Raw genomic sequence first — 144,179 nt, forward strand, 5'->3', positions numbered from 1 at the left:
CTTGAGTCAATATAAGCACAAATGATTGGACTATGATTAATCTACAATTTATTCATTATCCTATATCAGTATACTTCATTTTGTATATCATATATTTGTCTACTCATCAAATTATCAAATGGTAAAACATGTAATTAAATACATTAAATAAACAATTTACTTTAAAATAATACAAATTATAAAAAATCTTATTTTCAAAAGTCTAAACAATGACATTGTATAATAAAATTTTAAAATACTTTTAAAATACCTTAAAAATACCAGAATCATAAATATCTCGAATATACATAATAAAATAAAAAATCAAGTAAATAGATACCGACCGCACTAAATTACTAGATACTCCTTCTTTTTTCTTTTTCTTTTTTGCAAAGCATGGGGCTAGTGCAGATATGTATGGCAACAAGTTAAATCCCGAAAATTTGTGGCCTTCAAATGAGTTTATTTGTATTTACTCTTTTACATACCATGGACGTTATTATTTTTTTTGGTAGTAGTAATACTATCTCAGTAAGATAAAACAAAAAATGGTTATGTGAAACCATGATCTTTACGATGAAAAAATTAGGTTTGAATATAGACAAGCGTGTGAGCTCATGATTTTTTTTTTAATTTAATAATCAATTACAAATTTAGGGATAATAATGGCAAGGCGTAATTTTCATGAAAGGTTCTATAATATAACTAGAAAGGTTGAGTGTTTTAGGAATAATTTGTCGTATCATTGGTTATACTATTATGGGACAACTATCACTTGCACACCTACTTACTATTTGATACCATAATTTGGTATAAAAATGTTTTAAATTATAGTTAATAACAATCAATGAAAAGTTTTTGCTCCATTAGTTTGAAAATTAAAACGAATACCACAAATAATGAAAAACTATGTCATACACAGTATCATCTAAAATTGTATCGATTTCATACTATTTCAAGACACATTAATCCTCATAGTAATAAAACTTCCAATACTGCAAGCAAGTCCAACCAACTTTAGTTGTACCCAACTTTTTTTGTTTTTAAACAAGTCATATTATATTATAAACCAGAAATAAGAAATAATTAAAAAATTTGGGAGGAATATATCGATCACGTCTCTAATACTTATTGTATTTGAGCTCAAATATTATGAAAACAATGAATCCTTAGCTTTGATTCACTATTCAAACATTTGAGAGAACTTGTCCATAATGCTTTATTCTAATGACAAACCCAATTACAATAATATGTTTTGAATCCTTCTAATTTCTAATAAGTACTATAAACTAGTTGATTATTTGCGAAAACAACCACAATGAGACTCTTTTAAAGTTTTGTGAAAGAAAAAAAAAGATGGTTAACTTCTTTAATTCAAGCTGATCTCTTGGCAACATCTTCAACGATCAATGGTGTCAACAACTAAAGATCATAACTTCTTTATCTATCATAGCTTTGAGAAAGAAAGAAAAAAAGAAAAAGAATGGTTTATTGTAACTTCTTTTGCGCAAGTTGATTACTTGGCAACATCTGCAACAATCAACGGTGTCGACAACCAAAGATCACGACTTCTTTCACCTAGCAAATGTGTTTCTCCTAGTTTTTTTCATCTTTTGTGGTTCTCTTTCTAAAGTTTCCCTTTATGAGCCATAGCCCATACTAGAAACTATTTGTAACTAGAGAAGTCTCTCATCCACAGCTAAGCATAAAGAAAGAAGTTAATTTTTTCCCCATTTACCTTAAGGTTGTGTTTGGAACACGGGAGAGAGAAAAAAAAAAGAAAAAAAAAAGAAAAAAAATGTTTATTTTCTCTTGTTTGGATATCCATAGAAAACGAGAGAGAAAATGAAAGATAAATGTTGTATATCTTACTTGGATACACTTGGAAAATGAAAAGGAAAAGAAAATTAGTAATATTTAAAAAAAAAATATTAAAAATTTCTCTCAAGTTTCTATTTATTTTTATGTCTCCAAATTCTATATTTTACGAAAGAAAAATTATTAACTAAGAGAAAAATTGATTCTATGCTGCCAAACAACATAAAATACTTTTCTCTCCCCTTTTATTTTATTTTATTTTATTTTTGTGGGTTCCAAATAAGCCCTAGAATAATTCTATAATGATGGAAAACTCAATAGGCGGTCGTTCGCCCTGGGTCTTTTAAAAATATTGAGAAAGTTAATTAGTGATGTTATACAATGTTAAAAAATAATCTAATATTGTGTTAAGATTAAGTTATATTTTTATTAAACTACTACTATACTAAATGTGGAAGAAAGATGGGTTGATTGGTTGGGCTGAGAGTTGACTCAGTTGAGTCATTGAGTTGGTTGGATTCTTTGGTTTGTTGAGTGTGGGTGTGGGTATTCCAGTCATAAATGTAAAAAGAGTAGAAGAAAAATCATTATTCTAAATTTAAAATGGGATTTTTTTTAAAAAGCCAATACACACTCGGTAAAAGTTGTAAAATTGAAAAAAAAATCTACGTGTACTTCTGATAACTCTCCGTGCAAGTGCGAGTTGCAAACTCGTAACAATGATGGAAAAATTCATAAAAGCGTGAACTTGTGGCAGAGAATTTATAACTACTGGCCATAGCCAGGGGCGGGCAGGAGAGGATTCAGTTAAAGTTCATCGCAGCACCATAGTGGAATTGGAAGAACGAACAAGAGACGCTACTGCTAAGTCCAATTCCTGCCGTGATGGCAGCCTTGTCTTGCTTGGTGCCTTCTTTCCAGACGGCTCTTCCCTTTCGGGACTCCCCGTGCTTCAAATTTTATCAATCAAATGTCCAAATTGAGAAATTTTCATTCCACAGCCCCTCAAGACACTTTTTTCGACTGCCGCTAAATGCTGCACCGCTATTCGACATCAGCCCTCCGCCTATAGATCATGACCTCCTTGTCAGTAAGCTCTCACTGTTCGTTAGCTGCATTACCCATTGCCTTAATGTGTTATATCAAATTTATTTTCAGTGGAACTCTTCGTTTCACCATTGTTACTCGGAGTTCATCAAATTTCTGGTTCTGGTTTACTCTTATGGTGGTAAAACTAGGATAGCAAAATTCATCTGCTGTAGAACTACTAATCGTCAGGCCTTATTTGGGTGGGGTGGAGGGGAGGAGGACAGTTGGATATATTTGGGTGTTTGTGCAGTTTGCTTATCTGGAACAAATTCAGGACTCCTCTTCCTTGTCGGATAGCTGGTGTTTTTATATTTTCTGCTGAAGAAACCAATTTGATCCGGACCTTGAAAAGTCAATTTATGGTTAATACTTGGGCATTTTGGCTGTTGCATTGGTCTAGTCAATGACAGGTTGGATAGTTGTTATGCTGGGATTCCCAAGGAAAAGGTTCTATTTGTTGCTTCATTAGAAAAAGAACAGTTATGGTGGTGAATTGGTGATTTTAATAAAAATATTATTAAAAGGACAATGAAATAAAAAAGAACTAAGAAGTAAAAACTAAAAAGTTTTAAATTATTTTTTTATAAAAAATAATGTTTTACCATTAATATTTAAAACATTAAAAAAATGTATTGGGATGCTTTATCATTGAGTTTGAACACTTTGAATTCTAGTTCCAAAGCTGATAGAGCACTGTTACATATACTGCTTCGGAGATTTGAATCCTTTAAATTATGCATATTAATTTGTATTAGCTTTTGTAGGAAACAATGAAAACAGAGGGAGCAAAAGCTTCAGAAGATGGTTCTGTTGAAACATTTGGGAACGATGATCTGGCACTGAATGCAGCATATGAAGGGGTTGTGGTCAGTTTCCTCATTTTGGACTCCAATATTTATTTCAATTTCTTATTTATTTAATCACGGGAAGATCTTACTAGCATGCTGATCATGGAGTTCAGTTATATCATTGCCATACATTCAGGAAACATTGTCTGAAACCCTGATACATTTTGAAAATCAAGTTATCTAATCACCCCATTGATCACTTCATGTTTGTGGTAATAACAGCAAACAGTTTAGATAAATCTCATCTTGTTTTTTCATGAAAAGGCATGACGAACATTCAATCATGTAGTTGGTCAACAGTCTCTGCTGCTAATAGGGCTCACTGACATCTATAAAAAAAAGCTTCAGTATGTCATTGTAAAGTTTGACATGGACAAGGCTTGTAACAGAGTCAGTTGGTCTTGAGACGATCAATTTTGGTAAAAGATTATTGTTTTGGGTCAATTGTCCTAGTGGCTTAAAAAATGATGGTGGCTTCATTAGGTGACATTCTCTCCACTTTGTTATTTAATATTATTGGAGAGGCTCCCCATGTCTTATTTCAAGAGGCAAAATAACGAGAATGGCTTCGCTCCGCTTCCCCTTTTCCTTTCCCTTAATCTAGACTAGAGTGTTTTAGCAAAATCATTTGCATGTGAAACCATGTCATAACCTGAAAGCTGTGATGATCCTTTATGAAATTATTTTAGGCCAAAAATCAATTGCGGAAAATCTGCTCAGACAACAAGGTTGAGAACCATGATCACGCTGTGAACATCAAGTCTGCTCTTTCTGGCTTCCCCAACTATTTCCTGTTCTCAGCCCCTTCCAGTTTGGCAGCGAGAATTGAGGCAACTGAGAGGCGATTTCTTTGGCAAGGCTCTTCTAAACAGATTAAATATCATTTGCTGAAATAGGAGTATGTTTGGCCCCCAAAGAGGGCTATAGGACTTGAATGAAAAGGATCAAACCCATGAATTAACCTCTCTTAACTAAATCATTGTGGTGCTTTGGGTGAAAAAACCTGCTCTTTGGAGGAAATTTATTGCAAGTAATTATCAGTATGTCATTGAGGCTTTTTCTCTGGGTTCTCTTTCTTCTTTTTAATTCTCTCCTATTTCAATTGTTAGTTGCCAAAAGAGGCATTATACTGATTGGGGCATTCACATACATATATGTTTTTGCTCAAGGGTTTCTTTTTATAAGATTGGTGGGTTGGAAACTCCCCTTAGCTCTGACCTTCACCAATCTCTTTTGTTTTAATATATGTAAAAAGCAGGAGGAGTTATTGAGGTTGTAGTCTCAATTTGAGGAGAAACCTTTCAAAAAATAAAGTAAATATGGCCAGTCAAGAAGAAGAAGAAGAAGAAGAAGAAGAAGAAGGGGCATTCTTCTGATTGGGGAATTCACATACATATATGTTTTTGCTCAAGGGTTTTTTTTTGCAAGATTGGTGGGTTGGAAAATCCCCTTAGCTATGACCTTTCACCAATCTCTTTTGTTTTAATATATGTAAAAGGCAGGAGGAGTTATTGAGGTTGTAGTCTCAATTTGAGGAGAAACCTGTTGACAGACATAGACAAGCTTAGATGGCATTATTGTAAAAATCTTATATTTTATGTCTCTTCTTCACTCTCTCTAGGGTGAAGGGCATACTTGTAATTTATGTACCTTTTACATCTATAAATAAAGGTTTAGGGGATGGTTGAGTATTCAACACACAACCCTAATTCTCCAACCTCTTTCTCCTTCTCCAAATTTGCCACTCTTCTTCTTCTCCTCCTAAACCTTCTCTCCTCAACTCTTCTTCTTCTTCTTCTCACTCCCCCTTTTTTTTTTTGAAATGATGCTGAATTTTATTATGAGAGCTCAAATGAGCAGATTACAAGAGGGGAAGCCTTCCCAAACAATGAGAGATTGCTGGGAGGTTCCGAATTTAGCCAATTTATCAGCCAAAGAATTGGCTGATCTAGGAACGAGGTTCCAATTACAATGAATGGATGACACAATGTCAACAATACAATCAGTGATTGGCCAGTGGCGCCAAGGAGGGGAGCTATCTTTTGAACACCAACTGATGACAGTCTTTGAGTCACTTTCGATAATTAGCTTGCCATGAAGCCGCTCTTTAAAGATTTGGAGGCCGAATAGAAGAACACTCACTTCAGCTGTATTTGAATCAGCAATACCCATCGGCCTTGCATAGGATAGAATAGGGTCTCCACTGCTGTCTCTGAAAACACCATCAGCTCCATCTGGCCCAAGACAGCCTAAAGCATTGCCATCAAAATTGAGTTTGGTGCAGTCTTAAGGGGGAGGATCCCAGGTGGCCATAACCGAATTCTTACAGGGGCCCGCGATGTGCGCTATCAAGCCCCAATTTTCTCGAAGGGAGACGCCCGATAGAGAAGCAAAATCCTTCCTAGAATGTAGCCAACTCGAGATAAGGCCCACTGCCTGAGAAACTATATTATCCGGGTTGCTAACCTTGGAGTTGAATCTCCGGTTGTTTCGCTCGAGCCATATACACCATGGGACATGCGCAAGGCATGCCAAGAGAATTATCTTACTCAACTTAGGAAGGCATATCCCCATAACCATCTCAAAGGTTCCGAAAAGGTCCTGGTGAAGTCCCATTTGGAGACCAATCTTCTAAAATATCTTTATCCCCTCAATCCTCTTCTACTTTGATTGTACATCATGGAATCCTTAGTTTTAACATGGTATCAGAGTAGATAGCTTAGGATTCTAGTTTGTTTTTATTTATGCTCAGTCGGTTACAAAAAGAGATTAATCTGCTATGCTTTGATCAAGACTTACACAAGGTGTATTTTTTTTATTGAAACTATCACGATTCAAATTATATTAGAAAAGTATCGTGTTGTACATTGATTCTACTAGCTTATTGGATGCGTATGAATCTTATGAGAGAGGAGAGTAGAAACAATAGAAACAACGTTGATGTTTTCTGCCTTTAATCAATCTCTCTCCAATGCTTGATAACCTTTGTTACGCTTGCTGCTACCTCTTTACTGTGTATGGTATCCTCCCGAGCTACTATTAGTCTAATTGGCTGATAGTCAAAAGATTGTCATCTTGAGAACACATTGGCTATCTGCTATCTCACAGCATCGGCTTGGTATCTGTTGTGTGAGAATCGACTTGGTACATGTGAAAGTATTTGCTCTTCTCATACATTTGTTTCTTCAGACCTTGGAATTCTGCATAAGTTTGTTACCGAAGTGAATCTGCATGCTTAAACTGCGCTTGCAATTTTTTCAAAACCTCACACTCATCAAATTCATGATTTTTATTCCATAGTTTCAATACTAATCACTACAAAAATGCCAGAGTGCTCTTTGTCTCCTACTGAGGCAAGATTTGCTGCTGCCTTCTGGTCATCTTTGTACCTGAGAATTGCTTGTATTGCCTTGGAGGGACCGGAATTTCTCTTTGGTGTTTCTGGTTCTGGTGATACGCCTACTTAGCGGCAATGGTGATACGCCTACTAATCTATCGAGTGCGATAACAAGGTGATTGAAGCAACTCCAAAGTTTGGTTTGTTGATTGACTCTCCAGACATGAACGCACTCTGCAGTTTCCGCTTCCGCTTCATCATGGTTCCATGTTACTGATTGATTTCTCTGGACCTTGCTCTCTGAATGTTGCTGATTAATTTGCTGATCACTGGATGCTCTTTGGATTGCTCTCATAATCCAATTTGCTGAAAGACATAGTCAAACTTAGGTGGCATTATTGTAAAAATCTTATGTTTTTTGTCTCTTCTTCACTCTCTCTAGGGTAAGGGCATTCTTGTAATTTATGTACCTTTTACATCTATAAATAAAGGTTAAGGGGGGAGGGTTGAGTATTCAACACACAACCCTAATTCTCCTTCTCCAAATTCGTCACTCTTCTTCTTCTCCTCCCAAACCTTCTCTCTACAACTCTTCTTCTCACTCCTTAATCCCCTTCTACTTTGATTGTACATCATGGAATCCTAAGTTTTAACAAAACCTTTCAAAAAATAAAGTAAATATGGCTAGTGAAGAAGAAGACGACAAAGAAGAAGAAGATGAAGAAGAAGAAGTGGGTTTGCAAACTTCATATAACAGGTTGTAATCACTTTAGACATCACAACATCCCAATGAAGTTGCAATTAACTTCAATGTGTTTCGTTCTTACGTGGAAGACAAGGTTACTTGAGATAAATATGGTGGCTAATGTTCACACCACATCTCCCTTGGTTTGGTAACTAGGTGTCTAAATTCAGATAGAAGAGACTTCACCCACATTACTTCATCTACAATTTGAACCATTGCGTTGTATTTGGTTTCTGCACCTGAGCAACTACAATTGATTGCTTCATGTTCTTCCATGTAACAAGATTACCACCCTTAAAAGCATTGTAACCACTTCTGAATAGTCTTTCACTCTTTAAACCATGCATAATCGACATCCATATAACCAGCCACAACAAGGTGACCATTAGAGGTGCATACAACCTTTCCCTTGGGCTCTTTTTAGATGCCAAAACACTTGATACACAACCTCTAATGTGATTTTAGTGGCTTGCCCTTAACCACTCATTGGATGCCAGATATCGGCTTTTGTGATAGTGACATAGATCAACTTCCCAAGTAGTTTATGGTATTGTGTCTTATTACTCAGTTTGTTATATAGGTCTTACATTTTCTTCTATTGGTGTATCCATGGGTTTAGCAACAAGTAATCCCATCTCAGATAACATATCAATTACATACTTCCTTTGAGTTGGCATAGTCCTTTGTTTATTCATGTAATCTCAATATCAAGAAAGTATTGTAATTGACCCAAGTCTTTGGATAGAAAATTTCCGTTTAGGTATATTTTTGTCTACAATGCCCTCTGTGTCACTATCAATTATCATAATATCATCAACATAGGGATTTGGATAACTACTGTTAGAAAAACAGCTGAAGGGTGGTTTTGTCATTTTATATTAGTTGTATCTCCAGAGTAGACATTATATTGTTCAACATGTTTAGATCTACCTCTAGTCCAAATTTGGTGTAATTTGAGTATGTATAATGAGAGATATAAGGGCTTAAGTGAAATGTAATTAAAGAGGGGCTTATTCGTAACTCTCTTTCTTAAATGAATAAAAGAGGATGGGGATCGAGCACAACCCCCAAACGAGAGTTATTTGAGACTCTCTTCTCTCCTCCTTTCTCCCTTTTTACTCTCCCTCACCTCTCTCTCTATAATGTTCAATATTACTTTTTTTTTCAAGGTATTAGAACACTTGATCTTGGATACAAGTCTCCATCTTCTATCTTCTTCCTTCATTGAAGCCTGCGAATTCAAGGGAGGTTTTTTTTGAGGTTTGCCCCTAATTGGGTAAGAAAAACAAGCTTTTTTTCTCATTTTTTCTGCCATAATCCTAGGGTTGTTGGCGTCTATTGCATGCAAGTGCAATCTGATGCTAAGGTAGAGTCCTAGAGGGATTTTTTTCACTTGGAAAAATCCCATTTTTTGGTGCGCAGCCCAATATTGGGCTTTTTTGGTGAGCCATCCACTAGTAAGGTGACTTCAGCCCTATTTTTGGTTGATTTGCAATATTTGTTGGTTGAAATCATACATATTGGTTGATATTGGATTGAATTCGGTTTTTTGCGCAAGTGTGCATAAAACCCTAATTTCTGAGAAGTGGGGCCCATCTACCCTGAGCACCTATCTTGTGATTGAAGCTTTGTTTGCTTGGTTGTGATTGTTGGGTGATACTTATGGATGATTTTGGTGAATTCATTACTCCCTCTAAGGAATCTGGAAATTCAGAGTGAAAGGATACAATCCTAATTGCTTCTGAAAGATTCAATGGCCAGAACTATCTTTGATAGTCAAAGTCTGTTCGGATATACTTGAAGGCTAAAAGGAATTCTAAATTCATTAGGGAAGACCTTCTTGTTCCATTGAATGATGACAGGGAAGCTAAGGATAGTCAGGTGATGACCTGGTTGATTAACAACATTGATTCCAAGATAATGAATCAAGTTATGAATTCTGACACAACTAAGGAGACATGGTTATCCTTTGAATCTATCTATGCTCAAGAGTGTAACTTGTCACGGGAGTGAGTTATATGCCAAGATGTCTAGCCTCAAGAGAGGTTAGAGATCTGTCATAGATTACTACAACGAGTCATACTGCTAGAATTTAATGTTTCTCATCCCTTCACTATTGATGAAAGCGAATCTAGAAAACAGCATGGACAAGTACATATCACAAAATTTCTGGATGGCTTGGGACTGAAATTTGATGTTGTTAGGGCACAACTTCTAGCCTCAAAGGATGTTCAATCTCTATCCACAACCTACAGAAGAGATTTGCGTCTAAAATCTACCATTGTATCCCAAGGAAGTAAAAATGACTAGTGTTCTTTTTTCTGCCTGTAATACTCTAGGGTCTTCACAATTATCTAAAGGTAGAGGTGGAAGCACAAGAGGCAGAGGAAGAGACAGTCAAGGTAGAGGCAGAGGCCAAGGTGATAGTAGGTTGTACAAAAAATGTATCCATTGTGGACGGTTCAACCACTTTTCTGATAAGTGTTGGGCCAAGTTTTGCAAGCCTATGTAAGCAAACTCACTTATCCATGAGAGTGCAGAGACATCTATTGAACCCACAATGAACATTGTACTAGGAGCATTTGATGAGATGCTATAGTTAGTTCAGTGCATGACATAATTGATTGCTGATTCTATCTCAGCATCTATGGCTCAAAATTTTATTCCTATAGCTACACTGGCTAGCTCAGGTACGTCTGCCTGCTTGCGCGTCCTTAAGTTCTTAACTCTAGTGCTACTACCCACATGTCAGGTATGCCATATTTATTCTCTGAGGCAAAAAAAGTCTTCTACTGTTAAGGTTGTCACCTTGGTTGATGGATCCATATTCTCAATTCAAGGAATGGGTACATTGGTTCCATCTTCCTTCATGTCACCTCTACCTATCTTGTTTGTTCCAAAGTTCCCTCTAAACCTGTTGTCCATTAGTCAACTCACAAAGTCCATGAATTGTTTGGTAACATTTTATCCTTCTCATTGTATTTTACAAGATCTGGCAATGAGGAGGACGATTGGTTCTGCATGTGAGAGAGGCAAATTTTACTATCTGGAGAGCCACTCACAATATTCATTACAGGCGTTGCGTTCTGAAGTCTCGCCTTTATAGTGGTATCTACGGTTAGGTCATCTACAAAGTCAATTAAACTTTTTCTTGCATTTCCTTCTAGTATTTCTTTTCAGTGCAATTCATGTTTGTTGGGCAAGTATCATGAGACACCTTTTCCATTAGGTCAATCCAGAAGTAGACGCTTATCTGACATTGTTCATTCTGATGTTTGGGGTCCTTGTCATGTATATAGTATTTTTGGCTATAAGTACTTTATGACATTCATTGATGACTTTAGTCGATGTTCTTGGGTGTATCCTACGGGAGAAGTCGAAGTATTTGATATGTTTCAACTTTTCTATAATGAAATAAAAAATCAGTTTGATACTTCTCTTCGTGCGCTTCGCATTGACAAAAAATCAGGTCGATCCGTGTACCGACTCAACATAAGGTGTTAATTAGGCTCCACAACTTAACAGGATTGGGGGTTTGCCGGAGATTATGTGGAGACCATGTGGCTGATATTGCAGTAGGCGAAGCCATATTACTATGTGGTGGCGACAAAGGAGTCTTAGACTGTGTAAGAGTTTCTGGAGGTGGCATTTGGGTATGTGGGCTTGAATTGGCTGGACCATGTTGTGATTGATAAGAGGTATTTTAGGCCAGCTGAGGTGGATAATTGGAAAGGGGATTCAATTAAGGCAAGGAAGGTTTTGAAGTGGAAGCCAAAGGTGGGGTTCGGGGAGTTGGTGAAGATGATGGTGGATCAGGATATTGAGTGGGCAAAGAGGGAGAAGGTGCTTGTTGATGCAGGGTACATAGATGCATAACAACAGCCAAAAGATGTTTAGTAGAGAAAATAATAGATTATTCATCCAAAATGCTCTTTTAAAGGCTTCATTTCTATCCTTTGGTATTGTCTTTTCCTTTCTTTCTATCTTTTTGTTCTCTTCGCTCAATATGTTCGGTTGGGTTGAGTGTTCTTGTGATTTGGAAGATTCATGTTCAATTCTAGTTATTGAATTAATTTAGATCGTTCCTCCAAGTTGTAGCAGGAAAAAAATGTCTTGCTTTTTGTTTTGGTCGACTGGAAAATAGTCTTGTTCATTCTGAGTTTGATCTCATTTCTTTAAAGTCAGTCACAAGTCTTTTCATTTCATCTTCAACAAATTAGATTTTATTGGAATTCAGTCTCTTCTATAGTTACAAATAGTTGTGTTCCTTTTTGTCTTCCTTCTCCCCAATCATTTTGGCATTTTGCATTGGGGAGATGTGAGATATTTGACAAACTATGCCTCCTAGAGTTTATCTGTAAGTCTACAACATTAAGACCAAAACCTGCCAAACTGGTAAAAGGACACGGAGGAGTGAGTTCTAAATTTCAACATATACTCCTTTGCATCATGCAGTGAATTTTGCCTTTGCCTGCATATCTAGCTGGTGAAGATGCCAGAGTTTGAAGCAAGAGTTGAATTTTAACTATCGTGTTATTAGATTATTGGTAAGATTTATATTTTGGGGTAAATGTATTAGCTATACAGAGGTTTTTATGCATTTGGAACAAGAATTTCTCATAATTTTGGTCAGTTTTGCTTGTTTAATATACTGTAATTTTATTTTAGTTGAAGATACACAAACACTCATGGACTTTTATTTTAACTATCATGTTATTAGATTATTGGTAAGATTTATATTTTGGGGTAAATATAGTAGCTATACAAAGGTCTTTATGCATTTGGCACAAGAAGTTCTCATCATTTTGGTCAATTTTGCTTGTTTAATATATTGTAATTTTATTTCAGTTTAAGATACAAAAACACTCATGGAAAAGGCTTTGAGAAGATGCGTTATTACTTACTGACACAGTCCTTTGCAGGAAACTAATTGGAACTCTACAAGTTGGTGTCTTTAGTGTCTTGAAATTACTTGCCCCTTATTTTCAGTTCCTTTTTTTCTGAGAATTTCAACTTCTTTGAATGTTGGTGACAAAATAAAAACACAAATGCAACCCCCCTAAAAGACTTGAAGTAATTTAGACAAGTTAAAATCTATTTTATTTTATTAATAGAAAAGTCAAATAAAACTATCTTAGAAAAGCTAAATAAAACTATCTTATAAAATTTAAATCTATCATAGTAATTTTATATAGTAAAATAACCTCTTTTTTTTTTTATATAAAGTCATGATTTTTAATATTATATTTAATTACTAATTCAAGGGTGAGAATGTAGATATCGCAAAATTAACAATTTGATTAAGCATTTGGATATTATAAAAGTAAACATATGTTTAATCATTTTTATTTTATATATTTAATTCTATAAATAATCTTAATTTATTTTTAATTAGTTATTAATTTAGACAAGTTAAAATCTATCTTCGTTTATTAATTAAAAATTTAAATAAAAATATGTTATAAAAAGTTAAATATATCAAAGTAATTTTATATATTAAATATTTTTTATTTATATAAAATCATGATTTTTAATATTATTTTTTTGAGACATGAAATTTTATTGAGAGCACAAAGAAATACAAGGATAGCTAGAGGAACCCCTCTCTTTACAACAAGGGATTAGAGGGAGGTTCCTTGCTTGGCAAGAGAGTTAGCTAAGGAATTAGCTTAGTGAGGTACATGCATCCACGAACAGTGAAGAAGGGAAATAATATTAGATATGCGGTAAAAGACCAACCAATGGTGCCAATTGGGGGGGGGGGGGGGGGGTCAGGAAGGAAGAACACTAGTTAACAACCACCTGTGAGTCGGGGGACTTGTGAAGTGATCACAAAAGATGATGAGCCCTTGGAAGAGGGCGAAGAGCTCAGTGGAGGTCGAATAAAAAATTCCCATCGGACCAGCACTGAAGATGAGAGTGGTTCCATATGCATCTCTGAAAGCTCCACCGAAACCAGCCATCCACGGATTGCCACAGACACTTCCATTGGAATTGAGCTCAATTGATCCTGATCAAGGGGGCTTCCAAGGGACGCAAGCGGGAGGACGAGGAGGCACAATCATATTTGCAATGATGCACCAATTTGTGCAAAGGGAGATGCCAGAGAGGTTGACGAACCCCTTGGTGTGGAGCCACGAGGAGACGTGGCCAATGATGATGTTAGAGATCTCCTGCACATTGCAATATTTATGATTGGACCGTCGATTATTCCGCTCCTTCCAAAGAGCTCACGAGATATGGGATATGATGTTTAATATTATGTTTAATTACTAATTTAAGAGTGAGAATTTAGATATTGTAAAAGTAACAATTTGATTAAGCATTTGGATATTATAAAGGTAAGCAATTGTTTAATCATTTTATTCTATATATTTAATTAAATAAATAATATTAATTTTTTTTTATTAATTTAGCTATGGCTCATACGGTTAGTAAGTTGAGGTGGGTGAGATCTGTGGTGAAAGAATTTAACCTATAGAAGGATGAACCTAGGACTGTGTATTGTGACAACTTGGTAGCCATATTTATTGTAGGAAATTTGCTGTTTCATGAGAGAACTAAGCATATTGAAATGGATGTCATTTCATTCTAGATGCTATAATGAAGAAGAAAGTTGTCATTCCCTATTTTAGGCCTGGTGATCAAGTGGCAAATGTGTTTATACTAAATCATTATGTAAACGTGAGTTTGAATCTTTCTGTGGCAAACTGGGACTCATGGATATATATGCTCCAGCTTGAGGGGGAGTGTTAGTTTTGTCATTTTACATTAGCTGTAATCTCCAAAGTGGATATTATATTGTTTAACATGTTTAGATCTACCTCTAGCCAAATTTGGTGTAATTTGAGTATGTATATTGAGAGATATAAGGGTTTTAAGTGAAATGTAATTAAAGAGGGCGCTTATTTGTAATTGTCTCTATCTTAAGTGAATAAAAGAAGATGGGGGTCGAGCACAACCCCCAACAAGAGTTATTTCTGACTCTCTCTTCTCCTCCTTTCTCCCTTTGTTCTCTCCCTCACTCTTTCTCTCTATAATCTTAAATATTACTCCGTTTCTCAACTACTCTAATACCTTTGTGCAGGACAAACACTAAGTGATCAGAATGCTCTTCCAAATACCAAACTCCACTACCTTGCTGAACTTGTTAAACTAGACCCTTGACTTTTGTTTCAAACCATATAAAGTTTTCAACAGCTTGCATGCTTTGCCTGTCTGCCCTTGAGCAACATACCTTGGTGGCTGCTTTATAAGTCACCATACAAAACAAAATCTTTGATATCTAGTTGAAACAGCTCTCCAAATTCACCACAGCCAAGATAAGGACCCAAATAGAGTTTAACCTGGCAACACTCAAGAAATCCTCTCTTTATGTCTATGTGTCTTCTTTTGCTGTTAAGAGGGCCTCAAAGCATTCAATGCTTCCATCTCGGTCGTACTTTATAGTGATACCCATTTGCATCCAACTATATTGGTGCTAGGAGGAGGATCCACAACACCCACTTGACAACCATGAAGGCAGACTCTTGTCCTAGTTGTTCCCCCTTGGTATTGCAGTCCCAGATAAGAGTCTTCCGAAGCAACTTGGAGGATCCATCATGGTGTTTATTTATGAGGAGATTCTAGACTTTGCTCATTTTCTCTTTGTCACTTGGCTGCATGTCCCATGCTCAGCCAATCAAGTCGTTGGTTCTTTATTGAGAGATAAGACAGAGCAGTAGTAGCTGCTTGTTTGGTGTCGATAATGGGTATTGGTATGCTAGGTTGCTGTTCCCTTCTGTTGTATATTTTTTTTCTCTTCCTCAGTTGGAAGGGCTAATTTTGTTTTGTTCCCTTATTCTCTCAATCAAATCACCATCAATCAAGAAAAAAATGTAACTTTTTCAGACTTTATGATTCTGTCAACTGCTTCCAGTCTTCTGAACATTATCTTTGTGGGGAATTTGTTGCAAGTGTGTGATGGGTAATAAATTAAGTTTGTACTCTTTTCTTTGAATTCACATTCTTCAACATGTTTAAATGTTTGACATTATTTTGATCCCTTTTATTTACTAGTATGACCTACTTCTAAGTGTGTATTGTGTGCTAATATATGCTTGTTTTGCATTGTAGATAGCAGACTTGACACATTTTGGAAGGATTAGAGGTGAACCGTTTCTTTCATCAGCACCTCTGAAACATCTTATTACATTCATTTGAGTATATGAAGAAGTTTGGTTCTATTAGAAAACATAAGTTTTAGTGTAATTAGAATCTATAATATAGAGTCCTAGTAGAAGTAATTTCAATGTAACATCATCTATTATTTAATGAATTTGGAACAAGAAGTTAAGCTTGACCTCCCAATTTTTTCTCTCTTACTTTTTCTTTCCTTCACTCCTCTCTTGTTGTTTTTGTTGAAATTTAGGATTCCATGATGTATAATTACAATAGAAGAGGATTAATGGGTGAGAAAAAGAAGAAGAGTTGTCGAGAGAAGGTTTTAGGAGGAGAAGAGGAAGAGTGACGAATTTGGAGAAAAGAGGAGGAAGAATAGGGTTATGGACTTACTCCAAACCCTCCCCCTTAAGCTATATTTATATTTGATAAAAGTACAATATTACAATTATACCCTGCACCCTAGTAAGAGTGAAGAAGAAACAAGAAACATAAACTAATTACATTAATGATACTCTAATTACATCATATCTTCCAACAATTTTATTTTTCTCTTTTCTGTCACTTTCTCTCTTTTTTGAAGAAGAGCTGCGAGGTATGGAAAGTTTTCGGTCTTGTCCGTATTCTCTCACTTTCTCTCTTCAATCTTCCTTTTTTTTATTTTCCTATTATCCGGCTCTACATTTTAGCATGGTATTGGAGTAATGACTCTAAATCCTTAGAATCGTTGCTCGAAGAAAATCAAATAAGTTCTTCAGCCATGGGAAAGGGTGTTACTTACAGGTGTCTCCCATCTCTTCTCTTTTCTAGTTAAGTGTCTCCACTCCTCATTTTTTTCCCTATCTAACGTGTTGAAATTTAGTTCCCTGTTGGTATGTCCTTTTTTTACTGGGTCTACCAATTTCTGCAAGCTTTGGAGGAGTTACAATGCTTGCAGTGATGGTGCAATGCTGCTCTTATCACCAACTTGTGATTTTTGGTTGATATTTGTAGAAGGGGGGTCGGAGGTCGGAAGTGACTAGACGGAGTGATGTGAGTGAGAGTAAGGCGGAGAGAGAGAAAGGTTTCTGGAGAGGGAGATTGAAAGCAAGAATGCACAAGACGTGCGAGGGCTTTCGGCAGCAGCAATTTGAGGTTGCTGTGGCAGAGGCATCTCGAACAAGGTGAATGACACACTGTGATGAGCCAGAGGATGAAGAGTGCACTCCATTCTGAGCCTTGAAATGTGACCAATGACTTGATTTCAAGCTTGAAAATCCTCAAATTCGACCACGACCATTCTCATGATCAAAGACGACAGATTTAGCAGCGAGGTGGCTGCAAACACGGATTCCAGAGTCTCCATCAGATTTCCAATCATGGTCTTGGGCAACTTCATCAGGCAACTTCCCCATTAGCCATGATCTTTGGGTCAAAGGCATGCAACTCTGCTCCATTGCATTCCTTCGAAATGCCACCCTTGAATGCAAAATTGTGCAATTCAAAGAACAGCAGGTAATGGCAAGACTCTACATACATGCAGCATCCAGCCATGGCTTCAGTTGGATCTAATTCTAGAGGTATGTCTACATTTCCTTCCCAAACAGCCTATTCTCGGCAATCTCCTTATCTTGACCACCGACCAAATCCTGCCTACTACCCTCATTGCCCCTCCACCACCCTCCCGACCTCCACAATCTAAGCAAATAAGCCCAACCCCACACACCCCTCCTCCTTCAACTGTTGCCATCGCTCAAAAACCCACTTCCACCAAATCCTTCCCAACTGTGACCATCCCTGAACATCTCCTGTTGAGAGGAAATGAACAGTTTTCTCTGCCTCAGAGTTGTTGCAGTTTGGGATCCAACTATTATGAGTGAGCGGGCTGAGTGGATATCACTTGTTAGGAAACTAACCTATGTGCTTGGCTTCTCACTTCTCTCCCCTCACGGATGTCTTATCAAGCTTACGAATCAGCAAGACCTTGATCACACCCTTTTCCCCTGCTCACCCATCTCCAACTGATCCCATCTCTTCAATCAAGAAGTGGATAGTCACTGATCCTACTGATCCCTATACTAGATGGCCCCTTTTGCCTGAACTTTGGCATGAGGAGAAATTCTAGATCATTGTGGATTGCTTTGGAAGTCTTGTGGAAGTCACTCCCAAACCTGCTTTCAAAGGCTTGACTTTGCATGCATTTGCATTGCTCTATTCCAGCAATTGCCATATGAAACTCACATTATACTGGAGGTGGTTACAACAAGTTTTGTTATCAGGGCTGTGAGGGAATCCTCTAACCATAGCAGGAAGCCCAAGAGCAAGAACAACTAGCCGACAAACCAAGGAAGAAGACAATGAGTTTGGGCTGAGCCACCAGACCTGTGACCTCACCCAACTTGTCCTTGTTGACCCAGGAGATCTCGAGGCTGACTCAGAGCATTGCTTGCCAACTGGCTAGAACCACTTTTCAAATTCAAATTTGAATTTGAATTCATGCCCCTTATAGCTGGAGGATAGACAAGCCCTGCCACCCGACAACCTTGACACACCACCACCCCAAGCCTTTGACCTCAATGAACCATGTACTGCAGCTGTCACCATCTTGGACAAACCTACCACTGACCACCATGTAGCCCAAGTCCTACCTTTATGCCCCCCCATTGACTATTAGATCCAACCTCATCCTTTCACCGATTGAGAAACCCTTCTTAACTCCACTCACCTAATACCAGGCTTTCAGCCAACTCATCCATGCCACCAAACCACCCAGCCCAAAACTTATCATAAAAAAAATAAACAAAAAAGCATGCATCTTCTGTCCTTGAAGCCTTTCACCCATACTCCAAACTGCCATACCGCCATCAATTCTCCAACACTACCTCCCATCCAAAACAAAATTCAAAATCCCCCTACTGTAAGCCAGACCCCTATAAAACTGGGCTTGCAACTCGCAGCAGCTGGTGACCCCAACCCACCAACCAGTTGTGGATCATTGTCTGACCCAGCAGATTATAATGTCCAACCACAATCTGTGTGCTATAGCAACTTATTTGATTTTGCAAACGATGATACTGAGGCTGACATTTTGGAGATCAAGCAACAAGCTCTATGTGACCCAGAGGCAGGCGCCCAACAAAGCTCGGTAGGATAACTGGCCTAGTAAGAAGTTTAAGCAAACTCAAAAGGGGCAAAAGTTCAAATCCTTATTTGAGACCATTCAGGGTCAGCAAGACAGATATGATGCTTAAACCTGGAAAAGGATGAAGGAGGTTGCTGAAAATATGATTGCACACCTAGAAGAAATGCTGAAGCTTCTATTGATGGAGTCAAAGGAGTCCACAAAGGAAAGGACCAGAAATAGTTTGCATTTCTTGGAATATTCGAGGATTAGACAATGCTTGAAGAAGAACCTTGGAGACCCTTCAAGATGGGAAAGTAAACCTTGCTATTCTTTAGGAAACCAAATGTAAGCTCATGACCAATTCACTTGTTCAGGATATCTGGTACAAGCAGCATCCCCAATGGTTTGCGATCAATGCTCGTGGATTGGCTGGTGGTATTCTCATCATCATGGACGAGTCCGCTTTCTATCTTTTGGAATCAAAGTCTGGTGAACTTTCAATTGGGTTGAAGCTTCAGGGTACTGCACTGAAAAGCTCCTCCCGGTTTCCATGCACAACTTCTGCAACTTTATTGAGGCTCATTAGTTTGAAGAGATACCAACCTCTAGAAAAAAACTTTACTTGGAGCAATGTGCAGAACCCCCCAATTCTATCTCGGCTTGATCATTTTTTGGCCACTAATGAATGGCTTGAATTCTTTCCTGATGCTTCAAGAGAAATCCTAGGTCGAATATCGCGGATCATTGGTTGACCTTATTAGATATGAAGAGTAGTGGATGCGGCAGGAAACCATTTAGGTTTGGGAACATATGGCTAAATGTTAACAATTTTCAGCAAATGGTTGAAAGCTGGTGGAGAAGTTTGGATGTTCGTGGACTGATGGGGGGTATTCTTTTGCCTAAGTTGAAGCACCTCAAGGCAAAGCTGAAGTCATGGGCCGAAGAGTCCCATGCTGCCTACACCAACTGAAAAGAGTCCTTTCAATCTTCCGACTCCATCTCCGCTGATCTTGTTGGGCTGCTCCAGGGCCTCAAGATCTCTCGGGACCGATTCTCAGGTCTACTTATCATCAAAGGAGATGCCAAAGTTGTCATTGATTGGTGCACAAAGCTTTGCCTCCCTCCCCCAGCGACGCTGGGATGCCTTCCTTGATATCTGTAGCATCTCCTCTTCCCTTAATTGTTCTTGGGTTCACGCCTTTCGCCAATCACCTTGCGGACTCCCATGCTAAACGGGGATTCTCCCTCCAAAACCTTATTGTGGAGGGTGGCCCCATCGTATAGGTTGTATTTTCTTTTTACTCTTTTTTATAATATTCACACGTTCCATAACAAAAAGAGTCGCTTTGATCCTAAATTCACATTGTTGATTTAATTGATGAAGGTAGATTCCTGACCAACACTGAGTTCTCCTTTAGGGTTTCAACTACCGGTGAACTTCTGAATATCATTCATCAGGACCGTGTTTATTGGAAGTAGAGATCCAAATATAGGTGGTTTAGTGAAGATGATGACAACACAAGATTTTTCCACACCATTGCCTCGGCCATGTGCCAATCTAATCGGACCAACTCCTTTATTGCTAATGGGGAACTGATTTGAAATAGATCTGTGATTACTAACAATATTTTAAGAAATTTTTCAGAACTCCCAATGAATTGACAAATGGTGAAGGGAAGATGCTTTCATAAGGCAGGTAGCCTTACTTTGATCAATGCTTGTCTAAGTGGCATCCCTCCTTTTTCCTCTCCTTCTTTTACTGCTTAGCAAGTATAGCTGTGAAGATTGAAAAGACCATGAGAAACTTTCTTTGGTGTGGCTCCAGAACTCATTTCAAGCATCATCTTCTAAAATGGTCAGACATCTGCCATCACAAGAAGCAAGGAGGGTTGGGGATTAAACCAGTTAGAATCATGAATCAAGCTTTGCTGGCAAAATGGTGTTGGAAGTTTAATTGCTGCTGCAAATCCATTTGGAGGAACTTTGTCTCTGTGAAGATCAAGCTACGCGAAAACAAATGGTGGAAGGGATAGGGCAACATTGCTAGGCTCTCCCCACTCTAGCTTTACCTAGTTCAGCTGTTCTCAAAATCTCCTCTGTTCTCAGATTTCAGGTGGGTCATGGAACATTATTCGCTTCTGGCACGACATTTGGCTGGGTCAGCAAGCCTTGAAATATCAATTTCCCAGCCTCTTTTACCTCACCAGACATCCAGACTGCCTTAATGCCGACTCTATTCTTAATGGAGATTATAACAACATTTCCTGGGACCTGGGCTTTTGTAGAGGGCTAAATGGTGCTGAGGCTGAGGCTGCCCCTAGTCTGCTGCAATTGTTAAGCGACATCTACCTCAATTGGAACACAGCGGACCTCCCCATTTGGGTGTTGGAGTTGGACAGTGACTTCTCTGTTGCCTTTTGCTTCTGCTTCCTTTCTAATGGCTCAAGTGACAAGTCAGACTGCTCTTCTATCACTTCATCCCTTTCAGCACCTCACAAAATTAAGTTCTTCATTTGGAATGTGTTGATGGGTAGAACTCTTAGTGTTGACAATCTCCAGAAGAGAGGCACCTCCCCATCCCCAATCTTGCTTGGTTTTGTGGACTTTATGATGAGACTGGATTATTTGTTGACCCACATTTGCTTGGAAGATTTAGATGAGATTTCTCAACCTGTTTAGTTTTAGTTGTTGCTGCCCAGCCTTTTTGGCTGAGACCATTTCCTTGACCCTCAGCTTTCCTTTGCCCAAGCTTGGCAAGATCATGCTAAAAGCTTGCACTGCCTACATCCCTTGGTTAATTTGGACTGAGGTGTAATCAGAGGCAGTTTCAGTGGAAGTCCTCCCAGCTGGACTCAGTTGTCTACTGTGCTGTCAACAACATTACTTCCTGATCTGTTCACTTAAAGAATTCCTGATATTTGGGCCAGATTGCTGCTCTTTCCGTTTCCAAACACTCTCATCTTCAATAGTAGATGCCCCCTCGGAATTATATTAAATTTAATTTTGAAGGATGTTCCCATGGGAACCCCAGCCCTGCTGGCTTTAGTAGTGTTTTCTGCACCAGCAATGGATATCTCATCCTTTCCTTTGCTGGTCCTTTCGGAAATCTGCTGATTCCACATATGATGAGTTGTCTACGCTTGTCCAAGGACTGAGGATTTTCAGAGGCAGACTGCATGGTCATCTCATAGTTGAAGGGTACTCCCTCGTTGTCATCAATTGGTGCCGGAAACGTGTTTTTCCCTCTTGACGATTGTGACAAATTTTCTTTGAAGCTATGGACCTTGCTTTAGATGTATTGGATTCATGTTTTGAGATCAGCCAACTCATTTGCTGACTTCCTTGCCTGGGAGGGTCTACTTCCAAATCCTTGTTGTAAGACCTCCAGACCTCGCTTTGTAGCTATTTGGCCTTTGGGCCTTCTCAATGAAGTTGCACTCTCTTTTGAAAAAACAAAAGCAAAATCAATCCCCATCCTCCTTGTACCTTCCATTTGCCTAAGGAATAAAGGGTTTTTTGACCCCTGAAACTTATAGAGACTAGATATCGAGAGGTTGGAGATGAAAGGAAATAGAATTCGATTTCATGGATTTCACTTTTTGGGAAATATATTTTCCTGGAAAGATCACTGTTTCAGTAATTCACAATTAAGGAAACTATTATTTTTAACTATCTTTTCAGAAAGCTCTTTCAAAGGAAAGGTTCTTGAGCCATGACTTAAGGGATTTGTTTGCAATTTTTTTTAAATGGAAAAAAATTGCAAACAAATCCCTTGAGTTCCATCAAATTAGGAAAATACCCAAAAGTTCTAGATCGCCAGGGAAAGTTTCAGAAAAGTTGCAAGAAAATTTTCTATAAATAGTTGCTTTCCCATGGCTGATGAAACTGTTCAGTCTTTGATTCAAATCAAGTCTGAAAATTTTAAAAATTACGTCAATACTGTTGAAGGGTATGTCAGACTAAGGTAAAAGTGGAAAAAAAATGGATACAAAAGTTTTGAATTGAAAATTTAGAGAAGTCATTGGGGAGGGACTCTCAGGTTTAGCACCTGATAATTTTGAGATTTGTGTCATATGGACAATTCTACAGTAAATAATTTTATTTTATAGCAGTAAAACATTTCATAAACAAGTTGATTCTCATATCTCATCCTAGACGTATCTGAGCTAAACCTCATACTCAACCACGCATACTGTGATGAACTTTTACTCCTAATGTATCGTGTAATAGAATATCATGTTATTGATCGTATCACATGTCAGAATCTCCCAAATTGTTACTTGTATGTGTATTCTGCTCTAGCATAGTAGTATGACTTAAGAGTGTTTAGTACTTTGTCAACTGATGTTTCAATTCCTTCCCCATGCTCTTTCCTCTCTAAAAATTGTTACTTGGATAGCAGTTACTGGCGATGATAGAATTCAGTTTCTTCACAACCAAAGCACAGCAAATTTTGAAAGTCTCAATGAAGGACAGGTGAACCACTATGCTTCTCATTGTGTCTGATTTAATTTTCTGTTTTTGTAAAGCAGTGGCCTTTATATTAGATGGATTGAAGGAGAGAAGAGAGATAGGAAAAGTGAACAGCAAGAGTCTGCCATTGTTTGGGAGAAATCACATGTGGGTCAAACTTGACCGCGCTCTCATTTATTATATCACTTAAATGAAAAAGGAATACGAAGGACAAAAATGCCGTTCTCCCTAATTCATATATCTACCCATACTTAAAAAGTACAAAATAGTAAACCAAAGACCTGTTGTGACATGAATAAAATTTCAACATAATGAGTGAAAATTACAATAATACTCTTGAAGTGAAATGGCCAAACTACTTCTGGACAACACTTTTTGTTAAAATACAAGTTCAGGGGTATTTTGGTCATTTCTTAGATTTTCAATATTACATTTTTATCTTATTGTATGGCTATTAGATAAAGAATGTCTTATTTTATCTCTAGTTAAATTTTCATTCAATTTAGACATATATTTTAGGAGATATGTAATTTTGAGTATTGAGGGGCATTTTTGTCCTATTGTAAAATTTCACTTAAACCCTGATTATAAAGAAGCAGGAAAGGCCTTTCTGGCTCGAATTCCAAGGCAAAAAAGCTGCCTTTCTTCTAGAAATCCGTTTTCTCTTCTATTTTCTCCCTAAATCACCTATTTTTCATGTTATCAGAGTACTAACGCAAGTCTTGGGCAAGTTTCTTTGGATTTTGTGGATCTTCTCTCCATTTTTAGCATTCTCCTTGAAGGTTTTCCCACATTTCTAGACTGGTAGGGTAAAAGTTTCATTTTTCCCCTTTTTCTGCCTATCTTAGTCTATTGGCTAATGATTACTGCTTCTATTTGATTGAATGTTGGGATTTAGAAGTATTTAATGATTCCAATTTGAGGAAATTTCTCAAATCTTCTTGCATCATCAACATAATGCTTGTGTCATCATCCATATAGCCTACACCATCTTGATTTCTTGCAATTAGGTCATTCTTTCATTGATTTATGGTCTCAATTGCTGGAATTGATCACTATTGGTTCTAAATTGAATGAATTGGGTGCTGCATTGCCCTAATTGAATTCGGTGTGGGGCCCACTAGACTACGCAAATATTGAAATTTGGGGAAAGTGCTTCCCTTTGGTTAATTGATGCTCCAGTGTACTGAATTGTGGTGTTTGGTGATATTTAATGGCTGATTCCAGCACACGGGTTGCTGTCCAAAGGACTGTTGAGAGCTTAGATGTGAAATTCTCTCAGTCTATTCAGATAACTACGATCCGGTTGAATGGATCGAATTATGTAAACTGGTCTAGATCAGTTTTGATGTGTTTGAGGGCCAGAAGAATGACAAAATATATAAATGATGATCCCCCGGTACTTGTTACTGAAGATTGGGTGGCAGAAGATAATTTAGTAATGACCTGGTTGGTCAATAGTATGGAATCTAGATTTAGTGATCAAATTTTGAGTTGCAATATTGCTAAGGCAATGTGGACTACATTGGCTTCCATTTTGTCTCAAGAAAGTAATTTATCAAGGATCTATGAGTTTTATGTGAAGTTCTTTAATATGAAGCGTGGAGGTAGATCAGTGACAAATTATTTTACTGAGATGAGGGGAGTACTACTGGAGATTAGTATATTCCATCATTTTACCACGAATGTTGAAGACATCCGTAAGAAAGAAAATCAGATTCAAGTAGCCCGGTTTTTGGATGGTTTGGGGCATGAGTATGATGCTATTAGAGCCCAATTGTTTGGTTAATGAGGTTGTGACCACTCTTGAGCAAACTTTTAACAGAGTTCTTCGAGTTGAAGTTGCAGTTGTAAATAAGAATGTGTCAGGTGGAGCCCTCTCAGAAGCAGCCGTTCTTAACCTTCAATCTTCTACTGGTAAACCCGACGGTCAGTTTCATGGTGGTAATAATAGAGGTAAAGGTCGCTCTTACACAACCCGTGGTTGTGGCCGAAATGATCGGGGGGATCGAAAATGTGTTTATTGGGGTAGGACTAATCATATTTCTGAGAAATGCTGGGACAAATTTGGTAAACCTACTTGGGCCAATTCTATAGTCACAGATAAGGACGCCTCCTCGCACACTGGATCGTATGAGGAAATTAAGCCATTATTACAGCGACAGGGTCGACTGATTGCTTCATCTACTGCTTCTCAGACTACCGAAATTCCTTCTTCCTCAATGAGTGTCACGATGGCTAGTACAGGTATGAATGCACTAAATGTGTCTCATTCCCCCTCTTGGATCATTGATTCAGGAGCCTCTACACACATGTCAGGTATGCCCTCTCTATTTTAGTCCATTAATCCATCTCATTCATATTGTCGAGTTACTTTAGCTGATGGATCCACCTCTCCCATTTAGGGGGAGGGTATAGTTCGCACTACTCTTCAAATATCCTTTGATTCTGTTTTATTTGTACCAAAGTTTCCAGTTAATCTCTTGTCTGTGAGTCATATAACTAAATCCTTAAACTGTTCAGTAACCTTTTATCCTACTTCTTGTGTTTTCTAGGACTTGTAGACGAAGAGGACGATTGGTTCAGGACATGATAAGAGAGGGTTCTACATGCCGGATGATGTATCTATTTCTCGAGTTGTAGCTCTCACTACTATAGATTCTTCTTACTTGTGGCATCTGCGCTTAGGACATCCCTCACCAGCTAAGTTGCGTCAGTCTTTTCCTTCTCTACCAGCCGATATTTCATTTGATTGTGAATCTTGTCAGCTAGGAAAGCATCGTCGCTCCAGTTTCCCAGTTAGTTCTAGTCAAAGCACCAAGTTGTTTGAATTAGTCCACTCTGATGTATGGGGTCCATGTTGGGTTCCTAACCCATTTGGTTTTAAGTATTTTGTGTCGTTCATTGATGATTTCAGTAGAGTCACTTGGGTGTATCTCCTACGGGAGAAGTCCGAAGTATTTGATGTATTCCTCAATTTTTTTCAATGAAATAAAAAATCAATTTGGTGCATGTGTTAATGTACTCTGTACTGACAATGGTTTGGAATATCTTAACCATAAATTTTCAGTATTTTGTGATTCTCTTGGTATTACCCATCAAACATCCTGCCTTTATACACCACAACAAAATGGGGTGGCTGAACGTAAAAATAGACATCTCCTTGAGGTTACAAGGACACTATTATTGCATATGAATGTTCCTAAATCTTTTTGGGGAGATGCATTTTTAACTTCGTGCTACTTGGTTAATCGTCTGCCCTCAACTGCTTTGAGTGGTCAAGTTCCACTTCAGGTTTTAAAACCCAATTGTAAATTGATTGGTGTGGTTCATCGTATTTTTGGATGTACCTGTTTTGTTCATATGCTTGGAACTTCGGTCGATAAGTTGTCACCTCGGTCTGTCAAATGTGTTTTTTTGGGATATTCTCGTCAATAAAAAGGGTACAAATGTTATGATCCTATTCAACGGAAAACATATGTATCAGCCGATGTAACATTTTTTAAACATACTCCATATTTTTCATCATCTACTGAGCTTCCTATATCACCTCAATCTTCTTCAGACTGTCCTGTTCCTATTGCAGTTTTGGATGTACTAGCGTCATCGAGTTCTTCATTGCCTCTTCGTGTTTACAACCGTCGCTCTCGTACTCTTGTAGTGCCTCCAACAGTTACTTCTACAGAGCTCTCTTCTCATGATCCACCAACTTCCTCATTGCCTGCAGATCCTGTTGTCTCTGATTTGGACTTGCCTATTAGTCTACGAAAAAGTAAACGGTCTTGTACTTCTCATCCGATATCCAAATATGTGTCACTTGATTTTTTGTCCCCATCTTTCAAGTCCTTTGCTATGTCATTGTCTACTTCACATATACCTCGTTCAGTGCAGGAAGCCTTGTGCTCTCCAGAATGGAGACAAACTATGGATGATGAGATGAGTGCTTTGGTGTCTCGGGGAACATGAAATTTATGTGATCCACCTGCAGGAGCAGCTATTGTGAGGTGTCGTTGGGTTTATACTATCAAATATAATGCTGATGGCTCTATTGAACGATACAAAGCTTGGCTGGTAGCGAAAGGGTATACACAAACTTTTGGAGTTGATGTCTTTGAGACATTCTCTCCTGTGGCCCAACTTACTTCGGTATATATCTTAATATCTGTGGTTGTTAATAAGGGTTGGCCTCTCTTTCAACTCGATGTGAAGAATGCCTTTTTATATGGTGATCTACATGAGGAAGTGTATATGGAGCAACCTCCTGGGTAAGTTGCTCAAGGGAAGACAGAAAAGGTGTGTAACTTGCAGAAGGCTATTTATGGACTTAAACAGAGTCCACGGGCCTGGTTTGAAAAGTTTAGTAATGTGGTACTACAATTTGGGTTCTATAGGAGTTATTGTGATCATTCTATGTTCCTACTTAAAAGGAAGACTGGTATGGTGGTTTTGGTTGTCTATGTAGATGACATTGTGTTATCTGGTGATGATCTTGATGGTATTACAAAAGTTAAACAATATTTGGTCACACATTTTCAGGCAAAAGATTTGTGCTCTCTCAAGTACTTCCTTGGCATTGAAGTCCCTCGTAGCAAGCGAGGTATTGTTCTTTCTCAGAGAAAATATATATTGGATATGTTACAAGAGTATGGTTTATTAGGTGCTAAACCTATAGACACCCCCATGGAAGTTAATCATAATCTACATGACACCCAGGGTCCTACACTCAAGGATAAAACTCAATACCGACGATTAGTAGGTAAACTGATCTATGCTACAGTTACCAGGCCGGATATTTCATTTGCTGTGGGAATTGTGAGCCAATTCATGGAAAATCCTCAAAAAGTCCATTTAGAAGCTGCTCAGAGAATTTTGAAGTACTTGAAGGGTGCACCTGGAAAGGTCTTCTGTATACTCATAATGGGAAAATTGATGTACTTGGGTATTCTAATGCCGATTATGTTGGGTGTAAGATGGATAGACGTTCTACATCAAGCTACTATTCTTTTGTTGGAGGCAACTTGATAAGTTGGAAAAGTAAGAAACAAATAGTTGTGGCTAGGTCCAGTGCAATCGAGCAATGACTCATACAGTTAGTGAGCTTATGTGGATTAAGTCTGTACTTCTTGAGTTTGATTTTATGTTACCTAACCCTATGGTTATGAATTGTGATAACCAGGCAGGCATTTTTATTGCCATCAACCTTGTATTCCATGAGAGAACGAAACATATAGAGGTTGACTGCCACTTCATTAGAGATGCATTTATGCAGGGGAAGGTGGTAACTCCTTATGTAAAGTCTTTTACCATGCCTTTGGGGAGACATGTATCCTTTAGTGACAAACTGGGATTGTTTGATATCTACTCTCCAGCTTGAGGGGGAGTGTTAAAATACAAGTTCAGGGGTATTTTGGTCATTTCTTAGATTTTCAATATTACATTTTTCTCTTATAGTATGGCTATTAGATAGAGAATGTCTTATTTTATCTCTAGTTAAATTTTCATTCAATTTAGACGTGTATTTTAGGAGATAAGTAATTTTGAGTATTGAGGGGCATTTTTGTCCTATTGTAAAAAATCACTTAAACCCTGATTATAAAGAAGCATGAAGGGCCTTTCTGGCTCGGATTTCAAGGCAACAAAGTTGCCTCTTCTATTTTCTCCCCAAATCATTTATTTTTCACTTTTATCTATCCTCATCAACCTAGCAAACAACTTTACTTTGTTACAAAATACTTCAAACTCCTTTTTACCATGAGTGAAAAATCTCACAGTTGATTAGTAGATTGAACATAGTCACTAGGGGAGGCACTAAGCTGAGGTGGCTTGCAAGTGGCTTGGGCTTTGCTCTGCTCTGCTCGGGGTTTTCTTGAGCTCAAGCTGAACTCGAGCCAGGAGCCAGGCTCATTATCTATAACGAACCGAACCTTGAGCTACCCTGAGCTCAGCTTGGCTGACTCACAAGCTGGATTAATTTAGTTTTATAATGAAAATACTGTTACAAAAAATACCCTAGATTTCTTCGACCTTCCACTCAGCCCTAAATTTCTCCAGCTGTTCAGCAGTCCCTCCTACTGTTTTTGCCTCCCAGCTCCCAGCGTTCTTCGCAGCTGTCTGAGCGGCAGACTTGCCAACGGGTAAGCTCCTCTTCTTCCTGTTCTCTTCTTTATATCATTTTCTCCTTTTGCTTCAGGGTGATACTCAACTTAACGAGAGTTTTGCCTAATAGTAGAAAATGGGTTAAACGGTTCTCTTCTCCCCCTTTAGTTCTTCTTCTCTATTCAGTTTTTAGGAACAACTGAACCCAAACAAAAAAAAAAAAACAAGCTGAGATAATTTATCTGATGGATTTTGTTAACTGGTCCTCTTCACTGGTCAATGGATTGAATTTTTCCTTCTAGCTTTCGTCTCATTCTTCTTTGCTGGTTCAATTAGACAGATCAATGGATCAATAATTTCCTGATTTTTATTGATGATCTTTTCCCCTTTGGGCGTTCATCTCATTCTTCCCTATTGATTGGGTGTGTAGGTGTAGAGTAGCTATTTGTTTCTTCCCTACTTAGCTCGAATTTTTCTTGTTGTTTAATATACCTTTTCATTGGTCATATTTCATCTTGCTGTAATGTGATTTGTGGTCTCAAGTTGTTGTATTTCGTGAACTATTTCATCTTTCTCAATGCATTGAAGCAATGATAAAATGACTCCAATATGTTGTCATAATCTTTTTCAGTCTGCTTGTGTATTCTTTGAGTGACGATTTGCCCTTGAGCTCGAGTCAAGCCAAGCTTGAGCATGCCAAAAAATGCTTGAACCGAGTTTGTGTTCAGCTATTGTAATCATGGTCATATATGAGTGACCAGCTGCATAATAAAATGACTCCAGTGCGTTTTCATAATTTTTTTCATACTGCTTGTGGATTCTTTGAGTGACAATTTGCCCTTGAGCTCTAGCCAAGCCGAGCTTAGGCATGCAGTAAAATGCTTGAGCCGAGTTTGCTTTCAGCTATTGGCTCGAGACTGAGCTCAAGCTTCCAGAAGTCCGAGCTTGGTATGGCTTGATGCCACCCATATTAGTCATTGTCTTCCCACTTATAATAGTGTCTTTGATAACTCTAATTCAATATGTTTGGTCCTTTTGTAAAACACTAGGTTGTTAGCAATAAAATGGTTACCTGATTATCACATCCCATAACCATCAACTTTTCAATCTGAAACCCTGTCGAGAGTTAAAGAGTCATGGGGGCAATGTTGTAATGTACTTAAGTAAGTATTAAGTGTTTATTGTGTCAACTTAGGGTTATTTTAGTCTCACAACTTAAAACTCATCTTGTTTGTGTAAGTTTTTTAGGGCAATTTTGTCTTTATTGGTGTAATCTGTACTTAAGTAAGTAGGATTGATTTTGACAGTAAGTCTCTCGATTCTATGGAGTAGATGAAAGTTGTTTGACCCTAGATCTACATAGCTCTCCATGTTTTACATCTTCGATGACAGAGCTCCTGGTTGTTTGTTTGTGTCATTATCCTTGTGTAACAGGAGTGTAACAGGAGTAATGCGGTCTTTCTCTCTTGTAATCACTTAAGCTGTTTAGTAAAAGAAGTTAGGGGTCAACCCGACACCCTATCAAGACTGCTTTCTTTACGCAGTCATTCTCTCCCTTCTCTTCTTCTTCTCTTTCACTGTCTCTCTTAAATTCTTTGTTTTTCTTATTTTTCTGTAGTCATGGTGGTCACTTCAAACAGATTATAACAAGGATAGAGAACAAGGAAGAGTGACAACCTTGTCAATTGGAAGGCCAGTTTCTGCTTCCCTCTTCTGTCTCTTGTCGGGAATACTTCTGCTTCGGCTAGCGGTTCATCTTGAGTGCACACCCTGAGGTGGAAAACTCAAGGCCTCGTTTTCACTGAAGCTTGCCCAGGCTTCTATGTAATTCGATCTCTAATCACTTAAGTGAATATAAGAGGAGATTAGGGGTAAAGCTTGACCCCCTAACCAGAATGCTGTCTCTCTCTCTCTCTCTCTCTCTCTCTCTCCATCTGTTTGTCTCTTTACTTGTTTACTCACACTTTCTTCTCTTAAATCGACATTTTTACTGTTACGTTGAATACTGATAAAAACTTTCGAAATGTTTGTGTTAAGGGTTGTGATACTGTCTTCATTACTCCAACAGCTCGTACAATAGATCTTGCCCATGCATGGATTATGGTATGTCAAAACTCTCGCAAGCTCTCTTCCTCATTTAGTCATTCCTACCCATACTGCCACTTACAAATTCTAGCCTCAGTTAAATTGAGAACCCTCCTTTAATGGGTTACTCTATAGCAAAGCCATCTGGTCATTGATTTTTGTTTGATGTATATTAACCTTTTATGGTATTTTACTTTCACCATGCATCTCTGTCAGAAGGCTGGAATGTGGCAGTCAAGCTACATTTTTGAACTGTGGCATTCATTGTTGTTCCTGTAGAAAATATTTGTCATATTGAAGCTTTCTATGCAGTTTCACTCAAAGTTGTTTATTTGCTCAACCACTTTTATCTGTTTCTCAATAAAACCGGTTGATTGTGAATTGAGTCCTTGTTTAATGCTAATTACTGCTTCCTTCGCAGAAAAATTCTGTAGCATTGATTCTCTCGTCAATTACCTTCAGAAGCATAACTGAAATGCTTAATAAGTATGCTCCTGACATGATCTTCTTACTGATCATTTTGATAGTCCAGTAATGGATTGCATGAGTGCTATAGCCTTGTCATTTTTTTAATCGGTGGTTTTATGTGCAAAACCTTTCATTTTGGTGGCTACCACTAGGCGCCCTTTCATAACAGGTAAAATAGAAAAGAGAAACACTAATAGATGAGACAAATAGGTAGTGGTGAAGGACCAGAAAATCCCAGTGATGATGATAATGAAGATGATACTGTAAAGTGTGAAGTTTAGGGTTTGGTGAGAGAGAGTGGAAGAGAGAAAAGAGGAGAGAAAACAAGAGCGCTGGAAAGACTCTTCTTGGGGGTTGAGCTTGACCCCCAATCCTTTTATAATAATTTTGAGAATAAATTATAGAAATGCCCCTTATCACTTAAAAGCACTTAAACCCTTAAACTCCCTACATGCTCGTTCAAGTTACATGAAAATAGGATTAGCGAAAAACTAAACACATAGAATAAGACAATGTAGCTACTGGACATTACAATGTGTAAAATGATGATATTTCCCTTCAATGGATTTTTTAACAAATACTTAATGTTGAATTTATTATTTTATTGTTTTTTTCTGTTTCAGGTACATTTTCATGGCTGATAAGGTGGAAATTCATGATATCACTAAAGAGACTTGCCTTTTCAATCTCACTGGCCCTAGAAGTGACCAAGTAAAGCATTGTAGTATCTTCTAGTTTTGTTACTTTTGCTAGTTTACTTGTGGTCAACATCTATTTAATAATGTAATGTGCTGAAGGTATTGGAGGATCTGAACCTGGGAGATCTTGTGGGACAACCATATGGCACTCATCGACACTACAGTGTATGCTGCAACTTTATTTTTCTGGATACGCATTTTATGTTCGAAGTAGCCACTTGTGCCTTCTGCACTTTCTGAGAAAAAGCTTTAGATTTATTAGTATGTGACTATTGGGACCTTCAGAAATGAAATGTGGGAGTCACACATTCAAGTGCGTTGTAGTGATCTAGGCTGTCATGCCCAGGGATGGGATGGGCGTATCAGCAATCTGACACATATTTCTGACCTGCAAAAACCAGTGTCTGGGGTGATACAAAATAAGTATCAGGCAATATGCACCCTGTAAAGTCAGAAAGGAATTACAAGGTGAGACCCTTATATATTTTGACATATGGGAGTAGAAGACATGTTCAGAGCTGTAAAATATGGGGCTTTACTGTCTCTACTAGTTTTGGATACCACTGCACTTTCTGCTCTAGTTAGTCTCTTATAAGCTATTTTTCAAAGTTGGGACATTATCGTCTACTAACATTTGTGCTTGTAGGGCCTCATATTTATGCCCTAACCCATCCAAAAACCTGGCAACTTGTATTTGAGATTCCTTTTCTCATAATTTCACAGAATCTGTAGTAAAGGTGTGAAGTACTACTATCTCCTGCAGTACTACATGCATCTCAGTATATTTTGTAACAGTCTTGTCACCCCTGTTCATACCGAAAAACTTTACATACAACTCATAAACCCTGGACAAGTTGTTTCCTGATAAAAAATAGATTCAAGGGTCTTCCACGTATTTGTCGTAGTATAACAACTGAGAACTTGATTCCTAACATGGAGCTACATAGAATTCAACATCCAGGTCTGAACCAGGTGATCCTTTGCTTCCCGATCTTTGGTTATGGGATTAAGAGGATCTTCTCTTATATTCTTAGCTTTTCTCTTTGCAATAAATTTTTTTTGACTACTGGAGACCAATTCAGATACTTTGCCCCATTAAACTTCACAGAAGTAATCTGGACATAATCCATGGTTTCTGTAGACTCAGTGTTTCTAGTAGGACCAATTACCTCTTCAGAATCAGCCTTAATAATCCCTACTTACAGCCACAATAAAAGCAACGGTACCATGCTAAAGAACACCCCACAACACTAGAGATAACCACTTCCCAAACTCAACAAAAGGTGTGCATAAATACATGTGAGCACCACTTAAAAAAAAAACTGAATTAGGGTTTACACATGACCCTTTTTGATACCCAATCAATCTCTTATCTCAACAATTGCAGGAATTGAGAATGAAAGAATAACAATTAAGACACCAGGAATTCCTGCACAAGCAAACCTGTGTCCCTGGCTAGGTGACTTAAGCAGTGATTCTTTAGGTAGTACTTCAAAGCTTCATAAAATCCTTATAGGATCACCGCAACACATAATAACTGTTTTAGATAGCAGCACAAGCCATTAACTCTTAGTTTAAGATACAAAGAAGGATAAAAATCTGACCTTTGAACTCAATCAGAAGGAGGTAATTGAAAAAAATCCTGTCTTGAATGAATACGCATCCTTTACGAGAAGAGGGATTCGACTTTAGCTTGGAATCTATGGATTGAATCGTTCTGATACCATGTAAAGATTGAACATAGAAGATAAATTGGAGAGAAAACAATGAAAATAGAGAGAAAGGAGAAGAAGAAGGCTGACCTACAGCCTGCTGGATGGGGAAAAAGTCGACTCCCTTCAGTCTTTTATTTCTCACTTAAGTGGTTTTACAAAAAGTCTAAAAAGCCTCTCTCTTAAGGGTTTAAATACAAGTACGTAAAACACCTTTTTAAAGTTACTAAATTTACACGATAACCGCATCTCTTTGAACACTCTAATCTAGACCCTTTTTCCTAATAAATTACAGATCTATTATCCACATGAGGAATTACTATAATACCCCTGACTCTTAACATTTTTTAACCCTGTCACGCCTCTCAGCCCCATCCCATCCCACAACGGGGTTGATTTTCAATCTAGTCCCTACCTTGCATCATATAGTGGTTTATAGATAAAATTACATCAGAAGTTTAAAATAAATAAATTAAAACATATGCAAATTAAAACATTTAAGGGCATAATATTCTAAAATCTTGTGGGGCAAGGATGTAAAAACTTGTCCCCATCCCAAAACTGCATGAGGTTTTGGATTTCAACTTGTCCCCACCTTGCGGGATCAAATGGCAACCCCATCCCTTCATTTAGTAAGGTGGGGCTGGTTCCTTGTGAAACCTCCTCCACCACCATCTTTAATATTGAAATTGCAGAAGGATTTTTGTAATTAATTATTTATCTTTCCATAAAAAAACAATTATTTTGTGTTATACAATTTCTAAATCCCTGTATTCTTGTCTCTTGCTCTTGCATGAGTATCTTATGTATTCCTTCACATATGTGTTAGTGGGAATGGTCCCATTGAGTGTTGACAAAGATCTTATGGTTAGTAGGTAGGCGACGTCTTAACTTCGACTAATTATTTTTGGATGGACCTGGACTCAAATTTTACTTGGTATCGGAGTAAGTCATCTACCTTATTGGGCCCAATTTGTGTGCCCCATTTAGTTTGTACCTCGTTTCTATTGTTCACATCTTAGATATATGGAGTATTAGTGAGAATAATTCCACAGGGTTGATATCAAGAAAAGTCATATGGTTATTAGTTGGAAGAAAAGAACCTCCGAACTTTGATTAGTCACTTTGGAGTACAGCTAGACCCAAACTTTAACATGGTATAAGAGTATGACAATTGCATTGTTGGGCACAGTTTGTGCCCTATTTAGTCTGTAACCCATTTTTGTTGTCCATGTCCTAGGCCCATTGTCCATTTGTGTAAACCTGAAAGCGAGGGGAGTGGGAATGTTCTACATAGATATGTCATAAGGAAGATCCTATGGTAATTAGTTGGAAAAAGGCTTCAGCTAGTCATTTTGAGATAGAGCTGGATCCAACTTTTACAGAATGGAGTTATGGTCTTGAGTGCTTCTAACATCTTTTTGAATGATAAGGAATTTTTTAAGGAAAGAGAAAAGGTAGAAAGCTGACACGAGAGGGGGCTTTCTATAGTATCTTCAGCCACATCCAAATATAACTCATTCATGTAAAAAAGAGAAAGAGGTCTGACCTGAATATGGATACATAATGTTTCAGGAGTAAGATGGCAAGTTCTAGCTGTAGCTTTATATGTACCAAAAGTAATAGCTAGTGGAGTTGGAGAAATCATGGAACTACTGAGTGTCATTATATTATGTAAAACATGTAATCACAGATGAAAACATAGAAGACAATATTTAGCTAACTTTGCTAAATTAAACTTTTTGAAAATGGTTTGGATTGGTACAAGCATGTGGGATGGAATAATTACAAGGTGTACCATATGTTCTTGTATATTGTAGTACACCCAACATGACATATTAATCTGTAGGAGAACTGTTTAGCTATGAGGGATTCCTATTATACCATTTAATAAGAATTACAATCTCTTATTATCTTGAACCTTGCAGAATCACAGCTTCGGATTTAGAATACTAGAGAAGATAGAAGTAAGAAGAAGGTATTAGGGCTGTGAGAGAAGTTGTCACACAAAAAGAAGCAGCATTTTGGAGGTTTGATCAACCTCCAGCTCTCCTATTTATATTCTATTAAGTGAAAAATTGCATCAAGCTCAAAAAGACCCCTCTCTCTCCATTGCATAAAATCATATAATTCTAGGAAATAAAGATAAACAGCTGGACAGAAACAATCTATAATAAGCCAAAGAGAGAGAGAGATAGATACATAGATAGATAGGTATATATATATATATATATATATATAGAGAGAGAGAGAGAGAGAGAGAGAGAGAGAGAGAGAGAGTGAGAGAGTGAGCATAATGGCTAGTCTTTCCATGAATGAAGATACAGACCCATTACACTGTATAACAATATTACAATGCACATGCAGTGGTAGAAAAAGTCTCTTATTGAAATGTGACAGCATGTAAATGGCACAATTTTGGGTGATTAAAAATAATTATCTGAATTATGCCCTTTTTTCATATTTGATATTTTTTAGTTAGTTCTTGTGCAAAATATGCTCTCTTGATCTATGAGCAGGTGAATGGGATGCCAGTAACTGTGGGTGTTGGCACCATGCTCTCTGTTGAAGGTTATTCCTTGTTAGTTTCACCTCCTGCTGCTGATTCAGTCTGGAAAAGTCTCCTTAACCTTGGTGCTATCCCTATGGGGACAAGTGCATGGGAGAGATTAAGAGTTCTTCAAGGTAATTATGTTTCATTTATTTTGCTCTCTTGTTACTTGTTGGGTGTTCTGTTTTCCTTGAAAGTCAGAATTGTATTCAGCTTGATATGCATCAGTGCTTTGGTTAATAAAATCATGATTTAGCATTGCAAGTATATGCATCTTGCATATATTTGTAGTAAGTCTTGCAAAATCTGCTTAGTTTGAACCTTCAAATTTAATTAAGTTAGTGCTTTATGTTAAGCACCTAGCCAATACTACCCAAAAGACCGGCTTGTAAGGAGCGGAAGACATAGGTACTTAACCCCAAGACCATAACAGTACCCCGCCCTTCCCCGAGCCGACGACCGCGGAGGCTACCACAACAGAGCAACCGGAGCCGGGTCGAACCCGGGTCAGTCCAGGCGCGTGACCACCCGCATCCGCCTTGGGGGGGCCGGGATTCGAAGTCGGGACGCAGCGCTAGCTCTGATACCAAATGTTAAGCACCTAGCCAATACTACCCAAAAGACCGGCCTGTAAGGAGCGGAATACATAGGTACTTAACCCCAAGACCATAACACTTTAGCACTAGCATGACATTCAGTTGTACAAAAGTGGATTGTCCAATTTTGAATTGTAAAAAAGAGGAAATGTCCTGTGGGTCTACACTTTGCATTGGGTTTTGCTTGTTTGAACACTAAAATCTGGGCAAACACTATTCCATATTGGTGGTACTGTTTTGGAGCATCATTGGGCCTTCATAACCTTCGAGAGACCAAAGAGCAATGTTATGCCAACATTCACTGGTTTGAGCATTAGTTAAAGAAATTATGGCTGAATGCAATTATGGATAGTTGGGATCAGAGTAACAGCTCCAGAACAATGTTCCGCACTTGTCAATTTTTAAAACTACTTATGGTTGTTGTCATTAGGATGATGATGCACAAAATAGCACCAGCTTTCATCAGTACACAACTTAATCAAAGAATTCATGATCAAGTGCAATATGGTTTTGGAGAACCATTTTTTATTAAATAGTTTATCAGGTTCAACAGTACCATTTTGGATCCTATTATGATCCTCCAGGGCCTAACTTGGGTATGGGTTAGGTTGTGCCAACCTAGTCTGAGATAAGTGTTAAGATTGAGCTTGGTTGCATTCCAAAATGACTAGCCCCTTAGGAGGCCTATTGCTCAAACCTTATAAACTAAGGATTTTTCTTCACATTTATCTATGTGGACTACACTGACGGGGTACAAATTCAACTGGGTACAAACCAAGCCTAGCATGCAGACTTCTGGCTTTTGGATCATGTTAAGATTGAGACCGGTTCCTTCCCAAAATGACTAGCCACTTAGTAGGCCTATTTCTCAACCTTATAAACTAACAACTTTTCATAACACTTATCTATGTGGGACTATTCCCACTGACAATCAGTTTAAGGATTTAGTTTTTCATGTTCCATAAGCTCTAGAGCATTTGACATACTAGCTATGTGCCTAATATGTGGTATTAAAGCAAGCACTAGATCTCATGTTTGACTCCTGGAAAAAACGACCTAAGTCTACTCAATGTCAAAGTGATAATCATCATAAAGGTTAAAAGGTCTTTTTTTTTTGTAAAGAGCACGGTTTATAAAAAATCCAAAAGACAGAAAATACATCAAGGGGAAGTCCCTTAGAATGAGGGATTGGAGGGCTCTCATTGACTAATGAGTCATCAAGCCTATTAGCACATCTAGGTACATGAGACCAAGAAACAACAATGTTAGAAGCAAGGTTTTAGATCTCATGGAAGAACATCTGGTGGTGCCAAGGAGGTCTTTTCTTTCATAAACACCAGCATATGACATTACCTGAGTCATCTTCAACATGCAGCGTATCATGGAAGTGGCTATGAAAATAATGAAGACCATAATGCATCCTTTGGATCTCACAGCAGTAGAATCAGTAATACCCAGGGGGCCAGCATAGGAAGCTAAGACATGACCATTCGAGTCATGAAAAACTCCACTAGAGCCAGCATAGGATTGTTGTGGGAAGAGCAGTCAAAATCTAACTTGAATGTGTCCACCTCAGGAGGCATCCAAGTAACTTCAGTCCTCGGCTGCTTGCTCCCACCAAGAGAAACAACCTCCTGCCAACCAAAGCGATGGGAGCCTTCTCTAACCTCTTCAAACTCCTGTAAGGTACAAAGCCAAGCAATTGCCCAACTGCCCAAGAAGTTTGGGCAATGGTTGAACACTCTCTGATTATGTTCCAGCCAAATTCCCCAAGAAATGAAAGTGAGCATGCCTTCATCATGATCATTCCATGCAAGGCTGAGGGGAGAAACGTGGCAATGAGGACTAAATCATTGAATATTGCAGGCAAACGGAAGTGGAACCCCAAGAGGCCGAGGAAATAATTCCAAGTGCAGCATGAATATCGACAGTCAAGGATGAGGTGGTCAATGCTCTTGTCAACTAAGCCATAGAGGGGGACAAGGAGCTAGGCAATTCACATGTAGTGAGGTTATATCTGTGTAGGCTCTTCCCATGGAGGACACTCCAAATAAAGAACTTTAAGTTTAGGCGGTCCACTGAGGGCACAAGCAATAGCAGTATGCGAGGTGGTTTCCAAACCTGAACCAGGCTTTGAATAACAGGATGCCATAATATAATCACCTTCAGGTTCCAGACACCAGATTAGTTGTTAGAAAATCTATTGAAGGGCAATAACATTGTTTTGCACTTACTATAAAATCCAGCAGCTACACTATTTTGTTCTGTGTTTAGTTTTATCTCTAGTTCAATTTTCATGAATTTGAACAAGTATGTAATGAGATATAAGGGTTTAATTGTTTTTAAGTGAGAAGGGATTGTTTTTAAGTGAGAAGGGCCATTTCTGTGATTTTTATTTCAGAACTCTATAAATGACCTAGGGGTCGACCTCGACCCCTAAGTAGAGTTTTTCTAGCACTTTGAATTTTCTCTCTCTCCCTCTCTCTCTCTCTCTCTTTCCCTCTCTCTCTCTCAAACCCTAAAGTTTACTCTTTTACAAGGTATCAGAGTAGTAGATCTTGGTTGGAGCCCTTCATCCTTCTCCAGTTCCTTTCATTGAAGCCTGCAACTTCATAGAAAGGGGATCTTTTGAAATCTACCTTGATTGGTTAGTAAAAATCTGAACTTTTGCCTTCTTCTCCTGCCATAACCCTAGGTTTGATGGTTCCTGCAGCCGTTGAGAAATTATGAATCTATTTACTGCCCCATGAAGGTTTACTAAGTGAAATATCACTCTTTTTGCACTATGCGACCCCAATATTGGCTCCCTTGCATGCATCATCCTGGGCTCTACTTGTATCAGCCCTAATTTGTTGGATGTTTTCATGGCTTATGCAAATCTAAGTGCATTGAACTGGACTTATGCCCTAAAGGAGAGTTCTTTATTGGAACTTCTTCCTTTTTTCTCGCTGCGCAGCCCATTATTAGATTTTAATTGCCTATGACATCATTGGGTTGGATGAAGTCAGCCCTAAAAAATCGAGAAGTTTGTGGAATTTCAGAAAATTACCTACAACAGCTAGCGAATTACATATTAGGGCAGATTGATACTCCCAATTAGTAAAAACACTATGTTTTTGAGAAGTGGGCCCACATCACTTGCGCACTATTGTTGTTTGTGCTGATTTTGAGCTATCTAGGGTTCATATTTGCAGCATACATAGCAGATTCTGGTGAGGTTTTTACCCCGTCGAGGAACTCTAAGACTTTAGGAGGAAAGGATACTATTATGATTACTTCCAAGAGACTGAATGGCCAAAACTATCTGAGTTGGTCACGATCTGTCTCTTTGAAGGACGACTGGGAAGCCGAGGATAGTCAGGTTATGACTTGGCTAATTAATAGTATGGATTCCGATGTAAGGGATCAAGTTATGAATTGTGATACAACTAAGAAGATGTGGAAATCCTTAGAGTCTGTTTATGCTCAAGAAAGCAACTTGTCACAAGTTTTTGAATTATATGCGAGGATGTTTAGCCTCAAGAGAGGTTAGAGCTGTCACTGCATATTATAGTCAGCTGGTTGGTACATTACAGAAGATAGGTGTTTACCATTCCATTACTATGAATGAAAGGAAAACAAGAAAACGGAATTTAGGTGCACATTGCCAAATTTTTGGATGGTGTAAGACCAAAATTTGACTCTATTAGGGCACAATTATTGGTCTCAAAAGACGTTCAATCATAATCCACAGCTTATAACAAAGTATTGCACGCAGAGATTACTATTGTAGCCCTGAGAAATAAAGATGTGACCAACATCTCTGTATCAACACTGAATTCTCAAGGTTCCTCAAAACTATCTAGGGGCAGAACTGGGAGCACTAGAGGCAGAGAAAGAGATAATCAAGGAGAGGAAAGGGCAGAGAGTGATGCTAGGCCGAAAAGAAAAATGTGCTCATTGTAGCCGTACAAAGCATTTTTCCGACAACTGTTTGGAAAAGTTTGGCAAATCCACTTGGTCCAATTCCCTCGTTCATGAGGGAACTGATGTGTCTACTGAGCCTATTGTGCATGTTGTATCAGACACATATGATGAAATGCAATAGCTGATTCAGCGCATGGCGCAACTGAATGTTGCCTCCTCTTTAGCATCTATGACTCAATCATCCATTCCTACAACCACACTGGCCAATGTAAGTATGTTTGCCCTCCATGTGTGTCCATCCTCCACCTGGGTTCTTGACTCAGGAGCTACTGCTTGCATGTCAGGTATGTCCACTTTGTTTTCTAATTTGAAAGAATTAACTACTATTAAACAAGTCATGTTGGCTGATGGATCCATTTCTCTAGTACAAGGAATGGGTACATTAGTTCCATCTACCATTTTGTTACCTTAGTCTATTCTATTTGTTCCTAAATTCCCTCTCAATTTGTTGTCAGTAAGTTAACTTACCAAATCAATGAATTGCTCCGTAACTTTTTATCCGTCGCATTGTTTTCAGAATCTTACGATGAGGAGGATGATTGGTTCCACATATGAAAGAGGTAGATTATACTATGTGGAGAACCATTCACCAGATATTTCACAGGCATTGCACTCTACGGTCTCTCCTCTATGGTGGCATATACGGTTAGGTCATCCTTCTCCTACAAAGTTGATTCGGCTCTTTCCTACATTTCCTTCTGATGTGTTCAAATTTTTTCATAATGAAATAAAAAATCAATTTGATATTTTTATTCGTGTACTTCGCACTGATAATGGTCTTGAGTTTATGAATTACAAGTTTGACTTATTCTGTCAAGATCGTAGTAATATACACAAGTTGTTGTGTGTTCTTACGCCATAGTAAAATGGTGTTGGTGAACGTAAAAGTCATCATTTGTTAGAAGTGGCTTGTACCATACTTTTCCATATGAATGTTCTGAAGTTGTATTGGTTGATGCTGTCCTCATTGCTTGTTTTCTCATCAACCAAATACCTTCCTCAGTTATCGATGGTAAAACTCTTATACAGGTGCTAATGCCATTGGTCAACTTAATTCCCGTCTCGTCGTGTGTTTAGGTGCGTATGTTTTGCACATGTTTTTGGTACCTCTAGGGACAACTTGTCCCCCTCCAGCTATCAAATGCATTTTTTTGGGATACTCGTGCACACAAAAAGGATATAAGTGTTACTGTCCCTTTACTAAGAAAACATTTATCTCTATAGAGGTGACATTTTTTTGAGGGATACTACTTTCATTTCTATGTCATCCATAGATGTTTCTCCACCCATTTCTATTCTTGAGGTTGTTGCCCCCACTCCTGTTGAAGAGATTCCTACTCCAATTCTTGATGCTACTGCAGAGAAGCTACTATAGGTATATCACATATGGAAAGTGACTCAAGATAAGATTGCTCCCTTTATCACATCGGACCAACAATCATCTTTATCTACTGATCTTGAGGTAAGAGATCTACACCTGCCCATCGTCTCTTAGAAAGGCGTTAGAAAAGGTACTCGTTATCCTTTGTCTCACTTTGTGTTGTTTGATTTTCTTTCTGACCAGTACAAATAGTTTGTTGTTCTTGTCCTCCTGTACCATTCCTTTGTCTATACAAATTGCACTTTCTTCTCCACAGTGGAAGACAGCTATGGATGTTGAGATGGGGGCATTACAGGATAGGGGCACTACAGGATAGGGGCACTTGGCAATTGTGTGACCTACCTGCTGGTGCTACAGTTGTGGGTTGTAGATGGGTATATATTGTGAAGTATAACCTGGAGGGATCTGTTGAATGGTAGTGGGCTCGATTGGTAGCCAAGGGCTAAACATATACATATGGGATAGATGTGTTTGAGACCTTTTCTCCTGTTGCCTGTCTCTTTTTATTTTTTGGATCTTGATGTCTTTTGCGGTCAACTAGGGATGGCTGTTATATCAGCTTAATATTAGAAATGATTCTTTATATGGTGACTTGGCTGAGACTGATCAACACAACCTCCTCTCTGCTACTGCTTTCTCTCTTCTCCCTTCAATTTCTCCTCTCTTCTGTTTTGTTTTCTCTTAATACTACATATTTATCATGTGAAGTTGGGTCTAAGGCCTATCCCAAAATGACTAGTCATATTAGGAAACCTCTTTCCCAACTAATAAACTCAACATATTTGTTCTCACTAATCCATGTGGGACTATTCCTTTAACACTCCCACTCATGTGTAGGCCCTCTGGGCTCTTACATGTGGATAATTTGGGTGGAGGCCCACATACGAGTACCTGCTCTGATACCATGTGAAGTTGGGTCCAAGGCCTATCCCAAAATGACTAGCCATCTTAGGAAATCTCTTTCCCAACTAATAAACTCGACATATTTATTCTCACTAATCCATGTGGGACTATTCCTTTAACATATCAGAACCAGTTTTACTCCATGAACAGAACATGAAGAGAAAAAAGCTTCCTTTTGATGTGCCTATTTCCTTTTTCTTCCCAGGTTGAAAGACCTAATTGGACCAAAAAGGTCATCTTGAAGTAGTTGATAAACGGGCATAGAAATTGACATCCCTACTAGCAACAACATTTTGCACATATAGATGCTTATTCTGCCAGTTGGAATGAACTGTTGGACCAAGCCCAATTGAAAAAGAAAGGGTCATTTGAGTGCCAATCTAACATATAAACAACATAACATGAACTGAAAACTATTATTAGAACTTTAGATGCTGTTACTATACAACCAAGGCTTATAGGTGATCTGCCCAGCCAAAAGAGTGTGAGCCAACCAATTTTAACCAGAGGGGCAAATCAGGTCTTATAGCACTGCTTGGTTAATGTTGATTTGAGGGTATTAAGAAAATCTTAACATTACTGTCTGTATGAGATTCAGTATATCTGTCCTCCTTTTACAATTTGATTTGAATTGTTTTACTGGTGTGACTCATATTTGATATGGTAAAATTTTGGACGATATGCTATTGTAGATGGTTTTAGATGGTGCTAAATTTGGATTATGTTTGAAAATACCGTCACATTTAAATTTATTTGAAGACAGTGACCTGACAGGTTTATTTTTGCAGGGCGGCCATACCCAAGTAAAGAGCTGACTAATGACTTCAATGTCCTTGAGGCTGGACTCTGGAGGGCTGTTTCTCTAAACAAAGGTATCTTGCCCCTGGTTGTCTAAATTTTGAGTTGCACATTGTAAATGACCTGGATTGACCATCTGAAAGACCCCTCAGCATGGATACTGTAGTGATTTTTATGGATCCATGTGAAGCTTAATGCCTCCACTGACACAAAAAAGGACGACAGAATTAAAACATACTGTTTTCTTCCAGTTTAAGATTAATTGATGGTTAGATTCTGCATTTAGTAAGGTTTCCAGGTATGGCCTGTTCATAGAGGGGCCTCTCAGATGGGGTCCATGTCATGGATGATAGTTGAGCACTGCCAGAAAAGAGAGTACACCCTTTTGGTGGTCTGATTTGGCCAAGTTCATGAATCTGTACAGGATGTTATAAAGGGCAAGAGACAATCGCTAGGCTCATCACATATGATGGGGTGAAGCAGAAACTCTGGGGTATTCGACTATCAGGCCCAGCAGAGCCAGGCAATCCAATTATAATAAATGGGAAAAAGGTGTCAACTTTTTCACAACTAACCTTTTACTCTTAAGGCTTTTCTTGAACCTTGAAATAAAGCTCTTCTTATTCTTGGCAGGTTGGGCACCTCACCAGCTATGCTGTTGGAAGAAGCGAATCTGAGCATGTTGGGCTCGGTTATATCAAGAAAAGAGATTGCTTGGCTGGTGATGAAGTAATTGTTGGAGAGGTTGTGGGAGTGGTAGTTGAAGTTCCATTTCTTGGGTCTTTTCCCTCTAGTCGAAGCACCTAATAGTTCAAGTTTCTTACCATTTACTGTATTTTTGAGCGATTGCTCTCCAGCTCTTACCATGGGTTTTAAATCATGAATCTTTATAAGGTACCAATTTTTCTATTAAATATTGTATTTAGAATCTGATCAGTTTGATGTAATTCAACAATTTGGATTTCCCAATTGTTGTTGTTTCTATATTTGAACTGGTATCATAGAACGATTTCATATATATCACATGATGGATTTTTTTTTAACTTGTACTTCCACATACTGGATACCTATAAACGGGTAAAAAACTAGGTGATAGATTTGCCTCAAACAATTACAACTTTGTTATGACCCTCTGCAGCCAGGTAGGAGCTTTAGGGCGGCCAGTTCCCATCAAGGAAAATGTCATGTATCTGTTAAGGGGCCGTGTGAAGAGTACCAAATCTTTGTTTAGTCTTTGGTCACTCAGGAAGGGTTACCCACTTTTGAGCAGCTCCTGTCATTGTTTTTGCAACATGAACACTTTATGGGAGGTTTTATGTTAATAAAAAGACTTCTACTGCTTTTGTTAGTAATGGGTATGGAGGAAAGAAGGGACAATTTTACTGGTAGAGATAATAAAGGAATAAATAATAATAAGGTAGCCTACGAGGAGGTACTAATCAGAAATAAAGGGGGCTCAAGTCAGTCAGTATATGGTAGACTGAATCATACTAAAAAGTTGGACTACACAGTTTATAAAGAGCTTCAAGGAAAAACATTCTGGTACGTAAGCATTAGCTGCAGATTTTCAAGATTCGATGGCGAATGAGTCTCTGCAGATTTCAAGATTCATTCTACCATGGCTGGTTGATAATGGAGCAGCCCAACATATTTCAAATGATCCAAGTAAGTTCTTTACCCTTGCTCTTTACACTTGCTCACTCATATTAGATCCGTGCTCATTAAAACACTTTGAAGTCCTTGATTTTGAAGAATATCCTTCTTGTTCCTTCTTTTATCTTATAATTTATTTTCTTTTCCTTAGTTCCTTAATTTCCTATGCTGCCAAATGTCTTTTTATCAATGTTTTGTTGAAGGACCATTTGGCTCAACAGACCTCTCTAGGGCTGGGAAGATAAGACATTTATTCTTCACTGAGGAGAAAAGTTGTTGTTTGAAAAAGGATTCCACTTGTTGACATCAAAGTGTTTATCTTCTTTTTTTGAGAGTAGTCATTCATAGCATTGTTATTTAGGTCCCTATTTGTCCAGAAAGATTGACCAAGTATAGGTGTGGCTTCTCGTTCCAATGAAAATAGACAGGCTTCTCTTTAATGATACTGTCAGTTTTCTAAACACACTCAATCACCACATCCCTCAATTGCAAGAGCTGATCGTATCTTGAAATCCATCCACTTTTGTTGCATAGGGTTGTGCCTGTTACTTCTTTCTCACTTTAGACAAGATTTTACTTAAACTAATGCATCTAAAGTCTTTAGTGCTTTCAGGGTTGGAGACTTTCGAAATGAAAACTATTCGTGTTTCACCTTGATCAGTAGGGATTCCTGTAAAAGGAAAACGTCGTTTATTTGATAAAAAGATCTGTTTTAACAATATCCCAATAAGTTTTACTAATTATAAGTTGAAAACCAATTCGGCAGGTTGTGCATAATGAGAGTAGAGCTTCTTGAACCTCCTCTATCAATATGGGTTCTATTAATTCCTCGTTATGTTGATTTTGAAACTCTTAGTTTGATCAGGTTTTCCATTGATAAAATCTCTGCCACCTTTTCAAGCCAGATCTCTGTCACAGTAATCAACCATACAGTAAATTATTTAATATGTCTTGAAGACATTTATTTGTTCAACTTAGCTGACAAAGGGAATTTAGTACTTGTTAAAGAGAGGGCAGCGAGGAGCTGAGATGTGAGGCGTTTCAGATGCATCAGCTTTGGATCCTCCAATGAGAGAGGCGATCACTATGCTGGGGTCAAAAAAGAACTCCACCCTTTCAATTCGGTTCGACTCGTCAAGCTGCGGCATGCAACAGTAAAATTAGTCACCCAAAAAGATGAGGTTGAATAAGAAGAGCAGAAGAAGAGTAATGGTTGTATATAGAAGAAGAGGCAGAGGAAATTTACCCGCACGATTTCCGTACCATAGAATTCTACCAAGTCTCCTGTCGGAGGATGCCCCTGGAAGGGACCCTCCATGAAAGACCAGTGTCTGAATTTATAGGAGATCACAGGAGGGCCAGAATAAACTTCAATTACTTCCCAAGCAAATCCTCGAGGAAATGTTCTTTCGAACGCCTCTTTGGATGACTGCGACGTTTCCGCATCTGGGTTGTAAGCTCTCAAGCTTTCTGGCAACGATGTCTGCAGAAATGCATTGTAACCTCCTACTTTCATAACCTCTCGTCAAGACATGGCGCGCCTCCCTGTATGGAAACAAGTCACGCAATTACTGATATAACATCTTTGTTCTTTAGATTTTACGCGGAGAGAAATCTTATGAATATTAATTACCATTGACGCTGTGCGAGTATTTTTCAGCATTAACACTTTTGTAGTCCTCCGCGTTCACCTTGTGAACGATCTCCATCTCCAACGTCTTCATAATATTCTGAACTCTTTCTTCAAGGGATCCCCCCGGCCATACCTACAAAATATTCGTAATATCGTCACTCAAAAGGAAATGTATGGATCAATAAAAAAAATGCTGCCAAGCAAAGTCGATTTGTACATTTGTTCGGCCTTCTTCAAAGAGCTTGTTCACTACATCATAATTCGGAGGACCTCCAAACCTCCACACAGTGTTCTTCTCTCCTTCTCCATAGATGTGAGATCTGTACTTATCGCCCATAATGAAAGCCTCGGCTACTCTTTGTTGTGAGACAAGAAAGGGTCTGAAGACTCTGGACTCTGGAGATTGGTGGATACATAAATGATTTAGATCCATCCATTATATAAGGTTGAAGTTTCAACTCTTTCAAGGGATTAAAGATTGGTGGTATACCGTCTTTTTTTTTCTGAAGGAAATTAGTTCAAGACGGAAAAAATGTAGTTCTCTGTATCTGTTATGATTTACGATGGCTATTCTGTGCATGACTTTCGGTAATTTTCCAGGCCACTAAGAGACATTTTAACTTTCAAAGGAGGCTTCTCAAGTGACAGCCCAGAGAAGTTTCCTATGGATCTATAGCGGCATCAATAAATTGACTTTGCAAAAGCTTCCAGGAATCACAAATATAAAACACATGAAATATGCTTTTAGAGGTATAGTGATTGAATGAGAAAAAATGTTAATATTTAATCAGATTATTGTAGCTTTCATTTTGCATTCATTGCCAGGTCACCTTTGAACTTGCATCCTTGTAAAAAACAACTGCAAGACATATCATTCTTTGACATCTTCTTGATAAAGTTTTGGAAATTAAGGAATCAACAAATCCATAGGATATTAATAATAATAATAACAACAACAACAACAAAAGTCATCGGTTGTGCTTAAAAATATTTCATCTTATTGCTTGTTGTTAAAGTAATCCGAATGGATTCATCTTATTACTTGTTGTTAAAGTAATCCGAATGAAGGATCTTTCAAATGAAAATTCAGTTGCATGCTAAAACTTATTTATTTTATTGTTTGATTAAAATTGGGAACCTTGTGAAAGGGTTGGATAGTGAGAAACGTACAATTTCAATTACGATCAATGATGCAACTCCAATATCTAGGTTTTGTTGTATCCAATGATACAATTATAATACCACATGATGTGCCTCATCTAAACATGTTGCAATTTGTATTCTTTAAATGTGTGACCTATTAAGTGCACCTTTGCCTCTGGTTAGTTGTCTCATTTGATGCTACTTCGTCAACCCACAAAGCATTTTGCAAATAGTTGTGATAGAAAATTCTCCCACATCACTTATTGCCACCTTGAGGTGATTAATTTTGCAAAGTTCAATCATATTTCTCCATTTCTATTTTAGAGCTCTAAGGAAATTTCACTAATAAATCTTGATTGATAAACAAAATAAATTTGGAAGAAAAAAAGATATTAATGATCTAAAATTCGTTGAGTCTTGAATTTGGCCTCCTTCTTGCTTGTCATTTTGACAACAATGTCTAATCTTCAATTTATCCACTCACCCATCTTGCAAGCTAGCACTTTGTTGTGCAACTTGACTTAATCACTTTTGCTCTCTTCACTAGCATAGAGTTTCTTGGAGCAATTTGTTAAGTTGTGGAGCCTAATTAACGCCCTACGTTGAGTTGGTCGCGGATTGACCTGCGTGGTTAGGTCGTCGTGGGGGTTGGAAGGGGGCGGGAAGCCCCCCCTCCTGGGGTTGTGGGGGTGGAGCCCCGCCTGGTCTACGATATATTAACTGTTGTTTCATTAAGGGCAGTTTGGAGATTTTACTCTTGTATTACGGTTGCCCTAATTTTCTCTTTATAATTGAGGGACACCGCTATTAGGGTTTTATCATCTTAATCCAAGGAGCATCTCGAGTTGCAGCCCGAGAGGTTAGAGAGAAACACTTGTAAGTGTGCGATTTCTCTTGTAAACTATTTCATCTTCATAGTGGATTACTGCAGCAGCGGAAGACAGGACGTAGTCTCACCTTGAGGCAAACCTGTATAAATCTTGTTGTTTATTTTCATGTTTGTTTTTCCTTTCTTCTGCGATTATTATTATTGTTCTCGTTAGTTTAGAGTTTAATTCCTAACACAATTGTGTCTAAACATAGGTTTAAAATGTTAGTAGTACATACAAGCTACCATTTTTATCAACAAATACATACAAACAACCATTTTTATCAACAAAATTATGGTGTTCTTGGATGCACTAAAACATTGGTTTTGGGATTTTGACGCCTCTTGAATATTAACTGTTGTTCTTTAAGCCAAGTGGAGGCGATGACTGTTTTAGTTGCCACCTGCTTACAAAATGGAGAATCAAAAGATAAAAATGGAACACAAAGTTAGACTACTCAAGAGCTCAAAATTAATCTTCTTTCTATCTTCTAAATTCAATATGTTCCAATTATTAGAGGGATTGATCTAACAATAAATTTAGCCAAGCTAATTCAGAGAGAGAGAGAGAGAGAGAGAGAGAGAGAGAGAGAGAGAGAGAGAGAGAGAGAGAGAGAGTTGATTCGTCTCTTGTTCCTCAAACCATAGTCATTCCGATTCATAGATTGTTGCTTCCTAGCTAAATCATATCCTAAGCTTCTATATCTCACTTGTTCTTGGGTTCATATATACATGGACTACCAATTATTAGTCTCCTTCAATCACTTGAGAAGAGTGAGTAGCACCTATTTCCATGCAGGAACAATTCATTTTACCTTCCTATTGTGATTAGAAGGGAGCAATCCAATGTTATCCCATACTTGAGCAAATCTTAACTCTTTTTTTTTCCAACAAGTAGTTATACTTGCATTACAAGAAATTAAAACCCCCTCTAACCATGATATTAGTTTTGTAGGTAAAACCATCTTTGCCTACAAAACCTCTTTGACTCATGAAACTAACACATCTCAGACTCTAGCATATTAATTCTAACTTTGTGAGACTCCTTCCTCTAAGAGTCATGCAAGACTCGTCTATACATGTTTTTCACTAATGCCCAATTACCTCATCAAGTGGTCACCCATCCTATCAGTTATGCAAACACAATACCGTATGATGATGTGACATCAAGTCAATGCATGGTCCTATGCCAAACAACCCATCCAAGACAATATAAACATGCAAAGTTCTAAGTGAATTGTCCCAATTTTCAGCATTGTTGATTTTGATAAAATTTTGAGCACAAGGCTCTAGGTCGCAGTGTCGAGAAAATGCCCACATCCCAATAATCAATCGCCAAAGCGATAAAATTTGTGAAATAAAATAATACATACTCTGGTGAAGAAGTGTTTTGAGTAAGGCCACACAACTAAAATACTAACACAACTCATAATTAGAATTTTAAGAATTTTCTCATGAATCTTAGTTGAGACTTCATCGATTTTTTCAAAAGAACAAAAAAATCTCTTTCCAAGGTCAATGGTTTGAAGTTTGAGCGTTGAGGCTTATCTATTGAGTTGATTCTCCCCCAATGTTTTGTCTTTTGACTCCCGAAGCAAAAATGAACACGCTTACATGCTTTCATACTTTGAAACAAAAAATGGAGATTGGATTTGTGATTTAAAAAGTGGCCCAATAAAGAAATAAGTACTTCTTAAGGTTTCACTTTGTTAAAATTCTAGAAAAGAAAAAACACTTCACTAATTGTTGTAATTTGAGTACAATGACCCTCTATTTATAATAGAGGAAACAAATACAATCCAAATACAATTAAACTACCCTTATCCCAGTTACACCCAAAGTTAAACACTAAAATATAAGTCTTAGAACAATTGAATATAAAAAGAAGATTAACATAACTAAAACATCTTTAACTGAGAGTCTTCAGTGAGATCTCTTCCTATGAGACTCCAATATGACTCCACCATATTAATTCTGGTTATGTGAAACTTCTTATTATGAGACATCTTACTATGAGAGTCATGTCAGACTCTTTCATATATGCTCTTCAACGCTCCCCCTCAAGTTGGAGTTTATAACTTCAGTTTGCGATGAAAATGATTTTTTCAGAGTTGACGATGTGTAAGATACATAATTGTTGAAGAGAAAATATGGAAAAGTCTTAAACGACTCTTACAATAAGAAGTCTTATAGATCCAAAATTATTATGGAAGGAGGTCTCACAGAAGAGTTTTACTTTAAATGTGTTTTAGTTATGTTAGTCTTCTATTTATGTTAAGTTATTTAATTATGCTATGACTTATCTTTAAGTGTTAGAGTTTGGGTGTAATTGGGACAAAGATAGTTTTATTGTAATTGGACTCTACTACTTTCCTCTATTATAAATAGGGGTTCATGTCCCCTGATTACATCAAGTCAATGAAGTTTTTTTCTTTTCTATAAATTCAACATGGTATCATAGCAAGTTTTGTGAGTTGACTCGATCAACCCACAAAGATAATGTGATCATTTTTTGAACTATTATCCCTAGTAGTTTAGGTTCAGAGGCTAGAGGTTGATACTCTTCCCTATGCCCCATTGGCCTGTATTTATAGTTGAGAGATGTTTATAATATCAGTAACACCTCTAAAGAGAAAAAAAGATATAAAAGGATATATACCAGTTTATATAATTAAAAATTCATACCACCTCTTATCGAAGAGTTATCCTATTTACTATAATGTTACCTTAAACACGTGGCTATCTTTTAACACTATTTACCATAACAACCTCCAATGATTTTACAACCAAGTGCTTAAGCCCAACACAAACACTAATGACCGTTCATATATAGTCGAAGTTAAGTTGAAAGCTACATTTAAGCAATCTGAAATTTCAATTAGCACACTGTCACAGTAATCCACCAATACAGAAAATTATTTAATGTCTTGAAGACATTTATTTGTTCAACTTGGCTAACAAAGGAAATTTAGTGCTTGTTAAAGACAGGGCAGCCAGGAGCTGAGATGTTAGGCGTTCCAGATGCTTCAGCTTTTGATCCTCCAATGAGAGGGGCGATCACTATACTGGGGTCATAAAAGAACTCCACACTTTCAACTCGGTTCGACTCGTCAAGCTGCGGCATGCAACAGTAAAATTAGTAACCCAAAAAGATAAGGTTGAAGAAGAAGAGCAGAACAATAGTAATGGTTGTATATATCTAAGAAGAGGCAAAGGAGATTTACCCTCACGACTCCCAAGCCGTAGAATTCTACTAACTCTCCTGTCGGAGGATGCCCCTGGAAGGGACCCTCCATGAAAGCCCAGTGTCTGAATTTATAGGAGATCACAGGAGGACCAGCATAAACTTCAATTATTTCCAAAGCAAATCCTCGAGTAAATGTTCTTACGAACGCCTCGTTGGATGACTGCGACGTTTCCTTATCTGGGTTGTAAGCTCTCAAGCTTTCTGGCAACGATGTCTGAAGAAATGCATTGTAACTTCCTACTTTCATAACATCTTGTAAAGACATGGGGCGCCTCCCTGTATGGAAACAAGCCACGCAATTACTGATATAACATCTTTATTCTTTGGATGTCACGCGGAGAGAAATAAAGAGTGAGGTCTTATGAATATTAATTACCATTGACGCTGTGCGTGAATTTTTCAGCATTAACACTTTTGTAGTCCTCCGCGTTCACCTTGTGAACGATCTCCATCTCCCACGTCTTCACAATATTCTGAACTCTTTCTTCGAGGGATCCTTCAGGCCACACCTACAAAATATTCGTAATATCGTCACTCAAAAGGAGATATATGGATCAATAATACTGAAGAAAAAAATGCTGCCAAGCAAAGTCGATCTTTACATTTGTTCGGCCTTCTTCAAAGAGCTTGTTCACTACATCATAATTCGGAGGACCTCCAAACCTCCACACAGTGTTCTTCTCTCCTTCTCCGTAAATGTGAGATCTGTACTTGTCACCCATATCGGAAGCCTTCGTTGTGAGACAAGAAAGAAAGGGTCTGAAGACTCTGGACTCAGGAGATTGGTGGATAAAATGATTTAGATCCATCCATTATATAGCGATAAGAAGGTTGAATTTTCAACTAGTTCAAGGACGGCAAGTAATGTAGTTCTCTGTATCTGGATTCGCTGTACGAATCTTCCTTTACTCCTCTTTGATGATTTACGATGGCTATTCTGTGCATGGCTTTCGGAAAATTTCCTGGCCACTAAAAGACATTTTAACTTTCAAAGGAGGCTGAACTATCCTACGGATCTACAGCCGCCTCAATAAATTGACTTTGAAAAGCTTCCAGGAATCACAAATATAAAACACATGAAAAAAGCTTTTACAGGTATTAAAGATAATTGATGAGATAGATGCTACTAAATAAAACATAAAACTAAAAGTGAAAGCTAGATGCAATAAAAATCTAAAAGTCTTTAGCTTTGACTGTGAAAGGACTTTGAATGGCCTACACAGTGAGAAATATCTAGGTTTTGTTGTATCCAATGATGCAATTGTAATACAACATGATGTGCCTCATCTAGACTTGTTGCAATTTGTATTCTTTGACTTTTTTTCCTACTGAGTGCACCTTTGCCTCTAGTTTGTTGTCTCATTTGATGCTACTCCATCATCCCACAAAGCATTTTGCAAATAGTTGCGTTAGAAAATTCTCCCAAATGACTTATTGCCACCTTGAGGTGACAAATTTTGCAAAGCTCAATCATATTTCTCCATTTCTATTTTAAGGCTAGATGCAATAAAAATCTAAAAGTCTTTAGCTTTGAGTGTGAAAGGACTTTGAATGGCCTATACAGTGAGAAATATCTAGGTTTTGTTGTATCCAATGATGCAATTGTAATACAACATGATGTGCCTCATCTAGACTTGTTGCAATTTGTATTCTTTGACTTTTTTTCCTACTGAGTGCACCTTTGCCTCTAGTTTGTTGTCTCATTTGATGCTACTCCATCATCCCACAAAGCATTTTGCAAATAGTTGCGTTAGAAAATTCTCCCAAATCACTTATTGCCACCTTGAGGTGACAAATTTTGCAAAGCTCAATCATATTTCTCCATTTCTATTTTAAGGCTCTAAGGAAATTTCACTAATAAATCTTGATTGATAAACTAAATAAATTTGGAAAAAAAAAAGATATTAATGATCTAAAATTCTTTGATTCATGAACTTGGCTTCCTTCTTGCTTGTCATTTTGACAACAATGTCTAATCTTCAATTTGTCCACTCATCCATCTTGCAAGCTATCACTTTGTTGTGCACCTTGACTTAATCACTTTTTCTCTCTTGACTAACAATTGTGTCTGAATACATAGGTTTAAAATGTTAGTAGTACATACAAGCTAACATTAAAATTCTGGAGTCCTTGGTGGCACTAAAACATTGGTTTTGGGATTTAGATGCCTCCTAAACATTAAGTGTTGTTCTTTCAGCCATGAGGGAGGCAATGAATGTTTTAGTTGCCATGTGCTTACAAAATGGAGAGTCAAGAGATAAAAATGGAACACAAAGTCAGACTATCCAAGAGCTCAAAATTAATCTTCTTCCTATCTTATTAATTCAACCGGTTACAAATATTAGAAGGATTGATCTAACAATAAATTTAGCCAAGCGAATTCACACAGAGAGAGAGAGAGAGAGAGAGAGAGAGAGAGAGAGAGAGAGAGAGAGAGAGAGAGAGAGAGAGAGACATGATTCTTCTCTTGTTCCTCAAACCATAGTCATTCCTATTCATAGACTGTTGCCTCCTAGCTAAATCATATCTTAAGCTTCTATAAAACATGGACTTGTTCTTGGGTTCAAATCTACATGGACTAGCAATAGGATTAGTGGCACCTATTTCCACATCCGAAGCTTCTATATCTCACCTATTCCATGGGTTCTTATTTACCTTCTTGTTGTGATTAGAAGGGAACAATCCAACGTTATCCCATACATGAGCAAATCTTAACTCTTTTTTTCCCAACGTGTAGTTATAATTTCATTAAAATAAATTAAAAAAACCTCTAACCATGATATTAGTTTCGTAGGTAAAACCATCTTTGCCTACAAAACCTCTTTGACTCATGAAGCTAACACATCTTAGACTCTGCCTTATTAATTTTGATTCTGTCAGACTTCTTGCTTTGAGAGTCATGCAAAACTCGTCCATACAAGTTTTTTCTACAAGGCCCAATTACCCCATAAAGTGGTCACCCATCCTATGTTTTATATGAACACAATACCGTATGATGATGTGACAACAAGTCAATGCATGGTCCTATGCCCAACAACCCATCCACGAGCATCTAAACTTGAAAATTTCTAAGTGAATTATCCCAATTTTCACCATTGTTGATTTGGATAAAATTTTGGGCACAAGGCTATAGGTGACAATGTCAATAAAACACCCACCTCCCAATAATTAATCACTAAAGGGATAAAATTTGTGAAATCAAATAATACATACTCAAATTGGTGAAAATGTGTTTTGAGTAAGGCCACACAACCAAAACACTAACACAGCTCATAATTAAAATTTTAAGTATTTTCTCATGGATCTTAGTTGAGACTTCATCGATTTTTTTCAAAAGGACAAAAAGTCTCTTTACAAGCTCAATGGTTTTGAGTTTCAACGTTGAAAGCTTATCTATTGAGTTGATTCTCCCCCAATGTTTTGTCATCTCGACTCCTGAAGCAAAAATGAACACTCCTACGTGCTTTCATACTTTGAAACCAAAAATGGAGATTGGATTTATGATTTAAAAAGTGACCCAATAAAGAAATAAGTACTTCTTATGCTTTCACTTTGTTGAATTTCGAGAAAAGAAAAACACTCCACTAACTTGTTGTAATTTGAGTACAATGAACCTGTATTTATAATAGGCAAAGTAAGTACAAACTAATTACAATTAAACTACTTTTATCCTAGTTACACCCAAAGTTAAATACTAAAAGATAAGTCTTAGAACAATTGAACAACTGAACATAAATAGAAGACTAACATAACTAAAACACCTTTAACTGAGACTCTTTTATGAAACCACATTCTGTGAGACTTCTATAGGATTCCACCATATTAATTCTAGTTATGTGAGACTTCTTACTGTAAGAGCCATGTAAGACTATTTCATATATGCTCTTCAACACTCCCCCTCAAGTCGGAATTTATAACTCCAGCTTGCAATGAAAATGATTCTTGGTCTTCAATCTTGGTTTTCTATCTTCATTATCTAAGACTTTTTCATAGATGTTAAATCTTCATCATTTGTTCTCTCCCTTTCATGGATATTTTGGGCAAATAAAAATTGCCACAACATTTGGAACAAAATACCTCTATCTTATACGTCTTATTCTACTTTTCCCCCTCAAGGTGGGGATAAAAAGGACATAGAGATCCAACTTGGACAAAACACAATGTGGGAGAAGAAAATCACTCCTAGCTATATGAAAAAACTCCAAACATCTGTCAAAATAGTTATAGTCTGAAACACAGTCCGCTCTATTTTAAAGGTTGAAAACGACCCTACTTTAGGGCTTAATAAAAGTGACTAATAACTTTTCAAGGGTAGCTTAAACACAAATCACTTCTTGGGTGAAGAATAAAAGACTTGATTTAAGTTGGATGATGGACACACTCCTATACTTTTTAGGTACTAGGTCTAGGTATTGTTCTGAAGTGTGGAGAAATACTAGAGGAAAATAACTTTAACCGGAAGGAGACAACAATGCAATAATCATACTTCTAAATGAATATGGAATATGACCTTTTTTTTTCAAAAACTAGCAAAGATTATAATGGTAGAACTTAATGAATTTGACCAAGTATTACTTTTTGTTTTTTTTGTTTTGGCGGGGTGGGGGGGGGGGGGGGTTATCACAATTTTTAGAGTTGACGCTGCGTAATATACTCAACCAAGTAATAAAAATGCAAAGCTTGAAAACAACATTGAAGAAGAATTTTTTTGCACATCTTGAACAGGCTGATCATGGAGTGATTAATTTTGACCAAAATTCTCTAATTAGATCACAATTTTTTTCTAAAAACTAGGATTCTAGGAGAAAAAAAAACTCAATTCACACCAATGCATGGAGAGATAATAAGAGAAAAAATAGTCATTTTTGGTAAAATAGGCCTTTAATAGTTCTGATATCAATATCTCCAAAAATATAGGTCAAAACTCCAAACCATTTGTTTCTTAAGAAACTAGACTCGAAGAGTTTTAACTTGATACCTAAGTTAACATAAAAATCTTCGTTCTTAAATATGTTATGACCTCTTTATTTTATTCTTTTTGTAGCTTAATAGTTGTCGACTCCAATGCGAATATCTCCTTACATATGAATCAGATTGACGTAAATTTTTCTCCTTTTGAAACTAAACTTTGATACCTTTAATTAAAATATATATTTTTATTAAAAATAATTCTTTTGAGAGAAGGAACCTGATAGAATTTTGGACTTCTTAATCTGGCTGAACTGAGTGCTTTTTCTTCTTTGGCCAACGTGACCATTGATTCTTCCGATATTGATAAATATCTCTAGAAAAATAAGATTAAGAATTAGTCTAATAGGTAAGAAAATAGACTTAAAGATATATCTTTTGACATATTTCTCCATATAAAGCCTCATTTTTATGGCATAAAATACCTCTAAAGTTGAGACTTTCTGCTACTACTTGAACCTCTCTTGTTGTTTGACCGTTCCTGCTTCAAATATCATTTTCCCTTTGTAGAAAACTTCATTTGAAAATTTTATTTTTGCGTCATAAAATAGACTTAAATTTATTTCCTTAAATATATAATTTTAAGTATAGAATTGTCATTATGGAGGTTCGGGCACCAAGAAAAAAATGGGTACTAGGACAAAAAGAAAGAAAAAAGATAGAATGTGAACCTACATTGCTAGAGATGATAGATAGGAAAAAGGATCAGATTATATATTTGTGGGTTGATCTAGTCAACTCACAAAGCCCACTTTGATACTTTATTGAATTTATGGAAATGAGAAATATTTCACTAACTTGTTTTAATTTGAGTACAATGAGTCTCTATTTATTATAGTGGAAAAAAGTAGAATCCAATTACAATTAAACTACCCTTATTCTAGTCACACCCAAAATTAACACTAAAAGGTAAGTCCTAGAATAATTGAACAACGAAACATAAATAGACGACCAATATAACTAAAACACCTTTAATTGTAACTCTTCTATGAGACCTCCTCCTGTGAGACTCTACCTATTAATTTCTATTGTGTGAGTCTTCTTACTATGAGAGTCATGTAAGACTCTTTAATATCTACTCTTCAATGCACTTTGAAATTGTACTTTCTCAGCTTGATTCTTCTTAGACATTGTGCACCAATTACTTTGAAAAATGATATTAGTTGTCTTTGGAAGAAAATTTGTAATGGTTTTTAGATTTACTTGAAATTATCAAGAGCATTTGAGGGGTATTTCATTACTCTTTTAGGTTACTACTTTATAAATCTTAGCATCATTGCACTCATATATTGAAAGTGTTTTATTGATCTTGGTCTAGAAAATCTGAACTCAAAGATTCATATCCCTAACTATTGAGCTTGTAATGTGTAATCAATTTTATGTTGAGCTCTTTTATGATTTCTCCTATTTAAAAAACCAAACCCGATTAACAGTGAACTAATATTTTAAAATCTGAGTTAAGGACCCTTGAAATGCTATTAGATTGTAGGGGTGTAGGGGGAAGAAGGGGGTAGAATTGCTAGAGAACAAGGGCAAAAGGGAATTAAAAGAAGAAAAAAAAAAGAAGTAGAGTGAACTCAACAAGGGCAAAAGAGAATTAAAAGAAGGAAAAAAAGGAGAAGTAGAGTGAACTCAACAAGGGCAGAAGAGAATTAAAAGAAGAAAAAAAAGGAGAAGTAGAGTGAACTCAACAAGGGCAAAAAGATCTAGAAAAAATTCTCGAAAACGGTGTTAGCTCAAGGGAAGGGTAAAAATGTCCAGTGGAAGCCTCTAGAAGGGGCTTCACCTCACCTAGGCCTCTAGAAAGCCTCCAAAGAAGGCTTGACACCCAAGTAAGGGGGAGACACCCTATAGTCCCACATATAAATTTTTGTAGAAGTGCCCAATAGTGGAACGCTATAATATGTAAGCAATATTTGAATTTAAACATTCAATACAAAACACTTTTCTCATTTGGGAAAATCTCTAACAAGTTGGCCCCCTACTAAGTGGTTTGATATCTAGGTGGGAGGCTTTTTGATAAGTGAGTCTACACTTATTGTCCATGCCAATTTAAATTCTTTCACCCAATAAACCCTTCTCTCTCAAGCTCTAACCTTAAGCCATCCCTTGAGGTTCACAACATATGTACTTAAGATTACTATGCTTATATGTTTGTGCCTGAATTTTGAAATTTGCTCATTGGAGAAGCATTTACATGTGTTGAAGTGTAAGCAAGTAGCTCGTGCAAGTAGGTCAAACCTTGGCAAGGCATGACCGTCCTTATCATAATTTGATTGAGAGTATTCTATATGCTTGTTGCGAAGTTGTTGTACAATCTTTTATGGATTTAACCTATTGCTTAGTTAGCTATTGTATTCCTAAGGGAAATTCTATGAAGTCGTGCTATTGTTACTGTCACTACGCTGTAAATCCTTGAGTAGGCAAGTGGTGCTGAAAATCATATCCTTGGATCTAGGCTTAGTGTGCCTCATAAACTGCTAATATAAGTCCATGTGTGGGACCTATGTAGCCAAGTTAGCTACTGAAAATACCTTTATAGGTCCAGCTTGGATTGTTGATTTCAAGGGCCTTCACATAAACACAATGAGATCTCAAAGGAAGGAGAAGAGAGAAGGAGAGGAAAAGAGGAGAGAATAGAGGTTGATACTCTTCCCTATGCCCATTGGCTGTATTTATTGTTGGAGATAGATGTTTATAATATCAATAATACCCTTAGGGCTACAACTCTTAAGAGAAAAAAGACATAAAAGGGCATACACTGGCTTGTATAATTACAAAGTCATGCCACCTCTTATTGAAGAGTTGTCCTATTTACCATAATGCCACCTTACACACATGGGTATCTTTTAACACTCCCTCTCAAACTAGTATTTGTAACTTCATTTTGCAGATAATCTTGGTCAAGAAACCTGTATGCTTGAAAAAAAGTTCCTATCTTATGTGGCTTGAAAATGAAATATTGGTTGTCTTGCTTTGATTCATTTTATTCTTATTTACAGTTTGTTTGTAGTCTTCATCTTGTTCTCCCCCTTACTTGGATGTTTTAGTCAATCAAAATTTGATTACCACAACATGGTTACCTCTTTCTTGTTCTTTGTGAAGAGACCTAGCTAGCAGAAAATAATGATGAGAGAAGAAACATCACCCCCTACCTAAATGATAAAACTTCAACTCCAATCTGAAATGGTAGCTCAAACTTAAAGGGGATGTGACCCATTTTAGGCCAACGAGAAGAGTCTTTACACTTTTAAGGATAGCTCAAAATACCACTTGGCTATACCACTTGGATAAGAAGAAGAATGAATTAAACAGGATGTAGTACACACTCTTGATCTTTCCAGGTAGTGGGTCTATAGGCATTGCTTTGAAGTGATGTAAAAAGAACAAGTAGAAGAAATTACTTTGAGGAATTAAGGGTGTGAGCAAAAATATAGGTACTCGCATACTTTAAGTAAGGAGGAGGTGTTTTTAGACCAATAGATGGATAATAAATAACTAGGTTTGACTCATATGGGAGATAAAAAATAATTCCTCTATGAATATGATGATTGAGGAAACTTAAAAAATCCTATAAGAAAGTTTTGATATGGAACATAATAAAGGAAACTTTCTAAAAATAGACTTCTTGTATAAGGTAAATTACTTTTTAACACAAACTTGACCAATTTGGAAAGAAAATATTCAAGAGAAATTTTGAAATAAGGGATATTTGGAACAATAATATTTAAAATTTAGAATGAGGAAACAAAAATTTCTAATTCAAAATTTTCAAACTTTGTATAAAACGAAACTAAACTCATATAAGAAATAACTTCTCTTAAGGAAACGAATGTAATTTGAGATCAAAGAAAGGAAACTCTTAAAGAAGGAAAGACACTCAAGTTGGTGAAATCTTGACTAGAGTTTCAAAACAAATAGGAAAATTAACCAAGATTAGCAACTAAAAAAGTAAAGGAAAAAGAAATCAGCATAAATTCGGATTTTTGCATGCAACAAACTACCAACATGATCTTTGATTTTTCCAATGTGGATATCTCAATCTAGAAGGATCGGATTGAGAACTGTTTATTGAGATAAAAAGTAGATGCATATAGCTTTTTTTTGAGATAGAATTCTCTATATAAATTCTCAATTGTGTTGTTACAAACGATTCAGAAATTTGAGGCATCTGCTACTATTGGGAACTTTTTAAATACTTGACATTTGCCACTTCATTTGTCAATTTCTCTCTTTATAAATGTTGAATTACAAAAATAATTTTTGCATTAGAGACTAAACTCAAAGATCTTTCCAAATGTATAAATTTTCTGTAAATGAAATTATTGTAAGAGATTTTGAAATCCAATGGAAAATAAGAATTGGAGCAGAAGAAGACTAACGGGAAAAACAAAAGAAAAAAAGGGCAAAACAAAAAAAAAAACTCATTTTTTTTCTTTTGTTTTTCTTCTTCTTCTTCTTTCTCCTTTTCTTCTCCATTATCTTCTCGTTTTCCATGTTATATCTTTGTCCGTATGGATACCTTATTGATTTCTAGGGCCTTCACATAAACATAATGAGATCTCTAGGGAAGGAAAGAAGAGAAGAAGGAGAAGAGAAGATGAGAGGAGAGAAGAGAGAACTCTAGCTCTTGTGAGAGAAAGAGAAGAGAGAGGAGAAAGGACGAATTTCAAGAAGGCCATGAGGCTAAAGGTGCTAGAGGTTGATACTCTTCCTTATGCTAATTGAGCTGTATTTATAGTTATAGAGAGATATTTACAATATCAATGATACCCTTAGGGCTACACCTCTTAAGAGAAAAAAATACATAAAAGGATATAATTACCAAGCCATGCCACATCTTATTAAAGAGTTATCCTGTTTACCATAATACCACCCTACACAAATGTGTCTTTTAACAAGGATAACCTTAGTTTCTTGCCGTAATTCTGAGTGAGGGTAAGCTTTTTAAAGTTGGCTATTATAGTTAATTGGGTAGAGCATATCCCTATGTGAACATTATTATAATTGGCTTTAGAGACAATTTATTATGTGTCATTTAGCAACCCAAAGCTTTGTGAATATTTTAATTCCAAGACTAAAGACCCTTGTGGGTAGATTAATAATATAAAGTACGATTCAAGCACTATAAAAACATTGTGTGTTTATTATATGTTTGATTGCTTTTGCTTGTACTTCTAATTACATATGCAATAATAATAGTAAAGCCCTTCCAGTCGGGTGAATCGTCGTCCCAGTCTGATGCTTAGTCCTTCTTCCATCTCTTCCTCTGCCATTATCCCTGTTTGTGGCCTATCGCCGAGCCCTTCCTCTCGGGTGAGTTCGCCGATGTTGTCTTTGTGCTTTGCTCCAAGTTTTACATGGGAAGGGCACCTTGCTTTTAATTATTTCTTACCTGTTGCTTTTTATTATTTCACATTTGCATCTCTATTTCCATCTTACTGAAAGCGCTTGTGGTTATTGTTTTACGATTTTGCAAATGCGGGTGTCTGGTTCCTCTGCCAGCATGTTGGTGGTGAGAAAGATCCAAAAAATGGCTCCGTATCTACAGGTTAAAAGTTTTATCCATCTTATGTTATTGCGCAATAGCTGACAGTCTCTGTAAGATGTTGTTATATCGAAATTAACTTAAATTACAAAAAATAAAAGTTATCCATTGTTACTTAACTCCACACAATGTGCATTGGATTATCATCTTGATACAACTTGAATTTATAGTCTAGATACACTATTGAGACAATTTAAGCTATTGGTCTTGTTCAGAATTTATTTAGTTGGATGTTTGTATGTCCAAATTTCATCGGCATAAATGAGTATAGGAAAGAGTAGGTTACCTTTTCATTGATGGTGTTGATAAATTTACTTTGTCTCTGTACTTTCAGTTTGGATCAGCGCTCGAAGAAGGAAGAGGGTGAGCCAGTTTTAATCCATAAGAGAGGAAGGAGGCATAAGACCATCCCTCAGGAGATGTTGTAACTGCAAAAACAAAACCCCAAAGGTAGTCCAAAGTCCAGCACGGAAGAAGGCTAAAACTATCACTGCATACGAACAATTTTTCTAAAGCAAAATAGAATCCAATCATCCACGAAATCTGGAATTTTTAAATCCAGAGTTCCGAAAACTCACCCTGGCGGAACAGTACAGAACAATCGCATAGAGGCATGTGGTGGGTGCCGTTAGGCATGCTCCCACCACCGTCACTCGGCGACGGAGGAAGAGGCGGGGGCGAGGGTGAGGCTGCGAGACGCGGCGAGGGAGTCGACGGCGAAGGCGAGGGTAAGAAAGGGGAATGGGGAGCGAGAACAGGAACGGGGAGAAATGAAAAGAGAGGGAAGAAAGGGGGGCGGGGAGCGGGAAGCGGGAATGGGGGCTTTGTGCAGTGCCGTTGATTATGATCGGACGGCTAGAAGCCCGTACTTTTCACACGAAATTGGATTTGGTATTGGATCATCTATACCAAAATATTTTGATGAGGCTAACAATCAATCATTTTCAAATGGATAGTTATTTTGATAACGTGCACCATAATGACCTTAATACATAAGTTACATGAGTTTTCCTCCAGGATCATGTATGTGGTCCCTGGCTATAGGCTAATATGAAGGTGTTGCACATGAACCTCTTGGGTTGATGATATGATAGTAATTGTGGCATATTTCATTTTGATAAAGTATTCTTTCTGTGTAATGTGATAGGATTGACATTTATAGTGGAAAAATTTGACAATCATCAATCCACCTTTACACATATTTTGAAGTTTACATTGAGTCAACTCTTTAGTTCGAGATACAAATCGGTCCATTGGTCATCCCTTCCTCATCCGAGGATTATTTTCATCTTCACCACACACCTATATAAATTTAGTTTCCTCTTGGTTGTCTTCGAAGAACCACTTATTTGTAAAGATTTAGAGTGTCAAAACTCTTGAATCTTTCTAGTTGTATCTCTATTATATCCTGCTACAAACAAATCCCTCTCCTCTTGGCTGGATATATAAGAGAGAACACCTCTCATTTGTTCTCTTTTGTCTCTATTCTAATATACACACATCCGTTAATGACTCCCTCATTGCTCACTACATGTTTGCGGTATCTTCACCCTCAATGTCACTATCTTCATCCTCTCTAGTCTATGATATCATCGCCAATTGTTCTCCTTCTAGGTTTTCTTGTTTTTTGCTTTTTTATTTGTCAAAAGCATGTTAAAGTACTTCTTAATATTTGTGGTACACTTTGTACTTGGCTCAACACCACCTTGAATGCCAATAAATGTTTTTTTAACCGACTGATTCCTTCATGTATCAAGATCTTGTTGAATTAGTTTATATATATATATATATATATATAGATAGATAGATATATATATATATATATATATATATATATATATATATATATACACACACACATATATATACATTTATACATTTATATATACATACACATATATATACATATATATATATATATATACATACATACATACATATATACATACCTATTGTTGAATTTCTGGAAAAAAAAAATACTTCACTAACTGAGTACATGAGCCTCTAGTCATAATAGAGGAAACAAGTAGAATCCAATTTTAATTAAACTACTCTTGTCCCTATTAGGAATTAGACACCCTAATTCCAAACTAACGAGAAAAATAATAATAAATACAAAAAAAAGGAGAAACAAACACGGAAAAATACAACATGATTTATACAGGTTCGCCTCAAGGTTAGACTACATCCTGTCTTCCGTCGCTATAGTAATCCACTATGAAGATGAAATAGTTTACAAGAGAAATCACACACTTGTGTTTCTCTTTAACCTCTCAGGCTACAACTTGAGATGCTCTTCTGATTAAGATCATAAAACCTTAATAGCGGCGTCCCCCAATTTAAAGAGAAAACCAACTCAGCATAAGGCGTTAATTAGGCTCTACAACGTAACAGTCCCAGTTACACCCAAAGTCAAATACTTAAGATAAGCCCCAGAACAATTGAACAACTAAACAAAAATAGAATACTAACATAACTAAAATACCTTTAACTAAGACTCTTCTGTGAGACCTGCTTCTATGAGACTTTTCTTAGACTTCTCCATATTAATCCTAGCTCTACGAGACTTCTTACTATGAGAGTCATGTAAGACTCTTCCATACTTGCTCTTCAACACATACATACAACAATCTTCTATTGTGAATTCCATATGTAATTTTTTTTTCAAACAATAGCACATTCTGTAATCTATGATTTCATATGATGACAATAAAAAAAATATACATGTTCATTATCTTGAGTCATGCAATTAAATTAAAAACATAATTGTATAATGATAGTTTGAGAGTGAACAAGTCATTCAAAAAATTACAATTACGTAAATCAAATAGTCAAATACATCATCCAATTCCCACATCAGACAAATAGGGACCGATCAAACTGCACTTTGACTCAGAGACCTCATCATATTAACAATGTTTGCGTGCTTCTCAAACATTAGGAATGATTCAATGTCTGCCCTTCTCCCCTTCAGTATGAATTGCCCTAACTGTGGCTGTAAATGACCACTCCTAAACAATGTGAGTGGGTAAGCCACCTGAAGCAAAAAAAAAAAAAAAAAGGCCCATGGTCCTAATTATTTACTTTGGCCTCCTAGGATAGGCGTCTATTTCCCAAATGACTTTATTTCATCATTTTCTGCTTCTATACTCCATACATATTATGGGAGGCTCATTGAGGAACTGTATTCACAAATAGAAATCTTCCTTGTGTCAATGGTTAGACCAAATGATATAATCATGTTAATCTCCATTATTTTGATGATGACAAATTGGGTAGTTTGAAAGTATGCTACTTATCATTGTATTTTAGACACATGCCTTACAACACATATATTATGAGGTCTATGACTATATTTCAAGACAAAAAAATGATAAATCAAGTTGCCAAGTCAAGACTAAAAGAAAACTACATTGATGATTGTTGTTGAGAAGAAAAACTTACAATAAGAAGAAGATTGAAGCCTTGAAGACTAGAGTTGAAGTCAAATTGAAAATCCCAAGAACTCTAGCTATGTAAGTAGATAACCAACCAAATTTCAATTTTTAAGCACATCTATATTATGAACCTTTAAGGCATTGAAGATCGTATGCACTCATTCTTAGTTGGAAACATCATCTCAGATTGATATGATAGTTCAAAAAGTGATAATAAGACAAGGAAGAACTTATGAGACAACTAGAAGAATCCATGTACTCTCTTAGGAGAAAATAAAAATAAATTAATAAATTAAGAAGGCAAATTTTAAAATTAGGAAAAGGATATTAACTCCTTGAAATTTGATTGTTCCTCTTAAGGTAGAAAAGCTTAAAAAAAGAAAGCAATAGGCTCATCTTAGAATTTGAGAAACTTGAACTCCATTCTTCATACATTCATGAGTTGAAAAATGGAAAATGATAAATTTTTCTCTAAGATTTTAGAACATCAAGAAGAAAATAATTTGCTCAAATGTGTAGTTGAAAGAAAAACCCTTGACTTATCATATGCTTTAGAGAAATTAACTATAGGAAAAGTTACTCTGGATAAATCAGAATATCATATTCATAATGTGAGGAAAGCGGAACTTAGAACTAAGGTCCATGAGACTATAATAGAAAGAAAATATAGTAGTTCTCATTGGACAAATGTGAAAAAAGTCACAACAACACCTATACATAATGAGGTGTGTTACCAATGTGGAACCATTGACTATTATGCATTTAAGTGCTCCCCTAGAAGATCAGGCTAAATGAGGTGAAACAAATTTGGATTCCCAATAGAAGCCTAAATTTGTCTTCAGAAGTTGAGATGGCAAGACCCATACAAATTTGGGTACCCAAAGTCACATGTTCTTCTGAGCAAGGAGTGCATTCTCCGAACGAAGCTATATAATAATTTCAAATCACCTTAATAGCTTGTGGGACATGAATTGTGCAAATTGAACTCTAAATTTGATGTTCATGTCAATGCGAAGATTTCTTATATGGAACTTGATTTTGAGTATTGATTCAATGATAGTTTCATCATTTAACCTCATATACCAATCCTTGTCTATTTTATGTAGACGAAATTTTTGTGAAAGTCAAAATCCTATATAAACTAGCATTTTAGTATCCATTGGCTTAAGGAATATTAGATCACCATTAGGCAATGAAATGTCACGGAAAGATCATGTTAGTTTCCAACCCAATCTAAATTTAGTTGACATTTGTTGGAAATAACATTGGTTGTTCTTAAGTAAAGTTGTGTATATTAGCGATACTATGACCATATTTAACTTAGCTTGTAGCCTGATATTATTGTCCATGTATTAGGTTTATGATCTTTTTTCTTTAAACCTAGATTTGAGAAGAAATATTAGTAGGAATAATCCTACATAAGTTAATTTTAGGAAAAATTCTATGTTCATTTGTTGGGAAAAGACCTCATAACTTTGACTAGTAATCATTTTGGGATGAAACTAGAGCTAACTTTAATAACCTTGTCACAATTAACTAAAAAAATTGTAATTTATTTTAATTTTTCCTTTGAAAACATTATTTTTAACAGTCTATTAATGCCTTTTCTCACCTCTATCTTGCTTGGTCGACTTTGTAGGTGTGCCTCCCCACTTGAACAAAGAAGGGTGAATAGGGAAGTTGCCAACTTGTTCATTCTTTGTATTCCCAATGGATCTGGGAAGAGGAAAGTTGCCAACTTTAAAAAAAAAATTGAAGGTAAAATAAATATTAATATTTTAATTAAAACTATTTTAAAATTTAAATAAAATTTTAGTTTGCTTGAATCATAAATGAGATTAATTCAAACAAAATCTCTTCATGACTTGAATTGTACAAGTCCAAATTTGATGTCACTTGGCGATACACAAAATTATACTAATAACTACTAGTAATGCTTAATAAATTACCAAATACTTTCCTTGGAGGGTATCAATAACATTTTGAATTAGATTTTTTTATGAAAACTTCAACTAAGAAAAATATTTTGCCCCTTTCATATGATAAACATTTCCTACTAGGGGCACTAATGTGACCAACAATTTTAATTGCACAACCACATGAAAAACCATTTGGTACGAAACATATAAAATGACTATCTCAACCATTGATCGGATAACTGAAATAGTCATTGATCATGATTGGATGACTAAGATACTATATCACATATTTTGTACCAAATAGTTTTTCGTATTCTCCATATGATCTTCTTCTCAATAACTTTTACTCATTAACAAATGTTCCTTAGTGGAAACATGCGAAACACCTACAATAGCCGTTGATCGAATAGTTGAGATAATATTTTACATGTGTTCTCACCAAATGACTATTGGGATTTGATCAGCACTCTCTCTATATGATCCTCTTCTCAATAACTTTTACTCATTAACAAATGTTACTCGGTGGAAACTATCACTTAGGGTTTAATAGGCCATCCTTCCCACCAGCTATTTTTGTCCTTATATTTGTCCCATCCTATTCATGTTACTTTGAATTTCTTGCCCAAAAGCATAAAAAAACCTCAAATATCACAACACGTGGTTTGATATGGAAATCCATTTGATAAGGTTTCTTATTACAAATTTTCCTTTGTCCTGACCTCTACCTGTGCGACTGAGGTCACAATGAATGAAGGCACCCACGTGCCTCATGCCCCAGTGAAGGGGATTTGCCTCTTTTAGTGCTTGTAAAAACACAACAGTCGTTGAATCGGCTTCCAAGCTTGCTGATAGGCGGCCAAGAGAGCTTGCAGCCTCCATTATCTGCATTTATATAAGCCCACTAGAACAGAATCCAATGGCAAACATTATCTCCTGCTCTGGGCATCCATTGCAAAGAATCAATGGCGACCATGAGCCTGGAGAAGGGAATGGAAGAGGGATCCGTCAGTCCCTGCAACATCCGGACGTTCAGCCCCTGCAACATCCAACCGGAATTTCAGCGGATTGATCCGTCTAAGAAACGGAGATTCAAGTTTTTCCTCCTTGGCTTGAACTGCATCCTCACAGGCCTGGGAACCACTGGGGGTCCGCTGCTGCTGAGACTCTATTATCTCCATGGTGGGCAGAGGCAATGGACCACCAGCTGGTTGCAGACCGCTGGGTTTCCCATTCTGTTAATCCCTCTTTCCATCCTCTACATCCGGGATCGAGCTCGCGGAGTTCCTTTCATGGCGGAACCCAAGCTTCTGATGTACAGCGCTGGCATAGGTCTCCTTGTGGGTCTGGACAATTTCATGTATTCCCATGGCTTGTCTTTCCTGCCCGTTTCCACTTCCGCTCTGCTCTTCTCTACCCAGCTCGCCTTCACCGCTTTCTTCGCGTTCGTGATAGTGAAGCAGAAATTCAGTCCTTACTCTGTCAATGCCGTGGTGCTGATGACCCTGGGCGCGGTTCTTTTGGGGGTAAGAAAGAGCGGCGACCGGCCGGCGAATGTCACCTCTGGAGAGTACTTGGTGGGGTTTCTGCTCACTCTTGGTGCTGCTTTGCTGCTTGGATTCATCTTCCCCAGCATCGAGTTTGCCTATTCCAAGGCCAGCAAAACCATGACCCACAGCGTGGTGTTGCAGTTCCAATTTGGGGTGACACTTTTCGCAACCATTTTTTGCACAATTGGGATGCTTATTAACAAGGACTTTCAGGCCATTGGTAGGGAAGCAGAGAACTTTGGGCTTGGAGAGGTGAAGTATTACCTGATACTGGTGGCGGCGGCCGTGGTGTTTCAGATGGAGTTTGTTGGGTGGTTGGGTGTAGTCTTCTGCGCTTCATCTTTCTTCGCCGGAGTTCTTGGGGCTGCTCTGCTTCCAATTACCGAGATTGCAGCTGTGATTGCCTTCAATGAGAAGTTCACTCCGGAGAAAGGGATGTCCTTGGCCTTGTGCTTGTGGGGATTTACTTCTTATTTCTACGGAGCCAACAAGAGCGAGAAGAAGGTTAAAGCCGAAACTGAAGCCCAGCAACCTGAAAACATATGATTTCTTCTGGCTGTGAAGACCTGGCAATCTGATTTTTTTTTTTGTTTTTTTGGTGATATTGATAGTACTTAGAACGAAAGTATTTCACACATACAGCTACCATATTGAATCTTTTGTTCAAAGTTTCTCGGGACTTTTTCTGGATTTCCATCCATTATGCTCAGGGGCTCAGGGCATACTTCTCCGGAATCCCCAATTTCTCCGAATGGTGGGCATCGATCGAGCTTCCTCTGAACGTTGTACAGTAGCTTGAAGGATAAGATGCCACGTCGTCGCGGGAAGCCGATTTTTTTTTCGTTTTTCTATCGCTCTCCCTTTCTTCTCCCTCTCGGTCTGTCCCGCCCTCTCCATATCTAGTTCTTTGGGAGTAGGTATTTTGGACGAATATAAATTATTGACGTGCTTCTATCAAGTTTCCGTTCACTCTGCCCGGCATTATGATTGAAAATCCAAGAACATCTTTTTCCTGTATTTTTTCTACTTGGAAAGCAACTTTTAAGTATGCTACGGAGAGTCAAAGCTCACCAACTGTGAGTTGAATTTTCTGGAGAATTCGAAGTACCCCAATGCAACTGGCTTAAGGAAATTATCCTACCGTTTATGTTTTTTCATTTAAAAAAGTTTAAATTAGCTCAAATGACTCCCATGAAGTAGACAACAATTCTAGAAAAAGTGACCACAACTTCATATTAGTGTCCCATTCATTAATCTCTGGCTCCCTTTGTTATTGGGTCACTACTATAATAATAATAATCACAAGATATCAAATTATCAACACATTGACTAAGTGGTTCAACAATAGTGCCTATTCCATTGGCAAAAAACAAGACGTATAAAAAACTCATAGGAGCATTTAACCGTCTTTGCCTTTTATTATGAAATTATATTTTTGCCCTTAGGGTTTCAATACTATATTTGTTAATTTTTCTGCTCTTTTTTTTTATTCCTTTTAGTTTTTAATTCTATGTAGGTGTATTCACACTTTCAAATGTTTCCATGTGCAATGCAAATTTAACAATCTAGGTACACATACAAATAATCAAGTACACAATGAATGTACAAGATTTATAGTAGTTCACAATCCTTTCTTAAATCGGGAGTCCACTCTCTAAAATATTTTTCAACTTGGAGTTAAACTATGTTAGGATTACGAAGCAACCATTACATCAAATTACCTCTAGGGCTAGTCACAATGTTGCCCTTATAGGGACTTATACTACTGAAGTGACCCCCACAACCAATTTACAATGCACTCACTTTATATGGGTTCACAACAACAAACTAAACAGATAACCTAGACCCTACAAGGGATTTTTTAACAACCAACTAAGTATTAGGAATTAAACGCCTTAATTTCAAACTAACGAGAGCCATAATAATAAACGTATAAGAAGAAAAAAAAAACAAACACGAGAATACAAACAGGTTTATACAAGTTTGCTTCAAGGTGATTACTATGTCTTGTCTTCCGCCACTGCAGTAATCTACTATGAAGATGAAATAGTTTACAAGAGAAATCACACACACGCATAGGTATTTTTGTCTAACCTCTCTTGGGCCGCAACTCAAGATCTTTCTCGATGATAAAACCCTAATAACGACGCCCCCAAATATAAAGAGAAAATTAGGGCAACCGGATTACAAGTGTGAAATTCCCAAACTACCCTTAATGAGACAACAGTCAATATATCGTGGATGTGGTGAGGGCTCCGCCGTCCGCCCCTCTTCCAACCCCCACAACGACCTTACCGTGAAGATCGATTGGCGTACTGATTCATCGTAGAGCGTTGATTAGGCTCCACAACTTAACACTAGGCTACACAATTCTAGTTCCACACGAGGATTTGCTATTGTAGCTCACTAGGTACATATGACCAATACCCACACAAGGATTTTTAGCACTACCTACCCACAAAACAGTTGATGTAAGTGCCTCATAGATTTTTTCAATCAAATTAAGTACACAATGGTAACTCACGACAATCTTAATGTATATAATTAGTAACTTAAGTGTATGGAATGAGATCTTGAGAGCATTGTCCAATATTCTCCCCCTTTTTTTTTTATGATGACAAGCACTCTAATAAAGATGAAACACAATGATGCAATGCATACTCTAAAACACTCTAATCCTACAATGATACATGAATCTAACTTGGAAAATTGCTCAAGCTCTCCCTATCAATAAGCCATCATACACAAATATGTGCACATAACAATTTTAGCTCATGGCTTGTGAAATATGTCCCTCCTTACTTTGTGAATCTATTCTTTTAACTTAGCACTCTTTCTAAGTTTTCTCCCCCTAAATATCCTCTTTATTTTTGTACCATATTTCTCCCCCTTTTGACATTGTCCAAATCCTAGAATGGAGACTATACTTATGCTTCCCCTATCATCTCTTATAATAGTTCTACCTCTTTCTATTTTATCTACATTTCCTTAAGTACTTTTTATCTCTCCTTTGTTCTTAAATATTCTACATATTCCATGCTTGCAATTGTTCATAATCAGCTCACAAGAATCAAACAATCAGTGCACAACCGTCTTAGAGAGATCTTAAGATTAGGCATTGTCCCAAGTTCTAAAAATACACATAAATTTCCATAGATGATAGAGATCTGAGGAAAATTTTACTTGTGGAGTTGAGCCAGAAATAGCTCCACATTCACCTTTAGCTACTATATCACCTCCTAGACTTTACATCTCAACCTCCAAAGGGTACTCTCTTTTTTCCTCATTTCCTTTTGGGCTATATAACTCCCTTCTTTTCTTCCTTCTCATCATTATTTATTTATCCTAAGTATATTTACTGACAAAAAATTCTTTAATTATTTTAAAGTTTTTTTTGAAAATTATTTTGCAGCAAAATATTTCATTGGTAGTAATTTTATAATTTTAATTAAAATTTTTAAATATAGATTTTTTGTAAATTTTAAAACAATTATTTGTTGGAAATAATTTGTCGATAAATATTTTATTTTTATTTAAAAAAAATTTCCAGTGAATTTTTTCTGTTGATTATTTTTCAAATTAAAATTTTAATTTGTTTATATTCCCGTTTAATTTTTTAATAAAATAAAATAAAAATCTTACAAAATAAATTTAATTTTTTATTGATATAGCCAAATGTACTATATAATGTACACAAAAAAAGTAAAAAATACAAAATATATATAAAAATAATAAAAAACATCAATTAGTGTGCCGTGAAGGACCAAATTGAGAGGAACTAGAGTTATCTAGCTACTTCAAATTTGATCCACTAATAGCACCAAAAGTTATGATGCCATAAGAAACCAACAAATCCATCGCTTGAACCATATGAGCTTGAAACCTACCAGCAACAATTTGTTGCTCTGCTAACTATTGTTTATGCTTTGCAAACTGTTGTTACTATTCCATGACTACCTCCCTCATTTTTGCAAGTTCCTCATTTGTTTTCTTCAATTCAATTGCCTGGATTGCACGGTTGGACAGCCAAACCACTCCACATAAAAAAAGTTAAAAGTTTAAGAAGTGAAGTATTATTAATGACAAGACCATGATTAGTCAATAACAAGACCATGATTATAAGTACTTTTTAAGTATCTTAATATGTGTTTAACCAAAGAATAGTGAAACTCAAGTAGATTTTTACATAAACTAGGCAACAAGGTTAACCACATAGGAGACATTAGGCCAAGTTAAAGTAAGGTATTGAAGGGCACCTATGAGACTTCTATAAATAGTGTGATTTGTCAATGGTGGACTAAATTGGTTTACTTTGAGATTAGGAGTGAGTGGAGTATGAACCAGAGTGCATGAAAGCATAATAGCTCTTTCAAGAACATCAAATAGATATTTTTTTTTAGTAAGAAAGAGACTACAATTTTCATAAATAACTGAAATACCATGAAAAAAATTTAAGGGACCAACTTGTTTAATAAAGAATTTGTTGAAAAGATGCTTTTGAAAATCACTGAGAAGCAAATAACTATTGCCCATTAGTATAATATCATCTACATGAAGGACTAGGAAAAGAAATCCCTTGGAAGAGGAGAAAGTGAAAAGAGAAGAGTCCACCAAGTTTGACTTGAAACAATAATAATAAAAAGAAAAAGAATTAGACCAATGAAACCATGCCCTAGAAGCTTGCTTAAGGCCATAGGTTGCTTTCTTTAAATCACACATGTGAATAAAAAGGACGAATTTTCAAAATGGAGGGTTGTTTTGTACCGATGGTTTAGTTAAGTATTACATTCAAAAGCATTATTGATAATAAATCAAAGTAAAGCTCAATGTTTAGTGACTACCAAGGAAAGTACTAACCTAATAGTTTGGAATTGAACTATCACGTTGAATGTTTCTTCACAATCAAAGTAGTTGGCGATATCTATGAGCTACTAAATGGCTTTTAAATTTGTCTGAGGAACCGTCATACTTAAGTGTAGGGTGAAAACCCCATTAGAAACCAACTATGTCCATAGAGTCTTGGAGGAACAAGATCCCAAGTATCATTATTCAAGTGGGTAGTACATTTATTACTCATGGCTTGTTTCCAATGTGGAACGAAAAGGCTTTTCCTTGTAGGACCTAGATTTTGCAAGAGAGAGGGCATATAAGGCATAGGTAGAGGATAACTATCAACTTTTAGCTGACTTCACCATGGGATGGGTGTTAAGTGTTTTAGATGGTTGTTCGAAAGGAAGGACAACTTCTAATTTGTCATTAGGATCAATTATAATATAGTTGACTGGAAGAGAGGAAGATTAGGAGGTTGTTCTTGGATGTCTAGTCAGGTATGAGGCAAAATTTATGCTAGTGGGGATTCTAGTGGAAGCATCGGAAGGAGATGTCTTCAGGGACTGGAGAAGGTTGACTGGGATGTTTGGGTTTCTATAGGCAAAACTTGAGCATACTTTTGATAATTTTTTTTTTTGTGAATTTTCCAGATGGACGAATGGGTAGAGAGTATGAAGAGGGTGTGGCAAATGGTACATAATTAGTTTCCTCATACATAACATGCCTAGGTGTATACTTTTCCTTGTGGTTTGATAGCATCTATTGCACTTGGATTGATGACTATAGGCAATGAAAACACAAGGAAGAGACCATGATCAAGTTTAAATTTCATTTTATGTCATAAATTCAGAAAGCACAAACATCCAAAGGTGTGAAAGTGTATGTATGAAGGTGATTTATGAATTAACAAGGAATTGATAGTTTTAACTTGTAGCACATCAAATGGTAGTCTATTTATCAAATAAACTATTATAGGAAATGGTGGTGCTTTCCTGTAATACATAAGATCAAGACTGAAAGGCTTGGTTCAAGTAAACCTAGAGGATGGTGGGTGGGTGTGGGGGAATATGCTTACTACAATGTTCTTAAAACTGGGCTAGTCATTTTGGGATGGGCATTGGACCCAACTTTACATGGTATTAGAGCAGGTGCTCATATGTGGGCCTCCTAACTAGGCATAGTTATTTTTGAATGGGCCTTTGACCGAACTTCACATGGTATCAAAATAGATGCTCATACGTGGGCATCCACCCAAACCGTGCATGTGTGAGAACCATAGAAGAGGGTCTATACATGAGAGAGTGATAAAGAAAATAGTCCCACATCAATTAGCATGTACACAAATCTTGAGTTTATTAGTTGAGAGAGTGACTTCCTAACTGGGTTAGTAATTTTGGGCTGGGTCTTGGACCCAACTTCAATATGGTATCAAAACATGTGCTCATATGTGGGCCTCACCCAAACTGTCCACGTGTGAAAACCATAAAAGATGGCTTATACGTGAGAGGGCGTGCTAAAAAATAGTCCCATATGGATTAGTGAGTACAAGGATCATGGGTTTATTAGTTGGAAAAAGGTTTCCTAACTTGACTGTCATTTTGGGATGGCCCTTGGACCTAACTTCATATGGTATTAGAGTAGGTACTCATACATGGGCACCTTCACCCAAATTGTCTACATGTAGAGCCACAAAAATAAGTTTACACGTGAGGGGGAGTGTTAAAAGATAGTCCCAAATGGATAAGTGAGTACAAAGATCTTGGTTTTATTAGTTGGGAAAGATACTTCCTAACTATAATAGTCATTTTGGCCAATCTTTGATGCCATAGAAAATCAAAGATGGTGATAGACATTGCTTGAATTTTACTTGGAAAGACATCAAGTTTGTTTTTACACTCCCACCGAGTGAAATAAGGATTTAGGAAAGAGGGGTTTCCAAGGAGAAAACATGCATGGAGGAGGGAGAGCAAGAGGATCACATACTTATGAAGATTCTTAGAGCATAAAATGGCTTCCCACTAATCTTTTCGTAGGGCACAATTATTATCATTGAGTTTAGTAGAGATTATGGAAGTGATGCATGTAAAGATCGAAGATGAATTGGGAAAGGAGAGAGCCAACAAAGAAGATCATGAGAGAGAGTTGTGAGAGAGAAGAGAAAGAGGAACAATTCTTCTGGTTAGGAGATAATTTACAACTATTTATATACATTAGCTCAAAGTCTCTTTGGCAAAGAGATGTTAAAGAATTGACTTTTTGCACTACTCTTTTAGCAATTTTCTAAACAATCTCCTAAAGTTTAGTGATAGAAGAGAGTGATTTTGATAATCTTTTGATAGAGGATGAGTTACCTTTAATAAGGTCTCCAATGGCTCTTGCACGAGAGAATGTTGACGTTCTTATGAGGTTTTGATGGGGCTTATTTGTTTGCTAACGAGGGTGTTTTTAACATTGTGGAGGACTACATACTAACGCCCGCTCTTATACCATATTAAATTTGGTCCAAAGTCCATCCAAAATTTGATAATTTACCTTTAAATGTATGTCCTATTGTGCTATGTTTATTTTATCATAAAAATTACGTGCAAATTAGGGTACTTTGGTCATTTATTTGGAAATTTATGGTTATAACTAAATATAATAACTGATTTTTTAATGTAATGCACCCTTTTAAAATAGCTATGGCCAAAGAGTTTTTTATGGAGAAGAAGTCTTTGATAAAAGCATTGTCAGGAAGGCATCTCATAGAAGAGGCCCCCCAAATGCAACCTAAGGAAATTAGTCATTCTATGTGATGTACGTATGTTCTCACAATTCTAATTTTAATTCATCACCATAAAAACTTTCACCAAAATTAGTGCAAACACTTTAAGAAGAATAAACTTCACAAAGACAAATTGTTTAGGATAACAAATGAAGAAAAACCCATTTTCCTTTTGACCCATTTTTCTATTAAAAGGTTTTTTGTTGAAAAAAAATTCCTAGATGGTTTTATGCCTTTTTGGTTCATTTTATTATTATTTTCTATTAGAATAATAAGAAGTTCACTTTCCTATCATCTTTAACACTTTTTGGGGTAAGAGGAATGATGGATATTTCTAATCTTCTAAACCTTTTCCTATAGTTCCTTGCAGGCACCAAAGGAGAGAGAGAGAGAGGGAGAGAGAGAGAGAGAGAGAGAGAAACAAATTATGTGGTCTTTTTTTACAAACAATGTGTTAATATGTTTATGGATATCATCAACTTGGAAAATTATTAATTATTCCCATCGTTGGTGAGCAATAGGCATTGAAAATAATCTTTGGCAGTCTTATACATATACTTTTCAAAGCATGTATTTCTCTTAAAAAAGAATAGTCCCACAAAGATGAATAAGTAGTATGTTCTTGGGTTTATTACTTGGAAAAGAAAATTTCTAACTTGGTTAGTCAGTTTGGTGCGGGCCTTTGACAGACCTTCACATGATATTAGAGCATGTGCACCTATGTAGGCCTCCACCCAAACTGTCTTGTAGAAGCCACAAGAGGGTCTAGATGTGAGAGAAAGTCTTAAAAAAGAGTAGTCTCACATAGATGAATTAGTAAGATAAATGCTGCAAAATGATGAAGGCAAGTACCCAAAAAGTCAAGATGAACAACTCACCTGGTTAAGCTATCAAACTAATCAACAGAAAATCCTTTATTTTATCTTGGGAGAATATTCTTACATTTGAATTCAAACGTAAGCAATACAATTGATGCAATGCAATCAATTCAATTTCAATTAGCTCAAAATACAAATATTGGTGTTTGAGAAATGTGAGTTGAAGACAAAATTCACAGATTTTACATCGATTCAGCTTTGTTCTCCTGCTTCGTCTCGCTTCTATAGGATCCATAAAAGTAAGAGGTGAAACCCCAGATGCAGAGAGCCAGTGCCATTCCCTTCTCTCCTGTAAACTTTTCATGGAAGAATATCACAGCAGCAACCTCAGTCATTGGAAGGAGAGTTGCTGTTAGCACAACTGAGAAAAGAGAGGTTGTGCAGAAAATAACTCCCATCATCCCCACTAACAGAAACTGAAACGCTACTGCACAGCAAGCTAAGACTACGTAATACTTGACTTCTCCGAGCTCATAGGCCCTGGCTTCCCTGGCGATTGCTGAAAAATCATTGTTTATCAGCATCCCAATCGTGCAGAAAACAGTTGCAAAGAAGGCGGTGCCGAACTGAAACTGCATCACCACTGTGTAAGTAATGGCTTTGCTTGCCTTCGTGAAGGCAGTCTCGATGCAAGGCAGAAGGAATCCAAGCAGTGAAGCTGCTCCCAGTGTTATGACGAAACCCAACAAGTATTCGCCGTTCGTAACGCCGGGATGTCTGTCTCCGTTCTTCCTGATGCCCAGAAGGATGGCTCCGAGCGTCATCAACACAACGGCGTTAATGGAGTAAGGGGTGAATTTCTGCCTGATGATGATGAGAGAGAAGAAAGCCGTGAATGCAAGCTGGGTGGAGAAGAGTAAGGAGGAGGTCGAGACGGGAAGGTACGACAAGCCTAGGGAGTACATGAAGTTGTCAAGGCCGATGAAGAGGCCAATGACTGCACTGGAAATCAGAAGCTTTGGTTCTGCCCAGAACGGGACGCCGGCAACCTTACTGCGACAGAATAGAACAGACAGTGGGATCAGAAGGATCGGAAACCCGGCTGTTTGAATCCAGCTCGCTACCCATTTTCTGTTGCCTCCATGGAGATAGTAGAGCCTTATTAGCAAAGGCCCTCCAATGGTTCCCACAGCTGCAGCCGCAACGTTGAGCAAGAGGATCCCCAAGCTGATATGGCGTTTTGGTGCCACATCCATCTCAGTATTCTTGTTTTCAGGACAGAGAGCTTCCTCCAAGCTCCTTTCTCTCTCCATGGCCATAGGTTTTGTTTCCGAACAAGGAGAATTGGGTGTCTTTCAGTTAAATCTCTCGTCTTTTCTGCAATTATCTGATTTTGATGGATGGGGAAGGACGAAGAGAGGAGCTAATTATTTATAGTGTCTTTGTTTCACTTTATCTGCCTACAACGAAGCACGATATTTCTCTTTGCTCCATTGTTTCTCACTGAAAGAAAGCTTTCGTTTAGAAGTAGTAAATAGCAGCAGTCGTGCTTGACCACATACAAAAGGCTTTCTGAAAATAACAAGATTAACCAATGGAACTACAGTCAGTTCATAGTAACATACATGTACTTGATAATATCTACTTGGGGAACGGTTGATATTGATGGTCAAAGTTCAAATAAGTCTGCTGTGGTAAAGTTTTCTGCCAAGATCAGTGTCATCAGAACTACGCCATATGCCTCATGGCCATAAAAAGATCTCCGTTGTAGAAGAACCAAAAAAGGCTTTGCGAGCATTTTCTTGGTGCCGTTGAAACCAAACCTCCCGCTACCTACGCAAGCCTCAGCGAAGTGGTGACTGTGAACAGTGAGGCGGTTTCTGCTCGAGAAGAACGAGAGTGATGATTCTGAGCTGGGGTCGGCTTAAGAACCATAAAGAACAAGGGCAAATAAAAAGCTATGAATCTTTACACTGACACAGTTGCAGAGACGGCGGGACCTGGTGTGCTGCTTGTCCGGAATTGGCAATGTTGTGGTTGATCAATCATGTTTTATATTTTTTGTCTACGTACTTCTGGATGATCGATCATTGGCAGAAGTTGATCAATCATTCTAGTGCCAATTCAACTTGTTTCAAATGATGTTTATGATATTCTTAAACATGTTTATATGTCATTTATGACCTAAAGTTCCATATTCATAATTGTACTGAGTTTAGGAATACTCTCTTACATTTTTTACTGAGTTTAGGAATACCCATCTACAAGTGAGGCAACATGAAAGTGAGTGATTTTTGTGTTGGTCCAAGGCATCAAAACCTTTGAGAATTCCATGGTTTTGATGATAACAAAATAGTAGCTATGGTGCTACTAATGTTTTATATGAGAGTATTTAAAAAGCCTGAAATGAATATTGGAGTTTGTGAGACCAAGAAACAAGGGAAAAAAAGGAGCCATGGAATATAGGACACTGGCTTGACAAGACTCGTTTTGTCATATATATATATTTGAGGTTTAGGTATGATTTTTATTTCCAAGACTAACTAAGCTTGTTCTCTAAGTTTGACTGAGTCCACATACAAGACCCATCACAAGAAGAAAAAAACCAAGTGATATGCCTTCATGTGTATTCAAGGTCCGATACAATGTTCAAGTTGTTCTCTAAGCTTGTTCTCTAAATCGTCAAGTCAAGTTGCCTTTGGAGGCTACCAAGAGCCTGAATTCCTCAAAACACATGTGCCAACATTTTGTTCTAGTTGTGTGGATATCGACTACTACATTGAAGGCCCTCGGTCAATAGGGGAGACACGATAAGACACTGGAGAGTCCTATTAGAGTGGTCAAAGATGAAGTCCGCCGCAGATACCTGGTCTTTCATGGACTACTTGATATGAGAATAGAATTCTCAAGGCTTGCAGCCAAATGCAATGAAAGTACTCCAACAGGATAAATAAAGGGAATTCTCGTAAATTACCTAATTAAAAATTTTTATTTATAAAAATAGCCTATTTAGTAATTACATAATTAAAAATACCTAATCAATAATGACAGGTGTTAATTAGATTAGAAAAAAATTAATAATAAATTTTATTTTTTATTATAATAAATAGAAGCAAATAAAACATGAACAACAAATAAATTTTTCTTTAAAAAAATATCTTAAATCATTAATGAAGATGTTAATTATAATATAAGGATATTTTTAATAATTAATATATTTATTTATTTTATTATAATGTTGTGGTAGACAATTATGTGTTTGATGACATGACAACTAACGTGGACGCGACGGTTACATGGCAGGTTCTAATTTTGTATGGCAACGTGGTAGATGACATGGCACCACATCATCAGTTTTCATTGTCCAATGCAGTGTTGTACCAGTCAAATTTGGGCATTTTCCTAATTATGTTTCTAAATTGGTTATTTTCCTAAATAGTTTTTTTAATAGGGTAGTTTTCTAAAATTCCAAAAAATAAAATTAGAAGAAAACGATACACATGATTTTATATTATGTAGTTTTGGTTAATTTTCTTTTTGAAGAGGCACAAAATCCTAGAATAACAAATTTGTTGCTTCTAAGTTTGAATTTTATACTAATTATATAGGTTAACACTTAATATATTATAATAAAAACCCTCATAGGTGTTAAAGAATATTTTCACATCGATTAATGAGTTCAAATATCTTGGGTTTATTAGTTAGTAAAGAGGTGTTCATCTGTACTTGGTGATAAATAAACCAACAATACCTCTTTAGATCTCTCAAATATCTCATAAAATGGCCTCTCTATAGATCCCCCCAATGACCAATCCTTGTATGAATAGCTAAGGACCCAATAAGTCCGACATTGATCCCTTCAGACGTGTCAATTGGACAAATACGTCCATAATGACTAGGGTGGATATCCCGTATTCGAAAACTAGGAATTCAACCTGCTAATCATCTAGGACCCAAATAACTCCTTTTTTGCCCATAAACTATTTTTGTCAATGGATTCATTCAATCCAAAACTTGAGATATAGGGTGTAATCCAAAAAAGGATTCATAAGTAGTTGTTAATGGAGTTGAAGTTACCAAATTTTGAGGAGTCGGTATCAATTTATGACTTATTGCTCCACATATAGTTCCTCGAACCACATTTTCTAAATGAACAAGAGCCAAACCCTATTGATCCTATAACAGATCTGGTAAAAAACATATACGTTTATTTTTCAAGTGATTCGTATCGTCAAGTGTGTCCATTCCAAATTTCATTACGATCAAATGATCCGTAGTAGCCAATATATCTCGTGGTAACAAAAATATATTGTTCTGAGGTATATCAAGATTCAGTCTTCAGTTCCAACTTGACTAGTCATTTGGGATAGGCATTGGACTCAACATCACATAGTATCAGAGTATGTACTAGTATGTGGACCTTCACCCAAATTATCCACATGTAGAGCCACAAAAGAGTGCTTTTATGTGAGGGGGAACATTAAAGAATAATCCAACATGGATTAGTAAGTACAAAGATATTGGCTTTATTAGTTGGGAAAGAGACTTCCTAACCTAGCTAGTCATTTTGGGTTGAACCTTGAACCCAACATCACATCAGGGACGTTGGTCACTATTTATTGCTAATGTTTGGCTTGCTCTCAGTATATTACAACTCAGTGTTATAGTCATGGGTTAAGTACTTGGCTTTTCGCTACCAAAAAGATCAGTCTTTTGGTATGTATTGGCTAGGTGCTTAACATTTGGTATCAGAACGGGCACCACATTGCGAGTTCGAATCACGGCAAGGGCGATCGCATCGACCCAGACGCGGCGACCATGTAACAGTGGACCAGCGTTGCCAGTGTTAGGCCGCCGAGGTCATCGGTTCGTAAAGGTGGATCTATTGTTATGGTCTTGGGTTAAGTACATGGCTTTCCGCTGCCAAAAAGATTAGTATTTTGGTATGTATTGGCTATGTAACACTCAACAACACATACATTTGATGAGAAGTTTCACAATAATAGATGTGCTCTTAAAGAAGATGTCTCTCTTGCCAAAACACTTTGTGAACATGTCAGGTTGTTGGTTACTTATAAAAATAACATTCATATCTCTATCTTCTAATGAACGACTAACAACCTTTTTGGTCTTTTAAAAATTAAAATGGCTGGGCTTATAATCTATTAGCAATTAGAATTCTCAATCACTAGCCGCCAAGAAGACCATGGAAAGTAGCTTGATGAGATTGAGAAGAAATACCCCAAGTTCATAAATGGTGCACCAGTTAACTTAAGGAAGAAAACAAGAGGAATTCCAAATGATGGCGATGATAGAGAGTGCTCTCTATTGTTCCAATAGAAAACCATATAAAAACTACACTCATCTCTCTCCTCTGCCTATTCCTTCAACATTTATTTAACCTTTCATTTTGTTTCTAACATAGACACAAACACTATGATTAATTTTTCATATTTTTTTATGACAACACAAATGCAAGAAAACCCATTGTAAAGTATTTTTTAATAGATATATTTTTCAATGAGAAAACCAATCTAATTATAAATGATATTTTCATCATTTTAATTGTTTATTGTGTCACTTTCAACCCTTACTAAGTTTCATGCTCGTATATTTATGTAGTTAATATCCAGCTCTAGGCACATGACTGATGTCATTTTCTTTCTTTGAACCCAGCTAGATCCAATTGGATCTATTTATGTAGTTAGGATCATTGGGTTAATTAATTAAGGTGGATAAGGTAAGAATGAACTAATTAGTTTGTGGTTAATGTCCAAATGTTGCGTCTTATATCTTATAATTTTAAATAAGATTTTTTGAATGCTATAATTTCTAATATGTTTGAAGTCCATTAAAAGTAGGGGTATAGGAAAATCAATACTTAAGTTAAAATAATTATTAAAAAGAAAAAAACGCTGACTTTTCCCCTTTCTATTGCATGTTGAAGAGAAATCTTTCCCCCCATTCACATAGCAAAATTCAATATCCCTCCTCTCATGTGTATGGCATGGGGCTTAATCTTGCCCTAGAGAATGGAGAGTCTCCCTCATTGGTCTTAGGAGTCGAAACCAACCTCAGTGGATTTTGAACAAAATAATGATAATAATCACAAAAGAGGGTAATGCTTATCACTCAAAAGACAACAATAAAAACCCAAAGGGTACCAATAGAAAATTCTCAAGGGGTTGGCCTAAGAGGGTAAACAAGAGTACAAAAAAGATGGTAGGAGAAATGCAACCGAATAAAAGGGAAATGGAGGATTAAAGGAAGAGAAAATAGCCACCACCGTAATAAGAAAGAGATTGTAATGTAGTACTGAAATAACTTAACAAATTTGACCAAGTATGGCCCAAGAGGGAGATAAAAAATAGTTCCTCTATGAACATGATGATCAAGGAAACTTAAAAAAATCCTATAAAAAAGTTTTGAGGTGGAACATCATAATGGAATTTTTTTAAATATTGACTTCTCATATAAAACAATTAATTTTAACACAACTTGACCAATTTGGAAAGAAAATACTGAATAGATAAATTATGGAATAAGAGAGATTTAAGACATTATTATTTGTAATTTAGAAAAAATTTCTAACTCAAATTTCAGACTTTGTCAAAAAAACCTAAACTCATAATGGGAAAAACTTCTCTCAAGGAAACTAATGTAATGTGAGATCAAACAAAATAAAATTGTAAGGAAGGAAAGATGCCAAATTTAGTAAAATCTTGACTAGAGTTTGAAAACAAATAGGAAACTTAACCAACATTAGCAACTAAAAAAGTGAAGCAAAAAACTCGGATTAAATTCGAATTTTCGCATCCAACAGGATACTAGCATGACCTTTGATTTTTCTAATATGGATATATCTCTAGAAAAATCAGATCGAGAAATGATTTATTGGGATAGAAAGTAGACACATATCTTTCTTTTGAGATAATTTTTAAAATAAATTCTCAGGCATGTTGGTACAAACTGTTCAAAAAGTTGATGCTTTATGTTGCATCACGAAACTTTTCTGTTGCTTGACCTCTGTTGCTTTAGATGTCGATTTATCTTTGTAAAAAAAAGCTAACTTCATCAATGTTTTTTTAGTTGAAAACTAAATTCAAAGATCTTTCCAATGGTATATAATTTTCTATATAAAAATTATGGTAAACGAGGTAAGAAAACCACTAAACACTGGAATTGGAAGAGAAACTAAAGGAAACTAGAAAATTGTTTTTTTTTTTCTTTTTCTTCTTCATCTTCTTACTCCCTTTCTTCTCCATCTTCTTCTCCTTTTCCATGTTAGATCATTGCACGCTCTGATACCATGATGATTTCTAGGGTCAACACATAAACATAAAAGATCTCAAGGGAAGGAGAGAAGAGAGGAACTCTAGCTTCTGTACTAGAGGAGAGAAGAAGCCAAAGGAGAGAAAGAAGAGGAAAAGAGAGAGGGGTATAAGGATGAATTTGAGCCAAGAGAAAGAGACTTGAATGTTCTACCCCATGCCTTGAGGTTGTATTTATAGTTGTGGAAAGGTGTTTACAATGACTATAATGCTCTTAGGGCTACATGCTTTAAAAGGAAAAATACATAAGAGGATATACACCGGTTTTTATAATTACAATTCTATGTCATTTGTATGAAATTTGTCCTTATTTACTAGCCATGCCACCCCTACACACATCAGTGTCTTTTAACATGAAGAGTTGATTGAAGCAGCTGAAAAAAAGGGAGTAAGAGTGGCAGGCACAAAAAGAAATTCCATATATCTAACAACTATTGATATAGAGAGTAATGACCCAAATTAGAAAGATGGCTTCTCGAATTGATGGACCAAAGGAGGTAGTGGCTCACAAGATCTAACTTTGTAGGGTTTTTTCATGCATTTTTAGGTATTTTTATGCACATTGCCAAAAAAATTTGAGTCAGTGAACTTTTTATATCAATGAATTTGTTTCGCATTTTTTATTACTTAATTGTATATTTTAAAATTTTAAAATTTGTAAAGAGAGAAACAAAAAAATATATAAAATAATTAAATAAGATTATATAAAAAATTAGTAAAATAAAAAATTCTACCAATGAAAAGTTTGTCATACGAAACCAAATCATGATGACTAACAAAATATTTGTTATTGGATACATCTTCTGCCGGCAAATTCTATTTCTTTGTTAGAACATTTCTTCCCAATTTTCATCGTCTAAAAATATTCTTCCCTTGACGACTTGTGGTTAAGAACAGTTTTGCATATGGGAGAGTCTAAAAATATTCTTCCCTTGATGAGATAATATTGTGGTCAAGAACAGTTTTACATAATATTGTGGTCCTATTCCAACGACGTTTTGGTCTGTTTTTACTTATCCTTCAATAATTTTTGAAGGACAAGTCTCCAAGGAGATATACCTTTCCAGGATATGGAGGAGCATTCAAGATTGGTAAAGCAATCTAGCATTCAGAATATGAAAGGTGAATTGCCTTAGAGAGTTAGATGCCATTCGAGCTGTGACAAAATTAACCTATGTAAGCTCAGTTCTATAGAAGTTAATATACAGTATTCATCTGCACTAAAAAAAAAACGCACTTGTTCATGTAATAATCAATTAAACTGGGAACAAACCCGCCTTATCTCTCCCCTGGAACCAGTTTTCACACCAATCTGACCCATTTTCACAATTGATTCAGTGAAATCTGATTCAAAAATTGGTCTAAATACCTCACTTACAAATCCCATGTAGGAATCAACCACTGTTCTTGTCGATTCATCATCGTAAAGCTTAGCATCTGTTTCAATTACTCCAAATCCATCTCTGATGTTTCGTAGGATACTATCATCAAAGCTGAACTCACTTTCCCGATCGAGGGCTAACCGGACATTGACGTTACCGTTTTTAGGACACCTTGCCATGAGTTCCGGTAGGAATTCCGGGTTGATCGATGGATCGGAACCACTGCCTGGGCTGAAGTCGTACAGTCTTTTCTGTAGGAAGAAGCATGCAGTGGTTCCAATGGTATGTGCAGCTGAAAGTTGAAGTTTTCGTCACATAATTACGCAAAATGGATTGTGTTTTATGAATTATATAGTGTAAATGGAGTTTAGTTGTACGAATACCACTGAGAAGAACTAAATCTTTCTCGGAAAGCCCTTTCCGAAAGAATTTGGCCTTGATCTGTTGGATTGAGTCCTCCACCTCCGGCATGTTATCGGCGTCTGAAACGTTAGAAATCCCGCCGTCTCGTCTACCAGTCGGAACCTGGTAACTTGGTCCATTGCTCTGCAACCACTAGCAGGAGTTAATTGCGTTATAACAGTAAATTTCCAATCTGGTTTCACTTTTAGATTCAAATTTATCGATCGCAAAAATGTAAAGAAAGACTATTTTACTTCCTGGAGCATGTACCAGAACAATGGAGTCTCGAGAGGCTAATGCTACAATGTCTGCGCAGGAGACGGTACCAGGACACTCGGTTTCCAATGGGTCTTTGCATCCTCGATTATTTGGAATCCGCGTAGTCCTGCATGATTTGGTGATTCCATCTCGGCCTGCGGCCTTCTGATGAGTACCGATCCATCACAACCCTGATCAACATCAGAAATTTACAAAAAAATTTAAACCAATTTTTGAAGTCTTTGATAAGCAATATACAGAGAGAAAGCGAGAGAAAGAGAGATCAGAGACCCTGACGAAGCAGTCATGGTAATGCAACCTCAGCAGCGCTGCTGCAATGGTGGGATCCCTTTGAACAGCTTCAGAGACGACAGAACTGATGATGTCCTCCGCATTTGGACACGTAGAAGAGTAGAATCCCACCATGAGCTGCCCACCTGCAACGCCCAAAAGACTGCTAACTAGAGCGGAAACAAAAGTGATAGACCAGGCAGTTGTCAGAACAAACTTCGCAGACGCCATGAGGAAGAAAGAAAGAAGCGTTGCAGAGGAAGAATAAAGGTGACGGCGTTTAATATAGCTTCAGTAGTGACAGGAGAAAAGAGGATTGAAAAGCTTCAACTAACAAAGTACATGATGTGTGGCGTTTTTCTTCATCTCCATCTCGTACAGAAAGAAGATGGAGACAGATAGCTGAACAGGACTGCCACCTTGCTCGAATTTAAGTTCATCCATGTGATCTGTATGTGAAAGCCACAACTTCCTATCTTTGGTTCTACTAAAATTTGCAGTCTCGGGTACCCAAAACAATCAGAGTTATGGTTTGTTTTTAACAGTTTTTTCCTATCCGCGTGATTCTTCCCTTTGCTCACTTGGTTTTCAGTTTCTTGGGTTCTCATTTTTCATTCAAGATTTCTTACAGTCGTCGTCCCAATAAAGAAAGAAGAAAGGACAACTGAAATTTCTGCGACAGTGATGCAATTTGGAAGATACAATTTATACACCGCTTTACTCTTTTGGGGTGGATTGAATAAAATACAGTCACGAACACATATTGGAACTGGGTGCATGTCAGAAACGCAAACTAGATAATTGTTTTCTTGATTGAATCTGCTGGATGGGCTAACAAATATCAAATATAAAAAACAACTTTACCAACTTATAATGGCTAGTTTTTTTTTTAAACATTAAAAATGCATTATATATATCAACTCAGCCCAAACTTCAACACATGCTTGCTCACATGAGTTTCTAAGCTCCCAAGTGCTCCCAAGTGTTTTATCAAAATGGTAGAATTTCACATTGAAACCTATGTATTTATAAACATCGATTTAAGATCGAATTTAAATACTTGGTTTCTAAATTTTGGAAGCTCAATTCTTTACTATCATATCAATTAGGCTTTAATTTTCATATCAATTGACAGTTTTTTTTTAAAAATAACTTCGCATATTACCAATATTTCTAAGTTATCAAGTGCATTCATTTTGAAATCTAAATTAATAATTTTGTTGAAATTGCTGGTATATTCATCCTAGGATTGTCATATTTTTATACTGGATTGTCATATTTGTTAAGCTATCCAAACCTACACAAGAGAACATCTACATACAAAGACATGCAAAAGAAGATACAATTACGGAAGGGAACATCTATATGCAAAGATATATAAAGAAGGATACATCTACCTGGCAGAGGAAAGCATAACAAAGGAGGCAATGTCACCATGCAAGACCATGAAAAGGTGATGTCCACCTCACCCATGCATGAATCTAGAAGACTCCTCTCCTACAATCACTTGAGGGCCCCACTAAAATCTTTTAAAGTTACTCAAGATCTCCTACAAATCATGAACAATCTACCCAAATTAATAAAAAAAAACTCCCAAATCACTCAATCAAAAGGAGAGAATCAAGGCCAAATCAATCACTTAAGAGGAGAAAATCAAGATCCAAGAATCATGGGAGAAGAAATGAAAGAACAACACATTGATTGAAGGAAGATCAAATTGATTTGTATAAAAATGTAAGACACCTAGATGACACCACACATGAGGACATGAGTGGTCTTTTTATTAGTTTTGAAAAACAAAATAAAACAATGTAAACTCACCTCACTCATTTAATTCAAGTCATTCAAAATTCCGTTCACTTTGGTTCCCACTCTTGGTGTTGGTCTCGAGTGCTTTCAAGCACTTCCCATTTATTCATTCATGGGAGCCTAAAGTTTCTCATGGTATTAGAATAGGTACTCACACTTTATTATCATAAGATCCTAAATTCGTTTCCTCTCTTCTTCTCTTTCACACTCTCCCTCTCTCGTTCTTCTTCTGTCTTACAACTTCACTCTCGTTTTTTCTCTCTTTCTCCTTCTTCTGTGATTAACTACTTTATTATTAGAGGAACCTAAATCTAACAAGAGAGTATTCCTATACGTTTTTTTAGTACAATAGTGAATATGGAGCTTTATGTCATACAATGCATGTATGCATATTTAGGAATATCATAAACATCTCTTTAAACATGTTAGAGCTCCTAGACAAGATCATTCCCATGCTTTTAAAGTCAACTTGGTTGAACTGGCACTGGAATGATCGATCGGCATGTGCATACGATCGATCTTTAAAAAATGTTCAATCCAAAATTATAGAGCATGATCGATCAACCATAGTCTTTTGATTGGTCATCCCGAACATAGCCATTTCATGTTATAAAGTATTATTGATCATCCCATGTGGATTGATCAATCAATATTGTCCAGGCAATCATATTTTACATGGAATGATTGATCATCCCACATGATTGGTCGATTAGGCAAAATCTTGCCAATGAAGGAAATAAAGCATGATCGATCATACTTGCATTGCACAGCCAAACGGAATTCTAATTAATCGATCATCCCCTCATAATGATCAATCAACATAACTTTTGAGGGCCAACAGTAATATATTGATCGATCAATAAGTCACATTCTGACATAAAAAGAGATGCTATGATCGGTTAATCGATCAATCGCTTTACAATGAACGATCAATCAATGTACTGATTTTTTGCAAACAGGAAAAAAATGGCTAGTTTGGCTTGGAAAAGTTATACCACCAAACCATACATAAAGAAGTTAATGAGTATTTATTGGCAAATCCTGTGAGTATTTACTCTCAATCTTGCAAATCTTCTCAAAAGAGCTCTATAGAAAAAGAGAGAGCCTTAACCTTGCAAAATCCTTTCCTCTTTCCATTCCTTTCCTTGCTTTACATTCTAGACAAGCTTTTCCACTCCATCTTGTACAATTAAAGAAGTGGAAGCATGGATCTCTCAAGGAGAAGGAGCTCTCTGAATAAAGGGTGCAAGTTTTCCTTTCTTTTGTTTTCAATTTGTGAAAAGTTCATCTAGAACCTATGCAATCTAGATTGAAAGAGCCAACTAGAGATCGAATCTACCACCAATATCTCGGGGAGATTGTGATTGTAAAAGCGTATATTGAGCAACACATGGCTTAAAGAGGGTCAAAATTTTTAGTGTGTACATTCCAGCTATGAGAGCTTAAAATAGTGGAATTTCCTAAGCAAGGGTTCTTGGGTGGTGAATGCCATTAGGAGAGCATTAACAAAAAAAATATTCTTGTGTTATGGTGCGTAAATGTTTATTTTCAATCAAAATTATGAATTTGCATAATATTTTATAAACACACCTTACATTGCTTTTAATTTGAAATACTCAATCCTCCCCCATCTTGGGAATCTATCTAGGCCAACAATTGGTATCAGAGCAGGATAAACACTTAATTGAAATCAAAATCCACTTGAATTTAAAAAAGATTAAATGACATCTCAAGATAAATTGCTCATTCCCAAAGAACAATCCACCAACCATCCTCCTTTGTTCAATGGAACAAACTAAGGATATTGGAAGGTAAGAATTGAATTATTCCTTCAATCCATAGATTGGGACATATGGCATGTAACCAAAAATTATCCTTTTGAGCCTCAAAAGCTTGAAAATATCATTCCAGTTGGAAATGAATTCAATGAGCTGACTAGGGAAGATAAAGAGCGGCTCAATATAAACAATGAGGCAATAAACCTTTTGTTATGTGTCTGACCGAATCAGTTCAATAGAGTCTGCACATGTAAGACCTCCAAGAATATTTTGGAAAAATTAGATGTCACACATGAAGGAACCACTAGAGTTAAAGACTCTAGAATTAGCTTGGTGATAGCCCAATACAATGAATTGAAAATGAAACTAGGTGAGTCAATAGCTGATATGAACTCTAGGTTCACTCATATAATTAATGAGTTGAATATCCTAGGAGAAGAGATTTCCTTGTATAGACAAAACAACAAGTTTCTCAAGGCACTTCCAAAGTCATGGGACATGAGGAAGACCATTATTCGTAATGCGAACTTTAGATCTATAAGGTTGAAAAAGCTACTAGGAATCCTTCTCACATATGAGATGGAACCTCAAGATGTTGAGAAAGAGCAACCCAAAAGAAAAACGATTGCTCTTATGGCCAAGATGAGTGTTGAAAGCAACTCTAGTGAAGAAAACTCTAGTGAAGAAAACTCTAATGAGATGTGTTTTATAACTGGACATCTTCGAAGAATTTATAGGAAAAAGAAGAATTTTAGAAAAGGCAACTCAAAATGACAAATTTTATAAGAAAGTTGATGTTTGTTTTGAGTGTGGGAAACCAGAAGATAGAAGGGACAATTGTCTAAACCTTGAAGGATGAACCCCTTCTACAAGCAAAGATCCAAAGAAAAACAAGAAGAGGGTCTTGATATCAGCTTGGGATGTCATGGATGAAGAGTCTAGCAACTGGAAAGAAGAAGAAAGCAGTTGGACTCTTGAAAATTGAAGATAATGATGATGAGTCTACCACTTCCGTAGTGGTAAGTGACTCGAACTATGAAATTAAACTTGAATTACTTTTAGAAAAGTCTATTCATACTCTAAAAACATACAAAGAAAAAATTCAATGCTCAATTACACGGGATTGAAAAGCTCAAGGAAGAATTTGTCATATTGAAGGAGGCGAATGAAAGCTCTATAGCAAATGCCTCAAGACAAAGTGTATTGATAGACAAGCTATCATGGGATAGACTTGCATTTGAGAAGAAGAGTCTAGACTTAGAGCAACAACTCAAACTTCTATCTCTCAAATTCACACCCAAGAGGAAAGTTGGGAAGAACAAGAAAAATAAAATCAAGAAGTTCTCTCCCATTCTTCATATTAGATGCCTCTATTTTAATAAGATGAGTCAATATGCCCACATGTGCAAAGTTAAGAATGAAAATGGTGTAAAAAAACTTGGGCACCAAAATCAATCGAATAAGTTGTCGTAACCCATTAGAACTTGGGCAAAAAAATTTGAAAGCGCAAATCATTTAGCGCTTCAAAAATCATGTCAAAAGAACTCAACCTAAAATGGATCTCTAAGGGTTAAACTTTTCATGACGTAGGTTTGTCTCCGAGCCAAGGCATCGATAAATGTTTGGATTTTGGATAGTGGTTGCTCGAGGCACATGACCAGGATAAGAAAAAGTTCGTTGAACTCAATCCCAAAGATGGAGGTCGTTTAACTTTGGAGACAATAACAAAGGTAACTTAAAAGGAATAGGTAAAATTGGTACCTCAACCTCTTTCATACCCGATGTGTATTATGTAGAAGGGTTGATGCATGACTTACTTAGCTTTTGTCAATTTTGTGATAAAGGAAACAAATTTTTATTTGAAAAGGACAAATGCTTAATAAAGAATGAAAATGATGAACTAGTTCTAGAGGGACATAGAAATAGGAATCTCTATGTAGTGAACATAGTTAATTTACTGTCAACTAGTGCCATTTGTTTGGGTGCAAAAATCAATGAATCTTTGTTATAGCATAAGAGACTAGGATATTAAAAGTAGGGTTTATTATGATATGAAAATCAGTGAACAAACTTCAACCAATCAAAAACCAAGTAATTAAATCATATATTAAAAAATTCTTAGCTTTAAGTGAAAACCTTTGGCAAAATAACCTTTTCTTGAACTTTTGGAAGGTTTAGAACCTTCAAATCACTATGGGAGCACTTGGGACCTTTTGAATTCGTATAGGAAAGAATGTCTCAAAGTTTGGGATGAGATTCGTATATATAACACAATTCCCAACATAAAAAAAACTAATTTTGGATTTTTGAAAAAACAAGTGAAAACTAGAACCAAAAATTATGAAAAATAATCAATAAATCCTATTTTATTGCTAAATATGTGATCAATTTCAGGACTTGTAATCAAGAAAAATTTAATACGTCAAAAACTGGAATTTATCCATTTTATTTTTAAAATTCTTGAAACTATGAAATTCATGAAACTAGGATAATTGGGTTAATTAATTAAGGTGGATAAGGTAAGAATGAACTAATTTGTTTGTGGTTAATGTCCAAATGTTGCGTTTTATATCTTATAATTTCAAATAAGATTTTTTGAATGCAACAATTTCTAATATGTTTGAAGTCCATTAAAAGTAGGGGTATAGGAAAATCAATACTTAAGTTAAAATAATTATTAAAAAGAAAAAAGCGCTGACTTTTCCCCTTTGTATTGCATGTTGAGGTGAAATCTTCCCCCCCAATCACATAGGAAAATTCAATAAGTGAACCCTTTCCCTCCTCTTATGTGGATGGGATGGGGCTTAATCTTGCGCTAGAGAATGGAGAGTCTCTCTCATTGGTCTTAGGAGTCGAAACCAACCTCAATGGATTTTGAACAAAATAGTGATAATAATCACAAAAGAGGGTAATGCATATCACTCAAAAGACAACAATAAAAACCCAAAGGGTACCAATAGAAAAGTCTTAAGGGGTTAGCCTAAGAGGGTAAACAAGAGTAAAACAAGGATGGTAGGAGGAATGCAATCGAGTAAAAGGGAAATGGAGGATTAAAGGAAGAAAAAATAACCATTACCGTAATAAGAAAGAGACTGTAATGTAGTACTGAAATAACTTAACAAATTTGACCAAGTATAACCCAAGAGGGAGATTAAAAATAGTTTCTCTATGAACATGATGATCAAGGAAACTTAAAAAAAAATCCTATAAAAAAGTTCTGAGATGGAACATCATACTGGAATTTTTTTAAATATTGACTTCTCATATAAAGCAATTAATTTTAGCACAAATTGACCAATTTGGAAAGAAAATAATGAATAGATAAATTATGGAATAAGAGAGATTTAGGACATTATTATTTGTAATTTAGAAAAAATTTCTAACTCAAATTTCAGATTTTGTAAAAAAGGAAACTAAACTCATAATGGGAAAAACTTCTCTTAAGGAAACTAATGTAATGTGACATCAAACAAAATAAAATTGTAAGGAAGGAAAGATGCCAAATTTAGTAAAATCTTGACTAGATTTTAAAAATAAACAGGAAACTTAACCAACATTAGCAACTAAAAAAATGAAGCAAAAAATTCGGCTTAAATTCGAATTTTCGTATCCAACAGGATAAGAACATGACCTTTGATTTTTCTAATATGGATATCTCTCTAGAAAAATCAGATTGAGAAACGATTTATTGGGATAGAGAGTAGACACATATCTTTCTTTTGAGATAATTTTCAAAATAAATTCTCAGGCATGTTGGTACAAATCGTTCAAAAAGTTGATGCTTTATGTTGCATCACGAAACTTTTCTGTTGCTTGACCTCTGTTGCTTTATATGTCAATTTATCTTTGTAAAAAAAAGCTAATTCCATCAATTTTTTTTTTAGTTGAAAACTAAACTCAAAGATCTTTCCAATGGTATATAATTTTTTATATAAAAATTATGGTAAAAGAGGTAAGAAAAGCACTAAACACTGGAATTGGAAGAGAAACTAAAGGAAACTAGAAAATCTTTTTTTTTTTCTTTTTCTTCTTCATCTTCTTCCTCCCTTTCTTCTCCATCTTCTTCTCCTTTTCCATGTTAGATCATTGCACGCTCTGATACCATGATGATTTCTAGGGTCAACACATAAACATAAAAGATCTCAAGGGAAGGAGAGAAGAGAGGAACTCTAGCTCCTGTACGAGAGGAGAGAAGAAACCAAAGGAGATAAAGAAGAGGAAAAGAGAGAGGGGTATATGGATGAATTTGAGCTAAGAGAAAGATACTTGAATGTTCTACCCCATGCCTTGAGGTTGTATTTATAGTTGTGGAAATGTGTTTACAATAACTATAATGCTCTTAGGGCTACATGCTTCAAAAGAAAAAATACATGAGAGGATATACACCAGCTTTTATAATTACAATTCTATGTCATTTGTATGAAATTTGTCCTTATTTACTAGCCATGCCACCCCTACACACATCAGTGTCTTTTAACATGAAGAGTTGATTGAAGCAGCTGAAGCAAGGGGAGCAAGAGTGGCAGGCACAAAAAGAAATTCCGTATATCTAACAACTATTGATATAGATAGTAATGGCCCAAATTAGAAAGATGGCTTCTCGAATTGATGGACAAAAGGAGGTAGTGGCTCACAAGATCTAATTTTGTAGGGTTTTTCATGCATTTTTAGGTATTTTTATGCACATTGCCAAAAAAATTTGAGTCAGTGAACTTTTTATATCAATGAATTTGTGTCACATTTTCTATTACTTAATTGTATATTTTACGATGTTAAAATTTTTAAAGAGAGAAACAAAAAAAATATAAAAATAATTAAATAAGATTATATAAAAATTAATAAAATTCAAAATTCTACCAATGAAAAGTTTGTCATACGAAACCAAATCACGATGACTAACAAAATATTTGTTATTGGATACATCTTCTGTAAGCAAATTCTATTTCTTTATTAGAACATTTCTTCCCAATTTTCATTGTCTAAAAGTATTCTTCCCTTGACGACTTGTGGTCAAGAACGGTTTTGCATATGTGAGAGTCTAAAAATATTCTGCCCTTGATGAGATAATATTGTGGTCAAGAAAAATTTTACATATGTGAGAGAGAAGGGGTAATCCTATTCCAACGACCTTTTGGTCTGTTTTTACTTATCCTTCAATAATTTTTGAAGGACAAGTCTCCAAGGAGATATACCTTTACAGGATATGGAGGAGCATTAATGCTCTTTTATCTGTTTCTAGAATTGGCCCAATCTATTAATTAATGGTAATCAAGAAAGATTGGTAAAGCAATCTAGCATTCAGAATTGCCTTAGAGAGTTAGATGCCATTCCTGTTAACCGTTTTTATGAGAAACGATTTTCTCATTAACGTGGTCTCAAACTTCTGGCAGTTGCAACTTCCGACAGTTGCAACTCCCTCGGTAACACGAAGCCATGAATAACCTTGATGGGAGGTTGGCTTTAGTTAATGGTGTTCGGTCCCCTGTCTCGTCACGCAAGCTCCTTCAGTTGAGCCATCGCCATGAGTGCTCAGAGATTGGAAGCGCCGAACAGAGAATAGAATTTGAAGCGTATGGAGGGAGGTATGATTTGGCTTCCATTTAATTTATATGATGAATTTCATGTTGTTATTAGAAATTCATGTTTAAGGCTTACAGTTGGTATCAGAGCAGACCTCTGATCTAGCGTTTCGGTTCCATTTGAGCTTAAATTTAAAAGCACTGTTTTTGTTTTTTAAACAAATTCTATGCGGTCTCTGTATGCTCCCCGTTTTCGGGAACCGGGGCTCTAGCATCGGCGACAACCAGAGTCGAGCATGACGCCGGCACCTGCGACCATTCTGCACGATTTGTCGGTGTTGACATTTTATAAAAACATATGGTGCCGATAGTCTCTATCCGCTCTCGGTGCGGGACTGTCGGCGGCTCTCTCGTGATGCCTTAGAGCGTCGGAGCTGTAGCGCCGACACCGGTGACCATTTCGACAGGTTTGCTGGCGTCGACGACTTGAAAGAACGCCGACAAACATTTTTCTGCGCGCGGCTGGAGGTTGAAGACGACCTCCAGCGCGCAGAATCATGTAAATTAAAATCATAAGGTATTTTTGTAAATACTGGACGAGTTGGCTCAGGATGAGTCTTCTGCGACACGCCATTCCAACTCGGCAACCGCAACTCAGGTCGGGTTGACTCGATGAAAAAAAAAACAACGTCGAGTCGACTCGGACAAGTTGAGTTGGCTCGTCGTTCCTGGACCGAGCCGACTCGGTAGTTGTTATTGATTTTGCGCCAGCGGGATTCGAACCCCCGCGGTGGCATATTCATTTGCGCCAGTGACCATTAGGCCACTGGCTGTCAACTGTTATGTATATAGGAAATTTTAGATTTATTTCCTGTTACAGTTTTTATGCATTTTTTGGCATATATGTAAATGCATGAAATTAAAGTTATGCATAATATTATAGTTTTTAATTATGCATATCTGATGAGAATATTTTGTGCATAATGATAACATGTTAGTGTAAGTTACAATTATGCAATTCATGCTATTCTCATACATTTATGAGATTTAATGTCTAGTGATCCATATAATTTTTATTAATTAGAGAATAGCCACAACATCTTTAACTTAATAAAAATTATATATTATGATTAGGATCACATAAAGAATATTAGACATTAATTATAACTAATTTTACTTGATATAATAAATTTTATGCCACAAGAATTTTTTTTATATTTGAGTTTATTAGTTAGGATAAAATATCAAGTTATTCATAATTTACCCACAAGGATTATAAATTCATAAATAATTTGATAGTTTTATTATAAAGAAAAAGTAGAAATTAATTATAATTAATTATACTTAATATTATAAATTTTATCCCACAGGAACTTTTATTATATTTGAGTATATTAATTAGGATAAAATATCAAATTATTCATAATTTTCCCACAGGAATTATGAATTCATAAATAATTTGATAGTTTTATCATCAAGTTTACTCATAAAGAATATTGAATCTGCTTGAATTAAAAAACATTTAGCCCACATGCAATGTTTTTTATGTCAATTGATTTTATTTTTAAGCATGATTTACATTGGTAAAGCATGATATTTTATTCAAGCCTCAATTTTAACATCAACATGTAATTTGTAATTTTATGCAGTTGTACAACCTGCACATTTCTCTGATATTCGTTGTGATATCCCTGATCTTAAGGGAGATAACTATAAGGTCTGGAAAGAGAGAATACTTCTTCATTTAGGGTGGATGGACATAGATTATGCTATTAGGAAAGACGAACCACCCGTAATTATTGATACTAGCACTGCAGCTGAAATTATACTTTATGAACGATGGGAGCGATCTAATCGCCTCAGTGTAATGTTCATTATGACTAAAATTGCTGTTGGTATTCGTGGATCTGTTGAGCAGTATGACAATGTCAAAGACTTGTTGAAAGTCATTGATGCTCAATTTATCACTTCAGATAAGGCATTAGCAAGCACCCTAATCATGAAGTTCTCAACCCTAAAGCACACCAGTATGAGAGGTGTGCGTGAGCACATCATGCAAATGAGGGATATTGGGCTCAATTAAAAAATCTTGTGGTTGATATGTCAGAATCTTTCGTGGTGCATTACATCCTGAATTCCCTTCTGCACCAATATGGACCCTTCAAAATCTCGTATAACACACAGAAAGGTAAATGGTTAGTTAATGAACTTTTGACCATGTGTGTTCAAGAGGAAGGGAGTCTGGTAATGGAATAAGGAGAAAGTGTCATGATGACAACACATGGAAAGGGCAAGTATCAAGCCAAACAAAAAGGGAAGGGTAAAATACCCCCTCAAGCTGGTATTAAGAAAGATTCCAAGTGTTTCTTCTGTAAAAAGAAGGGACACATGAAGAAGGAATGCGCCAAGTTTCAGAAATGGTTTGCTGACAAAGGTACACCAACCTCATTTGTTTCTTATGAATCTAATATGGTTAATGTCAATAATTACACTTGGTGGATTGATTCTGGATCAACAATCCACATCTCGAATTCCTTGTAGGGTTTGCAAAACCTAAGGAAACCAGTGGGAAGTGAGCGTCAAATATTCTTAGGAGATCAGATGAGCTCACATGTGGAAGCTATAGGAACTTGCTATTTAACTTTAAGTAGTGGCTTTGTTTTAAAATTAGAAAAGACCTTTTATGTTCCAAGTTTCTCTAGCAGTTTCAAGGCTTGTACCTTATGGATATTCTTTTAACTTTTTATTCTCATCCTTCAGTTTATATTATAAGTCTGATTGTGTTGGGAATGGTACATTGTTTGATGGTCTTTATAGCATTATTTTACAAAACAATGCCACTTATGGTTCAATGCATGTTCACACTGGTCATAAAAGAGGTGTTATTAATAAGGATTCCTCTACATTATGGCACCGGAGATTAGGTCATATCTCCATATATAGAATTAAAAGATTAGTGAATAAAGGGGTACTTAATACTTGGATTTTACTGATTTTGAGACTTGTGTAGACTGCATTAAGGGAAAGCAGACTAACAAGTCAAAGAAAGGTGCCAATAGGAGTTCAACCATATTAGAGATCATACATACTGATATATGTAGTCCAGACATGGACTCACATGGTCAGAAATACTTCATCTCTTTTATAGATGATTCATCACGATACATGTATCTCTACATGCTTTATAACAAGTATGAAGCATTAGATGCCTTTAAGATCTTTAAGGCTGAAGTAGAGACACAATGCTGTAAGCAAATTAAGATCGTGAGATCAGATAGAGGTGGAGATACTCTGGTAGATACACAGAGAATGGACAAGCACCTGGGCCATTTGCAAAGTTTCTTCAAGAACATGGGATTGTTGCCCAATATACCATGCATGGTTCTCCGGACCAAAATGGTGCAGCAGAAAGAAGAAACCGAATATTATTAGGCATGGTGCGTAGTATGCTTAGCAACTCCAATCTTCCTAGATCCTTGTGGCCTGAAGCACTTAAGACGACAATGTATATATTAAACCAAGTTCCAACCAAGGCTGTTCCAAAAACGCCATTTGAATTATGGCAAGGTTGGAAATGAGTTTGCGACATATGTGCGTTTGGGGATGCCCGTCTGAAGTGAGAATTTATAATCCACAAGAGAAGAAGTTGGACCCAAGGACCATTTGTGGGTATTTTATTGGATATGCTAAAAGGTCTAAAGGTTACAGATTTTACTGTCTATCTCACAACACTAGGATTGTGGAATCAAGAAATGCAAAATTTCTTGAAAATGACTTGATCAGTGAGAGGAATCCAACTCGGAGCATAGTTTTTGAGAAGGATTATTCAGAATTTCAACCTTCCACCTCAAGTGATAGATTGATTATTGTTCATAGCACCCCTCAAGTACAAACTGGTGTTGAATAACCAATCATTGAAGTTTCACAAATTGCTGACAACATTCCAGTAGATTAGGTACTTCAAGAGTTGCCAAGCACTTTTGAACAACTAGTTGAACCACTTACTTCTCAGGAAAATGATGGTTCTACATTAAGAAGATCTACTAGACTTAGGAGATCAACAATTCCTGATGATTATATTGTGTATCTGCAAGAATCTGACATTGGAACTGCCAACGATCCCATGTATTTTTCAGAAGCCATGAGTTGCAAAGAATCAAAATTATGGTACAATGCCATGAAGGAAGAGATGAATTCTATGAAGAGTAATGACGTCTGGGATCTTGTTGAGTTGCCTAGTGGATTTAAAGCCATCGGATGTAAATGGGTCTTTAAAACAAAGAAAGACTTATTTAGCAACATTGAGCGATACAAGGCAAGACTCGTTGCTAAGGGATTCACTCAGAAAGAAGGAATTGATTACAAAGAAACTTTTTTCTCCTGTATCTAAGAAAGATTCCTTGCGCATTATTTTGGCATTAGTAGCCCATTTTGAGTTAGAGTTGCAACAAATGGATGTGAAAACGGTATTTCTTAATGGAGATCTAGAGGAGGAGGTTTACATGAAACAACCTAAAGGATTCCTCTCTAGTGATGGTGACCAATTGGTTTGCAAGCTAAAAAAGTCAATATATGGATTAAAACAAGCATCCTGCCAATGGTATTTGAAATTCCATAATGTAATTTCTTCATTCGGGTTTGTAGAAAACATTATAGAACAATGTATATATCGGAAGGTCAGTGGGAGTAAAATCTGTTTTCTTGTTTTATATGTGGATGATATTTTGTTAGCAACTAATGATAAGGGTTTTCTACATGAGGTGAAACAATTTCTCTCTAACAATTTTGATATGAAGGATATGGGTGAGGCATCTTATGTCAATGGCATTAAGATTCATAGAGACAAATTTTGAGGTATCTTAGGTCTGTCTCAGGAAACCTGTATTAATATAGTGTTAGAGAGATTTCAGATGAAGAGTTGTTCACCAAGTGTAGCTCCCAGTGTGAAGGGTAATAGGTTTAATTTGAACCAATGCCCAAAGAACGACCCTGAAAGGGAACAAATGAAGGACATTCCATATACTTCTGTTGTCGAAAGCCTAATGTATGTTCAAGTCTGTACTAGACATGATATTGCATTTGCTGTTGGGATGTTGGGGCGATATCAGAGTAATCCCGGGTTAGACCACTGGAGAGTTGCAAAGAAAGTAATGAGGTACCTTCAAGGAACCAAAGACTACATGTTGATGTATAGGCGGATGGACAATTTAGAAGTCATTGGTTACTCAGATTCTGACTTTGCTGGTCGTATTGATTCCCGCAAATCAACATCAGGATACATTTTCTTGATGGCCAGTGGAGCAATATCATGGAGGAGTGCCAAATAGACTTTGACCGCCACGTCAACTATGGAAACCGAGTTAGTTTCCTATTTTGAGGCTACTTCACATGGTGTATGGCTTAAGAGTTTAATTTCTGGGCTTAGAATTATAGATTCTATCTCTAGGCCATTAAGAATATATTGCGATAATTCAGTTGCTGTTTTTATGGCCAAAAACAACAAAAGTGGAAGTCGAATTAAACACATCGACATAAAGTATTTGGCCATAAGAGAACGTGTTAAAGAAAAGAAAGTGGTTATTGAGCACGTTAGTACTGACTTAATGATCGCAGATCCTTTGACTAAGGGCATGCCACCGTTTAAATTCAAGGATCATGTTGTCAATATGGGACTTGGTTCCATTATGTAAATTTTTCATTGTACAAACAATGTTATTTCAGTGAAATTTTTAATTAATATGATGTTTTTTCTCATATTTATGTGCACTTTAATTTTGAGAAAATTCATCTGTGTTGGACCAAGAGTAAACATAGGGTTTATTCATAAAGTATAAGTAATACATACATAGTAATACATGGAAGATAATACTTGTCATTAGAGGACCTATCGCCATGATTCATGTATTTATTACTTAAATTCAGATTATCGATGGGTTTAAGATTATATTAGAAGTTTGGACCAAGTGGGAGAATGTTAACCGTTTTTATGAGAAACGGTTGTCTCATTAACGTGGTCTCAAACTTCTGGCAGTTGCAACTCCCTCGGTAACACAAAGCCATGAATAACCTTGATGGGAGGTTGGCTTTAGGTAATGGTGTTTGGTCTCCTGTCTCGTCACTCAAGCCCCTTCAGTTGAACTATCGCCGTGAGTGCTCAGAGATCAGAAGCGCCGAACAGAGAACGGAGTTTGAAGCGTATAGAAGGAGGTATGATTTAGCTTCCGTTTAATTTATATGATGAATTTCATGTTGTTATTAGAAATTCATGTTTAAGGCTTACAATTCCAGCTGTGACAAAATTAACCTCTGTAAGCTCAGTTCTATAGAAGTTAATATACAGTATTCATCTGCACTAAAAAAAGCACTTGTTCATGTAATAATCAATTAAACTGGGAACAAACCCGCCTTATCTCTCCCCTGGAACCAGTTTTCACACCAATCTGACCCATTTTCACAATTGATTCAGTGAAATCTGATTCAAAAAATGGCCTAAATACCTCACTTACAAATCCCATGTAGGAATCAACCACTGTTCTTGTCGATTCATCATCGTAAAGCTTAGCATCTGTTTCAATTACTCCAAATCCATCTCTGATGTTTCGTAGGATACTATCATCAAAGCTGAACTCACTTTCCCGATCGAGGGCTAACCGGACATTGACGTTACCGTTTTTAGGACACCTTGCCATGAGTTCCGGTAGGAATTCCGGGTTGATCGATGGATCGGAACCACTGCCTGCGGTGAAGTCGTACAGTCTTCTCTGTAGGAAGAAGCATGCAGTGGTTCCAATGGTATGTGCAGCTGAAAGTTGAAGTTTTCGTCACATAATTACGCTAAATGGATTGTGTTCTATGAATTTTATAGTGTAAATGGAGTTTAGTTGTACGAGTACCACTGAGAAGAACTAAATCTTTCTCGGAAAGCCCTTTCTGAAAGAATTTGGCCTTGATCTGTTGGATTGAGTCCTCCACCTCCGGCATGTTATCGGCGTCTGAAAAGTTAGAAATCCGGCCGTCTCGTCTACCAGTCGGAACCTGGTAACTTGGTCCATTGCTCTGCAACCACTAGCAGGAGGTAATTGCGTTATAACAGTAAATTTCCAATCTGGTTTCACTTTTAGATTCAAATTTATCGATTGCAAAAATGTAAAGAAAGACTATTTTACTTCCTGGAGCATGTACCAGAACAATGGAGTCTCGAGCGGCTAATGCTACAATGTCTGCGCAGGAGACGGTACCAGGACACTCGGTTTCCAATTGGGTCTTTGCATTCTCGATCATTTGGAATCCGCGTAGTCCTGCATGATTCGGTGATTCCATCTCGGCCAGCGGCCTTCTGATGAGTACCGATCCATCACAACCCTGATCAACATCAGAAATTTACAAAAAAATATTAAACAAATTTATGAAGTCTTTGATAAGCAATATACAGAGAGCAAGCGAGAGAAAGAGAGATCAGAGACCCTGACGAAGCAGTCATGGTAATGCAACCTCAGCAGCGCTGCTGCAAAGGTGGGATCCCTTTTAACAGCTTCAGAGACGACAGAACTGATGATGTCCTCCGCATTTGGACACGTAGAAGAGTAGAATCCCACCATGAGCTGCCCACCTGCAACGCCCAAAAGACTGCTAACTAGAGCGGAAACAAAAGTGAGAGACCAGGCAGTTGTCAGAACAAACTTCGTAGACGCCATGAGGAAGAAAGAAGGAAGCGTTGCAGAGGAAGAATAAAGGTGTCGGCGTTTAATATAGCTTCAGTAGTGACAGGAGAAAAGAGGATTGAAAAGCTTCAACTAACAAAGTACATGATGTGTGGCTTTTTTCTTCATCTCTATCTCGTACAGAAAGAAGATGGAGACAGATAGCTGAACAGGACTGCCACCTTGCTCGAATTTAAGTTCATCCATGTGATCTGTACGTGAAAGCCACAACTTCCTATCTTTGGTTCTACTAAAATTTGCAGTCTCGGGTACCCAAAACAATCAGAGTTATGGTTTGTTTTTAAAAGTTTTTTCCTATCCGCGTGATTCTTCCCTTTGCTCACTTGGTTTTCGGTTTCTTGGGTTCTCATTTTTCATTCAAGATTCCTTACCCGTTGTCGTCCCAATAAAGAAAGAAGAAAGGACAACTGAAATTGCTGCGACAGTGATGCAATTTGGAAGATACAATTTGTATACCGCTTTTTACTCTTTTGGAGTGGATTGAATAAAATACAGGATAACCTCCGCCATACAGTCACGAACACATATTGGAACTGGCTGCATGTCAGAAACGCAAACATGATAATTGTTTTCTTGATTGAATCTGCTGGATGTGAACCATTGGGTGGATTTTTGATAGAAATTTATGGAATTAAGAATGGATTTAAACCCTGTACTGAAGGATGCACATTATAGGAGTCAAACCATTGGGTGGATTTTTGACCCCATTTGGGTGAAAAAAGAAAAAGAAAAAGGATGTGAACCTGAGTTAAAGAAAGTTTTGGTACAAATGATGGATTTGAACCTTGTAGCAAGTAAAAGTCTAAGCAATGGAACTAAGGGGTGGATTCGATTGCAAAATCATACTATTGGAAGGAATAGATCCGAATCCTTGGCACTCGATTCAACTTACTGCACAAATTCAAAACAACTTTACCAACTTATAATGGCTAGTTATATATATCAACTCAGCCCAAACTTCAAGACATGCTTGCTCACATGAATTTCTAAGCTCCCAAGTGCTCCCAAGTGTTTTATCAAAATGCTAGTGCCGTTAAGAGTCAAGACGTATTTTTTTGGTAGAATTTCACATTGAAACCTATGTATTTATAAACATCGATTTTAAGATCTGCTGGTATATCTTAGGATTGGGGTAATCAATTTTTATTCTGGATTGTCATATTTGTTAAGCAATCCAAACCTACACAAGAGAACATCTACATACAAAGACATGCAAAAGAAGATACAATTACGGAAGGGAACATCTATATGCAAAGATATATAAAGAAGGATACATCTACTATGCAAAATCATGTAAAGGTGGCAGAGGAAAGCATGACAAAGGAGGCAATGTCACCATGCAAGACCATGCAAAGGTGACGTCCACCTCACCCATGCATGAATCTAGAAGACTCCTCTCCTACAATCACTTGAGGGCCCCACTAAAACCTTTTAAAGCTATTCAAGATCTCCTACAAATCATGCACAATCTACCCAAATTAATAAAAAATACTCCCAAATCACTCAATCAAAGGGAGAGAATCAAGGCCAAATCAACCACTTAAGAGGAGAAAATCAAGATCCAAGAATCATGGGAGATGAAATGAAAGAACAACACATTGATTGAAGGAAGATCAAATTGATTTGTATAAAAATGTCAAGACACCTAGAGGACACCACACATGAGGACATGAGTGGTCTTTTTATTAGTTTTGAAAAACTAAATAAACCAATGTAAACTCTCCTCAGTCATTTAATTCAAGTCATTCAAAATTCCGTCCACTTTGCTCCCTCTCTTGGTGTTGGTTTCGAGTGCTTTCAAACACTTCCCATTTATTCATTCATGGGAGTCTAAAGTTTCTCACAGTATCAGAATAAGTACTCATACTTTATTATCATAAGATCCTAAATTTGTTTCCTCTCCTCTTCTCTCTCACACTCTCCCTCACTCGTTCTTCTTCTCTCTTACAACTTCACTCTCATTTTTTCTCTCTTTCTCCTTCTTGTGTGATTAACTACTTTATTATCATAGGATCCTAAATCTAACAAGAGAGTATTCCTAAACTTTTTTTTAGTACAATAGTGAATATGGAGCTTTATGTCATACAATGCATGTATACATGTTTAGGAATATCATAAACATCTTTTTAAACATGTTAGAGGTCTTAGACAAGATCATTCCCATGCTGTTAAAGTCAACTTGGTTGAACTGGCACTGGAATGATTGATCGGCATGTGCATACGATCGATCTTTAAAAAATGTTCAAGCCAAAATTATAGAGTATGATCTATCAACCATAGTCTTTTGATCAATCATCCAGAACTTAGCCATTTCATGTTATAAAGTATTATTGATCATCCCATGTGGACAGATCAATCAATATTGTCAAGGCAATCATATTTTATATGGAATGATTGATAATCCCACATGATTCGTCGATTAGGAAAAATATTGCCAATGAAGGAAATAAAGCATGATCGATCATAGGAAGTTCACTAATCGATCATACTTGCATTGCACAACCAAAGGGAATTCCGATTGATCTAAAGGGAATTCTAATTAATCGATCATCCCCTCATAATGATCAATCAACATAACTTTTGAGGGCCAACAGTAATATATTGATCGATCAATAAGTCACATTCTGACATAAAAAGAGATGCTATGATTGATTAATCGATCAATCGCTTTACAATGAACGATTAATCAATATACTGATTTTTTGCAAACAGGAAAAAAATGACTAGTTTGGCTTGAAAAATTTATACCACCAAACCATACATAAAGAAGTTAATGAGTATTTATTGGCAAATCCTGTGAGTATTTACTCTCAATCTTGCAAAACTTCTCAAAAGAGCTCTATAGAAAAAGAGAGAGCCTTAACCTTGCAAAATCCTTTCCTCCTTCCATTCCTTTCCTTGCTTTACATTCTAGACAAGCTTCTCCACTCCATCTTGTACTATTAAAGAAGTGGAAGCATGGATCTCTCAAGGAGAAGGAGTTCTCCAAATAAAGGGTGTAAGTTTTCCTTTATTTTGTTTTCAATTTGTGAAAGGTTCATCTAGAACCTATGCAATCTATATTGAAAGAGCCAACTAGAGATCGAATCTAGCACCAATATCTCGGGGAGATTGTGATTGTAAATGCGTATATTGAGCAACACATGGCTTAAAGAGGGTCAAAATTTTTAGTATGTACATTCCAGCTATGAGAGCTTTAAAATAGTGGAATTTCCCAAGCAAGGGTTCTTGGGTAGTGAATGCCATTAGGAGAGCATCGATAAAAAAATTATTCTTGTGTTATGGTGCGTAAATGTTTATTTTCAATCGAAATTATGAATTTGCATAATATTTTATTTACACACCTTACATAGCTTTTAATTTGAAATACTCAATCCTCCCCCATCTTGAGAAGCTATCTAGGCCAACAATTGGTGTCAGAGCAGGATAAACGCTTAATTGAAATCAAAATCCACTTGATTTTAAAAAAAAGATTAAATGACATCTCAAGATAAATTGCTCATTCCCAAAGAAAAATCCACCAACCATCCTCCTTTGTTCAATGGAACAAACTATGGATATTGGAAGGTAAGAATTGAATTATTCCTTCAATCCATAGATTGGGACATATGGCATGTAACCAAGAATTGTCCTTTTGAGCTTCAAAAGCTTGAAAATATCATTCCAGTTGCAAAGGAATTCAATGAGCTGACTAGGGAAGATAAAGAGCGGCTCAATACAAACTATGAGGCAATAAACCTTTTGTTATGTGCCTGACCGAATCAGTTCAATAGGGTCTCCACATGTAAGACCTCCAAGGATATTTTGGAAATATTAGATGTCACACATGAAGGAACCACTAGAGTTAAAGACTCTAGAATTAGCTTGTTGATAGCCCAATACAATGAATTGAAAATGAAACTAGGCGAGTCAATAGCTGATATGAACTTTAGGTTCACTCATATAATTAATGAGTTGAATATCCTAGGAGAAGAGATTTCCTTGTATAGACAAAACAACAAGTTTCTCAAGGCACTTCCAAAGTCTTGGGACATGAGGAAGACCATTATTCATAATGCGAACTTTAGATCTATAAGCTCGAAAAAGCTACTAGGAATCCTTCTCACATATGAGATGGAACCTCAAGATGTTGAGAAAGACCAACTCTAGTGAAGAAAACTCTAATGAGATGTGTTTTATAACTAGACATCTTCGAAGAATTTATAGGAAAAAGAAGAATTTTAGAAAAGGCAACTCAAAATGACAAATTTTATAAGAAAGTTGATGTTTGTTTTGAGTGTGGGAAACCAGAAGATAGAAGGAACAATTGTCTAAACCTTGAAGGAAGAACCCCATCTACAAGCCAAGATCCAAAGAACAACAAGAAGAAGGTCTTGATATCATCTTGGGATGTCATGGATGAAGAGTCTAGCAACTTGAAAGAAGAAGAAAGCGGTTGGACTCTTGACAATTGTAGATAATGATGATGAGTCTACCACTTTCGAAGTGGTAAGTGACTCAAACTATGAAATTAAACTTGAATTACTTTTAGAAAAGTCTATTTATACTCTAAAAACATACAAAGAAAAAATTCAATGCTCAATTACATGGGATTGCAAAGCTCAAGGAAGAATTTGTCATATTGAAGGAGGCGAATGAAAGCTATATAGCAAATGCCTCAAGACAAAGTGTATTGATAGACAAGCTATCATGGGATAGACTTGCGTTTGAGAAGAAGAGTCTAGACTTAGAGCAACAACTCAAGCTTCTATCTCTCCAATTCACACCCAAGAGGAAAGTTGGGAAGAACAAGAAAAATAAAATCAAGAAGTGCTCTCCCATTCTTCATATTAGATGCCACTATTGGAATACGATGAGTCAATATGGCCACATGTGCAAACTTAGGAATGAAAATCGCATAAAAAAACTTGGGCACCAAAATCAATCGAATAAGTTCTGGTAACTCATCAAAACTTGGGCAAACAAATTTGGAAGCTCAGATCATTTAGAGCTTCAAAAATCATCCGAAAAGGACTCAACATAAAATGGATCTCTAGGGGTTAAATTTTTCATGATGTAGGTTTGTCTCTGAGCCAAGGCACCGAAAAATGTTTGGTTTTTGGATAGTGGTTGCTCGAGGCACATGATCGGGATAAGTACAAGTTCGTTGAACTCAATCCCAAAGATGGAGGTCGTGTAACTTTTGGAGACAATGACAAAGGTAACTTAAAAGGAATAGGTAAAATTGGTACCTCAACCTCTTTCATACCCGATGTGTATTATGTAGAAGGGTTGATGCATGACTTACTTAGCATTAGTCAGTTTTGTGATAAAGGAAATAATATTTTATTTGAAAAGGACAAATGCTTAATAAAGAACGAAAATGATGAACTAGTTCTAGAGGGACGTAGAAATAGGAATCTCTATGTAGTGAACATAGTTAATTTACCGTCAACTAGTGCCATTTGTTTGGGTGCAAAAATCAATGAATCTTGCTTATAGCATAAGAGACTAGGATATTATAATTAGGTTTATTATGATATGAAAATGAGGGCCTATTATGATATGAAAATCAGTGAACAAACTTCAACCAATAAAAAACCAAGTAATTAAATCATATATTAAAAAATTCTTAGCTTTCAGTGAAAACCTTTGGCAAAATAACCTTTTCTTGAACTTTTGGAAGGTTTAGAACCTTTAAATCACTATGGGAGCACTTGGGACCTTTTGAATTCGTATAGGAAAGGATGTCTCAATGCTTGGGATGACTCCTACTTTATGTTCTCCAATACAGGGGTTGACCTCTTTTTTATTTCAAAAGTTTTTGTAACTAGGGTCCGACTCCTTTTCTTTTATGCTTGCATTTTGGGGTCAATTCCTACGTTTGAAGCTGACTTCTTTCTTCTTTTTAGGACTCTCATGTTACTAGGATTAGACTCCTTTCGTCTGAGGAGTTGACTCCTATTGAGGGTTTGACTCCATTTTCAAAAATCCTTTCTTTTCTACAAAAGTTAACTCATAGGCCAATGTCACGTGGGTAAGTTTGTTACCATCAAAATTCACTAATTTAGGGCAATCGTGAACCTCAATTTCAACTTTTACACGAGGTATAAGAGTGCAACAAGACAACTTAGTTTGATATTCGTACATATAAGCTTTTTTTTGGAAAAATTATTTCTTTGGAAGTAGGAAGGTTTCATCCTAATGGAAATTTTTATTTACGAGGCAAAATAATAAATGTAAAGAGTTATTGATTAACCTCACATTGTAGATATTTTAATTTTCTAGCAAAATAAAACAATTTGATTAAACTTAATTTAAAGAAATTTCTCTATATAAAGATTGAATTTAAGTGGAAAGTGAAAATATAAAATGTTACCTCGAGGGAATCTATAGCTAGTAAGTTGAGGAATCTCATGCCTGTATAAACTAAGTATCGAGAAGGTCAGATCACCAAACTCTAAAGCACCCCGATCAATTTCAGCTTTATCCATTTTATTTTTAAAATTCTTGAAACTATGAAATTCAATTTATTCAACAGTAAGAAGGCTACAAAGGTAATCTTGTGAGAGTCAACCTCTTGACCCATTCTAAATGATCTAAGAAGAAAGCACTCCTCGTGAGGTTAACTGGTCTCTGCGCGTGCTTTCTGGACGAAGGAACAGCTTGTATAACTGAACTTTTATCTTTCCATTAACATAACAATGTATTTGGAGAGAGAGATTTTCTAGCCTAAAGAAAGTAGACCTCCATTTATTGTGCAATTAACTAGTCCAATGGCCACTCTAGAACACCTCCACGCCAGTTATTGGCACCTTTTCAAGATTAATGCTGATATTTATCTCCTCATGATTCCTTCTGGAAGGCACAGCCAAGCGACCTTTCAATCCATTCAAGACAAACCTCAAACGTGAAACTGCAGATCATCTGCCTCTTCCTGCCCCTCTCATGGCGCGCAAGAAGGTGAAGCTTGCTTGGATATTGAACGAGTCTGCGAGGAGGGCGACATGCAGGAAGAGGACGAAGGGTTTAATGAAGAAGGTGAGTGAACTGAGCATCCTCTGTGGGGTGGAGGTGGCTGTTGTATCCATCAGCCCCAACAACCCACAGCCTGATATCTGGCCGTCCGTCCCTGATGCCATCCGCACTTTGGAAAAGTTTAAGGCTCTTCCCGAGATGGAACAAAGCAAGAAGACCATGAACCTGGAAGAGTTTTTCAAGAAAAAGATAGAGAAACTCGACGAACAAGTAAAGAAGTTAGCGAATGGAAACCAAGAGATTCACCTGGATACCCTCTTGTATCAGAGTCTCGATGGGAAAAGCCTCGATGGTCTTAACAACCAAGAGCTTAGTGATTTGGCCAAGATGATCGACGACAAGGTCAATGCATTAGAGGAGAGGATCGATGATCTCAGAGCCAAGGAGACTCTTTTGGTTCTGCAGCCATCTGTTGAGGTAGGGATTGGAAGCAACAATAACAGTCGCAGGCTTCCTCCACTGGTCGAGTTCCTTAAAGAGCAGACTTGGTTCATGGAAGCCATGAACCCTGACGAACATGTTGGACCATCCAATGGCGCCGGTGCTGTGAAGCCCTTTGATGCTGAAGACTTCACTCATGGATTTTCAGGTGATATTTGAATCAGTAGAAAATCCCCCATGATCCAAATCTAGAATTGTCATCAATAAGCTTAAGGTCGGATGAATGATCTGAAAATAATACTCGTAAGGAACTGGGTGAGATTTGTAGAAACAAAAAAAAATAAATAAAAATCTAGAGGCTCCAAAATAGGAGGCTGAGATTGGTCCCCTAAAAGGGCATTCAAAATATGGGAGTGAAAGGGTTCCTCCCAAGAGACCCATGGCAACCACCTATCTAGAGGTTCTACATTTTTTTGTTTTTTGTTTTTTGTTTCTGGATTGATCAAGCACTCTTTAGACATTATCTTTCCATAAAATATGTAGGCTCCTTTTTTTCGTAATAGCGTGGTTAATTATTGTTGTGGCATGCCTAGACGAGCACGTGTCAAACTCTTGAAAGTTAAAAATTTAATTTGTTAGTTCTTATTTAGTTTGATATGTTAAAAGCAAGATTCCCTTGTTTCCATACAATATGTAGAATCTAATTATCAGTTGATTTCCATATATTGTGAGTGGTTCTGTTTTTTTTTTTTTTACAATTTTAATGGTTTGTTTTAGTAGGAAATCATGGGATAAGAATTTTCTGAAATTTTATTTGAATTTAATACTGTTAATTACTTTATTTCATTTTTATTAATTTAGACAAGCTACATGAATTTTACCACTTTTCCTTAATTAGTGAATTTTTCAGAATGTAGACGGTGATCCTCAGTTTGTTGTGTCAATCAGCGTCTCTAGACATAGAACTTGTGTATGTATTCTGATGTATGAGATACATGTCCAAATTTTGAAAGTCCCATATAAGAAAATTTTAAATTGAGATGAACATCAAATTCTCACAATTCATGTCCCATAGGCTACCAACGTGATTTTCATTTAGTATATACTTTGGCTCAAAGAATGCCCTCCTTGTTCAAAGATCAAGTGACCTTGGGTACCCAAATTTGTTTGGGTCCCGCCATCTCAACTTTCAAAGACAAATTTAGGGTTCCCATGGGAATCCAAATTTGCTTCACCTCATTCAAGCTTTGATCTTCTAGTTGAGCATTCAAATGCATAATGGCTAATGGTTCTGATTGGTAAGACACATCATTATGCATGCATGATGTTGTGACCTTTATCACATTTCTCCTATGAGAACTACTAGAATTTCTTTCTATTATAATCTTATGGATTGTTGAAAGACATAGACAAGCTTAGGTGTCATTATTGTAAATATCTTATGTTTTTTGTCTTTTCATCACTCTTTCTAGGGTAAAGGCTATACTTGTAATTTACGTACTCTTGACATCTATAGATAAAGGATAAGGGGGACGGTTTGCATATTTCTTCTAAAAGTTTGTCTGTTTTTTCCCCTAAATTGATGGTTGAACATTTATTCATTCATTTTCTTTCAATATTTGAAGCAATGCTTGAGCTTATACATCACATCCAATCAATATATCCTATTTTGAATGAAGAAATCAAGATTTAGAGTTGGAATATATTTGGATTGCTCAATTATGAAACCAAATCCAATAAGAACAAAAAGGCAACTAGTGTAGGCCTTCCTTGGTCGTGTGGGTTTGGGCCCATCTTCTAACACTCCCCCTCAAGTTGGGGGTGAGAGAACATCATAAATGCCCAGTTTGATGCAAATGATGTATAAGATATTCCCGTATAAAATGGCAATCCACCATATCTTCCAAAACTCCCCCTCAAACTGGTGATCTCTTTGTTCTTTTCCAAGAGACCCAACTGGCATAATATAAGTGAGTAATAAGACATCGTTCCATACTCCAGTCAAATGGTCATAGTCAAAAATACTTTCCACTCAATTTCATAGGTGAAAATGTTGCCCTACTGTGGGGCACAATGTCTAGCCACTTTTTCGGGTAGCTAAAAAAACACGTCTTGGGTGAATAATAGACTTGGGCACACTCCTATCCTCTGTAGGTGGTGGGTCTATAGGCATTACTTAGAAGTGTAGTAATAAATTCCTTCATCACAGTGTCCCTCAACAGGGCATCGATTTCAAAAGGTAGGAGTAAAAGTGCTAAATAAGGAGGTTAAAGAGTAATCACCGAAAGATAATATTCTGGGGCTGCCATGTGCTTTCTTCTTCATCGGAGTAACCAATGCTAAAAAAAATCGGCAACTGAGAAGTCCTTCAATAATAATGTCTTAATCAGAGAGACATAATTGCAACTACTGAAACGAGCTTGGGCCCATATAACACATACCAAATAATAAAAATCTTTAAAAAGGATCCATACAATAATACGCAAATAGTCCATCACTAAATAGGAAAGCTGCACCAAATAATATGTTGGAACCAAGTAATAAGTTGCCAATACGTCAAGATAATAATCCAGTCGGAGACAAGGGACTCAGTTGAGCCCTGTTAGGTATCAAACCAATATTGCCGAGTCGCGGAAGGAATCGGTAGAGAACTCGGGACCCAGACCCGTATACAGAAGCAATAAGCAAGTGAGCCGAATCAGATTGACAGGCCGAGTTGACCCCGAGTGAGTGAGTCAAGCCGAGTAATAGACTGCTAATAAATAAGTTGAACCAAGTGTTGTTTGATAATCAATAAATCTAAAAATCTCCAATGTGTTTATCCTTCATACTTCTTATATTCTTCCCCTCAAGATGAGAGATAATGTCAATGGTCCCAGATTGAAGTCAACGATTTTTTTTCAAGCTTGAGTACTAATCCACCACTTGTATAATCTAATAAAAGAAACAAATCTCTCTTTTGATATATATTTCTCCATATAAAGTCTCGTTCTTGATGACATAAAATGACTCAAAAGTTAAATCTTTATGTTGTTGCAAGAAACATTTTTGCTGTTCAGATGTCGATTTCATTTTCTAGAAAAATCTGATTTCAATGATTCTTTTTGAGTATGAAACTAGACTCAAATATCTTTCCAATGATAAATAATTTAATATATGAAACATACGATAAGAGAGTTAAAAAAACCAATGAAAAACATAAATTGGGAAAAAGAGTAAAGGAAAAACAAGAAACTCTTGTTTTTTTTTTTTTCTTTTTTCTTCTTCCTCCCTTTCTTTTCCATCTTCTTCTCCTTTTACATCTCAAATCATTACCTGCTCTAATACCATGTTAAAACTTAGAATTCCATGATGTATAATCATAGTAGAAGAGGATTAAGGGGTACGAAGAAGAAGAATTGTAGAGAGAAGGTTTTAGGAGGAGAAGAGGAAGAATGACGAATTTGGGCTGGGTTATTCAGATGGTCTTTGGCTTGGTCGTTCGGATATTTATGCTACCAGAAATTTCCTTTGAAGTTTTTTGAGCTGCATGACAATCTTAATGTACATCAATAGTAACTTAAGTATATGGAAAGAGATCTTGCGAGCATTGTCCAATATTCTCCCTTTTTTTATGACGGTGGAATAAAATTTACTGTTCTATTTTATCTACTTTTCCTTAAGTACTTTTTATCTCTCCTTTGTTCTTAAATATTCTACATATTCCGTGCTTGCAATTGTTCATAATCAGCTCACAAGAATAAAACGACTAGCTGAGGACTCTGAGGGTAATTTTACTTGTGGACTTGAGCTAGAAATAGTTCCACATTCACCTTTACCTACTATATCACCTCCTAGACTCTACATCTCAACCTCCAAAGGGTAGTCTCTTTTATCCTCATTTCCCTTTGGGCTATATAACTCCCTTCTTATCTTCCATCTCATCATTTTTTATTTATGCTAAATTTATTTACTAACGAAAATTTCTTTAATTATTTTTAAGTTTTTTTATGAAAATTAATTTGCAGCAAAATATTTTAATCAGTAATAATCGTCTAAAATTGTTAATAAAATAAAGTAAAAATTTGACAAAATAAATTTAAATTTTTATTGATATAGCCTAATGTACTATAATGTACACAAAAAAAAAAGTCAAATATAAAAAATATATAATCAAAAACATAAAATTAGTGTGCTATGAAGGACTAAAGTGGGAGGAGCAATTTTTGTTGTCTGGCTGCTTCAAATTTGATTCTGTAATAGCTCCAAAAGTTGAAGGTGAAAGTGTGTGTATGAAGGTGATTTGTGAATTAACAGGGAATTGACAGTTTTACCTTGTAGCACATCAAATGGTAGTCTATTTATCAAATAAACTATTATAGGAAATGGTGGTGAAAACATAAGATCAAGACTGAAAGGTTTTGTTCATTTAAATCTAGTGGATGGCAAGTTCTAATTTTGTATGGCAACATGGTAGATGACATGGCACCACGTCGTCAGTTTTGACTGTCCAATGCAGTCAAAGTTGGGCATTTTCCTAATTAAGTTTCAAAATTGGTTATTTTCCTATATAATTCTTTTTAATTGGGCAGCTTACTAAAATTCCCGAAAATAAAATTAGAAGAACACGATACATATGATTTTATATTATGTAGTTTTGGTTAATTTTCCTTTTGAAGAGGCACAAATCCTAAAATAGCAAACTTGTTGTTTCTAATTTTGATTTTTATGCTAATTATATAGGTTAACACTTAATATATTATAGTAATAACCCTACTAGGTGTTAAAGATAGTCCCATATGGATTAGTGATTACAAAGATATTGGTTTATTAGTTATGAAAGAGGTTTCTTAACTTGACTAGTCATTTTGGGATAAGCCTTGGACCCAACATCACATGGTATCATAGTATGTACTCACATGTGGGTCTCCAACCAAATTATCCAGATGTATAGCCACAAAATAAAGCCTTCATGTGAGGGGGAGTATTAAAGAATAGTCCTGCATGGATTAGTGAGTACAAATATCTTGGTTTTATTAGTTGGGAAAGAGACTTCCTAACTTGGCAAGTCATTTTAGGATGAACCTTGAACCCAATATCACATTAGGGGACGTTGGTTACTATTTATTGCTAATGTTTGACTTGCTCTACATTACAACTCACCAACACATAACGGGTATGCTCTTAAATAAGATGTCGTGTAAAGTACTTTTTGGTGTTAGTGTGCACAATAAAATAATTAGTGGAAAGTGGAGAATGAGCCCGTTACACATGATAAATCACTTTACAATCATCTATGATCATTAGGTCAACTTTTTGTAAATGGGCAAAATAATGGCTTGTTTGACTCGGCTAAATATCCCACCGCACGTTCACTTGAGAATTTAATGAGCGTTTGTTATTCTCTTTAAAAGGTTTGGATCCATAAGTCATTTGCATCTTTAACATGTTTCAAGCATGCATATCCATTTTTTAAAACATGTGTAGATAAATCTCTTTCTTTTAAAATTCCAAGCTATTAGGGTTGAACTAGTGGAATTTCCCAAACTTGGATAACAAAATTTTTGTATTCATTTGAGGTGTGTGAATAAATTTTCTTTACTTACATTTCTTATTGCTTTAAATTTTTTCATATATAAACTCTAAAATTTTCATTTTGTTGTGATCTATTTGCCTTTTATCTCTTTTTTGTTTACGAGATTAAGGGAAAGTAAAAACTCAAGTTTTGATTTAAGAAAAAAGTATACATCTAAAATGGAAATGCACAATGCACAAATGTGGAGAGAGATAATTCCAAAAAGTGCCTGTAATTTTTAGGGATTGTAAACTCTTTTTAGTTTTTATATATTAGGTTTTGCAATCATCGGGAAAAGGGGGATAATCTAATAGATTTTAATTTAATAAGATAGTTTTATTTAACTTTTAATTAAAAAAATAAAAATAAAAATATTAAATTAATTAAATATAAAAATCATATACCTAAACAACACGTGGTTACTTTATAATGTCTAGATACTTAATCAAATTTTTCCTTGTACAATATCTAAATTATCAATCTTAAATTAGTAATGTAATACAATATATTATTAAAAGTCATGAATATAAAAAATAAATAAATAGAATATTTATTAATAAAATAAGATTGATTTTTGTTTAGTCTAAATTAATATAATAATTATAAAATAAAATAAAAAAATTAATTTAATTAATTATAAAAATAGAATTCTTAAACAAAAATGTTTACTCTAGATACTTGATCAAATTCTTACTTTTACAATATCTTAATTATCACTTTTAAATTAGTAATTTAATATAATATTAAAAGTCATGAATATAATAAATAAATAAGGTTGGTTATTAATAAAATAATATGAGTATTTCCATTAAAATCCAACTGAATGAGGTTAGTCTCAATGCCGAGCGTCGAGTGTAACAACGAGTGAAAGTGAATTTACTTTCACTAGTTTTTTCACTTAATGAAGTGAATTACCTGTGTAATTCGCTTTCACTCTCCACTGACACATTGCACTAATGCTTTTGGAGTCACTTTTCCTAGTGAAAGTAAATTACTTGTGTAATTCATTTTTACTCTCCACTTACACAGTGCACTAACTTTTTTGGAGCCACTTTCCCTAGTGAAAGCGAATTCACTTTCACTTACACAATGCACTAACAGGCCCATCTGTGAACATGTCAAGTTGTTGGTTACTTAAAAAAATAACATCCATATCTCCGTTTCCTATCTTCTAATGAACGACTAACAACCTTTTTGGTCTTTTAAAAATTAAAATGGGTGGGTTTATAATCTAGTAGCAATTAGAATTCTCGACCACTAGCTGCCAAGAGGACCATGGAAAGTAGCTTGATGAGATTGTGAAGAAATACCTCAAGTTCATAAATGGTGTGCCAGTTAACTTAAGGAAGAATACAAGAAGAATGCCAAATGATGGTGATTATAGGAAGTGTTCTCTATTGCTCCAATAGAAAACCATATAAAAACTACGCTCATCTCTCACTTCCGCCTATTCCTTCAATATTTATTTAACCTTTCATTTAATTTCTAACATAGACACAAACGCTATAATTCATTTTTTTTTTATGACAGCACAAACGCAAGAAAACCAATTGTACAATAATATTTTAATAGAGATATTTTTCAATGAGAAAACTAATCAAATTAGAAATGATATTTTCATCATTTTAATTGTTTATTGTGTCACTACCAACCCTTACTACGTTTCATGCTCATATACTGATGTCATTTTCTTTCTTTGAGCCCACCTACCTCCAATTGGATCTATTTATGTAGTTAGGATCATTGGGTTAATTAATTAAGGTGGATAAGGTAAGAATGAACTAATTAGTTGGTGGGTAATGTCCAAATGTTGTGTCTTATATCTTATAATTTTAAATAAGATTTTTTTATTGCAATAATTTCTAATATGTCTGAAGTCCATTAAAAGTAGGGCTATAACAAAATCAATACAAGTTAAAATAATTATTAAAAAGAAAAAGGCGCTGCTTTTTCCCCTTTTTGTTGCATGTTGAGGTGAAATATTTCCCACCATATCACATGTAAATTCAATAAGTGAACCCTATCCCTCCTCTCATGTGGCTAGGATGGGGCTTAATCTTGCCCTTGAGAATGGTGAGTCTCCCTCGTTGGTCTTAGGAGTTGAAACTAACCTCAAAGGATTTCGAACAAAATAGTGATAATAATCACAAAAGAGCATAATGCCTATCACTCAAAAGACAACAATAAAAACCTAATGGGTACAAACAAAAAAGTCTCAAGAAGTTGGCCTAAGAGGGTAAAGGAGAGTTAAAAAGGATGGTAGAAAAAAGGCAACCGAGTAAAAGGGTAATGGAGGATTAAAAGAAGAGAAAATAACCACCACTGTAATAAAAAGGAGAATGTAATGGTAGTACTGAAATAACTAAACAAAATTGACCATGTATGACCCAAGAGGGAGATAAAAAATAGTTCCTCTATGAACATGATGATAAAGAAAACATAAAAAAAAATCTCCAATCAGAAAGTTTTGAGATGGAACATCATAATGGAAACTTTCTAAATATGGACTTCTCGTATAAGGCAATTACTTTTTAACACAACTTGACCAATTTAGAAAGAAAAAATTGAAGAGATAAATTATGGACTAAGAGAGATTTAGGACACTATTATTTGTAATTTAGAAAAACTTATCAACTAAAAAATTTCAGACTTTGTAAAAAATGAAACTAAACTCTTAATGGGAAAGACTTCTCTTAAGGAAACTAATGTAATGTGATATTAAAATTTGAAGGAAGGAAATATGCTCAATTTAGTAAAATCTTGACTAGATTTAAACAAATAGGGAACTTAACCAACATTACCAACTCAAAAAGTGAAACAAAAAATTTGGCTTAAATTTGAATTTTCGCATCCAAGAGGATACCCACATGACCTTTGATTTTTCTAATATGGATATCTCTCTAGAAAAATCAGATTGAGAAATGGTTTATTGGATGGAAATTAGACTCACTTATATCACTTATATTGGTATAAACCGTTCAGAAAGTTGAGGCTTTATGTTGCAACACGAAACTTTTAGCTGGTTGACCCCTGTTGCTACATATGTCGATTTCTCTTTGTAAAAAAATCTGATTCCATCAATTATTTTTTATTTGAAAAATAAACTCAAATATCTTTCCAATGGTATATAATTTTCTATATAATATTTTGGTAAAAGGGGTAAGAAAACCACTAAACACTGGAATTAGAAAAGAAACTAAAGGAAACTAGGAACTCGTTTTTTTCTTTTTCTTTTTCTTTTTCTTTTTCTTACTCCCTTTCTGCTCCATCTTCTACCAATGAAAAGTTTGTCATACGAAACCAAATCACGATGACTAACAAAATATTTGTTATTGGATACATCTTCTGCCGGCAAATTCTATTTCTTTGTTAGAACATTTCTTCCCAATTTTTATCGTCTAAAAATATTCTTCCCTTGACGAGATAATATTGTGGTCAAGAACAGTTTTACATATGTGAGAGAGAAGGGGTAATCCTATTCCAACGACCTTTTGGTCAGTTTTTACTTATCCTTCAATAATTTTTGAAGGACAAGTCTCCAAGGAGATATACCATTCCAGAATTGGCCCAATCTAATAATTAAGGGCAATCAAGAAAGATTGGTAAAGCAATCTAGCATTCAGAATTGCCTTAGAGAGTTAGATGTCATTCTAGCTGTGACAAAATTAACCTCTGTAAATTCAGTTCTATAGAAGTTAATATACAATATTCATCTTGATACGAAGGATTTGGGATAAGAGAAGAGAATAGAGGAAGAAGAGACGATGAAGAATTAGGAGGAGAAGAGAATTAGAGATAAGAAGAGACTAATTGAGAATCAAATCCATATCTTTTTTATTGAAATCATTCAGGCTTTATATAGCCATACAACTGACGAAAATACAACTGATCAACACCTAGTACAAGTAACTAAACAAACATGATTACCCACGTACATATAACTAAACAACAACTGCTAATGGTCTTCTCGGTCTGGTGCATGTGATGTGGCACATATCATTTCCCACCGCTTAAGGATCCTTGTCCTCAAGGATGAAATTAGGACATGATCCTTGTCCTTAAGCTAGTTTATAAGCTAGTTTCACAATGACTTGGTATGGAACAAAGAAACGTTGGGCAAACTTCATGGAGGGTCTGGTTCTGGTGGATCGTCCTCAACATCCTTGATGCCCATAGGGGGAAAATCCTCTATCATAAATAATTGTGGTCGTTCGCGACGATGGCCTGGAATGAACTTCTCATCACAATAATAGCATAACCCCTTCTCTCGACGTTCTCGTGCCTCTTGGTTGGTTATTCGGCGGAAGGTTGTTGGTTGAGTATTAGAGCTTTGGTTTATGTGCTGGGTTGGTGGAGGTCCGAGCACCCCAGCTATTGGGCTGGTTGGGACCTTTGGTGTCACAAAAGTTGGTTGGGAAAGTAGTTGGTGATTTGGTTGCCTCTGCAGCTGATTGCGTTCCTCGATGAGCCGAGCCACTCCTATTGTATTTGCCAAGGTTTTAGGTTGTTTAATTTTAACGTCGATGTGAATGTTGTCTCGAAGTCCTGCAATAAAACAACCAATTAGAAACTTTTTCGGTAGGCCGTCCACTCGGTGGGAAAGCATTTCAAAAGCTTCTTGATAAGCTGCTACGGTTGTGGTTTGTTTAAGGCGATTCAAAGCTTCTGAAGGGTCCTCGTAGTCGGTTGGACCAAATCGAAGTTGTATAGCCTTGGTAAACTCATCCCATGCGAATGGTCTGTGAAATTTCGTCAACCACCTGTGCCATTGCAAGCCGATGCCCTCTAAATGGAAGGAGGCTAGCTGAACTTGTAGTTCTGGTGCAATGTGTTTGAATTCAAAGTATTGCTCAGCCTTGTAAATCCATCCAGTTGGGTCGTCTCCTTTAAACTTTGGAAAGGACAACTTGAGGTGTTGATGAGAGTGTTCATTTATAGTGTTTGAGCGAGAAATATGTTGGTGTGAGGATTCATCACGTGTAATTGGGTTGGTTTTAGAAGGACTAATGTTTTGGCTACGGAAGCCTCGAAGAGCCTGGAGCTCGGTTAACACGGCTTGTAAGGCTGCGTTCATCTGATCGAAACTTGACTCGTGTCGTGCCAAAATTTCGTTGACCTCATTGCGGAACTCTGTGTTTGTTTTGCCGCGAGTATCCATGGACTGCAAATTTTTTTATTTTTTTTGAACGACGAAAAATAAATAAATAAAAAATACTAGAAATTGGTTAGGAAGAAAATATGATCGTTTTAGACCGAGAGAAGGAGACAGAAAGATAATGAAGTGTAAATAAGAGAAAAACTAAGACAAAGGGTTATTTCTGACAGAAAAAAATGGAACTGATTAAGGGAAGTTGACGACAGGAGGGAGAAAAATGAAAAAGTACGCTGGGCACGGGGCAGAAACAGGAAGAGAAAATAAAATTTCTGACAGAAAAAAAAATGGAACTGATTAAGGGAAGTTGACGACAGAAGGGAGAAAAATGAAAAAGTGTGAGGGGTGCGGGGCGGAAACAGGAAGAGAAAAAAATAGGCCCTGGTTTTGAGGAAACAAAAAATTTCGTCGATTCTGGTAGCGTTGAGGAAGATCTGCTGGTCTGATTCGTAGGCAACGGCAGAGGCAAAGAGGCGATGACGGCTTCGGTGGCAGAGGTCGAGTCCCGGCAACGACAACGTTGAGGAAGTCGGTGGCTCTGTTTTCTTCCCGAACAGAGATTTTCGATGCGGTTTTTCGGAATTTCTTCCCGGCGTCAGAGGAAGGAAGTCGATTCCGGCAGTGTTGAGGAAGATTTGCGGGTCTGATTCGCTGCAGCAACGGCAGCGGCGAGGAGGCGACAACGGTGTTGAGGAAGTTGGTGGCTCTGTTTTCTTCCGAACAGAGATTTTCGATACGTTTTTTTAGAATTTCTTCTCGGCGACTGATGAAGGTTTGTGGTGACTTTTATTTCGGAATTGCTTTACGGAAGATATGGAAAAGAAATTATTTCACGGTAGAAAGAAACAAAGAGACGGGAAGGATGGAAGAAGGTCTGCGGCGACAACAGAGGAAGAGGAATTCTTTCTTCAGCAACGGAACGGAATATCTTCCCGGTGGCGTAACCGCGCTCTGATACCACTGATACGAAGGATTTGGGATGAGAGAAGAGCACAGAGGAAGAAGAGACGACGAAGAATTAGGAGGAGAAGAGAATAGATAAGAAGAGACTAATTGAGAATCAAATCCATATCCTTTTTATTGAAATCATTCAGGCTTTATATAGTCATACAACTGACCAAAATACAACTGATCAACACCCAAAAAAGTACTTGTTCATGTAATAATCAATTAAACTGGGAACAAACCCACCTTATCTCTCCCGTGGAACCAGTTTTCACACCAATCTGACCCATTTTCACAATTGATTCAGTGAAATCTCCTTGAAAATATGGTTTAAATACATCACTTTGAAATCCCACGTAGGAATCAACCACTGTTCTTGTCGATTCATCATCGTAAAGCTTAGCATCTGTTTCAATAACTCCAAATCCATCTCTGATGTTTCGTAGGATACTATCATCAAAGCTGAACTCACTTTCCCTATCGAGGGCTAACCGAACATTGACGTTACCGTTTTTAGGACACCATGCCATGAGTTCCAGTAGGAATTCCGGGTTGATCGATGGATCGGAACCACTGCCTGGGCTGAAGTCGTACAGTCTTCTCTGTAGGAAGAAGCATGCAGTGGTTCCAATGGTATGTGCAGCTGAAAGTTGAAGTTTTCGTCACATAATTACGCTAAATGGATTGTGTTTTACGAATTTTATATTGTGTAAATGGAATTTAGTTGTAGGAGTACCACTGAGAAGAACTAAATCTTTCTCGGAAAGCCCTTTCTGAAAGAATTTGACCTTGATCTGTTGGATTGAGTCCTCCACCTCCGGCATGTTATCGGCGTCTGAAACGTTAGAAATCCGGCCGTCTCGTCGACCAGTCGGAACCTGGTAACTTGGTCCATTGCTCTGCAACCACTAGCAGGAGGTAATTGCGTTATAACAGTAAATTTCCAATCTGGTTTCACTTTTAGATTCAAATTTATCGATCGCAAAAATGTAAAGAAAGACTATTCTATTTCCTGGAGCATGTACCAGAATAATGGAGTCTCGAGCGGCTAATGCTACAATGTCTGCGCAGGAGACGGTACCAGGACACTCGGTTTCCAATTGGGTCTTTGCATTCTCGATCATTTGAAATCCGCGTAGTCCTGCATGATTTGGTGATTCCTTCTCGGCCAGCGACTTTCTGATGAGTACCGATCCATCACAACCCTGATCAACATCAGAAATTTACAAAAAAATTTAAACCAATTTATGAAGTCTTTGGTAAGCAATATACAGAGAGAAAGCGAGAGAAAGAGAGATCAGAGACCCTGACGAAGCAGTCATGGTAATGCAACCTCAGCAGCGCTGCTGCAATGGTGGGATCCCTTTGAACAGCTTCAGAGACAACAGAATTGATGATGTCCTCCGCATTTGGACACGTAGAAGAGTAGAATCCCACCATGAGCTGCCCACCTGCAACGCCCAAAAGACTGAAAACTAGAGCGGAAACAAAAGTGATAGACCAGGCAGTTGTCAGAACAAACTTCGCAGACGCCATGAGGAAGAAAGAAAGAAGCGTTGCAGAGGAAGAATAAAAGGTGTCGGCGTTTAATATAGCTTCAGTAGTGACAGGAGAAAAGAGGATTGAAAAGCTTCAACTAACAAAGTACATGATGTGTGGCTTTTTTCTTCATCTCTATCTCTTACAGAAAGAAGATGGAGACAGATAGCTGAACAGAACTGCCACCTTGCTCGAATTTAAGTTCATCCATGTGATCTGTACGTGAAAGCCACAACTTCCTATCTTTGGTTCTACTAAAATTTGCAGTTTCGGGTACCCAAAACAATCAGAGTTATGGTTTGTTTTTAACAGTTTTTTCCTATCCGCGTGATTCTTCCCTTTGCTCACTTGGTTTTCAGTTTCTTGGGTTCTCATTTTTCATTCAAGATTCCTTACAGTCGTCGTCCCAATAAAGAAAGAAGAAAGGTTTGGTGGTCTCCTTTGACGGAGAGGAGGCTATAAAAGTGGGTCTGGTCTAGCAGAGGTATGCCTGAACGTTGCCATCGACGAGCCTTTGCGATAGACGAGACATTTTGTTCGTCGGAGACGATAGCCGAGAAGCTCTGTTCGCCGGAAGTTGACGCCAAGTCAGGAGGTACGATTTCGGTTTATGAATTTCACATATACTTTCGAAATTCATTAAAGTTTTACAATACATACATCGTACCACTAATTGTAAAACTTTCTTGTGTTATGGTGTGTAAATGTTTATTTTCAATCGAAATTATGAATTTGCATAATATTTTATTTACACACCTTACATACCTTTTAATTTGAAATACTCAATCCACCCCCATCTTGAGAAGCTACTAGGCCAACAATCGCTATTAGAGCTGGATAAACACTTAATTGAAATCAAAATCCACTTGATTTTGAAAAAGATTAAATGGCTTCTCAAGATAAATTGCTCCTTCCCAAAGAACAATCCACCAACAATCTTCCTTTGTTCAATGGAACAAACTATGGATATTGGAAGGTAAGAATTGAATTATTCCTTCAATCCATGGATTGGGACATATGGCATGTAACTAAGAATTATCCTTTTGAGCCTCAAAAGCTTGAAAATATCATTCCAGTTGCAAAGGAATTCAATGAGCTGACTAGGGAAAATAAAGAACGGCTCAAGACAAACTATGAGGCAATAAACCTTTTTGTCAATCAGTTCAATAGGGTCTCCACATGTAAGACCTCCAAGAATATTTGGGAAAAATTAGATGTCACACATGAAGGAACCACTAGAGTTAAAGACTCTAGAATTATCTTGTTGATAGCCGAATCAATGAATTCAAAATGAAACTAGGTGTGTCAATAGCTGATATGAACTCTAGGTTCACTCATATAATTAATCAGTTGAATATCCTAGGAGAAGATATTTCCTTGTATAGACAAAACAACAAACTTCTCAAGGCACTTACAAAGTCATGGGACATGAGGATGACCGCTATTCGTAAGAATGCGAACTTTAGAACTATAAGCTCAAAAAAACTACTAGGAATCCTTCTCACATATGAGATGGAACCTCAAGATGTTGAGGAAGAGCAACCCAAAAGAAAAACGATTGCTCTTATGGGCAAGATGAGTGTTGAAAGCAACTCTAGTGAAGAAAACTTTAATGAGATGTGTTTTATAACTAGACATCTTCGAAGAATTTATAGGAAAAAGAAGAATTTTAGAAAAGGCAACTCAAAATGACAAACTTTATGAGAAAGTTGATTTTTGTTTTGAGTGTGGGAAACCGGAAGATAGAAGGAACAATTGTCCAAACCATGAAGGAAGAACCCCATCTACAAGTAAAGATCCAAAAAACAACAACAACAAGGTCTTGATATTAGCTTGGGATGTCATGGATGAAGAGTCTAGCAACTCAAAAGAAGAAGAAAGTGGTTGGACTCCTGACAATTGAAAATAATGATGATGAGTCTACCACTTCTGAAGTGGTAAGTGACTCGAACTATGAAACTAAACTTGAATTAATTTTAGAAAAGTCTATTCATACCCTAAACACATACAAAGAAAAAAATTCAATGCTCAATTACACGGGATTGCAAAGCTCAAGGAAGAATTTGTCATATTGAAGGAGGCGAATGAAAGCTATATAGCAAATGCCTCACGACAAAGTGTAATGATAGTCAAGCTATCATGTGATAGACTTGCATTTGAGAAGAAGTGTCTAGACTAAGAGCAACAACTCAAGCTTCTATCTCTCAAATTCACACCCAAGAGGAAAGTTGGGAAGAACAAGAAAAAGAAAATCAAGAAGTTCTCTCCCATTCTTCATATTAGATGCCTCTATTGTAATACATATATCTCCGAGTAGTTGAATTTTGATGATAACAAATACATACATCTTACACTAATTCTTGAATGAAACTTTTAAAGAAAATAAAACATTTTTAGAATTTTTGAAAAGTGGATTTGAACCCATTTCAATGCAAAAAAGTGTAAAAAAAAAAAAAAGTGAACACCACTTGCAGAAAATTTGGGAATTAAAAATGGAGTCAAACCTTCCTTTGGATTCCATACCATTAGGGAGGAAGATTCAAATCAAAGGATTGAAATAAGAATATAAGGAAGGAAAGATTCGGAGACAAATTACAAGATGCAAATTATTAAGTTTGTGGAGAAAAGAAAAAGGATGCTAATTCAAGTTATAGAAAATTATGGAATTAAAAATGGATTTAAACCCTGTCCTGAAGACATACATTATAGGAGTCAAACCAATGGGAGGATTTGACCCCATCTAGGTGAAAAAAGAAAAAGAAAAAGAAAAAGGATGTGAACCTGAGTTAAAGAAAGTTTTGGTACAAATGATGGATTTAAACCTTGTAGCAAGTAAAAGTCTAAGCAATGGAACTGAGGGGTGGATTCAATTGCAAAATCATACTATTGGAAGGAATAGATCCGAATCCTTGGCACTCGATTCAACTTACTGCAGAAATTCAATTGTTCATAATAATTGAAGTAGACTCACAGGTTTCCAAGTTTTTTAAGTGCTACCAACACCTTCACTAGCAAAAATAGGATTTATTGATTATTTTTCCATAATTTTGAGAAAAAAAACCTATTTTTATCAAATATAAAAAAACAACTTTACCTACTTATAATGGCTAGTTTTTTTTTAACATAAAAAATGCATTATATATATCAACTCAGCCCAAACTTCAAGACATGCTTGCTCACATGAATTTCTAAGCTCCCAAGTGCTCCCAAGTGTTTTATCAAAATGCTAGTGCCGTTAAGAGTCAAGAAGTATTTTTTTGGTAGTATGTATTTATAAACATCGATTTTAAGATCTAATTTAAATACTTGGTTTCTAAATTTTGGAAGCTCAATTCTTTACTATCAAATCAATTAGGCTTAAATTTTCATATCAATTGACAAATTTTTTTTTTTAAAAACTTCGCATATTGCCAATATTTCTAAGTTATCAAGTGCTTTCATTTTGAAATCTAAATTAATAATGTTGTTGAAATTGCTGGTATATTCATCCTAGGATTGGGGTAGTCAATTTTTATACTAGATTGTCATATTTGTTAAGCAATCCAAACCTACACAAGAGAACATCTACATACAAAGACATGCAAAAGAAGATACAATTACGGAAGGGAACATCTATATGCAAAGATATATAAAGAAGGATACATCTACCATGCAAAATCATGTAAAGGTGGCCGAGGAAAGCATGACAAAGGAGGCAATGTCACCATGGAGGACCATGCAAAGGTGATGTCCACCTCACCCATGCATGAATATTGAAGACTTCTCTCCTACAATCACATGAGGGCCCCACTAAAACCTTTTCAAGCTACTCAAGATCTCCTACAAATCATGAACAATCTACCCAAATTAATAAAAAAAAAACTCCCAAATCACTCAATCAAAGGGAGAGAATCAAGGCCAAATCAATCACTTAAGAGGAGAAAATCAAGATCCAAGAATCATGGGAGAAGAAATGAAAGAACAACACATTGATTAAAGGAAGATCAAATTGATTTGTATAAAAATGTAAGACACCTAGATGACACCACACATGAGGACACGAGTGGTCTTCTTATTAGTTTTGAAAAACTAAATAAAACAATGTAAACTCACCTCACTCATCTAATTCAAGTCATTCAAAATTCCATCCACTTTGGCTCCCTCTCTTGGTGTTGGTCTCGAGTGCTTTCAAGCACTTCCCATTTATTCATTCATGGGAGCCTAAAGTTTCTCATGGTATTAGAGTAAGTACTCACACTTTATTATCATAAGATCCTAAATTCGTTTCCTCTCTTCTTCTCTTTCACACTCTCCCTCTCTCGTTCTTCTTCTCTTACAACTTCACTCTCGTTTTTTCTCTGTTTCTCCTTCTTGTGTGATTAACTACTTTATTATCATAGGACTCTAAATCTAACAAGAGAGTATTCCTAAACTTTTTTTTAGTACAATAGTGAATATGGAGCTTTATGTCATACAATGCATGTATGCATGTTTAGGAATATCATAAACATCTCTTTAAACATGTTAGAGCTCCTAGACAAGATCATTCCCATGCTTTTAAAGTCAACTTGGTTGAACTGGCACTGGAATGATTGATCGGCATGTGCATACGATCGATCTTTTAAAAATGTTCAAGCCAAAATTATAGAGCATGATTGATCAACCATAGTCTTTTGATCGATCATCCAGAACATAGCCATTTCATGTTATAAAGTATTATTGATCATCCCATGTGGACTGATCACTCAATATTGTCCAGGAAATAATATTTTTCATGGAATGATTGATCATCCCACATGATTGGTCGATTAGGCAAAATCTTGCCAATGAAGGAAATAAAGCATGATCGATCATACTTGCATTGCACAGCCAAAGGGAATTCCAATTGATCCAAAGGGAATTATTCTAATTAATCGATCATCCCCTCATAATCATCAATCAACATAACTTTTGAGGGCCAACTGTAATATATTGATCGATCAATAAGTCACATTCTGACATAAAAGAGATGCTATGATCGATTAATCGATCAATCGCTTTACAATGAACGCTCAATCAATGAACTGATTTTTTGCAAATAGGAAAAAAATGGCTAGTGTTGCTTGGAAAAGTTATACCACCAAACCATACATATAGTAGTTAATGAGTATTTCTTGGCAAATCCTGTGAGCATTTACTCTCAATCTTGCAAAACTTCTCAAAAGAGCTCTATAATGAAAGAGAGAGCCTTAACCTTGCAAAATCCTTTCCTCTTTCCATTCCTTTCCTTGATTTACATTCTAGACAAGCTTCTCCACTCCATCTTGTACTATTAAAGAAGTGGAAGCATGGATCTCTCAAGGAGAAGGAACTCTCCGAGTAAAGGGTGTAAGTTTTCCTTTCTTTTGTTTTCAATTTTTGAAAAGTTCATCTAGAACTTATGCAATCTAGATAGAAAGAGCCAACTAGAGATAGAATCTAGCACCATTATCTCGGGGAGATTGTGATTGTAAAAGCGTATATTGAGCAACACATGGCTTAAAGAGGGTCAAAATTTTTAGTGTGTACATTCTAGCTATGAGAGCTTTAAAATAGTGGAATTTCCCAAGCAAGGGTTCTTGGGTGGTGAATGTCATTAAAAGAGCATCGATAAAAAAATTATTCTTGTGTTATGGTGCGTAAATGTTTATTTTCAATCAAAATTATGAATTTGCATAATATTTTATTTACACACCTTACATAGCTTTTAATTTGAAATACTCAATCCTCCCCCATCTTGAGAAGCTATCTAGGCCAACAATTGGTATCAGAGTAGGATAAACACTTAATTGAAATCAAAATCCACTTGATATTAAAAAAAGATTAAATGACATCTCAAGATAAATTGCTCCTTCTCAAAGAACAATCCACCTATCATCCTCATTTGTTCAATGGAACAAACTATGGATATTGTAAGGTAAGAATTGAATTATTCCTTCAATCCATAGATTGGGACATATGGCATGTAACCAAGAATTGTCCTTTTGAGCTTCAAAAGCTTGAAAATATCATTCCAGTTGCAAAGGAATTCAATGAACTGACTAGGGAAGATAAAGAGCGGCTCAATACAAACTATGAGGCAATAAACCTTTTGTTATGTGCCTGACCAAATCAGTTCAATAGGGTCTCCACATGTAAGACCTCCAAGGATATTTTGGAAATATTAGATGTCACACATGAAGGAACCACTAGAGTTAAAGACTCCAGAATTAGCTTGTTGATAGCCCAATACAATGAATTCAAAATGAAACTAGGCGAGTCAATAGCTGATATGAACTATAGGTTCACTCATATAATTAATGAGTTGAATATCCTAGGAGAAGAGATTTCCTTGTATAGACAAAACAACAAGTTTCTCAAGGCACTTCCAAAGTCATGGGTCATGAGGTAGACCATTATTCGTAATGCGAACTTTAGATCTATAAGCTCGAAAAAGCTACTAGGAATCCTTCTCAATTATGAGATGGAACCTCAAGATGTTGAGGAAGAGCAACCCAAAAGAAAAATGATTGCTCTTATGGCCAAGATGAGTGTTGAAAGCAACTCTAGTGAAGAAAACACTAATGAGATGTGTTTTATAACTAGACATCTTCGAAGAATTTATAGGAAAAAGAAGAATTTTAGAAGAGGCAACTCAAAATGACAAATTTCATAAGAAAGTTGATGCTTGTTTTGAGTGTGGGAAACCAGAAGATAGAAGGAACAATTGTCTAAACCTTGAAGGAAGAACCCCATCTACAAGCAAAGATCCAAAGAACAACAAGAAGAAGGTCTTGATATCAGCTTGGGATGTCATGGATGAAGAGTCTAGCAACTCGAAAGAAGAAGAGAGCGGTTGGACTCTTGACAATTGAAGATAATGATGATGAGTCTACCACTTCCGAAGTGGTAAGTGACTCGAACTATGAAATTAAACTTGAATTACTTTTAGAAAAGTCTATTCATACTCTAAAAACATACAAAGAAAAAATTCAATGCTCAATTACACGGGATTGCAAAGCTCAAGGAAGAATTTGTCATATTGAAGGAGGCGAATGAAAGCTATATAGCAAATGCCTCAAGACAAAGTGTATTGATAGACAAGCTATCATGGGATGGACTTGCGTTTGAGAAAAATAGTCTAGACTTAGAGCAACAACTCAAGCTTCTATCTCTCAAATTCACACCCAAGAGGAAAGTTGGGAAGAACAAGAAAAAGAAAATCAAGAAGTTCTCTCCAATTCTTCATATTAGATGCCACTATTGGAATAAGATGAGTCAATATGGCCACATATGCAAAGTTAAGAATGAAAATCGCATAAAAAACTTGGGCACCAAAATCAATCGAATAAGTTCTGGTAACCCATCAGAACTTGGGCAAACAAATTTGGAAGCTTGGATCATTTAGAGCTTCAAAAATCATCCCAAAAGGACTCAACATAAAATGGATCTCTAAGGGTTAAACTTTTCATGATGTAGGTTTGTCTCCGAGCCAAGGCACCGAAAAATGTTTGGTTTTTGGATTGTGGTTGCTCGAGGCACATGATCGTGATAAGAACAAGTTCGTTGAACTCAATCCCAAAGATGGAGGTCGTGTAACTTTTGGAGATAATAACAAAGGTAACTTAAAAGGAATAGGTAAAATTGGTACCTCAAGCTCTTTCATACCCGATGTGTATTCTGTAGAATGGTTGATGCATGACTTACTTAGCATTAGTTAGTTTTGTGATAAAGGAAATAATTTTTTATTTGAAAAGGACAAATGCTTAATAAAGAACGAAAATGATGAACTAGTTTTAGAGGGACATAGAAATAGGAATCTCTATGTAGTAGACATAGTTAATTTACTGTCAACTAGTGCCATTTGTTTGGGTGCAAAAATCAATGAAACTTGGTTATTGCATAAGAGACTAGGATATTAAAATTAGGATTTATTATGATATGAAAATGAGGGCCTATTATGATATGAAAATCAGTGAACAAACTTCAACCAATAAAAAAAACCAAGTAATTAATTCATATATTAAAAAATTCTTAGCTTTCAGTGAAAACCTTGGGTAAAATAACCTTTTCTTGAACTTTTGGATGGTTTAGAACCTTCAAATCACTATGGGAGCACTTGGGACCTTTTGGATTCGTATAGAAAAGGATGTCTCAAAGTTTGGGATGAGATTGGTATATATAATACAATTCCTAACATGAAAAAACTAATTTTGGATTTTAGAAAAAAACAAGTGAAAACTAGATCCAAAATTTATGAAAAATATTCAATAAATCCTATTTTTATTGCTAAATATGTTAGTAGCTCACTTACAAAATTTGAAGATTTACAACTTCCAAATCTGGATCTAACATCTAAAAACTTTGAATTTTTGCAACATGGGGTTGAATCCTATGCTTAAGTTCAGCTCTTTTCTGTTACGTGAAGTTGAATCCTTTTTATTATTTTCCACTAGATGGGGTCAAATCCTCCCATATAGTCAACTCCTACTTTATGTTCTCCAATACAGGGGTTGACCTCTGTTTTTATTTCAAAAGTTTTTGTAACTAGGGTCCAACTCCTTTTTTTTTATGCTTGCATTTTGGGGTCAATTCCTATGTTTGGAGCTGACTTCTTTCTTCTTTTTAGGACTCTCATGTTACTAGGATTAGACTTCTTTCGTCTGAGGAGTTGATTCCTATTGAGGGTTTGACTCCGTTTTCAAAAATCCTTTCTTTTCTACAAAAGTTAACTCATAGGCCAATGTTACAAGGTAAGTTTGTTACCATCAAAATTCACTAATTTAGGGCAATCGTGAGCCTCAATTTCAACAAAAGACAACTTAGTTTGATATTCGTACATATAAGCTTTTTTTTGGAAAAATTATTTCTATGGAAGTAGGAAGGTTTCATCCTAATGGAAATTTTTATTTACAAGGTAAAATAATAAATATAAAGAGTTATTGATTAACCTCACATTGTAGAAATTTTAATTTTTCTAGAAATATTATAAATTATTATTTAAAAAATAATGTATACTTATATTTCACAACAATTTGATAAAACTTAATTTAAAGAATTTCTCTATGTAAAGATTGAATTTAAGTGGAAAGTGAAAATATAAAATGTTACCTCGAGGGAATCTATAGCTACTAAGTTGAGGAATCTCATGACTGTATAAACTAAGTATCGAGAAGGTCAGATCACCAAACTCTAAAGCACCCTGATCAATTTCAACTTTATCCATTTTATTTTTAAAATTCTTGAAACTATGAAATTGAACTTGAGCTGACGAGAAGGCTACAAAGGTAATCTTGTGAGAGTCAACCTCTTGACCCATTCTAAATGATCTAAGAAGAAAGCACTCCTCGTGAGGTTAACTGGTCTCTGCGCGTGCTTTCTGGACGAAGGAACAGCTTGTATAACTGAACTTTTATCTTTCCATTAACATAACGATGTATTTGGAGAGAGAGATTTTCTAGCCTAAAGAAAGTAGACCTCCATTTATTGTGCAATTAACTAGTCCAATGGCCACTCTAGAACACCTCCACGCCAGTTATTGGCACCTTTTCAAGATTAATGCTGATATTTATCTCCTCATGATTCCTTCTGGAAGGCACAGCCAAGCGACCTTTCAATCCATTCAAGACAAACCTCAAATGTGAAACTGCAGATCATCTGCCTCTTCCTGCTCCTCTCTTGGCGCGCAGGAAGGTGAAGCTTGCTTGGATATTGAACGAGTCTGCGAGGAGGGCGACATGCAGGAAGAGGACCAAGGGTTTAATGAAGAAGGTGAGTGAACTGAGCATCCTCTGTGGGGTGGAGGTGGCTGTTGTATCCATCAGCCCCAACAACCCACAGCCTGATATCTGGCCGTCCGTCCCTGATGCCATCCGCACTTTGGAAAAGTTTAAGGCTCTTCCCGAGATGGAACAAAGCAAGAAGACCATGAACCTGGAAGAGTTTTTCAAGAAAAAGATAGAGAAACTCGACGAACAAGTAAAGAAGTTAGCGAATGGAAACCAAGAGATTCACCTGGATACCCTCTTGTATCAGAGTCTCGATGGGAAAAGCCTCGATGGTCTTAACAACCAAGAGCTTAGTGATTTGGCCAAGATGATCGACGACAAGGTCAATGCATTAGAGGAGAGGATCGATGATCTCAGAGCCAAGGAGACTCTTTTGGTTCTGCAGCCATCTGTTGAGGTAGGGATTGGAAGCAACAATAACAGTCGCAGGCTTCCTCCACTGGTCGAGTTCCTTAAAGAGCAGACTTGGTTCATGGAAGCCATGAACCCTGACGAACATGTTGGACCATCCAATGGCGCCGGTGCTGTGAAGCCCTTTGATGCTGAAGACTTCACTCATGGATTTTCAGGTGATATTTGAATCAGTAGAAAATCCCCCATGATCCAAATCTAGAATTGTCATCAATAAGCTTAAGGTCGGATGAATGATCTGAAAATAATACTCGTAAGGAACTGGGTGAGATTTGTAGAAACAAAAATAAAAAATAAAAATCTAGAGGCTCCAAAATAGGAGGCTGAGATTGGTCCCCTAAAAGGGCATTCAAAATATGGGAGTGAATGGGTTCCTCCCAAGAGACCCATGGCAACCACCTATCTAGAGGTTCTACATTTTTTTGTTTTTTGTTTTTTGTTTCTGGATTGATCAAGCACTCTTTAGACATTATCTTTCCATAAAATATGTAGGCTCCTTTTTTTCGTAATAGCGTGGTTAATTATTGTTGTGGCACGCCTAGACGAGCACGTGTCAAACTCTTGAAAGTTAAAAATTTAATTTGTTAGTTCTTATTTAGTTTGATATGTTAAAAGCAAGATTCCCTTGTTTCCATACAATATGTAGAATCTAATTATCAGTTGATTTCCATATATTGTGAGTGGTTCTGTTTTTTTTTTTTTTACAATTTTAATGGTTTGTTTTAGTAGGAAATCATGGGATAAGAATTTTCTGAAATTTTATTTGAATTTAATACTGTTAATTACTTTATTTCATTTTTATTAATTTAGACAAGCTACATGAATTTTACCACTTTTCCTTAATTAGTGAATTTTTCAGAATGTAGACGGTGATCCTCAGTTTGTTGTGTCAATCAGCGTCTCTAGACATAGAACTTGTGTATGTATTCTGATGTATGAGATACATGTCCAAATTTTGAAAGTCCCATATAAGAAAATTTTAAATTGAGATGAACATCAAATTCTCACAATTCATGTCCCATAGGCTACCAACGTGATTTTCATTTAGTATATACTTTGGCTCAAAGAATGCCCTCCTTGTTCAAAGATCAAGTGACCTTGGGTACCCAAATTTGTTTGGGTCCCGCCATCTCAACTTTCAAAGACAAATTTAGGGTTCCCATGGGAATCCAAATTTGCTTCACCTCATTCAAGCTTTGATCTTCTAGTTGAGCATTCAAATGCATAATGGCTAATGGTTCTGATTGGTAAGACACATCATTATGCATGCATGATGTTGTGACCTTTATCACATTTCTCCTATGAGAACTACTAGAATTTCTTTCTATTATAATCTTATGGATTGTTGAAAGACATAGACAAGCTTAGGTGTCATTATTGTAAATATCTTATGTTTTTTGTCTTTTCATCACTCTTTCTAGGGTAAAGGCTATACTTGTAATTTACGTACTCTTGACATCTATAGATAAAGGATAAGGGGGACGGTTTGCATATTTCTTCTAAAAGTTTGTCTGTTTTTTCCCCTAAATTGATGGTTGAACATTTATTCATTCATTTTCTTTCAATATTTGAAGCAATGCTTGAGCTTATACATCACATCCAATCAATATATCCTATTTTGAATGAAGAATTCAAGATTTAGAGTTGGAATATATTTGGATTGCTCAATTATGAAACCAAATCCAATAAGAACAAAAAGGCAACTAGTGTAGGCCTTCCTTGGTCGTGTGGGTTTGGGCCCATCTTCTAACACTCCCCCTCAAGTTGGGGGTGAGAGAACATCATAAATGCCCAGTTTGATGCAAATGATGTATAAGATATTCCCGTATAAAATGGCAATCCACCATATCTTCCAAAACTCCCCCTCAAACTGGTGATCTCTTTGTTCTTTTCCAAGAGACCCAACTGGCATAATATAAGTGAGTAATAAGACATCGTTCCATACTCCAGTCAAATGGTCATAGTCAAAAATACTTTCCACTCAATTTCATAGGTGAAAATGTTACCCTACTGTGGGGCACAATGTCTACCCACTTTTTCGGGTAGCTAAAAAAACACCTCTTGGGTAAATAATAGACTTGGGCACACTCCTATCCTCTGTAGGGGGTGGGTCTATAGGCATTACTTAGAAGTGTAGTAATAAATTCCTTCATCACAGTGTCCCTCAACAGGGCATCAATTTCAAAAGGTAGGAGTAAAAGTGCTAAATAAGGAGGTTAAAGAGTAATCACCGAAAGATAATATTCTGGGGCTGCCATGTGCTTTCTTCTTCATCGGAGTAACCAATGCTAAAAACAATCGGCAACTGAGAAGTCCTTCAACAATAATGTCTTAATCAGAGAGACATAATTGCAACTACTGAAACGAGCTTGGGCCCATATAACACATACCAAATAATAAAAATCTTTAAAAAGGATCCATACAATAATACGCAAATAGTCCATCACTAAATAGGAAAGCTGCACCAAATAATATGTTGGAACCAAGTAATAAGTTGCCAATACGTCAAGATAATAATCCAGTCGGAGACAAGGGACTCAGTTGAGCCCTGTTAGGTATCAAACCAATATTGCCGAGTCGCGGAAGGAATCGATAGAGAACTCGGGACCCAGACCCGTATACAGAAGCAATAAGCAAGTGAGCCGAATCAGATTGACAGGCCGAGTTGACCCCGAGTGAGTGAGTCAAGCCGAGTAATAGACTGCTAATAAATAAGTTGAACCAAGTGTTGTTTGATAATCAATAAATCTAAAAATCTCCAATGTGTTTATCTTTCATACTTCTTATATTCTTCCCCTCAAGATGAGAGATAATGTCAATGGTCCCAGATTGAAGTCAACAATTTTTTTTCAAGCTCGAGTACTAATCCACCACTTGTATAATCTAATAAAAGAAGCAAATCTCTCTTTTGATATATATTTCTCCATATAAAGTCTCGTTCTTGATGACATAAAATGACTCAAAAGTTAAATCTTTATGTTGTTGCAAGAAACATTTTTGCTGTTCAGATGTCGATTTCATTTTCTAGAAAAATCTGATTTCAATGATTCTTTTTGAGTATGAAACTAGACTCAAATATCTTTCCAATGATAAATAATTTAATATATGAAACATACGATAAGAGAGTTAAAAAAACCAATGAAAAACATAAATTGGGAAAAAGAGTAAAGGAAAAACAAGAAACTCCTCTTGTTTTTTTTTTTTTTTTTTTTTTTCTTCTTCCTCCCTTTCTTTTCCATCTTCTTCTCCTTTTACATCTCAAATCATTACCTGCTCTAATACCATGTTAAAACTTAGAATTCCATGATGTATAATCATAGTAGAAGAGGATTAAGGGGTACGAAGAAGAAGAAGAATTGTAGAGAGAAGGTTTTAGGAGGAGAAGAGGAAGAATGACGAATTTGGGCTGGGTTATTCAGATGGTCTTTGGCTTGGTCGTTCGAATATTTATGCTACCAGAAATTTCCTTTGAAGTTTTTTGAGCTGCATGACAATCTTAATGTACATCAATAGTAACTTAAGTATATGGAATGAGATCTTGCGAGCATTGTCCAATATTCTCCCTTTTTTTATGACGGTGGAATAAAATTTACTGTTCTATTTTATCTACTTTTCCTTAAGTACTTTTTATCTCTCCTTTGATCTTAAATATTCTACATATTCCGTGCTTGCAATTGTTCATAATCAGCTCACAAGAATAAAACGACTAGCTGAGGACTCTGAGGGTAATTTTACTTGTAGACTTGAGCTAGAAATAGCTCCACATTCACCTTTACCTACTATATCACCTCCTAGACTCTACATCTCAACCTCCAAAGGGTAGTCTCTTTTATCCTCATTTCCCTTTGGGCTATATAACTCCCTTCTTATCTTCCATCTCATCATTTTTTATTTATGCTAAATTTATTTACTAACGAAAATTTCTTTAATTATTTTTAAGTTTTTTTATGAAAATTAATTTGCAGCAAAATATTTTAATCAGTAATAATCGTCTAAAATTGTTAATAAAATAAAGTAAAAATTTGACAAAATAAATTTAAATTTTTATTGATATAGCCTAATGTACTATAATGTACACACAAAAAAAAGTCAAATATAAAAAATATATAATCAAAAACATAAAATTAGTGTGCTATGAAGGACTAAAGTGGGAGGAGCAATTTTTGTTGTCTGGCTGCTTCAAATTTGATTCTGTAATAGCTCCAAAAGTTGAAGGTGAAAGTGTGTGTATGAAGGTGATTTGTGAATTAACAGGGAATTGACAGTTTTACCTTGTAGCACATCAAATGGTAGTCTATTTATCAAATAAACTATTATAGGAAATGGTGGTGAAAACATAAGATCAAGACTGAAAGGTTTTGTTCATTTAAATCTAGTGGATGGCAAGTTCTAATTTTGTATGGCAACATGGTAGATGACATGGCACCACGTCGTCAGTTTTGACAGTCCAATGCAGTCAAAGTTGGGCATTTTCCTAATTAAGTTTCAAAATTGGTTATTTTCCTATATAATTCTTTTTAATTGGGCAGCTTACTAAAATTCCCGAAAATAAAATTAGAAGAACACGATACATATGATTTTATATTATGTAGTTTTGGTTAATTTTCCTTTTGAAGAGGCACAAATCCTAAAATAGCAAACTTGTTGTTTCTAATTTTGATTTTTATGCTAATTATATAGGTTAACACTTAATATATTATAGTAATAACCCTACTAGGTGTTAAAGATAGTCCCATATGGATTAGTGATTACAAAGATATTGGTTTATTAGTTATGAAAGAGGTTTCTTAACTTGACTAGTCATTTTGGGATAAGCCTTGGACCCAACATCACATGGTATCATAGTATGTACTCACATGTGGGTCTCCAACCAAATTATCCAGATGTATAGCCACAAAATAAAGCCTTCATGTGAGGGGGAGTATTAAAGAATAGTCCTGCATGGATTAGTGAGTACAAATATCTTGGTTTTATTAGTTGGGAAAGAGACTTCCTAACTTGGCAAGTCATTTTAGGATGAACCTTGAACCCAATATCACATTAGGGGACGTTGGTTACTATTTATTGCTAATGTTTGACTTGCTCTACATTACAACTCACCAACACATAACGGGTATGCTCTTAAATAAGATGTCGTGTAAAGTACTTTTTGGTGTTAGTGTGCACAATAAAAAAATTAGTGGAAAGTGGAGAATGAGCCCGTTACACATGATAAATCACTTTACAATCATCTATGATTATTAGGTCAACTTTTTGTAAATGGGCAAAATAATGGCTTGTTTGACTCGGCTAAATATCCCACCGCACGTTCACTTGAGAATTTAATGAGCGTTTGTTATTCTCTTTAAAAGGTTTGGATCCATAAGTCACTTGCATCTTTAACATGTTTCAAGCATGCATATCCATTTTTTAAAACATGTGTAGATAAATCTCTTTCTTTTAAAATTCCAAGCTATTAGGGTTGAACTAGTGGAATTTCCCAAACTTGGATAACAAAATTTTTGTATTCATTTGAGGTGTGTGAATAAATTTTCTTTACTTACATTTCTTATTGCTTTAAATTTTTTCATACATAAACTCTAAAATTTTCATTTTGTTGTGATCTATTTGCCTTTTATCTCTTTTTTGTTTACGAGATTAAGGGAAAGTAAAAACTCAAGTTTTGATTTAAGAAAAAAGTATACATCTAAAATGGAAATGCACAATGCACAAATGTGGAGAGAGATAATTCCAAAAAGTGTCTGTAATTTTTAGGGATTGTAAACTCTTTTTAGTTTTTATATATTAGGTTTTGCAATCATCGGGAAAAGGGGGATAATCTAATAGATTTTAATTTAATAAGATAGTTTTATTTAACTTTTAATTAAAAAAATAAAAATAAAAATATTAAATTAATTAAATATAAAAATCATATACCTAAACAACACATGGTTACTTTATAATGTCTAGATACTTAATCAAATTTTTCCTTGTACAATATCTAAATTATCAATCTTAAATTAGTAATGTAATACAATATATTATTAAAAGTCATGAATATAAAAAATAAATAAATAGAATATTTATTAATAAAATAAGATTGATTTTTGTTTAGTCTAAATTAATATAATAATTATAAAATAAAATAAAAAAATTAATTTAATTAATTATAAAAATAGAATTCTTAAACAAAAATGTTTACTCTAGATACTTGATCAAATTCTTACTTTTACAATATCTTAATTATCACTTTTAAATTAGTAATTTAATATAATATTAAAAGTCATGAATATAATAAATAAATAAGGTTGGTTATTAATAAAATAATATGAGTATTTCCATTAAAATCCAACTGAATGAGGTTAGTCTCAATGCCGAGCGTCGAGTGTAACAACGAGTGAAAGTGAATTTACTTTCACTCGTTTTTTCACTTAATGAAGTGAATTACCTGTGTAATTCGCTTTCACTCTCCACTGACACATTGCACTAATGCTTTTGGAGTCACTTTTCCTAGTGAAAGTAAATTACTTGTGTAATTCATTTTTACTCTCCACTTACACAGTGCACTAACTTTTTTGGAGCCACTTTCCCTAGTGAAAGCGAATTCACTTTCACTTACACAATGCACTAACAGGCCCATCTGTGAACATGTCAGGTTGTTGGTTACTTAAAAAAATAACATCCATATCTCCGTTTCCTATCTTCTAATGAACGACTAACAACCTTTTTGGTCTTTTAAAAATTAAAATGGGTGGGTTTATAATCTAGTAGCAATTAGAATTCTCGACCACTAGCTGCCAAGAGGACCATGGAAAGTAGCTTGATGAGATTGTGAAGAAATACCTCAAGTTCATAAATGGTGTGCCAGTTAACTTAAGGAAGAATACAAGAAGAATGCCAAATGATGGTGATTATAGGAAGTGTTCTCTATTGCTCCAATAGAAAACCATATAAAAACTACGCTCATCTCTCACTTCCGCCTATTCCTTCAATATTTATTTAACCTTTCATTTAGTTTCTAACATAGACACAAACGCTATAATTCATTTTTTTTTTATGACAGCACAAACGCAAGAAAACCAATTGTACTAATCAAATTTTTTAATAGAGATATTTTTCAATGAGAAAACTAATCAAATTAGAAATGATATTTTCATCATTTTTAATTGTTTATTGTGTCACTACCAACCCTTACTACGTTTCATGCTCATATACTGATGTCATTTTCTTTCTTTGAGCCCACCTAGCTCCAATTGGATCTATTTATGTAGTTAGGATCATTGGGTTAATTAATTAAGGTGGATAAGGTAAGAATGAACTAATTAGTTGGTGGGTAATGTCCAAATGTTGTGTCTTATATCTTATAATTTTAAATAAGATTTTTTTATTGCAATAATTTCTAATATGTCTGAAGTCCATTAAAAGTAGGCTATAACAAAATCAATACAAGTTAAAATAATTATTAAAAAGAAAAAGGCGCTGCTTTTTCCCCTTTTTGTTGCATGTTGAGGTGAAATATTTCCCACCATATCACATGTAAATTCAATAAGTGAACCCTATCCCTCCTCTCATGTGGCTAGGATGGGGCTTAATCTTGCCCTTGAGAATGGTGAGTCTCCCTCGTTGGTCTTAGGAGTTGAAACTAACCTCAAAGGATTTCGAACAAAATAGTGATAATAATCACAAAAGAGCATAATGCCTATCACTCAAAAGACAACAATAAAAACCTAATGGGTACAAACAAAAAAGTCTCAAGAAGTTGGCC

The 144,179-nt window shown here is 36.2% G+C and overlaps 7 protein-coding genes and 2 pseudogenes across 8 annotated transcripts; 3 read left to right on the forward strand and 6 right to left on the reverse strand.

Annotated features, from left to right (window-relative positions):
• The first annotated feature begins 2,532 nt into the window (after nucleotides 1-2,532).
• LOC137946142 (putative transferase At1g60990, chloroplastic) lies at nucleotides 2,533-45,812 on the forward strand. The gene is made up of 12 exons (XM_068792342.1): nucleotides 2,533-2,883; nucleotides 3,651-3,752; nucleotides 15,932-15,965; nucleotides 23,482-23,555; nucleotides 31,686-31,751; nucleotides 32,155-32,219; nucleotides 32,825-32,912; nucleotides 32,999-33,064; nucleotides 37,131-37,296; nucleotides 44,797-44,880; nucleotides 45,231-45,358; nucleotides 45,440-45,812. Exons 1-12 carry the CDS (start codon nucleotides 2,683-2,685, stop codon nucleotides 45,611-45,613), a joined length of 1,248 nt encoding a protein of 415 aa, XP_068648443.1. The 5' UTR covers nucleotides 2,533-2,682; the 3' UTR covers nucleotides 45,614-45,812.
• A 1,589-nt stretch (nucleotides 45,813-47,401) lies between these two features.
• LOC137946669 (pathogen-related protein-like) lies at nucleotides 47,402-48,525 on the reverse strand (annotated as a pseudogene).
• Nucleotides 48,526-52,927: 4,402 nt separating this feature from the next.
• LOC137946283 (pathogen-related protein-like) lies at nucleotides 52,928-54,109 on the reverse strand. Its single transcript, XM_068792517.1, has 4 exons — nucleotides 53,953-54,109; nucleotides 53,727-53,859; nucleotides 53,328-53,626; nucleotides 52,928-53,218 (listed from the first exon to the last, which is right to left on the reverse strand). The coding sequence occupies exons 1-4, from the start codon at nucleotides 54,070-54,072 to the stop codon at nucleotides 53,072-53,074; spliced, it is 699 nt and encodes a 232-aa protein (XP_068648618.1). The 5' UTR covers nucleotides 54,073-54,109; the 3' UTR covers nucleotides 52,928-53,071.
• Nucleotides 54,110-70,073: 15,964 nt separating this feature from the next.
• On the forward strand, nucleotides 70,074-71,784 carry LOC137945889 (purine permease 1-like). The gene has a single exon (XM_068791963.1). It carries the CDS (start codon nucleotides 70,185-70,187, stop codon nucleotides 71,313-71,315), a length of 1,131 nt encoding a protein of 376 aa, XP_068648064.1. The 5' UTR covers nucleotides 70,074-70,184; the 3' UTR covers nucleotides 71,316-71,784.
• A 7,639-nt stretch (nucleotides 71,785-79,423) lies between these two features.
• LOC137946670 (purine permease 3-like) lies at nucleotides 79,424-80,494 on the reverse strand. The gene has a single exon (XM_068792995.1). It carries the CDS (start codon nucleotides 80,492-80,494, stop codon nucleotides 79,424-79,426), a length of 1,071 nt encoding a protein of 356 aa, XP_068649096.1.
• A 7,270-nt stretch (nucleotides 80,495-87,764) lies between these two features.
• On the reverse strand, nucleotides 87,765-89,076 carry LOC137946671 (peroxidase 43-like; annotated as a pseudogene).
• Nucleotides 89,077-104,323: 15,247 nt separating this feature from the next.
• Nucleotides 104,324-105,645, reverse strand: LOC137946672 (peroxidase 43-like). The gene is made up of 4 exons (XM_068792996.1): nucleotides 105,415-105,645; nucleotides 105,134-105,313; nucleotides 104,845-105,007; nucleotides 104,324-104,753 (listed from the first exon to the last, which is right to left on the reverse strand). The coding sequence occupies exons 1-4, from the start codon at nucleotides 105,643-105,645 to the stop codon at nucleotides 104,332-104,334; spliced, it is 996 nt and encodes a 331-aa protein (XP_068649097.1). The 3' UTR covers nucleotides 104,324-104,331.
• Nucleotides 105,646-112,169: 6,524 nt separating this feature from the next.
• On the forward strand, nucleotides 112,170-113,289 carry LOC137946673 (agamous-like MADS-box protein AGL80). Its single transcript, XM_068792997.1, has 3 exons — nucleotides 112,170-112,208; nucleotides 112,256-112,319; nucleotides 112,517-113,289. Exons 1-3 carry the CDS (start codon nucleotides 112,170-112,172, stop codon nucleotides 113,287-113,289), a joined length of 876 nt encoding a protein of 291 aa, XP_068649098.1.
• An 11,558-nt stretch (nucleotides 113,290-124,847) lies between these two features.
• On the reverse strand, nucleotides 124,848-126,271 carry LOC137946324 (peroxidase 43-like). Of its 2 annotated transcripts, none has more exons than XM_068792567.1 (4): nucleotides 126,027-126,271; nucleotides 125,747-125,926; nucleotides 125,458-125,620; nucleotides 124,848-125,364 (listed from the first exon to the last, which is right to left on the reverse strand). In XM_068792567.1, exons 1-4 carry the CDS (start codon nucleotides 126,255-126,257, stop codon nucleotides 124,943-124,945), a joined length of 996 nt encoding a protein of 331 aa, XP_068648668.1. In that variant the 5' UTR covers nucleotides 126,258-126,271; the 3' UTR covers nucleotides 124,848-124,942. The 2 variants fall into 2 exon arrangements, with proteins under 2 accessions (XP_068648668.1, XP_068648667.1); XM_068792566.1 differs by having other exon boundaries at nucleotides 125,458-125,629.
• Nucleotides 126,272-144,179: the final 17,908 nt, after the last annotated feature.

Source organism: Aristolochia californica, unplaced genomic scaffold (assembly GCF_029961685.1).
Source record: "Aristolochia californica isolate CCGP_79_NKW_82.1479 unplaced genomic scaffold, dmAriCali1.0.hap1 SCAF_12, whole genome shotgun sequence".
In the NCBI taxonomy this organism is placed as follows: Eukaryota; Viridiplantae; Streptophyta; class Magnoliopsida; order Piperales; family Aristolochiaceae; genus Aristolochia; species Aristolochia californica.

What these genes read in the sequence shown, in the direction of transcription:
- LOC137946142 (XM_068792342.1), top strand. Translation starts at nt 2,683, where the DNA reads ATGGCAGCCTTGTCTTGCTTGGTGCCTTCTTTCCAGACGGCTCTTCCC. An exon ending in AAAGTCTCAATGAAGGACAG is followed by an intron (nt 23,556 to 31,685) that starts GTGAACCACTAT and finishes GTTTGTGTTAAG; the next exon opens with GGTTGTGATACTGTCTTCAT. An exon ending in ATAACTGAAATGCTTAATAA is followed by an intron (nt 32,220 to 32,824) that starts GTATGCTCCTGA and finishes TTTCTGTTTCAG; the next exon opens with GTACATTTTCATGGCTGATA.
- LOC137946283 (XM_068792517.1), bottom strand. Translation starts at nt 54,072, where the DNA reads ATGGGTGACAAGTACAGATCTCACATTTACGGAGAAGGAGAGAAGAAC. An exon ending in ATTCACGCACAGCGTCAATG is followed by an intron (nt 53,627 to 53,726) that starts GTAATTAATATT and finishes GTTTCCATACAG; the next exon opens with GGAGGCGCCCCATGTCTTTA. An exon ending in ACGGCTTGGGAGTCGTGAGG is followed by an intron (nt 53,219 to 53,327) that starts GTAAATCTCCTT and finishes TGCATGCCGCAG; the next exon opens with CTTGACGAGTCGAACCGAGT.
- LOC137945889 (XM_068791963.1), top strand. Translation starts at nt 70,185, where the DNA reads ATGGCGACCATGAGCCTGGAGAAGGGAATGGAAGAGGGATCCGTCAGT.
- LOC137946670 (XM_068792995.1), bottom strand. Translation starts at nt 80,494, where the DNA reads ATGGAGAGAGAAAGGAGCTTGGAGGAAGCTCTCTGTCCTGAAAACAAG.
- LOC137946672 (XM_068792996.1), bottom strand. Translation starts at nt 105,645, where the DNA reads ATGGCGTCTACGAAGTTTGTTCTGACAACTGCCTGGTCTCTCACTTTT. An exon ending in ACCATGACTGCTTCGTCAGG is followed by an intron (nt 105,314 to 105,414) that starts GTCTCTGATCTC and finishes GATGTTGATCAG; the next exon opens with GGTTGTGATGGATCGGTACT. An exon ending in AGATTTAGTTCTTCTCAGTG is followed by an intron (nt 104,754 to 104,844) that starts GTACTCGTACAA and finishes TTCAACTTTCAG; the next exon opens with CTGCACATACCATTGGAACC.
- LOC137946673 (XM_068792997.1), top strand. Translation starts at nt 112,170, where the DNA reads ATGAAATTCAATTTATTCAACAGTAAGAAGGCTACAAAG. An exon ending in ACAGTAAGAAGGCTACAAAG is followed by an intron (nt 112,209 to 112,255) that starts GTAATCTTGTGA and finishes AAATGATCTAAG; the next exon opens with AAGAAAGCACTCCTCGTGAG. An exon ending in TCTGGACGAAGGAACAGCTT is followed by an intron (nt 112,320 to 112,516) that starts GTATAACTGAAC and finishes TCCTTCTGGAAG; the next exon opens with GCACAGCCAAGCGACCTTTC.
- LOC137946324 (XM_068792566.1), bottom strand. Translation starts at nt 126,257, where the DNA reads ATGGCGTCTGCGAAGTTTGTTCTGACAACTGCCTGGTCTATCACTTTT. An exon ending in ACCATGACTGCTTCGTCAGG is followed by an intron (nt 125,927 to 126,026) that starts GTCTCTGATCTC and finishes GATGTTGATCAG; the next exon opens with GGTTGTGATGGATCGGTACT. An exon ending in CTCGAGACTCCATTATTCTG is followed by an intron (nt 125,630 to 125,746) that starts GTACATGCTCCA and finishes ACCTCCTGCTAG; the next exon opens with TGGTTGCAGAGCAATGGACC.